Source organism: Phyllobates terribilis, unplaced genomic scaffold, assembly GCF_046119375.1.
Source record: "Phyllobates terribilis strain yellow unplaced genomic scaffold, ASM4611937v1 Scaffold_1__5_contigs__length_1240528914, whole genome shotgun sequence".
NCBI lineage: Eukaryota > Metazoa > Chordata > Amphibia > Anura > Dendrobatidae > Phyllobates > Phyllobates terribilis.
Window position 1 is genome coordinate 1055917329 of NW_027362761.1, and position 144179 is coordinate 1056061507.

At 43.6% G+C, this 144179-nt stretch overlaps 1 protein-coding gene across 1 annotated transcript; it reads left to right on the forward strand.

Moving 5' to 3' along the window:
• The first annotated feature begins 53502 nt into the window (after positions 1 to 53502).
• On the forward strand, positions 53503 to 94011 carry LOC141164831 (uncharacterized). The gene is made up of 6 exons (XM_073650491.1): positions 53503 to 53521; positions 59082 to 59161; positions 59263 to 59672; positions 93070 to 93119; positions 93363 to 93442; positions 93544 to 94011. Exons 1-6 carry the CDS (start codon positions 53503 to 53505, stop codon positions 94009 to 94011), a joined length of 1107 nt encoding a protein of 368 aa, XP_073506592.1.
• Positions 94012 to 144179: the final 50168 nt, after the last annotated feature.

Below are 144179 nucleotides of genomic sequence, written 5' to 3' on the forward strand. Positions count from 1 at the left end.
CATCAAGGTCAAGAACACTTAGGCCCTAAAATGTTGTAATTGTAAAGGATTTAGGACATTTCTTTTCACCTTGAAATGAATATGTTTGTTGACCAGTCTGGCCATATATATTTAGATTTGTATATACATAATATTAAATTGAGGTACAATAAGTCAAAGGGTGAATTTAAAGGCCTTATTCAATGCAAAGCCAAAGGATAAAGTGAAATACAATAACTCAGGATATGCCTAAATCCCTAGTCCAGGCAGCTTGTTTCTCTTGTAAAATAAGAATTATGATCATGTTTTGTAAATTGTGATGAAATGCACCAGATCTCTCTTAAAACAGTGCTTCTTCCCTGGGGAGGAAGTGGTTTAAGTGTTGCTGCAGCCTGTGCTCGGAGAATTAATTCTAAACGTCTGATAGATATTCCAGGTTCCCTGTGAATGGCATCTCAAGTACATTTTCCACTTACATTACACTTTATTGATGATAATAGGTTTCAGATCTCACACTAGCAGAGACCACAAGAAACAGCTCCGTTTTCTCAGGGGACAGGGATATTCTTCAATCTAACAAGTAGAGAAATAGGAGGGTTATTTAATCTAACAACATTTGCCTTGACTCCTTTCTTCTGGACAATCAGTAACGTGGAATTATCCAGACTTGGAACTATACATTTGTCTTTCAGATTGATTCATAAGTAAGAGTTTAGTGAGCAATCTATTCTCCCTTACATCATAGAGTTTGTAAGTCAAGCACTAATGATACTAATGTCTATTATGCAGGTATTGTATGAAGTCAAGGCTTTCTGTTGTTTCAGAGAGGCTAATTGTATCCACAGTCATGATAAAGTCCAGGAAAAATTAGAAATCTCAACATGAAATTGTAATATGAAAAACAGCACTTACCAGCGGTTACTTCTGGGGCAAAGATAACAACCTGGACATAGGACTCCATCACACAAAATGTGACACTTAAAAGATCAGACCTTGTATATGATAACATTTTTCCGCTGCTGAAGTTATGGCCATACATTAAAGGGAATCTGTAAGTAGGATTAATCTTCCTAAGGAGTTTAAGTAGAAATGCAGGTCATAGAAAGTTGAATAAAGTTATACATTAATATCTGAAATCTGATGTTTCATTCCAGAAAAATCAGTTTTTTTAAATAAGTGAATTAGTTGCTAAAATCTATGGGCAGGACACTGATCTCCTGAGAATCTGCCTCCAGAGATTATTTTAAATTAAAGTGGGTGTTACAATTGTGAGACACGTAATGACTAACAATCTGCTCTCCTGATCTCACTGTACAGCAGTGTATGATTACAGTTAACATAGTATAGCAGAGCTGAACTTTGTATCATTATAAACACATCTGCAGTTGTAGCTCTCCTCTCATAGTGCTCTGCTGTTAGCTGAGCTGTACTCTCCTCCCCCTACACTGGCTGCCTGTGAAATGGAAGCTAAAGAAGTGTTAGTTCTGTCAGCTCTGCTGCAGAGGAGAGCTGCAGCTTTGAGTTTGTAATGAAACAAAGTTAAGCTCTGCTGTACTGTGTTAGTTGTAATCACACACAGCTCAGCAGTGAGATCAGAAAAGCAGAAAGTCATTCATTACATATCTTACACTTGAAATGGCTCCAATCATTAAAGTAAGCTCTATTTCAGGGAAATCTGTGTCCAGCACAGAGATTTAAACAGTTAATTTGCATATGACAAAAATCATGGATATCTCTGATTGCAGACATCAAGGTATCATTTTATTCTACTATGACTTGCATGCCCATATAGACGTCTTAGGACGGTTTATTTTACTGACAGATTCCCTTTAACATTGATCTCTCGCTACAGCATCACAGCCATGTCAAGTAGTTTTGATGTAGTTGCTGTTATGATCTGCTACAGAGACTAAGGAAAGAGAGGAGATCTGTCCCTACAATAGAACTAAACTAGATCCCTACGATGTAACGGGGAACCTGATCCTGCGATCAGACCCGCTAAAGTCCTCGGCTAGTCTGAACGCAGACCTATAGATGTTAGGGAGGGATCCCTACAAGATCTAGGGACTGGGAAAAGTTGGACACCTCCTAGCAGAAATAGTAGCAGTCAAAGACAAACACACAACAAAAAGGCATAGGGGTCAGAAGACCTAGCAAAACTAACAGAGAACGGCAACAGAGCAACAAGCTAGCTAAACAGTAGTAAATACAAATGAAGTCCAGCAAAGCCAGGAGGGCGGAGCCGGATTAAATAGGCAAAATGGTCATGTGACCAGCAAACTAAAAAAAAACTAACAGGAGAGTTGTAACAGTACCCCCTCTTCTAAGAGGATCCTCCGGATCCCCTAGGCCCAGGCTTACCAGGAAACCTCCTGTGAAACGCTCGGACAAGTCTGGGAGCAGAAACATCATCCGCCCTCACCCATGAGTTATCCTCAGGTCCGAAACCCTTCCAAGCGACGAGATACTGCAAACTCCCTCTATACCATCTAGAATTTAGGATGCGGGAAATTTCATATTCCCCGTCCTCCACCACCGGAGGAACAGTGGCAGAGGCGTCACCATCCGACACATCAGCTTTTTTCAACAGAGAAACATGAAACACCGGATTAATCCTCCAGGACGTAGGAACCTCCAGCCTAACAGCAGATTGGTTAACTATCTGAAGTACCTTAAAGGGCCCTACGAACTTGGGACCCAATTTTTTAGAAGGAATCCTCAATCGCAGATTCTTAGAGGACAACCAAACCATGTCACCAACAGCAAACAAAACCTCTTGCCGTTTCCTATCAAAGTACCTCTTAGATTTCTTGTTAGCCTCCTGAAGATTACCACGCACATCCGTCCAAACTCTCTCCAAATCACCGGAAAAACTCTCCTCCTCAGGCACAGCCGAAACCAATTTGGAAAATGACCCAAAAGACGGATGTCTCCCAGAACAACAAAAAAAGGCGAACACCCAGCAGAAGAGGATGTATGGTTGTTAAGAGCAAATTCAGCAAGTGGCAGAAACTCAGACCACCCCTCTTGATTGTCTGCCACAAAACAACGGAAGAACTGCTCAACATCCTGGTTCTTCCTTTCTGTCTGGCCATTAGACTCAGGATGATATCCGGATGAAAACGACAAATGAACTCCCAACCTGTCACAAAAGGCACGCCAAAAACGAGCCACGAACTGAGGTCCCCTATCAGAAACAATGTCAGTAGGAACACCATGTAGTCTGACAATTTCCTTGACAAAGGCCTTGGCGAGTGTCTTAGCGCAAGGCAGTTTGATGAAGGGAACCAAGTGACACATCTTGCTAAAACGGTCCACGACCACCCAGATGACCGTGAAACCTTCAGAGGGAGGAAGGTCAGTAATAAAGTCCATAGCCAGATGTGTCCAAGGTGCACTAGGAACCTCCAGAGGGCAAAGCAACCCCGCAGCAGGAGCATGCGAAGACTTGGATCTTGCACACACAGTACATTGGCGCACCCACTTAATGACTTCCTTCCGCCATCCAGGCCACCAAAAACTGCGACCCACAAGACTCTTGGTCTCAGAAATTCCTGGATGACCTGCCAACCGAGACTCATGACACTCAACAAACAAATCTCTCCTAAAGGTCCTAGGCACAAACAACCTCCCATGGGGAGTGTTAGATGGGGCATTCTCCTGTGCTTTAAGAATCTCATCCTCCAAAACGGAGTCCAAAGCAGCAATCACAACACCTTTTTGTAAAATGGTCTCCTCTTCCTCCTCAACACCGATCATGGGAGAAAAGCTGCGAGACAAAGCATCCGCTTTAACATTCTTGGTACCCGGGATGTAAGTAACGGAAAAATTAAACCGCGAGAAAAAAAGTGCCCACCTAGCCTGACGGGCATTCAAGTGCTTGGCAGCATCAAGATAGATCAGATTTTTATGATCAGTGAAAACCTGAATGGGAAATTCAGCACCTTCCAAGAGATGACGCCAGTGTTCAAATGCGAGTTTAATCGCCAGCAATTCCCAATTACCAATATCGTAATTAAGTTCAGTCTCGGAAAATTTTTTTGAAAAAAAGGCACAGGGATGTACTCCATCCTTGTTTTCCTGAGACAACACCGCACCAACCCCCACCGAAGAAGCATCAACCTCAACCAAAAACGGCTTAGTCACATCAGGCTGCATAAGGATGGGAGCAGAGGTGAACCTCTCCTTTAGAAACACAAAAGCTTCAATGGCCTCAGAAGTCCACTGAACCGCATTAGCACCTTTCCTGGTGAGATCGGTCAGCGGTTTGACAATAATAGAAAAATTTTTTATGAATTTTCTGTAATAATTGGCGAAACCCAAAAACCTCTGTATCGATTTCAAACCAATAGGCCTAGGCCATTCCTGCACAGCTTGAACTTTAACCAGGTCCATCTCAAAACCTTCACTGGAGATAATGTAGCCCAAAAAACTAATTCTCTGTACAGCGAACTCACATTTCTCCAGCTTAGCAAAAAGCGAATTGTCCATTAATAACTGTAATACCTCACGTACGCTCCGCCAATGAGACTCCAGATCCGGCGAATAAATCAAAATGTCATCCAAATACACAACCACATTTTTGCCGATTAAAGGTCTAAGGATATCATTAATAAGATTCTGAAAAAATGCTGGAGCATTGGTGAGACCAAAAGGCATAACCAGATTCTCAAAATGACCCACAGGAGTGTTAAAAGCAGTCTTCCATTCATCACCCTCCTTCATGCGCAACAAATTGTATGCCCCCCGGAGATCAATTTTAGAGAACCACTTGGCCCCCACTAACTGGTTAAATAAATCAGGAATCAATGGCAGTGGGTAAGGATTGCGTACAGTAATTTTATTAATCTCACGAAAGTCCAGACAAGGACGTAAACCGCCATCTTTTTTTTTACAAAAAAAATCCAACAGCCACAGGAGACTTGGAAGGCCTAATGTGACCGGCGGCCAAGCTTGTCTGTATGTATTCTTCCAAAGCCTTTCTTTCAGGAATAGTAAGATTAAATAAACAACTCTTAGGAAGAGTCGCGCCAGGGACAAATTCAATGGTACAATCATAGTCTCTATGGGGAGGCAAAACCTGCGACTCCTCCTCAGAAAAAACTCTCCAAAAATCCTGAATAGGTACAGGCAATTCCCCTCTATCCACAGCAGCAATGCGCCCGTTACAACACTTGTCATAACACTTAGGGCTCCAGGACTTAATTTCATTGGTAGACCAATCCAGTACAGGATTGTGCAATTTTAACCAGGGTAACCCCAATATTACTGGAGAAGGCAAATTATCCAATACCACCAAATCCAAATTCTCTTGATGAATACCATTAATAGTGAGGGGAAATTCACAGACCTTGTGAGTAACACTCTTCAAGGGAGAGCCATCGACAGAAACCACAGCAATAGGGGATGACAAAGTTTTAGGTTCTAATCTAAGTTTTTCCAAGAATCCCCCATCAATCACATTCAGAGTAGATCCACAATCCACAAATACCCGAAATTCAATTAATTCATCCTGAGCAGCAGTAGTGGCAGATAGGAATACTCCCTTAGAATGTAAACAGGCAATACGAGCATGACTGACCATTTTTTTTTCTTTCTTCTTACGAAGCACACAGCTCTTAATAAAATGACCAGAATTTCCGCAATAGAAACACAAGCCTTCAGAAAGTCGGCGGTCTTTTTCCTGTGAGCGGGGTGCCATTGCCCCAATTTCCATCGGCTGTCCATTGTCAGCACAGAACCTCTCAGGACTCGAAGCTGACATAGCAGAGGATTTGCTCACATTAACCCTTTCACGCAGTCTCCTGTCCACCCGTATAGCTAATTGCATTGCCTCCTGCAAGTTTCCAGGTGTGGGATAAGCAATCAGTAAATCCTTAACCCTTTCACCTAGCCCTGCAAGAAACAAGCTTTTCAAAGCAGAATCGTTCCACCCCACCTGGGCAGACCACCGACGGAAGTGAGAACAATATTTTTCCACATTACCTGATCCCTGCCTCAAACGTCTTAATTCAGACTCAGCAGATGAGACACGATCAGGATCATCGTACAACAAACCCAAAGCAGAAAAAAAACTATCCACTGATCTAAAGCACGGATCACTAGGTTGGAGAGAGAAGGCCCATCCCTGAGGATCTTTGCGCAAAAGTGACATTATGATCCCTATGCGCTGTGATTCATCACCAGAGGATCCGGGTCTCAAACGAAAATATAATAGACAAGCATTTTTAAAAGAAAAAAAATCTTGTTGTTCGCCAAAAAATAGATCAGGCAGACGTACCTTAGGTTCCACAAAATGCGCTCCAGAACAACTACTCACGTGTTGTTGGAGCTTGGTCACCTCCAGAGAGAGTCCCTGCAAGCGTTGAGCCAAATCTTGCACCGAGACCATGATGGAAAACTGGAGTTCTTTCCTTAGAGAAAATTTTTTTTTTTTTTTTTTTATGGCTGGACTTACTGTTATGATCTGCTACAGAGACTAAGGAAAGAGAGGAGATCTGTCCCTACAATAGAACTAAACTAGATCCCTACGATGTAACGGGGAACCTGATCCTGCGATCAGACCCGCTAAAGTCCTCGGCTAGTCTGAACGCAGACCTATAGATGTTAGGGAGGGATCCCTACAAGATCTAGGGACTGGGAAAAGTTGGACACCTCCTAGCAGAAATAGTAGCAGTCAAAGACAAACACACAACAAAAAGGCATAGGGGTCAGAAGACCTAGCAAAACTAACAGAGAACGGCAACAGAGCAACAAGCTAGCTCAACAATAGTAAATACAAATGAAGTCCAGCAAAGCCAGGAGCCGGATTAAATAGGCAAAATGGTCATGTGACCAGCAAACTAAAAAAAAACTAACAGGAGAGTTGTAACAGTTGCAATAATGTATATTCCGATTTAACTTTACTCAGTGAATTAGCACCAGATGGATATGGAAATCTTTTAGCAGAATACAGACAACTATCTAGCGTCAATGAAAGAAATACAAGCAAAATCAATGGAAAACTAGTAGCCCAACCTCAGGTCTACTTGTTTCCCTTGGCTTCTCCGTTCCTTCTATGCATTCTGCCGTGTCAGGCTTTTCAATTAAAAAGTTAATGAAAGGGTTTTTTTGGAACTTTGATATCTATGGTCTATCAGATCTATGGTGATCCCTGCAACTCCACCGATCAGTTAATTAAAGGGGTCACACAGATCTAGCGTGTGTCATATTCCATTCATAGATTACCAGGCATAGCTACTGTATTTAAATTTCTTTAGTGGCTGTGCTTGTAATTTCAGTATAGTCTCATACACTTGAATAAGCTGCAATACCAGGCATAGCCACTATAAAATGTATAGCGCTGTGCTTAGTAAAATTTGAACGGGAAGAGACACCCACAGGAGCTCTGTAGCCCTTTAATTAGCTGATAATTAACTTGTGTGACCTCCACAAAGTATCATAAAACTTTTTACATTTTTCCCTTTTTTAATTTTTAACCACTATTTAAAAACCTGTTAAGCCTCAGGAGTCCATATATGCTCACTTTTGCTCCATTCATTGTCTACAGGACTAACAAAAATAACTGAGCATTCAAGACCATCAAATAAAAAATGGGGTATGCAGAGCTTCTGTAATGTGTTGTAGGGTGGTAGCCGTAGGTGAGGTACTCATCTTCCACGCCCTGGCACGCTACATGGAAATGGGGGTCCTGACTGGGTGTGTGAACTCCATCTATAGGGGCGCTGCGCCCTTGCAGGTCACAAGATGCCGGTGACTTTGGCTGGCCAGGATCAGTTGTTGAAAAGTTCAATGAGGGAGACCACCACTTAATAAGGAACTGTATTTTACTGAACAATAACTTGGTGGGAATTATATACAACAGATAGGCAGTGCATAGCTTCACAAATGTTTCCTTTAGAATATGGAACATCTTCATACATATTCTCCCTATCCTTTCTTACTTAGTACTCAGTCTTCACCCACCCAGCATGGTACTTCAGGATTCAGGAACTTCCCTCATCCCCCATAACGGAACTACAGTCAGTAAGTGACAGTCCTATACTTCAACCAGCGTTTACGCGTCCTTTTTTCACTTAAGGGAGCTACTTGGCAACTATGACTGTTACTCAGCTTCTCTGATAACTGACACCTTGAAACTACAGACTGAGGCACTCTCTTCATCTCATGTTCCCTACTCTGAAAAGTTCCGTTACCTCCTGGACTTGTAAGCTCTGTATTGCGTATCTAGGTTTTCTGCCCTCGATATTCACTCACTCATTCTGTTGCTTTCTCGTGCCTCCCTTCTGGATCTCGCTATCCGTTCCCTTGGTCGCCACTCACTTCAGGGACACTCTTGTCATGCAACTCTGCTTACTGAGCAGACCATGAGTCTGCTTCTGCTACAAGCCAGGCCCTATCTGTCCTCAATGACAGAAAACTGTACCTGTCCCTTAACTTTATCCCCTAACACTCTGAGCTAGTCCCAATCATTAACCCAACTCTCCCTACTGTTGGTCAAACTACAGCACCATCACTAATAATGCATGTCACAATACACCTTACACATTATAACAATACATGTGTCTTCAAGGGGGAGTATGTGCATCTCTTTACACTTTCATTTTGGGATTAAAGAGAGGCACAATGGTTGGAGCCCCAGCTATCACTTATCACCTATTATGTGGATAGGTAATAAGTTGTTATTGTAGTACAATCCCTTTATACACTGTGATCAAAAATCTGTAGAAAAAAAACATTTGTAGAATTAATTTTTATTGGTTGGATCAAACTGTTTTAATCCCAAAGACATGATAATGAGCCATGCAAAATTTGGCTACTTTATAAAAGCAATTTTCAGATATTTTGTTAGGGAATTTAGAATTAATAACGAAGGCCACTTGTTAATAACCCTCAAGTAACTGCAAAATTGAAGAGTCTTCTAGCTTCTGAGAACCAACACTTGCTGGCAGATTCCTCTGCAGATTTCAGTTGATCGCCAAATGTTCCAGTCAGTGGAGTGGTAACACTCTGTGGTCAGTTTTTCCTTAAGACCCCCCTACTTATTAGACTAATGTTGGAGGAACCTGCTTAGATTGGCGGCCAACACTTTAGCTGACCATACACATTTGATAATTGTGCCACCAATGTTTATATGGAGCCCGGAACACTGGGGTAATTGCCCCGGCTCTCATTACCTATAATCTTGGCTAGATCATTGCAAAAATAGAAAGACATAAGCATAATATAATGATTCATTGTAAAACACAAACATGACAGGTATATAAACAGGAGAATCACTTGGAGTCTTGAGGTTAAGATATTAATTGCATTGATTACAAAAAATCATGATTAGTAGAGAATAGATATAGAAAAAGATAGACAGATAACAAATGATGGTAAATTGAATGTAAACAAATGTAAAATCATATACCACTGAGCATGAGTGGAGTCTCCAAAGGTAACTAATGACATAATACAACCCCTGGCAAAAATTATGGAATCACCGGGCTCGGAGGATGTTCATTCAGTTGTTTAATGTTGTTGAAAAAAAGCAGATCACAGACATGGCACAAAACTAAAGTCATTTCAAATGGCAACTTTAGGGCTTTAAGAAACACTAAAAGAAATCAAGATTAAAAATGTGGTACTCAGTAAGATCCGGACTATTTGTAGGCTATGACATTGACCTTATGTGTTTTCTTTCAAGTAATGTTTTCACAGTTTTTGCTCTATGGCAGGATGCATTATCACCTTGATGATGTCATCATCCCCAAACATCCTTTCAATTTATGGGATAATAAAACTGTCCAAAATATCAATGTAAACTTGGGCATTTATTGAAGATGTAATGACAGCCATCTCCCAGTGCCTTTACCTGACATGCAGCCCCATATCATCAATGACTGTGGAAATTTGCATGTTCTCTTCACGCTGTCATCTTTATAAATCTCATTGAAACAGCACCAAACAAAAGTTCCAGCATCATCACCTTGCCCAATGCAGATTCGTGATTCATCACTGAATATGACTTTCATCCAGTCATCCACAGTCCACGATTGCTTTTCCTTAGCCCATTGTAACCTCGTTTTTTTCTGTTTAGGTGTCAATGATGGCTTATGTTTAGCTTTTCTGTATGTAAATCCCATTTCCTTTAGGCGGTTTCTTACAGTTCGGTCACAGACATTGACTCCAGTTTCCTCCCATTCGTTCCTCATTTGTTTTGTTGTGCATTTCCTGTTTTGGAGACATAGTGCTTTAAGTTTCCGGTCTTGACGCTTTGATGTCTTCCTTGGTCTACCAGTAAGTGTGCCTTTAACAACCTTCCCATGTTGTTTGTATTTGGTCCAGATTTTAGACACAGCTGACTGTGAAGAACCAACATCTTTTGCAACATTGCGTGATTATTTACCTTCTTTTAAGAGTTTGATAATCCTCTCCTTTGTTTCAATTGACATCTCTCGTGTTGGAGCCACGATTCATGTCAGTCCACTTGGTGCAACGGCTCTCCAAGGTGTGATCACTCCTTTTTAGATGCAGACTAAGGAGCAGATCTAATTTGATGCAGGTGTTAGTTTTGGAAATGAAAATTTACAGGGTGATTCCATAATTTTTTCCTCAGAATTGAGTGATTCCATAATTTTTTCCCTCTGCTTGGTCTGAGAAAAATTACCCTTACTGAGTACCACATTTTTAATCTTGATTTCTTTTAGTGTTTCTTAAAGCCCTAAAGTTGCCATTTGAAATGACTTTAGTTTTGTGCCATGTCTGTGATCTGCTTTTTTTCAACAACATTAAACAACTGAATGAATATCCTCCAAGCCCGGTGATTCCATAATTTTTGCCAGGGGTTGTAGTCAGAAAAGGAAAAAATCCACAGTACATAGCATATCATTTCGCAACCAAAAAGAGACATAAACTACCTCACCTTACCCCAGGGGGCTCTTACCTGTCCTAGTAACAAATCTTGCTGATCTAACTAATGGGTAAGTTGGTATATGTCTCCTTTTGGTTGCGAAATTATATGCTATGTACTGTGGATTTTTTCCTTTTCTCACTGACAGAGTCTGGAGATGCCGAGGAGAACGTTCTGCTGCCTGCAACATCCTCCAGCATGACCGGTTTGGCAGTGGGTCAGTAACGGGGTGAGGAGGCATTTCTTTAGAGGGCCGCACATCATGTGCTAGCCAGAGGTACCCTATCTGCCATTAGGTACCGGGATGAGATTCTCAGACCCATTGTGAGACTATATGCAGGTGCAGTGGGCCCTGGGTTCCTTCTGATGCATGACAATACTAGGCCTCATGTGGTTGAAGTGTGTCATCAGTTCCTGCATGATGAAGGCATTGATGCTATGGTCTGGCCTGCCCATTCCCCAGACCTGAATGCAATCGAGAACATCTGAGACATCATGTCTCGTTCCATCCACCAATGCCACACTGCAACTCAGACTGTCTAGGAGTTGACTGATGCAGGTCTGGGAGGAGATCCCTCAGGAGAACATCCACCACCTCATCAGGAGCATGCCCAGGCATTGTAGGGCGGACATACAGGCACGTGGAGGCCACACACAATACTGAGCCTCATTTCCTTGTTTTGAAGTATTTCCACTGAAGTTGATTTTCCACTTTGGTTTTGAGTATTATTCCAAATCTAGACCTCTATGGGATATTAATTTTGATTTTCATTGATCATTTCTATGTTTTACTGCTCTCAACGCATTCCACTCTGTAATGGATAAAGAATTGCAACTGGAATATTTCATTCAGAGATATCTAGAATGTGGCATTTTAGTGTTCCCTTTATTTCTTTGAGCAGTGTACTGTATATACATATATATATATGTATAAATGTATGTATATACAGTACAGACCAAAAGTTTGGACACACCTCATTTAAAGATTTTCTGTATTTTCATGACTATGAAAATTGTACATTCACACTGAAGGCATTAAAACTATGAATTAACACATGTGGAATTATATACTTAACAAAAAAGTGTGAAACAACTGAAAATATGTCTTATATTCTAGGTTCTTCAAAGTAGCCACCTTTTGCTTTGATGACTGCTTTGCACACTCTTGGCATTCTCTTGATGAGCTTCAAGAGGTATTCACCGGAAATGGTTTTCACTTCACAGGTGTGCCCTGTCAGGTTTAATAAGTGGGATTTCTTGCCTTATAAATGGGGTTGGGACCATCAGTTGTGTTATGCAGAAGTCTGGTGGATACACAGCTGATAGTCCTTCTGAATAGACTGTTAGAATTTGTATTATGGCAAGAAAAAAGCGGCTAAGTAGAGAAAAACGAGTGGCCATCATTACTTTAAGAAATGAAGGTCAGTCAGTCCGAAAAATTGGGAAAACTTTGAAAGTGTCCCCAAGTGCAGTTGTAAAAACCATCAAGCGCTACAGAGAAACTGGCTCACATGAGGACCGCCCCAGGAAAGGAAGACCAAGAGTCACCTCTGCTTCTGAGGATAAGTTTATCTGAGTCACCAGCCTCAGAAATCGCAGGTTAACAGCAGCTCAGATTAGAGACCAGGTCAATGCCACACAGAATTCTAGCAGCAGACACATCTCTTCAATTAACATGTGTTAATTCATAGTTTTGATGCCTTGAGTGTGAATGTACAATTTTCATAGTCATGAAAATACAGAAAAAATTTTAAATGAGAAGGTGTGTGCAAACTTTTGGTCTGTACTGTATATATATATATATAAATGCAGTACCTTAAAAAAGTATTCATACCCTCGTGTGAACTTTTACACCAGCAAATTTAAATCTATTGGATTTTATTTGGATTTTATGTGATACATCAACACAAAGTAGTAAGTTTTTGTTAAGTGTAAAGTACAGTCATGGCCAAAAGTTTTGAGAATGACACCAAAATTATATTTTCACATGATCTGCTGGCCTCTGGTTTTTATTAGTGTTTGTCTGATGTTTATATCACATACAGAAATATAATTGCAATCATATTATGAGTACCAATAGGTTATATTCACAGTTAGAATGAGTTAATGCAGCAAGTCAATATTTGCAGTGTTGCCCCTTCTTCTTCAAGACCTCTGTAATTCTCCCTGACATGCTCTCAATCAACTTTTGGACCAAATCCTGACTGATAGCAGTCCATTCTTGCATAATCAATGCTTGCATTTTGCCAGAATTTGTTGGTTTTTGTTTGTCCACCCGTCTCTTGATGATTGACCACAAGTTCTCAATGGGATTAAGATCTGGGGAGTTTCCAGGCCATGGACCCAAAATCTCTGTTTTGTTCCATGAGCCATTTAGTTATCACCTTTGCTTTATGGCAAGGTGCTCCATCATGCTGGAAAAGGCATTGTTGGGCGCCAAACTGCTCTTGGACGGTTGGGAGAAGTTGCTCTTGGAGGACATTCTGGTACCATTCTTTATTCATGGCTGTGTTTTTAGGCAAGACTGTGAGTGAGCCGATTCCCTTGGCTGAGAAGCAACCCCACACATGAATGGTTTCAGGTTGCTTTACAGTTGGCATGAGACAAGACTGGTGGTAGCGCTCACCTCTTCTTCTCCGAATAAGCTGTTTTCCAGATGTCCCAAACAATCGAAAAGGGGATTCATCAGAGAAAATGACTTTGCCCTAGTCCTCAGCAGTCCACTCCCTGTACCTTTTGCAGAATATCAGTCGGTCCCTGATGTTTTTTCTGGAGAGAAGTAGCTTCTTTGCTGCCCTCCTTGAAACCAGCCCTTGCTCAAAGAGTCTCCACCTCACAGTGCGTGCAGAAGCACTCACACCAGCCTGCTGCCATTCCTGAGCAAGCTCGGCACTGCTGGTAGTCCGATCCCACAGCTGAAACAGTTTTAAGATACGGTCCTGGCGCTTGCTGGTCTTTCTTGGGTGCCCTGGAGCCTTTTTGACAACAATGGAAGCTCTCTCCTTGAAGTTCTTGATGATGCAATAGATTGTTGACTCAGGTGCAATCTTTGTAGCTGCGATACTCTTCCCTGTTTGGCCATTTTTGTGCAGTGCAATGATGGCTGCATGTGTTTCTTTAGAGATAACCATGGTTAACTGAAGAGAAACAATGATACCAAGAACCAGCCTCCTTTTAAAGTGTCCAGTGATGTCATTCTTACTTAATCATGACTGATTGATCGCCAGCCCTGTCCTCATCAACACCCACACCTGTGTTAATGGATCAATCACTAAAACGATGTTAGCTGCTCCTTTTAAGGCAGGACTGCAATGATGTTGAAATGTGTTTTGGGGGTTAAAGTTCATTTTCTGGGCAAATATTGACTTTGCAAGTACAGTAATTGCTGTTAAGCTGATCACTGTTTGACATTCAGGAGTATATGCAAATTGCCATTACAAAAAATGAAGCAGTAAACTTTGGAAAAATTACTATTTGTCTCATTCTCAATACTTTTGGCCATGACTGTAGGTGATACATGGTTTTCCAAATATTTTCTAAATATTTTGAAAATATAACTCGGAAAATTGTGATGTGCATTTGTATTCAGCTTCCTCTGAGTCAACACTTACCTTTCGCTGCAATTACTGCTGCAAGTCTTTTGTGCTATGTCTCTACCAGCTTTGCACGTCTAGAAGCTGGCATTTTTGCCCATTCTCCTTTGCAAAATAGCTGTAGCTCACTGAGATAGTATGGAAAGCATCTGTGAACAGCAATTTTCAAGTCTTGCCACAGATTCTCAATGGGATTTAGGTCTGGCCTATGACTGGGCCATTCAAACACATTAAAATGCTTTGATCTAAACCATTCCATTATAGCTCCATCCATCTTCCCATCAATTTCCCTGTCCCCGCTGAAGAAAAGCAAACACACAGAATGTTGTTGTCACCACCATGTTTGAAAGCGGGGATGGTGTTTTCAGGGTCATGTGCAGTGTTAATTTTCCGCCACACATAGCGTTTTGCATTTAGCCCAAAAATTTCTACTTTGCTCTCATCTGACCAGAACATCTTCTTCCATATGCTAGCTGTGTCTCCTACATGCTATTTTGCAAACTGCAAACAGGACTTCTTATGGCTTGCTTTTGAAAATGGCTTTTTCTTTCAACTTTTCCTGAAGGAAAACAGTTTTCCTGTCGACAAATTCTCCCACCTGAGCTGTGAATTTCTGCAGCTCCTCCAGAGCCTCTTAGCTGCTTCTCTAATTAGGGCTATCTTTGCTTGGGATGTCAGTTTAGGTGGATATCCATGTCTTGATAAGTTTGCAGTTGTGTCATACGTCTTTAAATTTTGGATGATGGATTGAACTGTGCTCCATGAGATATTCAGAGTTTGGACTATTTTTTTTTATAATCTAATCCGGCTTTATTCTTCTCTACAACTTCATTTTTGACTTGTCTGGCATGTGCCTTGGTTCTCGAGATGCTGTTTGATCCATAATGTTCTCAAACAAACCTCTGAGGGCTTCATAGAACAGCTGTTGTTACACTGAGTATAAATTACACACACGTGGACTCAATTTGCTAATTATGTGACTTCTGGAGGCAATTGGTCACTCAGGATTTTATTTCGAGGTATCATGCTATAAAGGGGCTGAATACAAATGCAAGTCACAATTTTCAAATTTATATTTTTAAAATCATTAGAATAACATGTATCATTTCCCTCAAATTTTACAATTTTACTTGTTACTTTGTGTTGATATATCACATAAAGTCCCAATAAAATACATTTAAGTTTGTGGGTGTAGCATGAAAAATGTGGAAAGGTTCACAGTGTATAAATACTTTTTCAAGTCACTGTATATATTGGTTTGAGATCTTTTTACATACAGAGCCTGTTGGAAAATATCTCTAAATACAAGTGGCTAGTCAAACAAGGTTGAGATTTCAACTGTCAAGAATATGGAATTGGATTGAGAGCATTTTTCAAGGTTGAAGTGTAAAATCACTGGGTAATTTTCTCTCTAGGAGCATTGTCTCCTGTAGGCAAATTTATGTTGCTGCAACAAAATGTCCACGACTGATGAAAAGAACAGCACTGGAACCCTACACAGTATGTTACAATGGATATAGCTTTTATTGTAAATGAAATTTTACATTCCACTTGACTTCAGAAGACAGATCTATGCTGCAAGCACTAAGGAAGTTAATTCTGCTCTAATCTGACATTCAAGATTCATATTCTGGTTTATCATGCCAAAAGGTTAAAATGAAAATGTATCAATCAGGTAACCAATGTATACATTGATCATAAAGTCTCATCATGCATAAACATAAAGAGCAAAAATTCCTAACATTGTGTCAGGGTACTACATCAATGTCATTATCATCTATCGACGTCTAAGGGCTTCTAATCCATCTTGCCAGATAAGCCATCCATGATCAGGAAAAATGTATTGCTGCCTCCACAGAAGCTTTTGTGTTTCTTGATATAGAAAAATGTTTTTAAGATAATGAACAGCACTAAAAAAAAAGTTTGCAAAAAAATATGCAGAGATCTTCATGAATTCAAGAATAACCTTTCCTGTTGATGAACCTGGCTGGAACTGCTCGTGACCATATCAGCGCAGTCTATCTGTAAATTGCCCATGGAAAATATTTATGTATTTTACAAAATATGCTTCATCTCCTATTCTTATCAGCTTTTATGGCTTTTTTGACCAGTCCAGAGTCTTCCAATTCATTCCTAGTCTCACCTCGGAGGTCAATTTTATGTGGGTACCAGTGCTTAGGCTCATTACACTGCAGTAAAATCAGATTTTATTTCACATGTGTAACAGCATTATAAAATACGCTATAAATGTATGCTGTGCATTGAGACGTGATGAGTTTTCCTTATGTGTTAACACATTCACTGAGCAAAACCCGCTGTAGATTAATATTATATATTCTGGTTCATGAGTTTACTGAATAGGGAAAAGGTAGATATTTTATACATCAATGTTCTGTGTACCGGGGATTCAAACGTACACTTCTCTTTTAATAAATATATACATGTTCAGATGTAAAGGTTTTCTGTATGTTTTTTTATGCATTTTTGCATTTCTGTGGTGTCACCACAGTTGTCACCATTGGTTTCTATAATGAAAAACAAATAATTAAAAAACACATATGAAAAACATTTCTAGGAGATCAAAAATGATACTACTCAAGGACAAAATTTAGATAGAAACACATACATTCAGTATTTTTTTCTGATTCACATATGGAATCACTTGCTGCAGCAACTCTACCAGAAAATGTAACCCCAAAAGTTGTGAACCCCAGTAAGTGGGGTCCGGCTGTCACGCAAGGTGAGAGAAGGAACAAGTGTGCAACAATGGGAAGAGGGGGGAAGGGAGCCCAACAGGGAAAGGGGGAGTGGAGACCCCTAGGCAGATCTAATATCACCCTGACTACCCTATCTTCCATATATAGGTTCCGCACCTATCGCCGAGCAGGAAACCTAATCCCTGAATGTCCCTAGAGCTAGGCCCTAGGTAGGGAGGGGACGGGGTGAACACTAGTCACGCCCCACTGTAACTAAAGACAACAAGGTAAACAAACAAAGTGGATACGTTTATCTTGAGAAGACACCAGAGAGATAAAGCCAACTGTCCTCCAAGGGAAGTCCAAGAAGAAACTAGCTGACTACTAGTACTCCAGGCATGGACAGAGGAACATAGAACTGTCACAGTTGACTCTCTGCAGACACTGAGAGTGTTTAACTACCAATCAAGGGTGAGTCAATTAGCAGCAGAAGGTGGAGGTCGCTGCTGGGTCCCAAAGGAAGAAGGATATCACTACACTACAGAGATGAGAGGATCAAGAAGGTATCTGCAATGCCAAGTCCAGTGACCTTCTACAGCCAGATCCAGAGAGACTGTCACACTTGATACACCCGTGATACCGGCAAGTCCATAGAATCATAGAATATTAGAGTTGGAAGGGACCTCCAGGGTGATCTGGTCCCACCCCCTGATCAATGCAGGATTAACTAAGTCATCTCAGACAGAATTCTGCCCAGCCTCTGTTGGAAGACTTCCATTAAAGAACTCACTACCTCTGGTGGCAGTCTGTTCCACTCATTGATCACCCTCACTGTCAAAAAGTTTTATATAATCTGTATCTTCTCCCTTTCAATTTTATTCCATTGCTTCTAGTGTTTCCAGTACATGTTCCTCTACAGGATTTTTCTACATGATGATACAACTGGAGGAACTTACTTATAAAAGATTTGGCACTCAAAATTGTAGAGACTTTATTTGAAACAAAAAATTCAATAATAATATAAACGTTTTGGTCACAATGGCCTTCATAAGTAGTGCTGCACACAAGACAAAAAAAGCAATAAATACATATGACCAATGTAAACATGACCATAAAAAAGGAAGACTGTGGTATGTATGCACATTATACAAAATGTAAATAACATGAGGCGTAAAAGAAAAACACTTTATGATTATGACACAAGCCTGATGGGTAGAGAGAAAGAAATGTGCAACAAAACCACCAATAAACTCAAGTCTCTAGTATATCCATGGAGACACTACAAGGAAAGAAAGCAGCAGTAGATCCAAGTATGGTGTAGTGAGAACAATAGAATGTAGGAGGAAAATGCTGATAACTAAACCAGTGAGTGAACTGTAATCTAACCGGTTTAAGAAGCCGGACACCAGAAGAGACCGTAGCACATGGAGGAGTAGATCTCGCTTGTAAGAGGGCGTTATGGCATCGAAACGCCCAGGGGAAAAGCGGGAGTTGCTCAAGGTAGCTGCATCACGGCCTGCGTCTCAACAGGTGTCACATCATCCAGAAATCCAGGGGATGATGGAGCAGAGAGGTAGGAGCGTGATGTGAATCGTGTATCCTGAATTTCTGTGGCATGCAGAGTCAGTGATGGTTACTTCACCATATTGTTGAGACATGGTGAGGACACACCCATAGGTGGAGTTGGAATGTGGAGAACAGACAGCAGAGGTGGCATCATGGTGCCAAGCTTTGGGAAAAGATATCAGATGTATGGAGAATCAGGACTGTAGAGTTAAGGGATCACAAGGACAATAGACAAAGCTCAGTGGTTCTCAAAAGGAGAAAAACAGTACTTAATATAAAAGACCTGCAAAATGTTCAATAACATCAACAGGATAAATAACAGAAAACAGTCATATTGTCAAGTCCCAAGTGTAAATAAAATGAAAATGACAGTAACCTGAGTAGACCCTTAGTGTCAAGGTCCATTGTAATTAAGGGTACTGTATATTATATTCTTTATTAAGACCTTTGGGTGTGAGAGATTGAAGTTCATGAATCTAAAAGACTTCCCATATCTTGAGCAGGCGATAGCGATTTCCTCCTTGTCGTGGTTCGGGGACATGTTCCACCACCTGGAATTCCAGTTACAACTTCACAACTGGAGGAACGTCAGGATGGATGAGCTGTATCATTATATATATCATTACATGGCTGTGCTGTTCAATTGTGTCCTATTCAAAGCACAAAATACTTTGCCTGGATAAATGAAATATTTGTAAAGACACTTGTGCCATTATACCTGTACTTATATCCCATAAATAGGCTCCATTTCATAGTCAATAATGTGTCAGCACTGATCTAGTTAATACCATAGGTCCCTCTATCCCGTGGATGCACTGAGTGGGCCGGAAAGATTTTGCAATCTCTATAAATATATATTGTTATATAATAGGGTATGACATGAAGAGTAGAACATATGGGATAGAAATACTAAGCTTTTAAGATACTCAAACTTTGTTGGTCCAAGGACCACATTGTCATACTGAATAGAGCCGGGGGCCACACTCAGAATTAAAGAAATATTTGCTTCTATGACATTTAAAGCATATCAAAAGTATATACTATAAATGTCTAACTGGTACAAATGCTACTTATAGGACTCTTAAATCCACCAATCCGCACTCTTATGGTATGTTCAGAGTTTTTTAAGAGGATTTAGAAATAGATTCTGCTCCGAAATCCACATCAAAAACTGTGTCAAATAATCTTAATCAGTTTCCGACTGATTAGAATGGGAAAAGCTCCTTTAGCGTTTTTCTGTCCATGAGCCACAGGTCATGCTCTATATGGACAAAAGTATTGGGCCAGTTACACACCAAACCCACACGTAAAAAATTTTAATGACGTCATTCTAAAATGATAGGTATTAATATTGTGTGGGACACTCCTTTGTAGCTAAAGCAGCTTCCACTTTTCTGGAAAAAGTTTTTTTACAAGATTTTGGAGTCTGGGGAAATTGTCTATTCATCCAAAACAGTATTTGTGAGCTCAGACATTGATATTGAGCAAGAGGGCCTGGCTTACAATCATCGATCTCCTTCATTCCAAACGTGCTTAGTGGAATTGAGGTAAGGGATCAGTGGAGTCCACACCTAACTCCTTTATCTATGCCTTTTCAGAACTTGCTTAATGTACTGGGGCACAGTCATGCTGGAACATAAAAGGGCCTTCTCTAAACTGTTTTCACAAAGTTGGAAATTATAATTGTCGAAAATGTATAGGTATAATAATTAAGTCTTCCTTTCACTAGAACTACAGGGCCTAGAAGAAACCTACTCTGTAATTTTACGTGACCTGCACTTCATGGCGGAGATGCTGCTTCCTCAACGCTTCCACTTTGCAATAAAACTATTCACAGAAATGTGATGAACTGATTTTAACAACTGTGGCATCCTATAAAAGGACTAGGCTCAAATACAGTGAGTTCTTTAGAATGAGCCATTCTTTTGCAAATGTTAGTAAAGGCAGCCTGAATGTCTAGCGGCTGGATTGTATACACATGTGATCAGGAGACTGAATAAAAATAAACTGAATTCAATGATTAAGAAGTGTGTCCCAATACTTTAGTTAATAAAATGTATTTAATCACTTCCTTGTGTCGCTCCCTGATCCTCTTTAAATCTAGAGTGACATATGGAAAAAGTATACGGATTCAAAATAATAGAGATATTTTTAAAGGGTTATTAAGAACTTTAACATCAAGGACTTAGCCTAAGGAAAGCTATCAAGCTTTGATCAGTAGGAACTGCACTGATCAGCACAGTGAAGAGATCATTTTATGGCTTTTTTTACAAACTAGAGAGATGATAAAAAAAATCTTCTTAAAGGGAATATGTCAGCAGGATTCCACCCCCAAACTGTTTATATGTGCATGTAGCTCTTGTGACGGGGTGTGTGACAGAGAGGGCAAAGACAGCAGGCCGGAGAACAATCCAACAACCTTTATTGGGACTGAGAGAATATAACAGCAAACATAGATATGATTCCTGGAGCCTTCAAAGTGGTCACATAAAAGGAAGAAATCCGTGGGGGCCACCAGGTAATCCGATGCCAAGGGCAATGTAACAACAGTTCTTATACTAGTTCCTCAAATCCAGCAGGGTAGGCAAGACATACCAATCCCACGTGGCAACTGATTTCCTATCTCCAATAGTCCAACTGATCCCCAATCTCCAATAGTCCATACACGTGCACAGCAGCAGACCCTCTCACCTCACATGACACAGCATCAACTAAAAAATCAAACATATGGCTTATTGTTCTCCTTCTCTTGGGATTAGCACCCGGGTTCGGAAGAGATACTCACCCCCCACCCACTTAAACATTTACTACAGGTAACTCAAAGGAAGAAGAAGCCTCCAGAACTCCAGCTCCAGCCAGTCTGCAGTTCTGAGCACCAGGGAAGCCACCTTCAGAGTGGAACAAAGACACACATGCCCTCACCAGATGCAGGACAGAAAATGCTAATGTAGGCCTGATTACAGTATTTGTCCATGAAAACAGGCTGAGGAGTGTACACTCTGATACAACCCCTTCCCCTATCAACTTGTATATTGACCTCAACAGGTCGCTTGTCAAGTACACGTATTGTAGATATAGCTGACGGGATTTATGGTTCCTCCTGTCTGGACAATCCATTTGCATATTGGTGTTGGTTCTCTTTTGGATATCATACGATAAAGTTATAGGGCTGAAGGTCTGAGCTTCATTTTGCATCCTCTTTGACTTAAACTCTGATTCTTGCACCCACTAATTGGCACTGTAGATCTCCCACATCATTTCCTAGGACAATATCTGCAGGCAGGCCACTGATCACCCCAACCACACATTGCTTGATCACCAAAGCCAAAGTCCAGTTCTACACTTGATTCTGGGATATTCCTCCACTGGGCTCCAGCTAATTCAATGATAATCCCAGGTCCTTGCTGTATTGCCTTCGGCCGAACCACTCTGGGATCAGCTATGGCGAGTAATGGCCCAGAGTCATAAAAACCAAGAACTTTTAAACAGTCCGGCATGACTTCCTGTAAGTGCTTTCTTTGATGATTAGAGGTACTCATGGCTGTGGCCTGCACCCCATAAAACCCTAATAGTTGAACATGGGTGTCTGAGTCATTGGGCAAGTCAACTTGGAGGAGTGACACCTTTTCCTCAATGGTATTTGGCTTTAAATAATTGATAGGCCCTCCCCCTGTTTGATGCGGGCACCGGCAATGAGCCCGCATCTTCTCCAGCACATGATAGCTGAGCTGATCAGCTGTCATGTGCCCCTAACAGCTGCAGGTGGAATCGCGATCAACCCGCAGCTGTTAACATGTTAAATGCCGCTGTCAAATTCCGACAGTGGCATTTAACATAGCCATGTCAGAAGCGCTTCATAAGATCTGATGGGTTGGCATGACAACCGGGGTCTGCAGGAGACCCCTGTGGTTGTCATAGCCAATGAGATGATCGCAGCTTCTAATCTCCTATGGTGACTATTGAAGCATGTGAAAAGTGAAAAAATATGTTTTTCTAAATATAAAAAAATATAAAAGTTCAAATCACCCCCCTTTCACCCCATTCAAAGTAATACAATAAAAAAAATCAAAAATACACATATTTGATATTGCCGCATTTAGAATCACCCGATCTATTAATATATAAAAATAATTTATCTGATGGGTAAACGGCGTAACAAGAAAAAGAATCAAAACCCCAGAATTACGTTTTTTTGGTATTCGCAACATTGCATTAAAATGCAATAATGGGCAGTAAAAACACAGTATCTACACCAAAATGATATCAATAAAAACATCAGCTCAATGCTGAAAAAATAAGCCATCACCAGCCCCAGATCTCGAAAAATGGAGACGCTACGGGTCTGGGAAAATGATGCCTTTTTTTTTTTTTTTTTTACAAACTTTGGATTTTTTTTCACTACCTAAATAAGAAAAGAACCTATACATGTTTGGTATCGACAAACTCATAATGATCTGGAATATCATAATAGCAGATCAGTTTTAGCATTTAGTGAACATGGTAAAAAAAAATTGTAGAATTGCACTTTTTTTGCAATTTCACTGCACTTGGATTTTTTCCCCATTTTACAGTACACAATATGGTAAAACCAATAGTGTCGTTCAAAAGTACAACTCATCCTGCAAAAAACAAGCCCTCATAAGGCCATATTGATGGAAAAATAAAACGTTATGGCTCTGGGAAAAAGGGGAGTAAAAAATGAAAACACAAAAACGGAAAAACCCAAGATGGTAAAGGGGTTAAATATGTTGATGGTTCACATCGTCCTGCTCTATTAACTATAACTTCTTTGCTACTAGCAAAATGGTTCTCACTCTTTCTCACCATTACTTCTTCCTAAATCTCAGCCAACTGTGTTAGTCTAGAACTAAGATCGGCAAGATCAAAACTATTTTACTAAAATGATTTTCTCCTAAAGATGCAGTAAACGTGGCTGATACCAGTTATCATGCCTTCCATCCTGATATTTTTTTGCTATATTCTCACATATTGTGGTTTTACAGAAGGAAATGGATCCCATTTGTACCCACTGACATCTATGTAAAGACACCAATAAATTGCTATGGCAGCCAGTGGCGAAACAATGTCCCAATTGTATTCCATATATGAAATCCTATTAGGTCCCGTAAGAAAGTTAAGTAAAGTTTAATGAAAAAATCCAAAAAGTTCAAAGAAAAAAGCACAAATTTTAACTTACAAAAAATGCTTTCTTTAAAAAAAAACTAAAAAAAAATACACATTATTGCCATGAAATTACTACACATAATTAGTATTATTGAATACACAAAAACCCAAACTTAAAAAAAAAACATATTACCTCCATGATGAACATCTTAAAATTAAAGCTAAATTGCTCTTTTCTGTTATCCCCTCTACCAAAATTAGTATTATAAAAAGTAATCAGTGTCATATGAACGTAAAATAATACCAACGAAAACTATAACAAATATTGAGCTCTCATATAGATCTGCTGTTGGTAAAAAAAAAAAAGTTACAGGTCTAAATGAAAAAAAAAAAAAATTTAAAAGAAAGCATTTTTATTGTATACAGTCATGGCCAGAAGTGTTGGCACCCTTGAAATTGTTCCAGAAAATGAAGTATTTCTCCCAGAAAATGACTGCAAATTACACATGTTTTGTTATACACATGTTTATTTCCTTTTGGGTGTATTGGAGCAAGACAAAAAAGCAGAGAAAAAAAAGGCGAATTGGATATAATTTCACACAAGCCCCCCAAAATGGGCCAGACAAAATTGTTGGCGCCCTCAACTTAATATTTGGTTGCACACCGTTTGGAATAAATAACTGCAATCACTCTCTTCCTTTAACCATCAACAAGCTTCTTACATCCTTCAACTGAAATTTTGGACCACTCTTATATGTGAAGGGCGCCTTCTCCCAACAGCAATTTAACGATCTCTCTACAGGTGTTCACTGGGATTTAGATCCGGACTCAGTGCTGACCACTTCAGAACTCTCCAGCGCTTTGTTTCCATCCATTTCTGGGGGCTTCTTGAAGTATATTTAGGGTCATTTTGCTGCTGGAAGACCCATGATCTAGGATGCAAACCCAGCTTTCTGACACTAGGCACTAGATAGCAACCCAAAATCCTTTGGTAATCTTCATGATGCCTTGCACACAGTCAAGGGACCCAGTGCCAGAGGCAACAAAATAATCCCAAAACATATTTGAACCTCCACCATATTCGACTGTTGACAGTGTCGGACTGGGGTGCTAAGGGCCCACCAGTAACCAACTCCAGTGCCCCACTTTTCAGCTACATGCAAATGTGACATTATCCTCAATCACAATTTTCTATGACAATGAATTGGGTAAATTAAATAATTCATTTCATTTACCCAATTGTTAAATGAATAAGTTGCTCCATTTGTCTGTACATAGTGATTCAAGTGTATTGTGCCAAGTACTGCTCATATAAGAGGCAGGTGGCCCACCGGAGGATTCTCCTGTTCTCCTGTGGGCCAGTCCAAGCCTGTTAGCGCTGTGGTGTATTATTCTATAGTCACCTGTCCCCTCCAATGCCCGATTAACGTGTTGCAACTGCAAGAACTAGTAAAGATCAGTGTGGGGCCGGTCACACTCCTCCTGCAGCTGTCATTAGATGAATCTGCCACATTTTTTGGCTGTCTTGTATAACTTGACACCACCTATTAGTTGCTTACCTTGTGCCAGAAATGTGCGCTACAATTTTGGTGCAATTTCTGGTCCTCGCTACAGAATATTAGACCCCTCCCCTCTTAGTTAAGCCACACCCTTCTCATCTAAGGCACAGAAAGTGTTTAAAACACGAGGAACAAGTCATGAAATAAAGTTTCTGCCACACATAACTGCAGAATTCTGTCCCATGTAGCTGATAAATCTCTCCCAGTGACGTCTGATTAATATTTATATTTGTATTGAACATAAAACCACAATCTTGGGGCCATTGCCAGCCTACTTTATACATGTTTAATTGATATCACAAGTTGTTTTATCCCCAAAATATCTCTGCAGCTCCCTCATATAATTATATGAAAAATATGAAGAAATATATGTGTGTGCCCACATATTATCTGTACAGGTCCATTTATCAGCCACTATTATGAGAAATATGTAATAAAATACACTATACTACAATATCAGTGTCTTGTCCCTTTAAATCTGCAGCTACTTCTGTCACCATGGTAACGGTATTCATACTCAGCCAATAGGATTGCTCGGTTTGAATTTGAAGAAAAAAAAAAAACTCCTATGTGGTCAGTTTGTTACATCTCATCTGAGTGTGAAGACAGACACCTGCGATCAGCGAGAGATTATAGGTATAAGACGTGATATAATATAACGGACGGAGCCACATCCCATCACACACACTCAGCGACCACAACTGACAGGAATCAGCACATTTACCAGAGGATAAGTCATTATTCCCCAACACATGATACGCTGAGACACCAGTGGGGGGCGCCGCACTCATTACATCTCCCATCTGGATGGATCCAGCAGCGAGATCCTGATAATTACCCCCAGCTTCGCTCCTCCATGGGGAATCGCCCCGGAGCACGTAGAACAGGTCGAAGTGTAGTACTGCTAGAACTCTGTACGATATCCCGTCCTCCATATACCACATAATACAGGGCTGCTCCTACTGGGACAAGTCATCACCTATCCAGAGATCAGTGATAACTTGTTCCAGCTAGACATCCCCTTTAATGGAAGAGATCACATATCTATCAGCCAACACTGTTCATTTCCAATCTTCCCCTGGCTCCAGTAATGCCCCTGAATATATCGCCAATATGAGCCAAATACCAAACCCTCTGCTGACGCCTCCTGATGTTTCATAGATTTTGGATACATTTCTACAAGAGAAGATATCAGCGGACACCATGGGGATCGAGTATTCTGCCAGCATTGGACCAGGTAGTATCCATCACTCACTCACCGTTCTCTATACTCTTGTTACATGGGTTTCTTCAGCTTTACCCCTTCCCAATATGACCAATTTATGTTTTTTTTTTCCTCTGCTCTTTCTAAGGGCTATAACTTTTTTAATGTCTGTCCACATAGAAGTGTGAGGTCTTGTTATTTTGCAGGAGGAGCTGTACTTATAAATGACACCATTCATTTACCACATAGCACTAGAAAACGGGGAAAAATTCCAAGTGCAGTAAAATTGCCAAAAAAAAAAACAACACAAGTCTGACATTGTTTTTTTTGGGAACGGTTTTAATGCTGCACATTGTGCGGTAAAAACGACCTAGTAATAGGATCCTGCTCCTCAGGGTGATGACAGCAAGACCAAACTTGGCCAGCAAGCATTTTTTTGATTGTGTCACCATTTTTTCCGAGACCCATAACATTTTCATTTTTGGGGTTGATGGAGCTGTGTGGGGGCTTATTTTTTAAGGGGCATGACAAGGTTTTTATTGATACCATTTTGGGACAGATCTGACATTGTCATCGCTCGTTACAGGATTTTTTGCAGTGTTGTGAGGAATGAAAAAATGCAATTTAGGATTTTGTAATTTTTTTCTGTTTAAGGTGTTTACTGACCAGGTTAATTTTTATATTGTGATAGATTGGACTTTTCTGGAAGTGACAATACCACATAAGTGTATTTTTTTATCATCTTTATTTTTAGTGGGAAGTGAGTTAAACGTGTGGGTTTTTTTCACATTTTTCTAGACTTTTTTTTAGCTTTTCATTGTATTTGTATATATCATCTGATCGATTGCACTATATACAGCTATACCACAGTAATGCTCCATATAGCAAAATCACAGTCTCCTTTGCAGCCCAAATGAAGCTTCATTATGACAGGCATGGGAGTCTTCAAAAGACCCTCGGCTGTCATAGCAATCCATCGGCGCCCTGTAATCGCGTCACAGGAGCACCAATGGGATGAGGCGCCCCAATGCCGGCTTGCTGCTAATGCTGCTGTCAGAGATTGACATCAGCATTTAACAGGTTAACAGTTGTGGGTAGATCTTGGCTGCTCCGCGGCTATTACAGGCAGGTCCTGGTTTGTCACAGCCATTACCTGCCATGGGGCGAGCTGACCCTGTGACCCTGCTCCATACACCCACTACTGACTTATACCACACATGTACGGCGGATGTTGGTAAGGAGTTAAAGGAGTTGTCCAGCTTTGGGTACATTTTTTTTACTTCAATGCAAGTATTTGGGGCTAAAACTGATTTTTGTAATTGAGTTTCATTACAAATGTTGCCTCCTATATCTATGCTGTACTGTCTATTGCTGACTGCAGAATTAGCTAACTGAGAATCTATCAGTGAGTGCCTTTTGACAGTCTTAAGGGAATTTGTAGATCTTTCATCTGGTTTTCTCCTGAGTGACTCTTAGCTAATTTAGAACCACAGAAAACATGAAAGTTAAATGTGCAGAGAAACAATGAGCCTGTAATAGCCAGTGAAAAACATTTAATGAAACCTAAATGTGAAAAATTATTTTTAGCAATGAATACATGGACATAAGTGTATATATATATATAAATTACTGAATCTTTTATGCTATTTATTAAGTAAGTAATTTTCTGGCTACCTATACAGCATCAAAAATACCAAAAAACTTAAATCCCCAATGGAAGCTGATGGCACCAGTGAGAATATGGCCTAAGCATGATCTATAGGGAGAGGAGGACATTATTCACTCCAGTTTCCTGTGGCCCCTCCAGAGTACAGACTGCTGCACAGTAGTTTGCATTCTGCATTACGTGTAAAAGAGGAAAAACACCTCTTTACTCACTTTACTCAGCTGGTTGAGGGGCAGCGTGGTGGTCAGTAGTGGCACTCTGGCACGTCCTCTCCGTACAGTGAGAATTGCTCCTAATATCTGGTTGTGTTTTCTGCAGATTACATCAGTCCTGAGGAACAGCTGAGGAGACTGGCATATTGTGTGAAGTTTCTCCCTTCTCCCCTCTACAAGAAGGAGGTCAGTGAGACGACTCAGGGCAACGCTGCGGCCTCTTCTATAAGGTAGCTGTGTATTCGGATCTTCCTAGTTTCCTCCTAACTTCATCTCTTCTCTTCCAGCGCCTGATGCCGACCAACCCCATTGCCCAAAGAAGATGCATAGAAGAGTATAAAGCCAGGGAGAAAAGGAAGAGGGAAGAAAGGCGCAAGGAACTAAAAGAACGGCGCAAGTACCTGGATGAAGAGAAAGACGAGGAAGAAGAGAAGGAAGAAGAGGAGAAAGCAGCAAAGAAGATAAAGCTGGACATCATGGATTTAAGACAGAAGACACTAAAAGAACTGTGCGCCTACCTGGATGAAGAGGAAGAAGAGGAAGAAAAGAAAGAAGAGAAAGAAGAGAAAGCAAAGACGATGAAACTCCACATCAAGATCCCTAGGGGGGAAGTGACGGCCAAAGCCCAGAAAAGAAGACAACCGATCCCAACAACAAGAAGGAAGAAGCAGAACCAGACCAACTTCCGCCAGTACATCAACCGGTATTTGAGAGGAAAGAGGAACATCATGTGGACCATCCTGCTGGGACCTCTCTGCCGATAACATCACATACGGCAATACCGGCTGGTAAGTATAAGACCACCAAAGAAATTACAGAAGGATAGTGTAATATAGTGGTAGTAGATCAGGGTTAGTGTAATAAGAGTAATAATACTAGTGATAATAGTAAGAAAGTAATAAAATAGTAATAAAATAACAGTAGTAATAGTAGTAGGTAGAATAGCAGTGTGATCCAGGGTCCTAGGACTGATCGCCTTTTCTCGGGGTCAAGAAGGAATTTTTCCCCAGTGACACAAATTGGCTTAAGGTGTCCTGGGGTTTTTGCCTTTTTCTGGATCAACACTGTAGGTATAGGGTAGTATTAGTAGTGATAGGAAAGGAGAATAATACTAATAAAATAGCAGTTAATTAATAATAAGATAAACTAGTTATATATCTATAAAAAGAACAAAAACTTAAATACAAATAATTATAGAAATAGTTTAATCAGCACTGTAATATTAAATAGTTATAGAAAAGTTAGAATAGTACTGTAATAAGAAAGCAGGACATAAATAATAAAAATACAATCTTTAAAAATAACAAAAAACTATATTAAAAACAACTATATTAGAACATTTAGTACAGTAATAGTAATTACATAAATACTAATAACATAATTAGGTTTGATCCAGGGTCCTAGGACTGATCGCCTTTTCTCGGGGTCAAGAAGGAATTTTTCCCCTGTGACACAAATTGGGTGAAGGTGTCCAGGGGTTTTTGCCTTCTTCTGGATCAACACTGTAGGTATAGGGTAGTATTAGTAGTGATAGGAAAGAAGAATAATACTGTAATAAGATAGCAGGATGTTAACAATAGTAATGATATTAAGTAGTTATATCTATCTATAAAAAAAAAAAATAACTGCAGTAGTAGTACAATAAGTAGTGTAATATCAATAAGATAGCTAGTAATAACATTATGAGGTTTGATCCAGGGTTCTAGGACTGATCGCCTTTTCTCGGGGTCAAGAAGGAATTCTGGTATAAGGATTTTCGTAATACCATTTTTAGAATCACAAGAGTAATACAAAATTTTAAAACTAATTAAAAAAATAAAATTATAACAGGTACATTTTTAATTGTAATAGTGCAGCAATAATAAAAATGGTAATAATAATAATATTATTATTAATAATAATACATTTGTGAGGCCTAGTTACAGTTAGTAAGTTAATATAGTGTTAGTGTAGGGACCCATCTGAAGAGGTCGCCTTGACGTTGGCAGATGGGCTCGCACAATTTGCTCAAAATGTGCGCTAAGAACCTCATATTTCTATGTACAGGAGATCTAGCAGTAATACTATTCAGGAGATAGGTATCTGTGCACACACATTTTGCAAATTCCTTTTGTGCAGCATACAGGGCAGGTATACAGGTAAAAGGCGCTCATATCTAGCGATATTGTTACAGTAATATTATAACTGGGCCTTAAGAGGGTTGTCCAGTCCAAAACGATAAGTCTGCAATCACTCCTTGTGACTGCAGATTTATGAATCCGCCTCGTGCATGCACTGTGTGCTGCGGGGATTTGCCGGTCTCTGAGCCTGAGGGCATATATGAGTTATAAATACTCCAGTATATGGAGCGAGGCTGCGCCCAGACAAGTGATGGGACCGTCCAGTGGGCGTGGATGACTAGAGGGCGCGGCCTCACTCCAAAGCCGCGCCCACTGCCCGGGAGCATGTATAACTCATACTTACATTCCAATCCTGGTTCAGAAACCGGCAAATCCCCAGAGCGCACAGTGCCTGCGCTGGGGTGCTCATAAGTCTGCAGTCACACAGAGTGACTGCAGACTTATCGATTTCGACCGGACAACCACTTTAAAGGTAAAATGCTGTTAAAGGGAATCTGTCATCCCCTGGGAGTTATTAGACCGCTACTATGGGCATACGGGGTATAGAAAAGTAAATCTATACATACCTGTATGGCCCATAGTAGAGGTCTGATTGCAGAGAAAAGTAGTTTTATCTTTTTGGTTTTCAACAGGCTTGCCGTCCTATCTGATTATTATTCCCCTAAATCGCCGACTATCAGCCTAGTTACAACTTTCCCTCCCTCCCTCGCACGTCACAAGGCATTGTGACGTGCGCTTTCCTTCCTCACCTCTCTGCACATGCGCAAAGCTCGGCTCTTATAGACAGCGCTTTGCTTCCTCCGGGCCGGGTTTGTATGAGCACAATGCCGCAGGGCTCTACTGCTCAGGCGCCGGCGAGTCACTGTGACTTCCACCTACAAGAAGGTTTCCTGCGGCACTGTGCTCATACAAACCCGGCCGGGAGGAAACAAAGCGCGGTCTATAAGAGCCACGCTTTGCGCATGCAGGTGAGAAGGGAAAGCGGGGGGGGGGGAAATGGTAACTAGGCTGATAGGTGACGATTTAGGGGAATAATATTCAGACAGACGGGCATTGCTTGGCGTCCCCCGGAACGGCAAGCTTGTTGAAAACCAAAAAGATAAAACTATTTTTCGCTGCAATCAGACCTCTACTATGGGCCATACAGGTATGTATAGATTTACTTTTCTATACCCAGTATGCCCATAGTAGCGGTCTGATAACTCCCAGGGGGTGACAGATTTCCTATAACAATAGATCTTAGAAACAAATAGATAACTAGAACCTGTAAGTAACTGGTTCCCAACTAGTGATGAATATGTAAAGGGCAGACTGGTACCAGGACCCGCGTTATAGGACACATTATCATCAGGCAGGTGCAGTCAGGGCTCTTACAAGATCTGCAGCAGTCATGTAGCGGTATAACACAGTCCCGCTTCTGCCTCAGTCGCCGGCAGTGGAGCCAACCCTGATCCTGGCAACTTAACCCTTTATATAACACAGTCAGTGGCTTCCACAGCAAGTAGGCACTTTAGACAAAAGGAGAGGGAGGCGCGATCATGGTGCCGATGAGTTTCTATGGCAGCCGAGATCTAACAATGGGCCCCATGACGGCCATCTTACTGCTCCTATTAGACCCCGGCTGAGGAGAGGTCTATGAGGACACCGGTCAGAGTTATGTCGCCTGCTCTGCAGCTATTAGAAATATCTAGGGCTGATTATTTTGCTATTTGTAAACGGGATCTAGCTCTGCCCCCCAGCAGCGCTGGGCTACCACTAGTGTGGTCAGGGCTATTGGGCTCCTAGATTGGGCAGAGGAGCTAAGTCTTTAGCAGGAGCTAGCTGAAGAGAGCGGAACGACTTGCATGGGGCTGCTGCACAAGAAGCAGCTCACAAGGTGGACATTTATCCGGAGATGCGATGCCCGGGCTGTGATCTGCTGTACAGGCTGCATAGTCGCTGCCTCCTAGGACCCGAACTTCACCCCTAACAGGCACAGCAGAGCTCGGACGGCTGCAAGTAACCGGAGAGCGGCTGATTAGTGACTGCTGCGTCTCCTGCACTCAGATAAGAGCCATACAGAGAGGGGGCTCAGTAATGATGAATACGGGAAGTGTCCACCCCTCACATGCCCTATATGCGACCCCCAGAGGTAAAGTCTCCCCTATACCCAGCACCTCATCCCGCCTTCACTGCTTGTGTGCTCCATTGCTTAAAGGGGATGTCTGATGAAAACAAGTTATCACTTATCCACAGGCTCGGTGATCACTTATCGATCATAGGGTCCGACCGCTTGGAACCATCGTTTGATAGGGAACTTTTATCCTGTTAGAAAGGACACAACCAGCATTAAAGAGAACCTAAAATATAACTTTTAATAATATATAATACATTAAAAACAACTGGTATTAACTAGCGATGAGCGAGCGTGCTCGCCACTGCTATGTACTCGCCCGAGCATCTCACTGCTCGAGATGCTCAGCGCTCTGCGAGTATTTCCAGGTTGCTCGGGTGGGAACTCGGGTCTCCTCCCTGCATATTTGGTGCTCTTTAGAGAGCCAATGAACATGCAGGGATTGCCTGCCACGCACTGTAATGCTGTAGCCATGTTGTTTGTGGGCATTATAGTGATTGGCTGGCTGCACAGAGTCATCAGGTGTGTATAAGACCGGTCACCGCCATGCTTGTCACAGTCTATCTCGGAATCAGGCAGTGTAGGGAGAGATGCTGCTGAGCTAGGCAGAAATTTGGTTGTTTATTAGTTAGTGTAGGTATACCACAACATCTACAGATATCCATCTGAACTAACAGTCCTTCTGAGGACTAATCCAGCTGCATATTTTCAGTGGTGTAGGTGATAGCAGGAGCTAGGCAGGCAGGCAGTGTATGTGACAGACGGCAGTACATAATACAGCACAAGAGGCTCCATTCCAGTTCTGTCTGCTCCTGCTGTTACAGATATTTCTTGAAATAGCCCCAGGTATCAGGGGCCAGGAATAAAAAAAAAATTATCTTAATCCTGATTATTTGCTTAAAAAACAATCCAGAGAACACCGTTTTTCTGCTCCATTAGCTTGTTGCCACAGCAGAATACAGCCGGATTCTTTCTATATTACAGCGATAAAAATGCAGAAATTTGTAGTGAATGTGGAAAATATCGGCCTCCATTTCAATTTTGTTGCAGTGTGTGTCAGTGAAGTTATTGACACGAGGTCGCTGTGAAAAATAGTAACCTACAGGCTAGCTATTTAAAACTGTGGTTTTCCGTCACATGTATCACGTATCACTGCTGTTCAAATCCAGCCATTTGTAGTGAACGTGGAAAATATTGTCTTCCATTTAAAATGGGCAAGGCGCGTGGCAAGGGACGGGGAAGTGGACATGATGGTGATGGTGCATGCATAGGACGAGGCCGAAGTTGTGGGCAAGCTGAAATTGTGCCACAACAAACACCCACATCTTGTCGCTCGACCTTCCTGTCCCAATTAATAGGGGACCGCAGAACACCACTATTGAACACAGAGCAGTGTGAAAAGGTTATTGGTTGGATAGCAGATAATGCTTCTAGTCACTTAGCCAACACCACCACCACCCTGTCTTCCACACAGTCAAGTCTCAGTAGCCGTGAGTCTGGACTGCATATTCCTCACCCTTATCCTCATTCCTCCCATCATGCCGAGTGCCCAGAGACAACTGATCCCACACTTGGACACTCCAAAGAGCTGTTCACTTTTCCATTTATAGATTCGGCATCTCGCCGGGTCCACTTGAAGCGGGGCAAGAGTATACTGTATGTAGCGATGCCAAAATATTTGAGCAACCACGGTCAAACGAACGTGATGGTGGGAAACTGTGAGAAGAGGCAGATGATGATGAGACACAATTGCCAGAAAGTCAGGAGGAGGACCAGGGTACGGAAGTGGAAGATGAGGTGGTGGATGATATAGTAACTGAAGCAACCTGGCAGGGGGACATGCAGAGCGAGGATAGCAGCACACAGGAGGAGGGAGGCACAGCACCACAACAGGCAAGAAGAAGCAGTGTGGTGGCCGCAAACACAAGGCGGTAAAACGTTCCTCGTAACGCCAACACAACGAAAGTTGCCAGTACAACTGTTGGGTCTTCACGAGTCTGGTTGTTTATTAAAGACTCTGCCGATAACTCAAAAAAGGCCATTTGCACCACCTACCAGGCCAGCATCAGCAGGGCTAGCAAAACTACCAGCCTGACCACCACCAGCAAGATCAGGCACATGGCAGCAAAACACCAGACTAAGTGGGCCAAACCCCAGGGTCCAGCAACAATGACTGCGGGTGACACCACTGCTTGTTCCACTGTTGTGCGTGCACACCAATCCCCTGTCCAAGGAGCATACCAAGATGCCTCCCGCCCTGCACCTGTCGTTGAACACTCTCAACTAGCACCATTAGCAAGCACGTCCACGTCCTTGTCCCAGCGCAGTTTTCAGTTGTCCCTATCCCACACATTTCGCGAATTCTTGCGCTCGAAATGTTGCCTTTTAGACTCGTGGAGAACGAAGCTTTCCACAACCAGATGGCAGCAGCCGTCCCTCAGTACTCGGTCCCCAGCCACCACTATTTCTCCCAGTGTGCCGTCCCCACATTACACGAGCACATGTCCCACAACATTATTCATGCCCTCAACAATGAAGTTACTGAGAAAGTCCACCTAACCACGGACACGTAGACAAGTGCTTGTGGGCAGGGACGGTACATCTCGCTGACGGCACACTGGGTGTTAATAGAGAGAGCCGGGACTCGGTCGGATCTTGGGACGGAACACGTCCTTCTGACGCCGAGGATTGCGGACCCTGGGTCAATCAGGGTTGCCCCAACATTCTACAGCTCCTGCACCTTATCCTCCTTCACTTCAGCCTCCATCTCAGAAATTACCATATCAGTCACAAGCTGGAAGCACTGCAGCACTGCCTCAGACAAGCGGCAACAGGCTGTGCTGAAGCTAATATGCTTATGTGCTTATATGTGACAAACCACACAACGCTGAAGAGTTGTGGACAGCTCTGAAAGAGCGGGCAGATCTGTGGCTTACACTGCTTAACCTACAGCCAGGCATGGTCATATGTGACAATTGCCGGAACCTGGTGGTGGCTCTGAGGTGAGGCGAGCTCACACACGTACCATGCCTGGCCCATGTGCTTAACCTCATGGTTCAGTGGTTTCTCAAAACCTACCCAGATCTGTCAGATCTTCTTGTCAAAGTATGCCACCTGTGTGCCAATTTTAGAAAGTCAGCTAGAGCTGCCGCCACTATTGCCATGCTTCAGTTGCGTTTACAGCTTCCAGCTCACCGACTGATCTGCGATGTCCCCACATGTTGGAACTCTACACTGCAGATGTTGGGAAGGATTTGTGAGCAGAAAAGGGCAGTAGTTGACTACCATCATCAACAAGGCCGTCGGTATTCAGGTCACACTCCACACATAAGACCTCAGGAGTGGACATGGATGTCAGATATATGTACCGTCCTCCAAAACTTTGAAGACTCCACCAAGATTGTGAGCGGCGATGACGCCATAATTAGCGTCACCATCCCGCTTCTCTGTCTTCTGAAACACTCTCTGCTCTCAATTAAAGAGGATGCATTGCAGGCTGAGCAAGATGAGATGGAGCAAGGAACCATACAGGGTGATTACACACAGCCCAGTCTCATCTCATCTCAACATGAATTGGGTGACAATGAGGAAGAAGAGGAGGAGGAGGAAGAACAGGAGCTAGTTTTCTGCGCTATAGACGGTACTACCTGCACAACTGTCATACCGTCTATTCAGCGTGGATGGCCTGAGGACAGGGAAGAGGAGGAAGAGGAGGAGGAGAGCATGGTAAGTCGTCCTCTTGGTGAGTGCACGGAAGTCTTGCCTCTTTGCAGTCTGGCACACATGACTGAGTTTATGTTACGCTGCCTTTCCCATGACCCTCGCGTTGTCCAAATTTTGGGTGACAGTCTTTACTGGTTGGTGACGCTTCTAGACCCACGCTACAGGGAGAACTTTATGTCTCTTATTCCATTGCAGGACAGGCCTAATAAAATTGGGCAGTACGAGAAAGCCCTTGTTGCAGAATTAGTGAAAAAATTCCCATCTGAAAACGCTGGCGGCAGAGGTCACAGTTCGTTGGACAACCAAGGAGTACAGTCGAGAGAGCCACAAATGCAATCCAGCAGAGGCAGGGGAACACTGTTAAAGTCCTGGGACAGTTTACTCAGAGCCTCCCATTGCACAGGTCCTGAGGTGGGGGGTACTCTCACAAGGAGTGCAAAGTTTCGGAAGATGGTGAGGGAGTACCTTCCGACCGTACCAATGTCCTCCATGATTCCTCTGTGCCTTATAATTATTGGGTATCCAAGCTGGACACGTGGCATGAACTAGCTCTCTATGCCTTGGAGGTCCTGGCCTGCCGTGCCTCTAGCATTTTGTCAGAGGGGGATTTTAGTGCTGCAGGTGGAATTATAACCGACAGGCACATCTGCCTGTCAACTGAAAATGCTGACAGGCTGAGTCTTATAAAAATGAACAAGGGCCGGATTGGGCCAGACTTCTCAACACCACCGAATGATAGCAGCATAACAAACTCAAATACAGTGTCTTTTTTTGGGGAAGTCTAACTCTGTTCTCATGCACCTCTGTCTTGACACCCAGACATGGGTATACGCTTCCTGATTTTGTCTATTTGCTCTTGTCCTCCTCCTTCTCTGCATCCTCATCCTCCACCACCATATCAAGTACATATCTACGTCTCTTGCAAGAGGCATTGGAGTTCCTGCAAATTTTTGGCAGCCGTTGCTTCACTGCATAGGCAAACACTATGGGAGACTCACTTCTTAATAATGGGAGCATTTTTGCAGGAGGCCCTCCAACCTCTACGTCTCTTGCAAGGGGCATTGGAGTTCCTCCAAATTTTTGGCAGCCGTTGCAGTCACTGCATACGCGATAACAGTATAGGAGACCCACTCGTTAATAATGGGAACAACAAAGCATAGCTGGCTGATGGTTCTCTAACAATAGCGAGGGCCGACTGCTGGCCCTTTAAGAATAGTAAGGGTCGCCTGATAGTCCTATAAAAATAGGCTTTGTGACTTTCAGAGTCCCTTCATCATAAATGAAACAGGATGTGTCTGATAATGTATCACACCACATGGCCCGATAAGGTGGTAAAATGGTAAAATAACATTTCCTGGTGAATGCATTTGCCTTGGTTGAAAGCAATACAAAAGTGCAAAAATGCATCAAAAACGCTACGTGTGAACATAGCGCAAGGTGTGGAGGAGCATTTTTGTATATTTATTTTGCCTTATATACAGTCATTACCCTGGAAAGGATTTTACTTAACATATTTCCCAGGAAAATCCATTTTGGTTTAGTTTTTGTATGTTTTCTTGTGAGACCGTAAAAGTGGCATTATAACTCTGACAACGTTGTTAACATCAGTGATCTGCGAGTCATAAATGCTTCCAGGAGTCTTCCCCATGCTGTTCCCATGTCATTTGAGCACTGCCCCCATCGATTTGGGCAATTTTTAGGCCCTCTGCAGACCGCCAGGGGGAGCTGCAGGAAAACTGCTCGAGTTTCCCATAGACTTACCTTGGGCTCGTTACTCAGTCCGAGCACTCGAGCATTCCAATTTCGTCGACTCGAACAATGAATACCCGAGCATTTTAGTGCTCACCCATCACTAGTATTAAAAAAATCCACAGATATCCATCACTATGGACAAGACTAATAGCAAATGACCACCATTTCAAACCTGAATTGTCACCCCAAAGGGGCAACAAGCATTATAAGGAATGAATGCTTAGTGACAATGGTCACTTTAAACTCTGGACAAAAAGATATCAACATATAGGACCCTTGGGTGAGATTGTTCCTATTTTATAAGTCATCTAGACATTCAACAGTAGGTTTCTTCCAGTCAGTGACGGTCACTGTCAGATGGAGCAGGAGGAGGGACCCTGTTATGCCCTGTAAAGTTATTCTGTTCCTCAACCCCACAGCTCCCGCCCTAACAAGGGTGGTCCACAGCTAACCCTTATCAGTAGAATGCCCTACAATATCACAGCGTGTGTCTCTTAATGCGTTTCCCCTTCAGGGTCATCAGTGGAGCTAAAGTGCATGGTGTATAACAAACCACACCAGTTCCTTAGCGGTGGCAAGAAGAAAGCAGTGGCTTACACAGAGTGTTATCCATAAGGGTTTTAAATACCTCATGTCCCTGTCCACATATCTAATCAGTCCGGTATAGCCTTGCATACTCACCACATGCCGTGCTATGTATGGAACGTATGCTACTCAGCTCATGTGCATGCTTGGAACGCATCTGGACACTTCCGGTTCCGGGGGCCCGATTGGAACTTCCCTCTTACCTCACATCCTGTGTGTCATATCCGGTCTCTGAACTGCAAACTCACAATGAGACGCATACTCAGCTTCCTGTATCACATCAATTCAAGGGAAGGTTAGGCATAGTGACAAGACGCAAAATATCAGACTATTGTAAATGTAGCATGGACCAGGCATCTTAAGGGCACCAAGATCATGCCAATGTACAAATCGAATTATTATCAACACATACCCTTCTCTTGACAGAATTAATCCCTACATTGTTATTATAGATCAAACATTTTTTTAAAAGGTATAGGGTCATCCTATTAGGAAATGATACTCTAATTGATCTAGAAAAGGTTGATGTCAAATCCCACTGTAAGCAGTACAGGATTAACAACAGGGTTTCACCCCCGATCTCAGCCCTCTCTTTTAAATAGCACCTTTTATTATAATAGGTGTGAAATAAGAAAAAGCTTAGGGATAAAAATGGAGATTATCCAATATCACAGTCATTTTCATAGCCAAATGTAGCATTGTACAGGTTACCCATAAAGCAACCATTGTTATAGATTAAAATTTTCAGTTATTGGAGAAAAACTAGATTTAAGTACAGAACACTTCAGACCATGGATCAAACATATGTCAAACATATACAGGTTAGTACACTTGTATGAAACACCCAAAATTAAGCTGTTCATTAAGGCCCAATGGGGAGACAGTTTTAAGGCGGAATATCCATTTTGTTTCCCTTTGTAGGAACAACCGGTCCCAGTCTCCCCCTCTCACTGGGTTTTCCACTTTGTCTATCCCAAGAAATTCCATTGCTCTTTTGGAGCCGCCATGCACCCCATTTATGTGTTTAGCTATCGGAGTGTCCCTTTTGTGCTCGATATCCCCTTGGTGCTCGCCCACCCTACGTCTTAGTTCTCTTCTAGTTTTGCCCACATACTGGAGCCCACACTCACACTCAGCCAAATATACAACACCTTGTGTCTTGCAGTCAATAAGGCTCTTAATTACATACTCTTCCCGAGATGTTCTAGATCTAAATGTTTTGGTTTGTGTGAGATGTGGGCAGGGCCGGGTCCAGGTTTTTGTGGCCCCCGGGTAAAAGAGTCTCAGTGGGCCCCTTTAGCACATACCACGATTCATGATGCACAGACACAGCAGAGAAATTATACATATAGACATTATACGGATACATAACCTACACATTATACATATACACATTATACGGACACATAACCTACACATTATACATAAACACATTATACGGACACATGACCTACACATTATACATATACACATTATACAGACACATGACCTACACATTATACATATACACATTATACGGACACATGACCTACACATTATACATATACACATTATACAGACATATGACCTACACATTATACATATACACATTATACAGACACATGACCTACGCATTATACATATACACATTATACGGACACATAACCTACACATTATACATATACACATTATACGGACACATGACCTGCACATTATACATATAGACATTATACGGATACATAACCTACACATTATACATATACACATTATACTGACACATGACCTGCACATTATACATATACACATTATACGGACACATGACCTACACATTATACATATACACATTATACTGACACATGACCTGCACATTATACATATACACATTATACGGACACATCACCTACACATTATACATAAACACATTATACGGACACATGACCTACACATTATACATATAGACATTATACGGACACATGACCTACACATTATACATATACACATTATACGGATACATAACCTACACATTATACATATACACATTATACGGACACATGACCTACACATTAAACATATACACATTATACGGATACATAACCTACACATTATACATATACACATTATACGGACACATGACTTACACATTATACATATACACATTATACGGATACATGACCTACACATTATACATATACACATTATACGGACACATGACCTGCACATTATACATATACACATTATACGGACGCATGACCTACACATTATACATATACACATTATACGAACACATGACCTATACATTATACATATACACATTATATGGACACATGACCTACACATTATACATATACACATTATACTGACACATGACCTACACATTATACATATACACATTATACGGACACATGACCTACACATTATACATATACACATTATACGGACACATGACCTGCACATTATACATATACACATTATACTGACACATGACTTACACATTATACATATACACATTATACGGACTCATGACCTACACATTATACATATACACATTATACGGACACATGACCTACACATAAATACATTATACAGAGACATAATCTGTATATACACATTATATATACACTTTAAACAGACATGTTAGCACATTATACAAATACATTACCTATATACACATGACCATATATATATATATATATATATATATATATATAACTACACACATTATACTGGGACATGACATATACATACTCTCTTCATCAGCATTTATCCCGTGGCAGCAGTGGGGGAGTCCTGACCTTGGAAATCCGCAGTAGGAGCGCGGGGCTTGTACACCCCTTCAGCCCTGCACACCCTCCCCCGTCACGACTGCTGAGCTGTCTGTAACATTACAGGAGGTGGGGGATGGGGTGCTGTGCAGGCACAGAGGAGAGAGTTGTCATCTTTATCACCTCTCCCTAAAGCCGGGTGGCTATATTCTCAGACAGGCCTGGCCTGAGGCCTCATTAACCTCCTTTCTCCCCCTTTCAACATATACTCCCCCTAGGTGGCGCTGTGCAGTTGCTCTGCACATGGATTCTCTGCTCTGACTTGCCGGAAGGACGAGCAGGGAGCAGGGAGAGAAGCTGTGACGTGATGACTAGTGTTGGGTATTCCGATACTGAAATATCGGGTATCGACCGATATTCGCGGTATCAGAGTTCCTATACTGAGTTCCGATACTTTTACAATATCGAATACCGGAATCGGAAGTTCCCATAATGCCTGCGCTCTGCAGTGTCTCTGGTGTTTCTAGCCTGGGAGGGGGCCAATATTCATGGCACCCTTCCTGGGCTATTAATATCAGCCCCCAGCTGTCTGCCTAGCCTTTGCTAGCTATTAAAATAGGGAGGACCCCACGTCATTTTTTGGGGGGGTCCCCCATTTTAATAGCTAGTAAAGGCTAGGTATTCAGCTGGGGGCTGATATTAGTAGCCTGGGAAGCTCCGTGGGTATTACCCCCTTCCCAGGCTTCAAACATCTGCCCCAGCCATCTGCTTAACCTCCGCTAGAGCCTAAAATTACGGGGAACCCGACGCCAATTATTTTTTTAATAAATCCTTTATTTTAACACTAAATGACAAGTACAGTAAGCAACACTGTCACTGTACTTCTTATATATGTGACTGACATGTTTCTATCTATCTAATCTATGTGTGATGCTCTATCTTTCTGTTCTAAATTGTGGGGTACCGCTGCTGAATTGCCGGCCGGCTTTTTTAAAGAGACGGTGCACGAAAACACCATTATTTTTTTAAATAAATCCTTTACACTAAATGACAAGTACAGTAAGCAACACTGTCACTGTACTTCATATATATGTGACTGACATGTTTCTATCTATCTAATCTATGTGTGATGCTCTATTCTTTCTGTTCTAAATTGTCGGGTACCGGTATATGCCGCTGATGAATTGCCGGCTTTTCATGTTTCACTGTGAGCACTGTTCCCATCGATTTGGGCAACCACCTCCCCCAATACATTCTACATTATTATTAGTTGTTTTCCTTCATGTAGAATTAACCTACAAGGAAAGAAAGGGTTTATTTTCATTCCGATATTTCTGTCCCTTTGACTTGCATTGGTTTCCGGTATCGGAATCGGCGATATCCGATACTTTTTGAGTATCGGCCCGATCCAATTCGATTCGATATTTCCTGATATCGGAAGGTATCGCTCAACACTAGTGATGACACATCCACTGCACGCAGGGGGGCCTGAACCCTGCATATTGTGTGGTGATTGCACTCACACTTATGATCCAGGGTCCAGGCCCCGGATCTAAGTGCATAGCGACGCCCCTGACTGGGCCTGATTGGTGGAGCAGCAGCACATGAAGCATAGCAGGGCTCCGACAGCACCGGCAGCGCTGCAGAGATGCAGGGGAAGCTGCCCGGGCCCCGACGGGCAGTGGGCCCCCCTGATGGTCCAGGGCCCCGGCACTTGCCCGGGTATGCCAGGTGCTGATGCCTGCCCTGGCCTGCGGTGGGGTACTCATAAGTCTGCAGTCACACAGAGTGACTGCAGACTTATCGATTTCGACCTGACAACCGCTTTAAAGGTAAAATGCTGTTAAAGGGAATCTGTCACCCCCTGGGAGTTATTAGACCGCTACTATGGGCATACGGGGTATAGAAAAGTAAATCTATACATACCTGTATGGCCCATAGTAGAGGTCTGATTGCAGAGAAAAGTAGTTTTATCTTTTTGGTTTTCAACAGGCTTGCCGTCCTATCTGATTATTATTCCCCTAAATCGTCGACTATCAGCCTAGTTACCATTTTCCCTCCCTACCCCGCACGTCACAAGGCATTGGGACGTGCGCTTCCCTTCCTCACATCTCTGCACATGCGCAAAGCTCGGCTCTTATAGACAGCACTTTGTTTCCTCCGGGCCGGGTTTGTATGAGCACAATGCCGCAGGGCTCTATTGCTCAGGCGCCGGCGAGTCGCTGTGACTTCCACCTAAAAGAAGGTTTTCTGCGGCACTGTGCTCATACAAACCCGGCTGGGAGGAAACAAAGCGCGGTCTATAAGAGCCACACTTTGTGCATGCAGGTGAAAAGGGAAAGTGGGGGAGGGAAAATGGTAACTAGGCTGATAGGTGACGATTTAGGGGAATAATATTCAGATAGACGGGCATTGCTTGGCGTCCCCCGGACGGCAAGCTTGTTGAAAACCAAAAAGATAAAACTATTTTTCGCTGCAATCAGACCTCTACCATGGGCCGTACAGGTAAGTATAGATTTACTTTTCTATACCCTGTATGCCCATAGCAGCGGTCTGATAACTCCCAGGGGGTGACAGATTCCCTTTAACAATAGATCCTAGAAACAAATAGATAACTAGAACCTGTAAATAACTGGTTCCCAGCTGGTGATGAATATGTAAAGGGCAGTCTGGTACCAGGACCCGCTCTATAGTGCACATTATCATCAGGCAGGTGCAGTCAGGGCTCTTACAAGATCTGCGGCAGTCATGTACCGGTATAACACAGTCCCGCTTCTGCCTCAGTCGCCGGCAGTGGAGCCAACCCTGATCCTGGCAACTTAACCCTTTATATGACAAAGTCAGTGGCTTCCACAGCATGTAGGCACTTTAGACAAAAGGAGAGGGAGGCGCGATCATGGTGCCAATGAGTTTCTATGGCAGCCGAGATCTAACAATGGGCCCCATGACGGCCATCTTACTGCTCCTATTAGACCCCGGCTGAGGAGAGGTCTATGAGGACACCGGTCAGAGTTATGTCGCCTGCTCTGCAGCTATTAGAAATATCTAGGGCTGATTAGTTTGCTATTTGTAAACTGGATCTAGCTCTGCCCCCCAGCAGCGCTGGGCTACCACTGGTGTGGTCAGGGCTATTGGGCTCCTAGATTGGGCAGAGGAGCTAAGTCTTCAGCAGAAGCTAGCTGAGAAGAGCGGAATTACTTGCATGGGGCTGCTGCACAAGAAGCAGCTCACAAGGTGGACATTTATCCGGAGATGCGATACCCGGGCTGTGATCTGCTGTACAGGCTGCATAGTCGCTGCCTCCTAGGACCCGAACTTCACCGCTAACAGGCACAGCAGAGCTCAGATGGCTGCAAGTAACCGGAGAGTTGCTGATTAGTGACTGCTGCGTCTCCTGCACTCAGATAAGAGCCATACAGAGAGGGGGCTCAGTAATGATGAATACGGGAAGTGTCCACCCCTCACATGCCCTATATGCGACCCCCAGAGGAAAAGTCTCCCCTATAACCAGCGCCTCATCCCGCCTTCACTGCTGGTGTGCTCCATTGCTTAAAGGGGATGTCTGATGAAAACAAGTTATCACTTATCCACAGGCTCGGTGATCACTTACCGATCATAGGGTCCGACCGCTGGGAACCATCGTCTGATCTGGAACTTTTATCCTGTTAGAAAGGACACAACCAGCATTAAAGAGAACCTAAAATATAACTTTTAATAATATATAATACATTAAAAACAACTGGTATTAACTAGTGATGAGCGAGCGTGCTCGCCACTGCTAGGTACTCGCCCGAGCATCTCACTGATCGAGATGCTCAGCGCTCTGCGAGTATTTCCAGGTTGCTCGGGTGGGAACTCAGGTCCCCTCCCTGCATACACTGTGTTCCAAATTATTATGCAAATAATATTTTCTCAGATTTTCCCAAATTACCTATATGAATTGCAGTCATTGTAATTTTCCAGTCAAATAACTATTAGAGTACAATTGAAAGGTTTTTGTACAAACTGCCTATGATAACAGTACATTTTTAAAAAAAAAATAAAAAACTCAAACTGCACTCAAAATGCATGTTCCAAATAATTATGCACAACAGAGTTTTCAACCTATTCATTTTAATAAAGAGCAAAAAAATGGTCATTTTTTAAATTATAAGCAGTAGCAGGTTATTACAAACTGAAATCAAACAGTTTTCAACTCAAAACTTTATTCTAGGTGATGTTACATTTGCACATAGAACCCCTTGTTCGAAAGGAGCTTCTGAACTCTCTCGTCCATTGAATTTGTCAGGTTTTGGATGGTTTCTGCTTTAATTGTTTTGCATGAGGACAGAATACCCTCCCAGAGCTGTTACTTAGATGTGAACTGCCTCCCGCCATCATAGACACTCCTTTTGATGATGCTCCAGAGGTTCTCAATGGGGTTGAGGTCAGGGGAGCATGGGTGCCACACCATAAGTTTGTCCCCTTTTATGCCCATAGCAGCCAGAGATGCAGATGTGTTATGTGCAGCATGAGACGGGGCATTATCATGCATGAAATGATCTCAATGGTCCAGATGGATGGAGTGGAGGATGACTTGTTGATGGACACCCCATGCAAACACGGCTACGGCGCTAACAAGGAGGAGGTGGAGTAATGTTTTGGGCTGGAATCATGGGGAGAGAGATTGTCGGCCCTTTTAGGATCCCTGAAGGGGGAAAGATGAACTCCATAATGTATGTTGAGTTTCTCAAACAGCACTTCCTTCCATGGTTCAAGAAGAAAAACCGTGCATTCCGCAGCAACATCATTTTCATGCATGATAATGCCCCGTCTCATGCTGTATATAACACATCTGCATCTCTGGCTGCTATGGGCATAAAAGGGGACAAACTTATGGTGTGGCACCCATGCTCCCCTGACCTCAACCCCATTGAGAACCTCTGGAGCATCATCAAAAGGAGTGTCTATGATGGCGGGAGGCAGTTCACATCTAAGCAACAGCTCTGGGAGGGTATTATGTCCTCATGCAAAACAATTGAAGCAGAAACCATCCAAAACCTGACAAATTCAATGAACGAGAGAGTTCAGAAGCTCCTTTCGAACAAGCGGTCCTATGTGCAAATGTAACATCACCTAGAATAAAGTTTTGAGTTGAAAACTGTTTGATTTCAGTTTGTAATAACCTGCTAATGCTTATCATTTAAAAAATGACCATTTTTTTGTTCTTTATTAAAATGAAAAGGTTGAAAACTCTGCTGTGCATAATATTTTGGAACATGCATTTTGAGTGCAGTTTGAGTTTTTTATATTTTTAAAAATATACTGTTATCATAGGCAGTTTGTACAAAAACCTTTCAATTGTACTCTAATAGTTATTTGACTGGAAAATTACAATGACTGCAATTCATATAGGTAATTTGGGAAAATCTGAGAAAATATTATTTGCATAATAATTAGGAACACAGTGTATTTGGTGCTCTTTAGAGAGCCAATGAACATGCAGGGATTGCCTGCCACGCACTATAATGCTGTAGCCATGTTTTTGGTGGGTATTATAGTGATTGGCTGGCTGCACAGCGTCATCAGGTGTATATAAGACCGGGCACTGCCATGCTCGTCACAGTCTATCCCGGAATCAGGCAGTGTAGGGAGAGATGCTGCTGAGCTAGGCAGAAATTTGGTTGTTTATTAGTTAGTGTAGGTATACCACAACATCTACAGATATCCATCTGAACTAACAGTCCTTCTGAGGACTAATCCAGCTGCATATTTTCAGTGGTGTAGGTGATAGCAGGAGCTAGGCAGGCAGGCAGTGTATGTGGCAGATGGCAGTACATAATACAGCACAAGAGGCTCCATTCCAGTTCTGTCTGATCCTGCTGTTACAGATATTTCTTGAAATAGCCCCAGGTATCAGGGGCCAGGGATAAAAAAAAATTATCTTAATCCTGATTATTTGCTTAAAAAACAATCCAGAGAACACCGTTTTTCTGCTCCATTAGCTTGTTGCCACAGCAGAATACATCGGGATCCTTTCTATATTACAGCGATAAAAATCCAGAAACTTGTAGTGAACGTGGAAAATATTGGCCTCCATTTCAATTTTGTTGCAGTGTGTGTCAGTGAAGTTATTGACACGAGGTCGCTGTGAAAAATAGTAACCTACAGGCCAGCTATTTAAAACTGTGGTTTTCCGTCACATGTATCACATATCACTGCTGTTCAAATCCAGCCATTTGTAGTGAACGTGGAAAATATTGTCTTCCATTTAAAATGGGCAAATCGCATCGCAACGGACAGGGAAGTGGACGTGATGGTGATGGTGCATGCATAGGATGAGGCCGAGGTTGTGGGCAAGCTGAAATTGTGCCACAACAAACACCCACATCTTGTCGCTCGACCTTCCTGTCCCAATTAATAGTGGACCGCAGAACACCACTATTGAACACAGAGCAGTGTGAAAAGGTTATTGGTTGGATAGCAGATAATGCTTCCATTCACTTAGCCAACACCACCACCACCCTGTCTTCCACACAGTCAAGTCTCAGTAGCCGTGAGTCTGGACTGCATATTCCTCACCCTTTTCTTCGTTCCTCCCATCATGCCGAGTGCCCGGAGACAACTGATCCCACACTTGGACACTCCGAAGACATGTTCACTTTTCCATTTATAGATTCGGGCATCTCGCCGGGTCCACTTGAAGCGGGGCAAGAGGAGACTGCATGTAGCGATGCCAAAATATTTGAGCAACCACGGTCACACGAACATGATGGTGGGAAACTGTGAGAAGAGGCAGATGATGATGAGACACAATTGCCAGAAAGTCAGGAGGAGGACCAGGGTACGGAAGTGGAAGATGAGGTGGTGGATGATATAGTAACTGACGCAACCTGGCAGGGGGACATGCAGAGCGAGGATAGCAGCACACAGGAGGAAGGAGGCATAGCACCACAACAGGCAAGAAGAAGAAGTGTGGTGGCCGCAGACACAAGGCAGGAAAACGTTGCTCGTAACGCCAGCACAACGAAAGTTGCCAGTACAACTGTTGGGTCTTCCTGAGTCTGGTTGTTTTTTAAAGACTCTGCTGATAACTCAAAAAAGGCCATTTGCACCACCTACCAGGCCAGCATCAGCAGGGCTAGCAAAACTACCAGCCTGACCACCACCAGCATGGTCAGGCATATGGCAGCAAAACACCCGACTAAGTGGGCCAAACCCCAGGGTCCAGAAACAGTGTCTGTGGGTGACACCACTGCTTGTTCCACTGTTGTGTGTGCATGCCAATCCCCTGTCCATGGCGCATACCAAGATGCCTCCCGCCCTGAACCTGTCGTTGAACATTCTCAACTAGCACCATTAGCAAGCACGTTGTAATGCACACGCCCGGGCTGAGTGGCGTGTGCTTGTATATGTAGTGATTCCACTGGACCGTGCCGGAGAGTGAATGCCTGGAGGGGCGTAACTAAGTATTCACGGCATACGACGCCAGTGCACCAAGGAGGAACCGAGCAGAGGGACCAGGTGCTACTCCAGGACAGACCCCGGACACGGCTGTTGACCCACACCGGGGAACACAGGAACAGACAGGCTAGGCTGGCACACGGACTGGTGGGTATAGGCAGGCACGACTGGTATGCAGGCAGGTGGGAATTCAGGCAGGGAGGTACAGGCAAGCACGGCTAGAGTGCAGACAGGGAGGCACTAGCAGGTTGGAACACAGGCGGGATAGGACCCAGTACACACTGGGACTCAGGAAAAGAACCACAGATGTGGCGGACAAACACAGCAGAGTGAGGAAGCCCAGAGTGGTGAGCGAGAGCAGGGCAAGACGAGACAGCCAAGAGCGGTGAGCGAGAGTAGAGCAGGACGAGGCCGCCTGGAGCAGTGAGCAAGAGTAGAGTAGGACGAGGCCACCTGGGCAGCGAGCAAAGGGTCAGAGCAGAGCGAGACTGCAGGAGCAGCGAGCAAAGGGTTAGAGCAGAGCGAGACTCCCGGAGCAGCGAGCAAAGGGTCAGAGCAGAGCGAGACTGCTGGAGCAGCGAGCAAAGGGTCAGAGCAGAGCGAGACTGCCGGAGCAGCGAGCAAAGGGTCAGAGCAGAGCGAGACTGCCGGAGCAGCGAGCAAAGGGTCAGAGCAGAGCGAGACTGCCGGAGCAGCGAGCAAAGGGTCAGAGTAGAGCGAGACTGCCAGAGCAGCGAGCAAAGGGTCAGAGCAGAGCGAGACTGCCGGAGCAGCGAGCAAAGGGTCAGAGCAGAGGAAGGCTGCGGGAGCAGTGAGCAAAGGGTCAGAGCAGGCCAGAGCCGCCGGAGCGGTGAGCAAAGGCAGAGCAGGCTAGAACCGCCGGAGCGGTGAGCAAGGCAGAGCAGGCTAGAACCACCGGAGCGGTGAGCAAGGCAGAGCAGGCTAGAACCGCCGGAGCGGTGAGCAAGGCAGAGCAGGCTAGAACCGCCGAAGCGGTGAGCAAGGCAGAGCAGGCTAGAACCGTCGGAGCGGTGAGCAAGGTAGAGCAGGCTAGAACCGCCGGAGCGGTGAGCAAGGCAGAGCAGGCTAGAACCGCCGGAGCAGTGAGCAAGGCAGAGCAGGCTAGAACCGCCGGAGCGGTGAGCAAGGCAGAGCAGGGGGGACAGGGCTCTATTCTCACGTAACATACAGGAAGGGAAAGGCAGAACCAGATACCCACAGGGTACTTGCAGTGAAGCAGCGAGTGGACCACAAACTCATAAATGGAAGTACAGTGACAACGAGCAGGAGTTAGGTACGAGTTCAGACTCTGCAGAAAAAGGGAAGGTACGGACATAGAGAAAAACAGGAAAACAGGCTAGGAGAGTATTCAGACAAGAACAGACACAGCAGCAAGATACAGGTGCGGGTCTAGGTATGCGGCCCTAGAAGGCGGAACGAACAGGCTAGGAGCGTGTTCAGACAGGAACAGGCAAGATACAGGAACGGGTCTAGGTATGCAGCCCCTTGAAGGCGGAAGGAACAGGCTAGGAGCGTGTTCAGACAGGACAGACGAGATACAGCAGCAGGTGTAGGTATGCGGCCCCTAGAAGGCGGAAGGAACAGGCTAGGAGCGAGTTCAGACAGGCCTGGAAATACAGCCTCCAGGAAAGGCAGGCAAGCAAACACAGAAAGGGACCTGGCACATTCAGAGTGAAAGAGCACACTGAATGAAACACAATGCTCAGGCAGGGCTTCTTGGGAGGAGCTGGGTAAAATACCAGGAGACAGACAGCAATAGGCTGAGGATGCATCAGGGGTGTGTCTGCAGCAGGTACAAGAAACAGGAAGTGATCGGGCACCGCCCTTAAGCTGCAGAAACAGAGGCAAGCAGACAGCATGGAGGGAAGCCAGGCTAGCAGACTGGACTGGAGATCAAGTGCACGCTCTTCCAGAGTGGGAGATGGACCACTATGCAAGGACGCCGCCAGGTAAGTTACACACGTCCACGTCCCAGAGCAGTTTTCAGTTGTCCCTATCCCACAAATTTTGCGAATGCTTGCGCTCGAAATGTTGCCTTTTAGACTCATGTAGAACAAAGCTTTCCACAACCAGATGGCGGCAGCCGTCCCTCAGTACTCAGTCCCCAGCCACCACTATTTCTCCCAGTGTGCCGTCCCCGCTTTACACAAGTACATGTCCCACAACATTATTCATGCCCTCAACAATGAGGTTACTGAGAAAGTCCACCTAACCACGGACATGTGGACAAGTGCTTGTGGGAAGGGACGGTACATCTCGCTGACGGCACACTGGGTGTTAATAGAGAGAGCCAGGACCCAGTCAGACCTTGGGACGGAACACGTCCTTACGACGCCAAGGATTGCGGGCCCTGGGTCAATCAGGGTTGCCCCAGCATTCTACAGCTCCTGCACCTTATCCTCCTCCACTTCAGCCTCCATCTCAGAAATTAACACATCAGTCACAAGCTGGAAGCACTGCAGCACTGCCTCAGCCAAGCGGCAACAGGCTGTGCTGAAGCTAATATGCTTATGTGCTTATATGTGACAAACCACACAACGCTGAAGAGTTGTGGAAAGCTCTGAAAGAGCAGGCAGATCTGAGGCTCACACCGCTGAACCTACAGCCAGGCATGGTCATATGTGACAATTGTCGGAACCTGGTGGCTTCCTTTCACTAGAACTACAGGGCCTAGAAGAAACCTACTCTGTAATTTTACGTGACCTGCACTTCATGGCGGAGATGCTGCTTCCTCAACGCTTCCACTTTGCAATAAAACCATTCACAGAAATGTGATGAACTGATTTTAAAAACTGTGGCATCCTATAAAAGGACTAGGCTCAAATACAGTGAGTTCTTTAGAATGAGCCATTCTTTTGCAAATGTTAGTAAAGGCAGCCTGAATGGCAATCGGCTGGATTGTACACACATGTGATCATGAGACTGAATAAAAATAAACTGAATTCAATGATTAAGAAGTGTGTCCCAATACTTTAGTTAATAAAGTGTATTTCCTCACTTCCTTGTGTCGCTCCCTGATCCTCTTTAAATCTAGAATGACATATGGAAAAAGTATACGGATTCAAAATAATAGAGATATTTTTAAAGGGTTATTAAGAACTTTAACATCAAGGACTTAGCCTAAGCAAAGGCTGTCAAGCTTTGATCAGTATGAACTGCACTGATCAGCACAGTGAAGAGATCATTTTATGGCTTTTTTTTATAAACTAGAGAGATGATAAAAAAAATCTTCTTAAAGGGAATCTGTCAGCAGGATTCCACCCCCAAACTGTTTATATGTGCATGTAGCTCTTGTGACGGGGTGTGTGACAGAGAGGGCAGAGACAGCAGGCCGGAGAACAATCCAACAACCTTTATTGGGACTGAAAGAATATAACACCAAACATAGATATGATTCCTGGAGTCTTCAAAGTGGTCACATAAAAAGGAAGAAATCCATGGGCGCCACCAGGTAATCCGATGCCAAGGACAATGTAACAATAGTTCTTTTACTAGTTCCTCAAATCCAGCAGGGTAGGCAAGACATACCAATCCCACGTGGCAACTGATTTCCAATCTCCAATAGTCCAACTGACCCCCAATCTCCAATAGTCCATACACGTGCACAGCAGTAGATCCTCTCACCTCACACGACACAGCATCAACTAAAAAATCAAACATATGGCTTATTGCTCTCCTTCTCTTGGGATCAGCACCCGGGTTCGGTAGAGATACTCACCCCCCACCCACTTAAACATTTACTACAGGTAACTCAAAGGAAGAAGAAGCCTCCAGAACTCCAGCTCCAGTCAGTCTGCAGTTCTGAGCACCAGGGAAGCCACCTTCAGAGAGGAACAAAGACACACATGCCCTCACCAGATGCAGAACAGAAAATGCTAATGTAGGCCTGATTACAGTATTTGTCCAAGAAAACAGGCTGAGGAGTGTACACTCTGATACAACTCCTTCCCCTATCAACTTGTATATTGACCTCAACAGGTCGCTTGTCAAGTACACATACTGTAGATATAGCTGACGGGACTTATGGTTCCTCCTGTCTGGACAATCCATCTGCCTTTTGGTGTTGGTTCTCTTTTGGATATCATACGATAAAGTTATAGGGTTGAGGGTCTGAGCTCCATTTTGCATCCTCTTTGACTTAAAATCTGATTCTTGCACCCACTAATTGGCACTGCAGATCTCCCACATCATTTCCTAGGACAATATCTGCAGGCAGGCCACTCATCACCCCAACCACACATTGCTTGATCACCAAAGCCAAAGTCCAGTTCTACTCTTGATTTTGGGATATTCCTCCACTGGGCTCCAGCTAATTCAATGATAATCTCAGGTCTTTGCTGTATTGCCTCCGGCTGAACCACTCTGGGATCAGCTATGGCGAGAAATGCCCCAGAGTCATAAAAACCAAGAACTTTTAAACAGTCCGGCATGCCTTCCTGTAATTGCTTTCTTTGATGATTAGAGGAACTCATGGCTGTGGCCTGCACCCCATAAAACCCTAATAGTTGAACATGGTGTCTGAGTCATTAGGCAAGTCAACTTGGAGGAGTGACACCTTTCCCTCAATGGTATTTGGCTTTAAATAATTGATAGGCCCTCCCCGTGTTTGATGCGGGCACCGGCAATGAGCCCGCATCTTTTCCAGCACATGATAGCTGAGATGATCAGCTGTCATGTGCCCCTAACAGCTGCAGGTGGAATCGCGATCCATCCGCAGCTGTTAACATGTTAAATGCCGCTCTCAAATTCCGACAGTAGCATTTAACATGGCCATGTCAGAAGCGCTTCATAAGATCTGCCCATCGGCACGGCCGTCACATGATCGCGGGTCGCTGATGGGTTGGCATGACAACCGAGGTCTGCAGGAGACCCCTGTGGTTGTCATAGCCGATGAGATGATTGCAGCTTCTAATCTCCCATGGTGACTATTGAAGCATGTGAAAAGTGAAAAAAAATGTTTTTCTAAATATAAAAAAATATAAAAGTTCAAATCACCCCCCTTTCACCCCATTCTAAGTAATACAATAAAGAAAAATCAAAAATACACATATTTGATATTGCCGCATTCAGAATCACTCGATCTATTAATATATAAAAATAATTTATCTGATGGGTAAACGGCGTAACAAGAAAAAGAATCAAAACCCCAGAATTACGTTTTTTTGGTCTTCGCAACATTGCATTAAAATGCAATAATGGGCGGTCAAAACACAGTATCTACACCAAAATTATATCAATAAAAACATCAGCTCAATACTCAAAAAATAAGCCATCACCAGCCCCAGATCTCGAAAAATGGAGACGCTGCGGGTCTCGGAAAATGGTGCCTTCTTTTTTTTTTTTTTTTTTAACAAACCTTGGATTTTTTTTCACTACCTAAATAAGAAAAGAACCTATACATGTTTGGTATCGACAAACTCATAGTGATCTGGAATATCATAATAGCAGATCAGTTTTAGCATTTAGTGAACATGGTAAAAAAAATTGTAGAATTGCACTTTTTTTGCAATTTCACTGCACTTGGATTTTTTCCCCATTTTACAGTACACAATATGGTAAAACCAATAGTGTCGTTCAAAAGTACAACTCATCCTGCAAAAAACAAGCCCTCATATGGCCATATTGATGGAAAAATAAAACGTTATGGCTCTGGGAAAAAGGGGAGTAAAAAATGAAAACATAAAAACGGAAAAACCAAAGATGGTAAAGGGGTTAAATATGTTCAAGGTTCACATCGTCCTGCTCTATTAACTATAACTTCTTTGCTACCAGCAAAATGGTTCTCACTCTTTCTCACCATTACTTCTTCCTAAATCTCAGCCAACTGTGTTAGTCTAGAACTAAGATCGGCAAGATCAAAACTTTTTTACTAAAATTATTTTCTCCTAAAGATGCAGTAAACGTGGCTGATACCAGTTATCATGCCTTCCATCCTGATATTTTTTTGCTATATTCTCACATGTTGTTTTACTGAAGGAAATGGATCCCATTTGTACCCATTGACATCTATGTAAAGACACCAATAAATTGCTATGGCAGCCAGTGGCGAAACAATGTCCCAATTGTATTCCATATATAAAATCCTATTAGGTCCCGTAAGAAAGTTAAGTAAAGTTTAATAAAAAATTCCAAAAAGTTCAAAGAAAAAAACACAAATTTTAACTTAGAAAAAAATGCTTTCTTTAAAAAAAAACTAAAAAAAATACACATTATTGCCATGAAATTACTACACATAATGAGTATTATTGAACACACAAAAACCCAAACTTAAAAAAAAAAACATATTACCTCCATGATGAACATCTTAAAATTAAAGCTAAATTGCTCTTTTCTGTTATCCCCTCTAGCCAAATTAATATTATAAAAAGTAATCAGTGTCATATGAACCTAAAATAATACCAATGAAAACTATAACAAATAATGAGCTCTCATATAGATCTGCTGTTGGTAAAAAATAAAGTTACAGGTCTAAATGAAAAAAAAAATATTTAAAAGAAAGCATTTTTATTGTATACAGTCATGGCCAGAAGTGTTGGCACCCTTCAAATTGCTCCAGAAAATGAAGTATTTCTCCCAGAAAATGACTGCAAATTACACATGTTTTGTTATACACAGGTTTATTTCCTTTTTGGTGTATTGGAGCAACACAAAAAAGCAGAGGAAAAAAAGGCGACTTGGATATAATTTCACACAAGCCCCCCAAAATGGGCCAGACAAAATTAATATTAATATTTGGTTGCACACCCTTTGGAATAAATAACTGCAATCACTCACTTCCTATAACCATCAACAAGCTTCTTACATCCTTCAACTGAAATTTTGGACCACTCTTATATGTGAAGGGCGCCTTCTCCCAACAGCAATTTAACGATCTCTCTACAGGTGTTCATTGGGATTTAGATCCGGACTCAGTGCTGACCACTTCAGAACTCTCCAGCGCTTTGTTTCCATCCATTTCTGGGGGCTTCTTGAAGTATATTTAGGGTCATTTTGCTGCTGGAAGACCCATGATCTAGGATGCAAACCCAGCTTTCTGACACTAGGCACTACATAGCAACCCAAAATCCTTTGGTAATCTTCATGATGCCTTGCACACAGTCAAGGCACCCAATGCCAGAGGCAACAAAATAATCCGAAAACATATTTGAACCTCCACCATATTCGACTGTTGGCAGTGTCGGACTGGGGTGCTAAGGGCCCACCAGTAACCAACTCCAGTGCCCCACTTTTCAGCTACATGCAAATGTGACATTATCCTCAATCACAAATTTCTATGACAATGAATTGGGTAAATTAAATAATTCATTTCATTTACCCAATTGTTAAATGAATAAGATGCTGCATTTGTCTGTACATAGTGATTCAAGTGTATTGTGCCAAGCACTGCTCATATAAGAGGCAGGTGGCCCACCGGAGGATTCTCCTGTTCTCCTGTGGGCCAGTCCAAGCCTGTTAGCGCTGTGGTGTATTATTCTATGGTCACCTGTTCCCTCCAATGCCCGATTAACGTGTTGCAACTGCAAGAACTAGTAAAGATCAGTGTGGGGCCGGTCACACTCCTCCTGCAGCTGTCATTAGATTGAATCTGCCACATTTTTTGACTGTCTTGTATAACTTGACACCACCTATTAGTTGCTTACCTTGTGCCAGAAATGTGCGCTACAATTTTGGTGCAATTTCTGGTCCTCGTTACAGAATATTAGACCCCTCCCCTCTTAGTAAAGCCACACCCTTCTCATCTAAGGCACAGAAAGTGTTTAAAACACGAGGAACAGGTCATGAAATACAGTTTATGCCGCACATAACTACAGAATTCTGTCCCATGTAGCTGATAAATCTCTCCCAGTGACGTCTGATTAATATTTATATTTGTATTGAACATAAAACCACAATCTTGGGACCATTACCAGCCTACTTTATACATGTTTAATTGATATCACAAGTTGTTTTATCCCCAAAATATCTCTGCAGCTCCCTCATATAATTGTATGAAAAATATGAAGAAATATATGTGTGTGCCCACATATTATCTGTGCAGGTCCATATATCAGCCACTATTATGAGAAATATGTAATAAAATACACTATACTACAATATCAGTGTCTTGTCCCTTTAAATCTGCAGCTACTTCTGTCACCATGGTAACGGTATTCATACTCAGCCAATAGGATTGCTCGGTTTGAATTTGAAGAAAAAAAAAAAGTCCTATGTGGTCAGTTTGTTACATCTCATCTGAGTGTGAAGACAGACACCTGCGATCAGCGAGAGATTATAGGTATAAGACGTGATATAATATAACGGACGGAGCCACATCCCATCACACGCACTCAGTGACCACAACTGACAGGAATCAGCACATTTACCAGAGGATAAGTCATTATTCCCCAACACATGATACGCTGAGACACCAGGGGGGGGTGCTGCACTCGTCATATCTCCCATCTGGATGGATCCAGCAGCGAGATCCTGATAATTACCCCCAGCTTTGTTCCTCCATGGGGAATCGCCCCGGAGCACGCAGAACAGGTCGAAGTGTAGTACTGCTAGAACTCTGTACGATATCCCATCCTCCATATACCACATAATACAGGGCTGCTCCTACTGGGACAAGTCATCACCTATCCAGAGATCAGTGATAACTTGTTCCAGCTAGACATCCCCTTTAATGGAAGAGATCACATATCTAACAGCCAACACTTCATTCCAATCTTTCCCTGGCTCCAGTAATGCCCCTGAATATATCGCCAATATGAGCCAAATACCAAACCCTCTGCTGACGCCTCCTGATGTTTTATAGATTTTGGATACATTTCTACCAGAGAAGATATCAGCGGACACCATGGGGATCGAGTATTCTGCCAGCGTTGGACCAGGTAGTATCCATCACTCACTCACCGTTCTCTATACTCTTGTTACATGGGTTTCTTCAGCTTTACCCCTTCCCAATATGACCAATTTATGTTTTTTTTTCCTCTGCTTTTTCTAAGGGCTATAACTTTTTTAATGCCTGTCCACATAGAAGTGTGAGGTCTTGTTATTTTGCAGGACGAGCTGTACTTATAAATGACACCATTCATTTACCAGATAGTACTAGAAAACGGGGGAAAAATTCCAAGTGCAGTAAAATTGCAAAAAAAAACAACACAAGTCTGACATTGTTTTTTTTGGGAACGGTTTTAACGCTGCACATTGTGCGGTATTTTTTAAGGGGCATGACAAGGTTTTTATTGATACCATTTTGGGACAGATCTGACATTGTCATCGCTCGTTACAGGATTTTTTGCAGTGTTGTGAGGAATGAAAAAATGCAATTTAGGATTTTGTAATTTTTTTCTGTTTAAGGTGTTTACTGATCAGGTTAATTTTTATATTGTGATAGATTGGACTTTTCTGGAAGTGACAATACCACATAAGTGTATTTTTTAATCATCTTTATTTTTAGTGGGAGGTGAGTTAAACGTGTGGGTTTTTTTCACATTTTTCTAGACTGTTTTTTAACTTTTCATTGTATTTGTATATATCATCTGATCAATTGCACTATATACAGCTATACCACAGTAATGCTCCATATAGCAAAATCACAGTCTCCTTTGCAGCCCAAATGAAGCTTCATTATGACAGGCATGGGAGTCTTCAAAAGAACCTCGGCTGTCATAGCAATCCATCGGCGCCCTGCAATGGCATCACAGGAGCACCAATGGGATGAGGCGCCCCATTGCCGGCTTGCTGTTAATGCTGATGTCAGAGATTGACATCAGCATTTAACAGGTTAACAGTTGTGGGTAGATCTTGGCTACTCCGCGGCTATTACAGGCAGGTCCTGGTTTGTCACAGCCATTACCTTCCATGGGGCGAGCTGACCCTGTGACCCTGCTCCATGCACCCACTACTGACCTATACCAGTTTCCTGTGGCCCCTCCAGAGTACAGACTGCTGCACAGTAGTTTGCATTCTGCATTACGTGTAAAAGAGGAAAAACACCTCTTTACTCAGCGGGTTAAGGGGCAGCGTGGTGGTCAGTAGTGGCACTCTGGCACGTCCTCTCCGTGCAGTGAGAATTGCTCCTAATATCTGGTTGTGTTTTCTGCAGATTACATCAGTCCTGAGGAACAGCTGAGGAGACTGGCATATTGTGTGAAGTTTCTCCCTTCTCCCCTCTACAAGAAGGAGGTCAGTGAGACAACTCAGGGCAGCACTGCGGCCTCTTCTATAAGGTAGCTGTGTATTCGGATCTTCTTAGTATCCTCTTAACTTCATCTCTTCTCTTCCAGCGCCTGATGCCGACCAACCCCATTGCCCAAAGAAGATGCATAGAAGAGTATAAAGCCAGGGAGAAAAGGAAGAGGGAAGAAAGGCGCAAGGAACTAAAAGAACGGCGCAAGTACCTGGATGAAGAGAAAGACAAGGAAGAAGAGAAGGAAGAAGAGGAGAAAGCAGCAAAGAAGATAAAGCTGGACATCATGGAGAGGGATTTAAAACAGAAGACACTAAAAGAACTGTGCGCCTACCTGGATGAAGAGGAAGAAGAGGAAGAAAAGAAACAAGAGAAAGAAGAGAAAGCAAAGAAGATGAAACTCCACATCAAGATCCCTAGGGGGGAAGTGACGGCCAAAGCCCAGAAAAGAAGACAACCGATCCCAACAACAAGAAGGAAGAAGCAGAACCAGACCAACTTCCACCAGTACATCAACCGGTATTTGAGAGGAAAGAGGAACATCATGTGGACCATCCTGCTGGGACCTCTCTGCCGATAACATCACATACGGCAATACCGGCTGGTAAGTATAAGACCACCAAAGAAATAACAGAAGGATAGTGTAATATAGTGGTAGTAGATCAGGGTTAGTGTAATAAGAGTAATAATACTAGTGATAATAGTAAGAAAGTAATAAAATAGTAATAAAATAACAGTAGTAATAGTAGTAGGTAGAATAGCAGTGTGATCCAGGGTCCTAGGACAGTACGCCTTTTCTCGGGGTCAAGAAGGAATTTTTCCCCAGTGACACAAATTAGCTTAAGGTGTCCTGGGGTTTTTGCCTTTTTCTGGATCAACACTGTAGGTATAAGGTAGTATTAGTAGTGATAGGAAAGAAGAATAATACTGTAATAAGATAGCAGGATGTTAATATTAGTAATGATATTAAGTAGTTATATCTATATAAAAAAAAATTAAAATAATAACTGCAGTAGTAGTACAATAAGTAGTGTAATATCAATAAGATAGCTAGCAATAACATTATTAGGTTTGATCCAGGGTTCTAGGACTGATCGCCTTTTCTCGGGGTCAAGAAGGAATTTTTCCCCTGTGACACAAATTGGCTGAAGGTGTCCTGGGGTTTTTGCCTTCTTCTGGATCAACAGCTTCTGGTATAAAGATTTTAGTAATGCCATTATTAGAATCACAAGAGTAATACAAAAATTTAAAACTAATTAAAAAAATAAAATTATAACAGGTACATTTTTAATTGTAATAGTGCAGCAATAATAAAAATGGTAATAATAATAATATTATTATTAATAATAATACATTTGTGAGGCCTAGTTACAGTTAGTAAGTTAATGTAGTGTTAGTGTAGGGACCCATCTGAAGAGGTCGCCTTGACGTTGGCAGATGGGCTCGCACAATTTGCTCAAAATGTGCGCTAAGAACCTCATATTTCTATGTACAGGAGATCTAGCAGTAATACCATTCAGGAGATAGGTGCACACACATTTTGCAAATTCCTTTTGTGCAGCACACAGGGCAGGTATACAGGTTCAGGGCGCTCATATCTAGCGATAGTGTTACAGTAATATTATAACTGGGCCTTAAGAGGGTTGTCCAGTCCAAAACGATAAGTCTACAATCACTCCTTGTGACTGCAGATTTTTAAATCCGCCTAGTGCATGCACTGTGTGCTGTGTGGATTTGCCGGTCTCGGAGCCTGAGGGCATATATGAGTTATAAATACTCCAGTATATGGAGCAAGGCTGCGCCCAGACAAGTGATGGGACCGTACAGTGGGCGTGGACGACAAGAGGGCGCGGCCTCACTCCAAAGCCGCGCCCACTGCCCGGGAGCATGTATAACTCATACTTACATTCCAATCCTGGTTCAGAAACCGGCAAATCCCCAGAGCGCACAGTGCCTGCGCTGGGGTACTCATAAGTCTGCAGTCACACAGAGTGACTGCAGACTTATCGATTTCGACCGGACAACCACTTTAAAGGTAAAATGCTGTTAAAGGGAATCTGTCACCCCCTGGGAGTTATTAGACCGCTACTATGGGCATACGGGGTATAGAAAAGTAAATCTATACATACCTGTATGGCCCATAGTAGAGGTCTGATTGCAGAGAAAAGTAGTTTTATCTCTTTTTTTCAACAGGCTTGCCGTCCTATCTGATTATTATTCCCCTAAATCGCCGACTATCAGCCTAGTTACCATCTTCCCTCCCTCCCCCGCATGTCACAAGGCATTGGGACGTGCGCTTTCCTTCCTCACCTCCCTGCACATGCGCAAAGCTCGGCTCTTATAGACAGCGCTTTGTTTCCTCTGGGCCGGGTTTGTATGAGCACAATGCCGCAGGGCTCTATTGCTCAGGCGCCGGCGAGTCACTGTGACTTCCACCTACAAGAAGGTTTTCTGCGGCACTGTGCTCATACAAACCCGGCCGGGAGGAAACAAAGCGCGGTCTATAAGAGCCACACTTTGTGCATGCAGGTGAAAAGGGAACGTGGGGGAGGGAAAATGGTAACTAGGCTGATAGGTGACGATTTAGGGGAATAATATTCAGATAGACGGGCATTGCTTGGCGTCCCCCGGACGGCAAGCTTGTTGAAAACCAAAAAGATACAACTATTTTTCGCTGCAATCAGACCTCTACCATGGGCCATACAGGTAAGTATAGATTTACTTTTCTATACCCTGTATGCCCGTAGTAGCGGTCTGATAACTCCCAGAGGGTGACAGATTCCCTTTAACAATAGATCCTAGAAACGAATAGATAACTAGAACCTGTAAATAACTGGTTCCCAGCTAGTGATGAATATGTAAAGGGCAGTCTGGTACCAGGACCCGCTCTATAGTGCACATTATCATCAGGCAGGTGCAGTCAGGGCTCTTACAAGATCTGCGGCAGTCATGTAACGGTATAACACAGTCCCGCTTCTGCCTCAGTCGCTGACAGTAGAGCCAACCCTGATCCTGGCAACTTAACCCTTTATATGACACAGTCAGTGGCTTCCACAGCATGTAGGCACTTTAGACAAAAGGAGAGGGAGGCGCGATCATGGTGCCGAAGAGTTTCTATGGCAGCCGAGATCTAACAATGGGCCCCATGACGGCCATCTTACTGCTCCTATTAGACCCCGGCTGAGGAGAGGTCTATGAGGACACCGGTCAGAGTTATGTCGCCTGCTCTGCAGCTATTAGAAATATCTAGGGCTGATTAGTTTGCTATTTGTAAACTGGATCTAGCTCTGCCCCCCAGCAGCGCTGGGCTACCACTGGTGTGGTCAGGGCTATTGGGCTCCTAGATTGGGCAGAGAAGCTAAGTCTTCAGCAGGAGCTAGCTGAGGAGAGCGGAACGACTTGCATGGGGCTGCTGCACAAGAAGCAGCTCTCAAGGTGGACATTTATCCGGAGATGCGATACCCGGGCTGTGATCTGCTGTGCAGGCTGCATAGTCGCTGCCTCCTAGGACCCAAACTTCACCCCTAACAGGCACAGCAGAGCTCGGATGGCTGCAAGTAACCGGAGAGTTGCTGAATAGTGACTGTTGCGTCTCCTGCACTCAGATAAGAGCCATACAGAGAGGGGGCTCAGTAATGATGAATACGGGAAGTGTCCACCCCTCACATGCCCTATATGCGACCCCCAGAGGAAAAGTCTCCCCTATACCCAGCGCCTCATCCCGCCTTCACTGCTGGTGTGCTCCATTGCTTAAAGGGGATGTCTGATGGAAACAAGTTATCACTTATCCACAGGCTCGGTGATCACTTACCGATCATAGGGTCCGACCGCTGGGAACCATCGTCTGATCTGGAACTTTTATCCTGTTAGAAAGGACACAACCAGCATTAAAGAGAACCTAAAATATAACTTTTAATAATATATAATACATTAAAAACAACTGGTATTAACTAGTGATGAGCGAGCGTGCTCGCCACTGCTAGGTACTCGCCCGAGCATCTCACTGCTCGAGATGCTCAGCGCTCTGCGAGTATTTCCAGGTTGCTCGGGTGGGAACTCGGGTCCCCTCCCTGCATACACTGTGTTCCAAATTATTATGCAAATAATATTTTCTCAGATTTCTCATGCTGCACATAACACATCGGTATCTCTGGCTGCTATGGGCATAAAAGGGGACAAATTTATGGTGTGGCACCCATGCTCCCCTGACCTCAACCCCATTGAGAACCTCTGGAGCATCATCAAAAGGAGTGTCTATGATGGCGGGAGGCAGTTCACATCTAAGCAACAGCTCTGGGAGGGTATTCTGTCCTCATGCAAAACAATTGAAGCAGAAACCATCCAAAACCTGACAAATTCAATGGACGAGAGAGTTCAGAAGCTCCTTTCGAACAAGCGGTCCTATGTGCAAACGTAACATCACCTAGAATAAAGTTTTGAGTTGAAAACTTTGATTTCAGTTTGTAATAACCTGCTAATGCTTATAATTTCAAAAATGACCATTTTTTTGTTCTTTATTAAAATGAAAAGGTTGAAAACTCTGCTGTGCATAATAATTTGGAACATGCATTTTGAGTTCAGTTTGAGTTTTTTATATTTTTAAAAATATACTGTTATCATAGGCAGTTTGTACAAAAACTTTTCAATTGTACTCTAATAGTTATTTGACTGGAAAATTACAATGACTGCAATTCATATAGGTAATTTGGGAAAATCTGAGAAAATATTATTTGCATAATAATTAGGAACACAGTGTATTTGGTGCTCTTTAGAGAGCCAATGAACATGCAGGGATTGCCTGCCACGCACTGTAATGCTGTAGCCATGTTTTCTGTGGGCATTATAGTGATTGGCTGGCCGCACAGCGTCATCAGGTGTATATAAGACCGGGCACCGCCATGCTCGTCACAGTCTATCCCAGAATCAGGCAGTGTAGGGAGAGATGCTGCTGAGCTAGGCAGAAATTTGGTTGTTTATTAGTTAGTGTAGGTATACCACAACATCTACAGATATCCATCTGAACTAACAGTCCTTCTGAGGACTAATCCAGCTACATATTTTCAGTGGTGTAGGTGATAGCAGGAGCTAGGCAGGCAGGCAGTGTATGTGACAGACGGCAGTACATAATACAGCACAAGAGGCTCCATTCCAGTTCTGTCTGCTCCTGCTGTTACAGATATTTCTTGAAATAGCCCCAAGTATCAGGGGCCAGGGATAAAAAAAAATGTATCTTAATCCTGATTATTTGCTTAAAAAACAATCCAGAGAACACCGTTTTTCTGCTCCATTAGCTTGTTGCCACAGCAGAATACAGCCGGATTCTTTCTATATTACAGCGATAAAAATCCAGAAATTTGTATTGAACGTGGAAAATATTAGCGTCCATTTCAATTTTGTTGCAGTCTGTGTCAGTGAAGTTATTGACACGAGGTCGCTGTGAAAAATAGTAACCTACAGGCCAGCTATTTAAAACTCTGGTTTTCCGTCACATGTATCACATATCACTGCTGTTCAAATCCAGCCATTTGTAGTGAACGTGGAAAATATTGTCTTCCATTTAAAATGGGCAAGGCGCGTCGCAAGGGACAGGGAAGTGGACGTGATGGTGATGGTGCATGCATACGACGAGGCCGAGGTTGTGGGCAAGCTGAAATTGTGCCACAACAAACACCCACATCTTGTCGCTCGACCTTCCTGTCCCAATTAATAGGGGACCGCAGAACACCACTATTGAACACAGAGCAGTGTGAAAAGGTTATTGGTTGGATAGCAGATAATGCTTCCATTCACTTAGCCAACACCACCACCACCCTGTCTTCCACACAGTCAAGTCACAGTAGCCGTGAGTCTGGACTGCATATTACTCACCCTTTTCCTCGTTCCTCCCATCATGCCGAGTGCCCAGAGACAACTGATCCCACACTTGGACACTCCGAAGAGCTGTTCACTTTTCCATTTATAGATTCGGGCATCTCGCCAGGTCCACTTGAAGCAGGGCAAGAGGAGACTGCATGTAGCGATGCCAAAATATTTGAGCAACCACGGTCACACGAACATGATGGTGGGAAACTGTGAGAAGAGGCAGATGATGATGAGACACAATTGCCAGAAAGTCAGGAGGAGGACCAGGGAACGGAAGTGGAAGATGAGGTGGTGGATGATATAGTAACTGACGCAACCTGGCAGGGGGACATGCAGAGCGAGGATAGCAGCACACAGGAGGAGTGAGGCATAGCACCACAACAGGCAAGAAGAAGCAGTGTGGTGGCCGCAGACACAAGGCGGGAAAACGTTCCTCGTAACGCCAACACAACGAAAGTTGCCAGTACAACTGTTGGGTCTTCCTGAGTCTGGTTGTTTTTTAAAGACTCTGCCGATAACTCAAAAAAGGCCATTTGCACCACCTACCAGGCCAGCATTAGCAGGGCTAGCAAAACTACCATCCTGACCACCACCAGCATGATCAGGCACATGGCAGCAAAACACCCGACTAAGTGGGCCAAACCCCAGGGTCCAGCAACAGTGTCTGTGGGTGACACCACTGCTTGTTCCACTGTTGTGTGTGCATGCCAATCCCCTGTCCATGGCGCATACCAAGATGCCTCCCGCCCTGAACCTGTCGTTGAACACTCTCAACAAGCACCATTAGCAAGCACGTTGTAATGCACACGCCCGGGCTGAGTGGCGTGTGCGTGTATATGTAGTGATTCCACTGGAACATGCCGGAGAGTGAATGCCTGGAGGGGCGTAACTAAGTATTCACCCGATCCGACCAGGGTCGCACGACGGCATACGACGCCAGTGCACCAAGGAGGAACCGAGCAGAGGGACCAGGTGCTACTCCAGGACAGACCCCGGACACGGCTGTTGACCCACACCGGTGAACACAGGAACAGACAGGCTAGGCTGCCACACGGACTGGTGGGTATAGGCAGGCATGACTGGTATGCAGGCAGGCGGGTATTCAGGCAGGGAGGTACAGGCAAGCACGGCTAGAGTGCAGACAGGGAGGCACTAGCAGGTTGGAACACAGGCGGGATAGGACCCAGTACACACTGGGACTCAGGACAGAACCACAGATGTGGCGGACAAACACAGCAGAGGTAGGCTGCCCAGAGTGGTGAGCGAGAGCAGGGCAAGACGAGACCGCCAAGAGCGGTGAGCGAGAGTAGAGCAAGACGAGGCCGCCTGGAGCAGTGAGCAAGAGTAGAGCAGGACGAGGCCACCTGGGCAGCGAGCAAAGGGTCAGAGCAGAGCGAGACTGCAGGAGCAGCGAGCAAAGGGTCAGAGCAGAGCGAGACTGCCGGAGCAGCGAGCAAAGGGTCAGAGTAGAGCGAGACTGCCGGAGCAGCGAGCAAAGGGTCAGAGCAGAGCGAGACTGCCGGAGCAGCGAGCAAAGGGTCAGAGCAGAGCGAGACTGCCAGAGCAGTGAGCAAAGGGTCAGAGCAGAGCGAGACTGCCGGAGCAGTGAGCAAAGGGTCAGAGCGGAGGAAGACTGCAGGAGCAGTGATCAAAGGGTCAGATCAGGCCAGAGGCGCCGGAGCAGTGAGCAAAGGGTCAGAGCAGGCTAGAACCGCCGGAGCGGTGAGCAAGGCAGAGCAGGCTAGAACCGCCGGAGCGGTGAGCAAGGCAGAGCAGGCTAGAACCGCCGGAGCGGTGAGCAAGGCAGAGCAGGCTAGGACCGCCGGAGCGGTGAGCAAGGCAGAGCAGGGGGGACAGGGCTCTGTTCACACGGAACAGACGGGAAGGGAAAGGCAGAACCAGATACCCACAGGGTACTTGCAGTGAAGTAGCGAGTGGACCAGAAACTCACAAACGGAAGTACAGTGACAACGAGCAGGAGTTAGGTACGAGTTCAGACTCTGCAGAAAAAGGGAAGGTACGGACATAGAGAAAAACAGGAAAACAGGCTAGGAGAGTATTCAGACAAGAACAGACACAGCAGCAAGATACAGGAGTGGGTCTAGGTATGCGGCCCCTAGAAGGCGGAACGAACAGGCTAGGAGCGTGTTCAGACAGGAACAGGCAAGATACAGGAACGGGTCTAGGTATGCAGCCCCTAGAAGGCGGAAGGAACAGGCTAGGAGCGTGTTCAGACAGGACAGACGAGATACAGGAGCGGGTCTAGGTATGCGGCCCCTATAAGGCGGAAGGAACAGGCTAGGAGCGAGTTCAGACAGGCCTGGAAATACAGCCTCCAGGAAGGGCAGGCAAGCAAACACAGAAAGGGACCTGGCACATTTAGAGTGAAAGAGCACACTGAATGAAACACAATGCTCAGGCAGGGTTTCTTGGGAGGAGCTGGGTTAAATACCAGGTGACAGACAGCAATAGGGTGAGGACGCATCAGGGGTGTGTCTGCAGCAGGTACAAGAAACAGGAAGTGATCGGGCGCCGCCCTTAAGCTGCAGAAACAGAGGCAAGCAGACAGCATGGAGGGAAGCCAGGCTAGCAGACTGGACTGGAGATCAAGTGCACGCTCTTGCACAGTGGGAGATGGACCACTATGCAAGGACGCTGCCAGGTATGTTACACACGTCCACGTCCCAGAGCAGTTTTCAGTTGTCCCTATCCCACACATTTTGCGAATGCTTGCGCTCGAAATGTTGCCTTTTAGACTCATGGAGAACGAAGCTTTCCACAGCCAGATGGCAGCAGCCGTCCCTCAGTACTCAGTCCCCAGCTACCACTATTTCTCCCAGTGTGCGGTCCTCGCTTTACACAAGTACATGTCCCACAACATTATTCATGCCCTCAACAATGAAGTTACTGAGAAAGTCCACCTAACCACGGACATGTGGACAAGTGCTTGTGGGAAGGGACGGTACATCTCGCTGAAGGGACACTGGGTGTTAATAGAGAGAGCCAGGACCCAGTCAGACCTTGGGACGGAACACGTCCTTACGATGCCGAGGATTGCGGGCCCTGGGTCAATCAGGGTTGCCCCCACATTCTACAGCTCCTGCACCTTATCCTCCTCCACTTCAGCCTCCATCTCAGAAATTACCACATCAGTCACAAGCTGGAAGCACTGCAGCACTGCCTCAGCCAAGCGGCAACAGGCTGTGCTGAAGCTAATATGCTTATGTGCTTATATGTGACAAACCACACAACGCTGAAGAGTTGTGGACAGCTCTGAAAGAGCAGGCAGATCTGAGGCTCACACCGCTGAACCTACAGCCAGGCATGGTCATATGTGACAATTGCCGGAACATGGTGGCTTCCTTTCACTAGAACTACTGGGCCTAGAAGAAACCTACTCTGTAATTTTACGTGACCTGCACTTCATGGCGGAGATGCTGCTTCCTCAACACTTCCACTTTGCAATAAAACCATTCACAGAAATGTGATGAACTGATTTTAACAACTGTGGCATCCTATAAAAGGACTAGGCTCAAATACAGTGAGTTCTTTAGAATGAGCCATTCTTTTGCAAATGTTAGTAAAGGCAGCCTGAATGTCTAGCGGCTGGATTGTATACACATGTGATTATGAGACTGAATAAAAATAAACTGAATTCAATGATTAAGAAGTGTGTCCCAATACTTTAGTTAATAAAGTGTATTTTCTCACTTCCTTGTGTCGCTCCCTGATCCTCTTTAAATCTAGAATGACATATGGAAAAAGTATACGGATTCAAAATAATAGAGATATTTTTAAAGGGTTATTAAGAACTTTAACATCAAGGACTTAGCCTAAGCAAAGGCTATCAAGCTTTGATCAGTATGAACTGCACTGATCAGCACCGTGAAGAGATCATTTTATGGCTTTTTTCATAAACTACAGAGATGATAAAAAAAATCTTCTTAAAGGGAATCTGTCAGCAGGATTCCACCCCCAAACTATTTATATGTGCATGTAGCTCTTGTGACGGGGTGTGTGACAGAGAGGGCAGAGACAGCAGGACGGAGAACAATCCAACAACCTTTATTGGGACTGAAAGAATATAACACCAAACATAGATATGATTCCTGGAGTCTTCAAAGTGGTCACATAAAAAGGAAGAAATCCGTGGGCGCCACCAGGTAATCCGATGCCAAGGACAATGTAACAACAGTTCTTATTCTAGTTCCTCAAATCCAGCAGGGTAGGCAAGACATACCAATCCCACGTGGCAACTGATTTCCAATCTCCAATAGTCCAACTGACCCCCAATCTCCAATAGTCCATACACGTGCACAGCAGCAGATCCTCTCACCTCACACGACACAGCATCAACTAAAAAAATCAAACATATGGCTTATTGCTCTCCTTCTCTTGGGATCAGCACCCGATTCGGCAGAGATACTCACCCCCCACCCACTTAAACATTTACTACAGGTAACTCAAAGGAAGAAGAAGCCTCCAGAACTCCAGCTCCAGTCAGTCTGCAGTTCTGAGCACCAGGGAAGCCACCTTCAGAGAGGAACAAAGACACACATGCCCTCACCAGATGCAGGACAGAAAATGCTAATGTAGGCCTGATTACAGTATTTGGCCATGAAAACAGGCTGAGGAGTGTATACTCTGATACAACTCCTTCCCCTATCAACTTGTATATTGACCTCAACAGGTCGCTTGTCAAGTACATGTACTGTAGATATAGCTGACGGGATTTATGGTTCCTCCTGTCTGGACAATCCATCTGCATTTTGGTGTTGGTTCTCTTTTGGATATCATACGATAAAGTTATAGGGTTGAAGGTCTGAGCTCCATTTTGCATCCTCTTTGACTTAAACTCTGATTCTTGCACCCACTAATTGGCACTGCAGATCTCCCACATCATTTCCAAGGACAATATCTGCAGGCAGGCCACTCATCACCCCAACCACACATTGCTTGATCACCAAAGCCAAAGTCCAGTTCTACACTTGATTCTGGGATATTCCTCCACTGGGCTCCATCTAATTCAATGATAATCCCAGGTCTTTGCTGTATTGCCTCCGGCTGAACCACTCTGGGATCAGCTATGGCGAGAAATGCCCCAGAGTCATAAAAACCAAGAACTTTTAAACAGTCCGGCATGACTTCCTGTAAGTGCTTTCTTTGATGATTAGAGGAACTCATGGCTGTGGCCTGCACCCCATAAAACCCTAATAGTTGAACATGGCTGTCTGAGTCATTAGGCAAGTCAACTGGGAGGAGTGACACCTTTCCCTCAATGGTATTTGGCTTTAAATAATTGATAGGCCCTCCCCGTGTTTGATCCGGGTACCGGCAATGAGCCCGCATCTTTTCCAGCACATGATAGCTGAGATGATCAGCTGTCATGTGCCCCTAACAGCTGCAGGTGGAATCGCGATCAACCCGCAGCTGTTAACATGTTAAATGCCGCTGTCAAATTCCGACAGTGGCATTTAACATGGCCATGTCAGAAGAAATTCATAAGATCTGCCCATCGGCACGGCCGTCACACGATCGCGGGTCGCTGATGGGTTGGCATGACAACCGGGGTCTGCAGGAGACCCCTGTGGTTGTCATAGCCGATGAGATGATCGCAGCTTCTAATCTCCCATGGTGACTATTGAAGCATGTGAAAAGTGAAAAAAAATGTTTTTCTAAATATAAAAAAATAGAAAAGTTCAAATCACCCCCCTTTCACCCCATTCAAAGTAATACAATAACGAAAAATCAAAAATACACATATTTGATATTGCCGCATTCAGAATCACCCGATCTATTAATATATAAAAATAATTTATCTGATGGGTAAACGGCGTAACAAGAAAAAGAATCAAAACCCCAGAAATACGGTTTTTTGGTCTTCGCAACATTGCATTAAAATGCAATAATGGGCGGTCAAAACACAGTATCTACATCAAAATTATATCAATAAAAACATCAGCTCAATACTCAAAAAATAAGCCATCACCAGCACCTGATCTCGAAAAATGGAGACGCTAGGGGTCTCGGAAAATGGTGCCTTTTTTTTTTTTTTTTTTTTTAACAAACCTTGGATTTTTTTTCACTACCTAAATAAGAAAAGAACCTATACATGTTTGGTATCGACAAACTCATAATGATCTGGAATATCATAATAGCAGATCAGTTTTAGCATTTAGTGAACATGGTAAAAAAGAATTGTAGAATTGCACTTTTTTTGCAATTTCACTGCACTTGGATTTTTTCCCCATTTTACAGTACACAATATGGTAAAACCAATAGTGTCGTTCAAAAGTACAACTCATCCTGCAAAAAACAAGCCCTCATAAGGCCATATTGATGGAAAAATAAAACGTTATGGCTCTGGGAAAAAGGGGAGTAAAAAATGAAAACACAAAAACGGAAAAACCCAAGATGGTAAAGGGGTTAAATATGTTCATGGTTCACATCGTCCTGCTCTATTAACTATAACTTCTTTGCTACTAGCAAAATGGTTCTCACTCTTTCTCACCATTACTTCTTCCTAAATCTCAGCCAACTGTGTTAGTCTAGAACTAAGATCGGCAAGATCAAAACTTTTTTACTAAAATTATTTTCTCCAAAAGATGCAGTAAACGTGGCTGATACCAGTTATCATGCCTTCCATCCTGATATTTTTTTGCTATATTCTCACATGTTGTTTTACTGAAGGAAATGGATCCCATTTGTACCCATTGACATCTATGTAAAGACACCAATAAATTGCTATGGCAGCCAGTGGCGAAACAATGTCCCAATTGTATTCCATATATGAAATCCTATTAGGTCCCGTAAGAAAGTTAAGTAAAGTTTAATAAAAAATTCCAAAAAGTTCAAAGAAAGTTCAAAGAAAAAAACACAAATTTTAACTGCTTTAAATGCTTTCTTTAAAAAAAAACTAAAAGAAAATAAACATTATTGCCATGAAATTACTACACATAATTAGTATTATTGAACACACAAAAACCCAAACTTAAAAAAAAAACATATTACCTCCATGATGAACATCTTAAAATTAAAGCTAAATTGCTCTTTTCTGTTATCCCCTCTACCCAAATTAATATTATAAAAAGTAATCAGTGTCATATGAACCTAAAATAATACCAATGAAAACTATAACAAATAATGAGCTCTCATATAGATCTGCTGTTGGTAAAAAAAAGTTACAGGTCTAAATGAAAATAAAAAATATTTAAAAGAAAGCATTTTTATTGTATACAGTCATGGCCAGAAGTGTTGGCACCCTTGAAATGGCTCCAGAAAATGAAGTATTTCTCCCAGAAAATGACTGCAAATTACACATGTTTTGTTATACACAGGTTTATTTCCTTTTGCGTGTATTGGAGCAACACAAAAAAGCAGAGAAAAAAAAGGCGACTTGGATAGAATTTCACACAAGCCCCCCAAAATGGGCCAGAAAAAATTGTTGGTGCCCTCAACTTAATATTTGGTTGCACACCCTTTGAAGTAAATAACTGCAATCACTCACTTCCTATAACCATCCACAAGCTTCTTACATCCTTCAACTGAAATTTTGGACCACTCTTATATGTGAAGGGCGCCTTCTCCCAACAGCAATTTAACGATCTCTCTACAGGTGTTCATTGGGATTTAGATCCGGACTCAGTGCTGACCACTTCAGAACTCTCCAGCGCTTTGTTTCCATCCATTTCTGGGGGCTTCTTGAAGTATATTTAGGGTCATTTTCCTGCTGGAAGACCCATGATCTAGGATGCAAACTCTGCTTTCTGACACTAGGCACTACATAGCAACCCAAAATCCTTTGGTAATCTTCATGATGCCTTGCACACAGTCAAGGGACCCAGTGCCAGAGGCAACAAAATAATCCCAAAACATATTTGAACCTCCACCATATTCGACTGTTGGCAGTGTCTGACTGGGGTGCTAAGGGCCCACCAGTAACCAACTCCAGTGCCCCACTTCTCAGTTACATGCAAATGTGACATTATCCTCAATCACAAATTTCTATGACAATGAATTGGGTAAACTAAATAATTCATTTCATTTACCCAATTGTTAAATGAATAAGATGTTGCATTTGTCTGTACATAGTGATTCAAGTGTATTGTGCCAAGTACTGCTCATATAAGAGGCTGGTGGCCCACCGGAGGATTCTCCTGTTCTCCTGTGGGCCAGTCCAAGCCTGTTAGCGCTGTGGTGTATTATTCTGTGGTCACCTGTCCCCTCCAATGCCCGATTAACGTGTTGCAACTGCAAGAACTAGTAAAGATCAGTGTGGGGCCGGTCACACTCCTCCTGCAGCTGTCATTAGATTGAATCTGCCACATTTTTTGTCTGTCTTGTATAACTTGACACCACCTATTAGTTGCTTACCTTGTGCCAGAAATGTGCGCTACAATTTTGGTGCAATTTCTGGTCCTCGTTACAGAATATTAGACCCCTCCCCTCTTAGTTAAGCCACACCCTTCTCATCTAAGGCACAGAAAGTGTTTAAAACACGAGGAACAAGTCATGAAATACAGTTTCTGCCGCACATAACTACAGAATTCTGTCCCATGTAGCTGATAAATCTCTCCCAGTGACGTCTGATTAATATTTATATTTGTATTGAACATAAAACCACAATCTTGGGGCCATTACCAGCCTACTTTATACATGTTTAATTGATATCACAAGTTGTTTTATCCCCAAAATATCTCTGCAGCTCCCTCATATAATTGTATGAAAAATATGAAGAAATATATGTGTGTGCCCACATATTATCTATACAGGTCCATATATCAGCCACTATTATGAGAAATATGTAATAAAATACACTATACTACAATATCAGTGTCTTGTCCCTTTAAATCTGCAGCTACTTCTGTCACCATGGTAACAGTATTCATATTCAGCCAATAGGATTGCTCGGTTTGAATTTGAAGAAAAAAAAAAGTCCAATGTTGTCAGTTTGTTACATCTCATCTGAGTGTGAAGACAGACACCTGCGATCAGCGAGAGATTATAGGTATAAGACGTGATATAATATAACGGACGGAGCCACATCCCATCACACGCACTCAGCGACCACAACTGACAGGAATCAGCACATTTACCAGAGGATAAGTCATTATTCCCCAACACATGATACGCTGAGACACCAGTGGGGGGCGCCGCACTCATTACATCTCCCATCTGGATGGATCCAGCAGCGAGATCCTGATAATTACCCCGAGCTTCGCTCCTCCATGGGGAATCGCCCCGGAGCACGCAGAACAGGTCGAAGTGTAGTACTGCTAGAACTCTGTACGATATCCCGTCCTCCATATACCACACAATACAGGGCTGCTCCTACTGGGACAAGTCATCACCTATCCAGTGATCAGTGATAACTTGTTCCAGCTAGACATCCCCTTTAATGGAAGAGATCACATATCTAACAGCCAACACTGTTCATTTCCAATCTTCCTCTGGCTCCAGTAATGCCCCTGAATATATCGCCAATATGAGCCAAATACCAAACCCTCTGCTGACGCCTCCTTATGTTTTATAGATTTTGGATACGTTTCTGCCAGAGAAGAAGTGAGCGGACACCATGGTGATCGAGTATTCTGCCAGTATTGGACCAGGTAGTATCCATAAGTAATATCTGATCTTCCTCCATATTCTATTGTATATGGGTTTCTTCAACTTTACCCCTTCCCAATATGACCAATTTATGGGTTTTTTTCCTCCGCTTTTTCTAAGGGCTATAACTTTTTTAATGTCTGTCCACATAGAAGTGTAAGGTCTTGTTATTTTGCAGGAGGGGCTGTACTTATAAATGACACCATTCATTTACCACATAGTACTAGAAAACGGGGAAAAATTCCAAGCGCAGTAAAATTGCAAAAAAAAAAACAACACAAGTCTGACATTGTGTTTTTTGGGAACGGTTTTAACGCTGCACATTGTGCGGTAAAAACGACCTAGTAATAGGATCCTGCTCCTCAAGGTGATTACACCAAGACCAAACTTGGCCAGTATTTTTGGGGAAAAGCAAACATTATTTTGATTGTGTCACCATTTTTTCCGAGACCCATAACATTTTCATTTTTGGGGTTGATGGAGCTGTGTGGGGGCTTATTTTTAAGGGGCATGACAAGGTTTTTATTGATACCATTTTGGGACAGATCTGACATTGTCATCGCTTGTTACAGGATTTTTTGCAGTGTTGTGAGGAATGAAAAAATTCAATTTTGGATTTTTTTATTTATTTCTGTTTAAGGTGTTTACTGATCAGGTTAATTTTTATATTGTGATAGATTGGACTTTTCTGGAAGTGACAATACCACATAAGTGTATTTTTTTATCATCTTTATTTTTAGTGAGAGGTGAGTTAAACGTGTGCTTTTTTTTCACATTTTTCTAAACTTTTTTTTAACTTTTCATTGTATTTGTATATATCATCAGATCGATTGCAATATATACAGCTATACCACAGTAATGCTCCATATAGCAAAATCACAGTCTCCTTTGCAGCCCAAATGAAGCTTCAATATGACAGGCATGGGAGTCTTCAAAAGACCCTCGGCTGTCATAGCAATCCATCGGCGCCCTGTAATCGCGTCACAGGAGCACCAATGGGATGAGGCACCCCAATGCCGGCTTGCTGTTAATGCTGCTGTCAGAGATTGACATCAGCATTTAACAGGTTAACAGTTGTGGGTAGATCTTGGCTGCTCCGCGGCTATTACAGGCAGCTCCTAGTTTGTCACAGCCATTACCTGCCATGGGGCGAGCTGACCCTGTGACCCTGCTCCATACACCCACTACTGACTTATACCAGTTTCCTGTGGCCCCTCCGGAGTACAGACTGCTGCACAGTAGTCTGCATTCTGCATTACGTGTAAAAGAGGAAAAACACCTCTTTACTCAGCGGGTTGAGGGGCAGCGTGGTGGTCAGTAGTGGCACTCTGGCACGTTCTCTCCGTACGGTGAGAATTGCTCCTAATATCTGGTTGTGTTTTCTGCAGATTACATCAGTCCTGAGGAACAGCTGAGGAGACTGGCATATTGTGTGAAGTTTCTCCCTTCTCCCCTCTACAAGAAGGAGGTCAGTGAGACGACTCAGGGCAGCGCTGCGGCCTCTTCTATAAGGTAGCTGTGTATTCGGATCTTCCTAGTTTCCTCCTAACTTCATCTCTTCTCTTCCAGCGCCTGATGCCGACCAACCCCATTGCCCAAAGAAGATGCATAGAAGAGTATAAAGCCAGGGAGAAAAGGAAGAGGGAAGAAAGGCGCAAGGAACTAAAAGAACGGCGCAAGTACCTGGATGAAGAGGAAGACGAGGAAGAAGAGAAGGAAGAGGAGAAAGCAGCAAAGAAGATAAAGCTGGACATCATGGAGATGGATTTAAAACAGAAGACACTAAAAGAACTGTGCGCCTACCTGGATGAAGAGGAAGAAGAGGAAGAAAAGAAAGAAGAGAAAGAAGAGAAAGCAAAGAAGATGAAACTCCACATCAAGATCCCTAGGGGGGAAGTGAAGGCCAAAGCCCAGAAAAGAAGACAACCGATCCCAACAACAAGAAGGAAGAAGCAGAACCAGACCAACTTCCGCCAGTACATCAACCGGTATTTGAGAGGAAAGAGGAACATCATGTGGACCATCCTGCTGGGACCTCTCTGCGGATAAAATCACATACGGCAATACCGGCTGGTAAGTATAAGGCCACCAAAGAAATAACAGAAGGATAGTGTAATATAGTGGTAGTAGATCAGGGTTAGTGTAATAAGAGTAATAATACTAGTGATAATAGTAAGAAAGTAATAAAATAGTAATAAAATAACAGTAGTAATAGTAGTAGGTAGAATAGCAGTGTGTTCCAGGGTCCTAGGACTGATCGCCTTTTCTCGGGGTCAAGAAGGAATTTTTCCCCAGTGACACAAATTGGCTTAAGGTGTCCTGGGGTTTTTGCCTTTTTCTGGATCAACACTGTAGGTATAGGGTAGTATTAGTAGTGATAGGAAAGGAGAATAATACTAATAAAATAGCAGTTAATTAATAATAAGATAAACTAGTTATATCTATAAAAAGAACAAAAACTTAAATACAAATAATTATAGAAATAGTTTAATCAGCACTGTAATATTAAATAGTTATAGAAAAGTTAGAATAGTACTGTAATAAGAAAGCAGGACATAAATAATAAAAATACATTCTTTAAAAATAACAAAAACCTATATTAAAAACAACTATATTAGAACATTTAGTACAGTAATAGTAATTACATAAATACTAATAACATAATTAAGTTTGATCCAGGGTCCTAGGACTGATCGCCTTTTCTCGGGGTCAAGAAGGAATTTTTCCCCTGTGACACAAATTGGCTGAAGGTGTCCGGGGTTTTTTGCCTTCTTCTGGATCAACACTGTAGGTATAGGGTAGTATTAGTAGTGATAGGAAAGAAGAATAATACTGTAATAAGATAGCAGGATGTTAATAATAGTAATGATATTAAGTAGTTATATCTATCTATAAAAAAAAATAACTGCAGTAGTAGTACAATAAGTAGTGTAATATCAATAAGATAGCTAGTAATAACATTATTAGGTTTGATTCAGGGTTCTAGGACTGATCGCCTTTTCTCGGGGTCAAGAAGGAATTTTTCCCCTGTGACACAAATTGGCTGAAGGTGTCCTGGGGGTTTTGCCTTCTTCTGGATCAACAGCTTCTGGTATAAGGATTTTAGTAATACCATTATTAGAATCAAAAGAGTAATACAAAATTTTAAAACTAATTAAAAAAATAAAATTATAACAGGTACATTTTTAATTGTAATAGTGCAGCAATAATAAAAATGGTAATAATAATATTATTATTAATAATAATACATTTGTGAGGCCTAGTTACACTTAGTAAGTTAATGTAGTGTTAGTGTAGGGACCCATCTGAAGAGGTCGCCTTGACGTTGGCAGATGGGCTCGCACAATTTGCTCAAAATGTGCGCTAAGAACCTCAAATTTCTATGTACAGGAGATCTAGCAGTAATATCATTCAGGAGATAGGTATCTGTGCTCACACATTTTGCAAATTCCTTTTGTACAGCACACAGGGCAGGTATACAGGTAAAGGGCGCTCATGTCTAGCGATCGTGTTACAGTAATAATATAACTGGGCCTTAAGAGGGTTGTCCAGTCCAAAACGATAAGTCTGCAATCACTCCTTGTGACTGCAGATTTATGAATCCGCCTAGTGCATGCACTGTGTGCTGTGGGGATTTGCCGGTCTCTGAGCCTGAGGGCATATATGAGTTATAAATACTCCAGTATATGGAGCGAGGCTGCGCCCAGACAAGTGATGGGACCGTCTAGTGGGCGTGGATGACTAGAGGGCGCGGCCTCACTCCAAAGCCGTGCCCTCTGCCCGGGAGCATGTATAACTCATACTTACATTCCAATCCTGGTTCAGAAACCGGCAAATCCCCAGAGCGCACAGTGCCTGCGCTGGGGTACTCATAAGTCTGAAGTCACACAGAGTGACTGCAGACTTATCGATTTCGACCGGACAACCACTTTAAAGGTAAAATACTGTTAAAGGGAATCTGTCACCCCCTGGGAGTTATTAGACCGCTACTATGGGCATACGGGGTAAAGAAAAGTAAATCTATACATACCTGTATGGCCCATAGTAGAGGTCTGATTGCAGAGAAAAGTAGTTTTATCTTTTCGGTTTTCAACAGGCTTGCCGTCCGGGGGACGCGAAGCAATGCCCGTCTATCTGAATATTATTCCCCTAAATCGTCACTTATCAGCCTAGTTACCATTCTCCCTCCCTCCCTCGCACGTCACAAGGTATTGTGACGTGATGCTTTCCTTCCTCACCTCTCTGCACATGCGCAAAGCTCGGCTCTTATAGACAGCACTTTGTTTCCTCCGGGCCGGGTTTGTATGAGCACAATGTCGCAGGGCTCTATTGCTCAGGCACCGGCGAGTCACTGTGACTTCCACCTACAAGACGGTTTCCTGCGGCGCTGTGCTCATACAAACCCGGCTGGGAGGAAAGAAAGAGAGGTCTATAATAGCCACGATTTGCGCATGCAGGTGAGAAGGGAAAGCGGGTGAGGGAAAATGTTAACTAGGCTGATAGGTGACGATTTAGGGGAATAATATTCAGATAGACAGGCATTGCTTGGCGTCCCCTGGACGGCAAGCTTGTTTAAAACCAAAAAGATAAAACTATTTTTCGCTGCAATCAGACCTCTACTATGGGCCATACAGGTATGTATAGATTTACTTTTCTATACCCAGTATGCCCATAGTAGCGGTCTGATAACTCCCAGGGGGTGACAGATTCCCTTTAACAATAGATCCTAGAAACAAATAGATAACTAGAACCTGTAAGTAACTGGTTCCCAGCTAGTGATGAATATGTAAAGGGCAGACTGGTGCTAGGACCCGCTCTATAGTGCACATTATCATCAGGCAGGTGCAGCCTTTGGCTCTTACAAGATCTGCGGCAGTCATGTAGCGGTATAACACAGTCCCGCTTCTGCCTCAGTCGCCGGCAGTGGAGCCAACCCTGATCCTGGCAACTTAACCCTTTATATGACACAGTCAGTGGCTTCCACAGCATGTAGGCACTTTAGACAAAAGGAGAGGGAGGCGCGATCATGGTGCCGATGAGTTTCTATGGCAGCCGAGATCTAACAATGGGCCCCATGACGGCCATCTTACTGCTCCTATTAGACCCCGGCTGAGGAGAGGTCTATGAGGACACCGGTCAGAGCTATGTCGCCTGCTCTGCAGCTATTAGAAATATCTAGGGCTGATTAGTTTGCTATTTGTAAACTGGATCTAGCTTTACCCCCAGCAGCGCTGGGCTACCACTGGTGTGGTCAGGGCTATTGGGCTCCTAGATTGGGCAGAGGAGCTCAGTCTTCAGCAGGAGCTAGCTGAGGAGAGCGGAACAACTTGCATGGGGTGCTGCACAAGAAGCAGCTCACAAGGTGGAGATTTATCCGGAGGTGCGATGCCCGGGCTGTGATCTGCTGTACAGGCTGCATAGTCGCTGCCTCCTAGGACCCGAACTTCACCCCTAACAGGCACAGCAGAGCTCAGACGGCTGCAAGAAACCGGAGAGCGTCTGATTAGTGACTGCTGCGTCTCCTGCACTCAGATAAGAGACACACAGAGAGGGGGCTCAGTAATGATGAATACGGGAAGTGTCCACCCCTCACATGCCCTATATGTGGCCCCCAGAGGTAAAGTCTCCCCTATATCAAGCGCCTCATCCCGTCTTCACTGCTGGTGTGCTCCATTGCTTAAAGGGGATGTCTGATGAAAACAAGTTATCACTTATCCACAGCTCGGTGATCACTTACCGATCATAGGGTCCGACCGCTGGGAACCATCGTCTGATCGGGAACTTTTATCCTGTTAGAAAGGACACAACCAGCATTAAAGAGAACCTAAACTATAACTTTTAATAATATATAATACATTAAAAACAACTGGTATTAACTAGTGATGAGCGAGCGTGCTCACCATTGCTAGGTACTTGCCCGAGCATCTCACTGCTCGAGATGCTCAGCGCTCTGCGAGTATTTCCAGGTTGCTCGGGTGGGAACTTGGGTCCCCTCCCTGCATATTTGGTGCTCTTTAGAGAGCCAATGAACATGCAGGGATTGCCTGCCACGTTGTAGCCATGTTGTTTGTGGTCATTATAGTGATTGGCTGGCCGCACAGCGTCATCAGGTATATATAAGTCCGGGCACCGCCATGCTCGTCACAGTCTATCCCGGAATCAGGCAGTGTAGGGAGAGATGCTGCTGAGCTAGGCAGAAATTTGGTTGTTTATTAGTTAGCGTAGGTATACCACAACATCTACAGATATCCATCTGAACTAACAGTCCTTCTGAGGACTAATCCAGCTGCATATTTTCAGTGGTGTAGGTGATAGCAGGAGCTAGGCAGGCAGGCAGTGTATGTGGCAGACGGCAGTACATAATACAGCACAAGAGGCACCATTCCAGTTCTGTCTGCTCCTGCTGTTACAGATATTTCTTGAAATAGCCCCAGGTATCAGGGGCCAGGGATAATTTCTTTTTATCTTAATCCTGATTATTTGCTTAAAAAACAATCCAGAGAACACCGTATTTCTGCTCCATTACCTTGTTACCACAGCAGAATACAGCCGGATTCTTTCTATATTACAGCGATAAAAATCCAGAAATTTGTAGTGAACGTGGAAAATATTGGCCTCCATTTCAATTTTGTTGCAGTGTGTGTCAGTGAAGTTATTGACACGAGGTCGCTGTGAAAAATAGTAACCTACAGGCCAGCTATTTAAAACTCTGGTTTTCCGTCACATGTATCACATATCACTGCTGTTCAAATCCAGCCATTTGTAGTAAACATGGAAAATATTGTCTTCCATTTAAAATGGGCAAGGCGCATCGCAAGGGACGGGGAAGTGGACGTGATGGTGATGGTGCATGCAAAGGACGAGGCCGAGGTTGTGGGCAAGCTGAAATTGTGCCACAACAAACACCCACATCTTGTCGCTCGACCTTCCTGTCCCAATTAATAGGGGACCGCAGAACACCACTATTGAACACAGAGCAGTGTGAAAAGGTTATTGGTTGGATAGCAGATAATGCTTCCAGTCACTTAGCCAACACCACCACAACCCTGTCTTCCACACAGTCAAGTCTCAGTAGCCGTGAGTCTGGACTGCATGTTACTCACCCTTTTCCTCGTTCCTCTCATCATGCCGAGTGCCCGGAGACAACTAATCCCACACTTGGACACTCCGAAGACCTGTTCACTTTTCCATTTATAGATTCGGGCATCTCGCCGGGTCCACTTGAAGCGGGGCAAGAGGAGACTGCATGTAGCGATGCCAAAATATTTGAGCAACCACGGTCACACGAACATGATGGTGGGAAACTGTGAGAAGAGGCAGATGATGATGAGACACAATTGCCAGAAAGTCAGGAGGAGGACAAGGGTACGGAAGTGGAAGATGAGGTGGTGGATGATATAGTAACTGACGCAACCTGGCAGGGGGACATGCAGAGCGAGGATAGCAGCACACAGGAGGAGGGAGGCATAGCACCACAACAGGCAAGAAGAAGCAGCGTGGTGGCCGCAGACACAAGGCGGGAAAACATTCCTCGTAACGCCAACACAACGAAAGTTGCCAGTACAACTGTTGGGTCTTCCTGAGTCTGGTTGTTTTTTAAAGACTCTGCCAATAACTCAAAAAAGGCCATTTGTACCACCTACCAGGCCAGCATCAGCAGGGCTAGCAAAACTACCAGCCTGACCACCACCAGCATGATCAGGCACATGGCAGCAAAACACCCGACTAAGTGGGCCAAACCCCAGGGTCCAGCAACAGTGTCTGTGGGTGACACCACTGCTTGTTCCACTGTTGTGTGTGCATGCCAATCCCCTGTCCATGGCGCATACCAAGATGCCTCCCGCCCTGAACCTGTCGTTGAACACTCTCAACTAGCACCATTAGCAAGCACGTTGTAATGCACACGCCCGGGCTGAGTGGCGTGTGCTTGTATATGTAGTGATTCCACTGGACCGTGCCGGAGAGTGAATGCCTGGAGGGGCGTAACTAAGTGTTCACCCGATCCGAACAGGGTCGCACGACGGCATACGACGCCAGTGCACCAAGGAGGAACCGAGCAGAGGGATCAGGTGCTATTCCAAGACAGACCACGGACACGGCTGTTGACCCACACCGGGGAACACAGGAACAGACAGGCTAGGCTGGCACACGGACTGGTGGGTATACGCAGGCACGACTGGTATGCAGGCAGGCGGATATTTAGGCAGGGAGGTACAGGCAAGCACGGCTAGAGTGCAGACAGGGAGGCACTAGCAGGTTGGAACACAGGCGGGATAGGACCCAGTACACACTGGGACTCAGGAACAGAACCACAGATGTGGCGGACAAACACAGCAGAGTGAGGCCGCCCAGAGTGGTGAGCGAGAGCAGGGCAAGACGAGACCGCCAAGAGCGGTGAGCGAGAGTAGAGCAGGACGAGGCCGCCTGGAGCAGTGAGCAAGAGTAGAGCAGGACGAGGCCGCCTGGGCAGCGAGCAAAGGGTCAGAGCAGAGCGAGACTGCAGGAGCAGCGAGCAAAGGGTCAGAGCAGAGCGAGACTGCCGGAGCAGCAAGAAAAGGGTCAGAGCAGAGCGAGACTGCCGGAACAGTGAGCAAAGGGTCAGAGCAGAGCGAGACTTCCGGAGCAGTGAGCAAAGTGTCAGAGCAGAGCGAGACTGCCGGAGCAGCGAGCAAAGGGTCAGAGCAGAGAGAGACTGCCGGAGCAGCGAGCAAAGGGTCAGAGTAGAGCGAGACTGCCAGAGCAGCGAGCAAAGGTTCAGAGCAGAGCAAGACTGCCGGAGCAGCGAGCAAAGGGTCAGAGCAGAGCGAGACTGCCGGAGCAGTGAGCAAAGGGTCAGAGCAGAGCGAGACTGCCGGAGCAGCAAGCAAAGGGTCAGAGCGGAGGAAGACTGCCAGAGCAGTGAGCAAAGGGTCAGAGCAGGCCAGAGCCGCTGGAGCGGTGAGCAAAGGCAGAGCAGGCTAGAACCGCCGCAGCGGTGAGCAAGGCAGAGCAGGCTAGAACCGCCGGAGTGGTGCGCAAGGCAGAGCAGGGGGGACAGGGCTCTGTTCACACGGAACAGACAGGAAGGGAAAGGCAGAACCAGATACCCACAGGGTACTTGCAGTGAAGTAGCGAGTGAACCACAAACTCACAAACGGAAATACAGTGACAACGAGCAGGAGTTAGGTACGAGTTCAGACTCTGCAGAAAAAGGGAAGGTACGGACATAGAGAAAAACAGGAAAACAGGCTAGGAACAGACACAGCAGAAAGATACAGGAGCGGGTCTAGGTATGCGGCCCCTAGAAGGCGGAACGAGCAGACTAGGAGCGTGTTCAGACAGGAACAGGCAAGATACAGGAACGGGTCTAGGTATGCAGCCCCTAGAAGGCGGAAGGAACAGGCTAGGAGCGTGTTCAGACAGGACAGACGAGATACAGGAGCGGGTCTATGTATGCGGCCCCTAAAAGGCGGAAGGAACAGGCTAGGAGCGAGTTCAGACAGGCCTGGAAATACAGCCTCCAGGAAAGGCAGGCAAGCAAACACAAAAAGGGACCTGGCACATTCAGAGTGAAAGAGCACACTGAATGAAACACAATGCTCAGGCAGGGTTTCTTGGGAGGAGCTGGGTTAAATACCAGGTGACAGAAAGCAATGTGTCTGCAGCAGGTACAAGAAACAGGAAGTGATCGGGCGCCGCCCTTAAGCTGCAGAAACAGAGGCAAGCAGACAGCATGGAGGGAAGCCAGGCTAGAAGACTGGACTGGAGATCAAGTGCGCGCTCTTGCACAGTGGGAGATGGACCACTATGCTAGGACGCCGCGAGGTATGTTACACACGTCCACGTCCCAGAGCAGTTTTCAGTTGTACCTATCCCACACATTTTGCGAATGCTTGCGCTCGAAATGTTGCCTTTTAGACTCATGGAGAACGAAGCTTTCCACAACCAGATGGTGGCAGCAGTCCCTCAGTACTCAGTCCCCAGCCACCACTATTTCTCCCAGTGTGCCGTCCCCGCTTTACACAAGTACATGTCCCACAACATTATTCATGCCCTCAACAATGAAGTTACTGAGAAAGTCCACTAAACCACAGACATGTGGACAAGTGCTTGTGGGAAGGGACGGTACATCTCGCTGACGGCACACTGGGTGTTAATAGAGAGAGCCAGGACCCAGTCGCACCTTGGGACGGAACACTTCCTTACGACGCCGAGGATTGCGGGCCCTGGGTCAATCAGGGTTGCTCCCACATTCTACAGCTCCTGCACCTTATCCTCCTCCACTTCAGCCTCCATCTCAGAAATTACCACATCAGTCACAAGCTGGAAGCACTGCAGCACTGCCTCAGCCAAGCGGTAACAGGCTGTGCTGAAGCTAATATGCTTATGTGCTTATATGTGACAAACCACACAACGCTGAAGAGTTGTGGACAGCTCTGAAAGAGCAGGCAGATCTGAGGCTCACACCGCTGAACCTACAGCCAGGCATGGTCATATGTGACAATTGCCGGAACCTGGTGGCTTCCTTTCACTAGAACTACAGGGCCTAGAAGAAACCTACTCTGTAATTTTACATGACCTGCACTTCATGGCGGAGATGCTGCTTCCTCAATGCTTCCACTTTGCAATAAAACCATTCACAGAAATGTGATGAACTGATTTTAACAACTGTGGCATCCTATAAAAGGACTAGGCTCAAATACAGTGAGTTCTTTAGAATGAGCCATTCTTTTGCAAATATTAGTAAAGGCAGCGTGAATGGCAAGCGGCTGGATTGTACACACATGTGATCATGAGAATGAATAAAAATAAACTGAATTCAATGATTTAGAAGTGTGTCCCAATGCTTTAGTTAATAAAGTGTATTTCCTCACTTCCTTGTGTCGCTCCCTGATCCTCTTTAAATCTAGAATGACATACGGAAATAGTATACGGATTCAAAATGATAGAGATATTTTTAAAGGGTTATTAAGAACTTTAACATCAAGGACTTAGCCTAAGCAAAGGCTATCAAGCTTTGATCAGTAGGAACTGCACTGATCAGCACAGTGAAGAGATCATTTTATGGCTTTTTTTACTAGAGAGATGATAAAAAAAATCTTCTTAAAGGAAATCTGTCAGCAGGATTCCACCCCCAAACTGTTTATATGTGCGTGTAGCTCTTGTGACGGGGTGTGTGACAGAGAGGGCAGAGACAGCAGGCCGGAGAACAATCCAACAACCTTTATTGGGACTGAAAGAATATAACAACAAACAGAGATATGATTCCTGGAGTCTTCAAAGTGGTCACATAAAAAGGAAGAAATCCATGGGCGCCACCAGGTAATCCGATGCCAAGGACAATGTAACAACAGTTCTTATACTAGTTCCTCAAATCCAGCAGGGTAGGCAAGACATACCAATCCCACGTGGCAACTGATTTCCAATCTCCAATAGTCCAACTGACCCCCAATCTCCAATAGTCCATACACGTGCACAGCAGCAGATCCTCTCACCTCACACGACACAGCATCAACTAAAAAATAAAACTTATGGCTTATTGCTCTCCTTCTCTTGGGATCAGCACCCGGGTTCGGCAGAGATACTCACCCCCCACCCACTTAAACTTTTACTACAGGTAACTCAAAGGAAGAAGAAGCCTTCAGAGATCCAGCTCCAGCCAGTCTGCAGTTCTGAGCACCAGGGAAGCCACCTTCAGAGAGGAACAAAGACACACATGCCCTCACCAGATGCAGGACAGGAAATGCTAATGTAGGCCTGATTACAGTATTTGTCCATGAAAACAGGCTCAGGAGTGTACACTCTGATACAACCCCTTCCCCTATCAACTTGTATATTGACCTCAACAGGTCACTTGTCAAGTACATCTACAGTAGATATAGCTGACGGGACTTATGGCTCCTCCTGTCTGGACAATCCATCTGCATTTTGGTGTTGGTTCTCTTTTGGATATCATACGATAAAGTTATAGGGTTGAAGGTCTGAGCTCCATTTTGCATCCTCTTTGACTTAAACTCTGGTTCTTGCACCCACTAATTGGCACTGCAGATCTCCCACATCATTTCCTAGGACAATATCTGCAGGCAGGCCACTCATCACTCCAACCACACATTGCTTGATCACCAAAGCCAAAGTCCAGTTCTACACTTGATTCTGGGATATTCCTCCACTGGGCTCTAGCTAAATTCAATGATAATCCCAGGTCCTAGCGGTATTGCCTCCGGCTGAACCACTCTGGGATCAGCTATGGCGAGAAATGCCCCAGAGTCATAAAAACCAAGAACTTTTAAACAGTCCGGCATGCCTTCCTGTAAGTGCTTTCTTTGATGATTAGAGGAACTCATGGCTGTGGCCTGCACCCCATAAAACCCTAATAGTTGAACATGGGTGTCTGAGTCATTAGGCAAGTCAACTTGGAGGAGTGACACCTTTCCCTCAATGGTATTTGGCTTTAAATAATTGATAGGCCCTCCCCGTGTTTGATGCGGGCACCGGCAATGAGCCCGCATCTTTTCCAGCACATGATAGCTGAGCTGATCAGCTGTCATGTGCCCCTAACAGCTGCAGGTGGAATCGCGATCAACCCGCAGCTGTTAACATGTTAAATGCCGCTCTCATATTCCGACAGTGGCATTTAACATGGCCATGTCAGAAGCGCTTCATAAGATCTGCCCATCGGCACGGCCGTCACACGATCGCGGGTCGCTGATGGGTTGGCATGACAACCGTGGTCTGCAGGAGACCCCTGTGGTTGTCATAGCCGATGAGATGATCGCAGCTTTTAATCTCCCATGGTGACTATTGAAGCATGTGAAAAGTGAAAAAAAAATGTTTTTCTAAATATAAAAAAATATAAAAGTTCAAATCACCCCCCTTTCACCCCATTCAAAGTAATACAATAACGAAAAATCAAAAATACACATATTTGATATTGCCGCATTCAGAATCACCCGATCTATTAATATATAAAAATAATTTATCTGATGGGTAAACGGCGTAACAAGAAAAAGAATCAAAACCCCAGAATTACGTTTTTTTGGTCTTCGCAACATTGCATTAAAATGCAATAATGGGCGGTCAAAACACAGTATCTTTACCAAAATGATATCAATAAAAACATCAGCTCAATACTCAAAAAATAAGCCATCACCAGCCCCAGATCTCGAAAAATGGAGACGCTAAGGGTCTCGGAAAATGGTGCCTTTTTTTTTTTTTTTTTAACAAACCTTGGATTTTTTTTCACTACCTAAATAAGAAAAGAACCTATACATGTTTGGTATCGACAAACTCATAATGATCTGGAATATCATAATAGCAGATCAGTTTTAGCATTTAGTGAACATGGTAAAAAAAAATTGTAGAATTGCACTTTATTTGCAATTTCACTGCACTTGGATTTTTTCCCCATTTTACAGTACACAATATGGTAAAACCAATAGTGTCGTTCAAAAGTACAACTCATCCTGCAAAAAACAAGCCCTCATAAGGCCATATTGATGGAAAAATAAAACGTTATGGCTCTGGGAAAAAGGGGAGTAAAAAATGAAAACACAAAAACGGAAAAACCCAAGATAGTAAAGGGGTTAAATATGTTCATGGTTCACATCGTACTGCTCTATTAACTATAACTTCTTTGCTACTAGCAAAATGGTTCTCACTCTTTCTCGCCATTACTTCTTCCTAAATCTCAGCCAACTGTGTTAGTCTAGAACTAAGATCGGCAAGATCAAAACTTTTTTACTAAAATTATTTTCTCCTAAAGATGCAGTAAGCGTGGCTGATACCAGTTATCATGCCTTCCATCCTGATATTTTTTTGCTATATTCTCACATGTTGTTTTATTGAAGGAAATGGATCCCATTTGTACCCAATGACATCTATGTAAAGACACCAATAAATTGCTATGGCAGCCAGTGGCGAAACAATGTCCCAATTGTATTCCATATATGAAATCCTATTAGGTCCCGTAAGAAAGTTAAGTAAAGTTTAATGAAAAATTCCAAAATGTTCAAAGAAAAAAACACAAATTTTAACTTAGAAAAAATGCTTTCTTTAAAAAAAAAACTAAAAAAAATACACATTATTGCCATGAAATTACTACAAATAATGAGTATTATTGAACACACAAAAACCCAAACTTAAAAAAAAACATATTACCTCCATGATGAACATCTTAAAATTAAAGCTAAATTGCTCTTTTCTGTTATCCCCTCTACCCAAATTAATATTATAAAAAGTAATCAGTGTCATATGAACCTAAAATAATACCAATGAAAACAATAACAAATAATGAGCTCTCATATAGATCTGCTGTTGGTAAAAAAAAAATAAAGTTACAGGTCTAAATGAAAAAAAAAAATATTTAAAAGAAAGCATTTTTATTGTATACAGTCATGGCCAGAAGTGTTGGCACCCTTGAAATTGCTCCAGAAAATGAAGTATTTCTCCCAGAAAATGACTGCAAATTACACATGTTTTGTTATACACAGGTTTATTTCCTTTTGGGTGTATTGGAGCAACACAAAAAAGCAGAGAAAACAAAGGCGAATTGGATATAATTTCACACAAGCCCCCCAAAATGGGCCAGACAAAATTATTATTAATATTTGGTTGCACACCCTTTGGAATAAATAAGTGCAATCACTCATTTCCTATAACCATCAACAAGCTTCTTACATCCTTCAACTGAAATTTTGGACCACTCTTATATGTGAAGGGCGCCTTCTCCCAACAGCAATTTAATGATCTCTCTATAGGTGTTCATTGGGATTTAGATCCGGACTCAGTGCTGACCACTTCAGAACTCTCCAACGCTTTGTTTCCATCCATTTCTGGGGGCTTCTTGAAGTATATTTAGGGTCATTTTGCTGCTGGAAGACCCATGATCTAGGATGCAAACCCAGCTTTCTGACACTAGGCACTACATAGCAACCCAAAATCCTTTGGTAATCTTCATGATGCCTTGCACACAGTCAAGGGACCCAGTGCCAGAGGCAACAAAATAATCCCAAAACATATTTGAACCTCCACCATATTCGACTGTTGGCAGTGTCTGACTGGGGTGCTAAGGGCCCACCAGTAACCAACTCCAGTGCCCCACTTTTCAGCTACATGCAAATGTGACATTATCCTCAATCACAAATTTCTATGACAATGAATTGGGTAAATTAAATAATTCATTTCATTTACCCAATTGTTAAATGAATAAGTTGCTGCATTTGTCTGTACATAGTGATTCAAGTGTATTGTGCCAAGTACTGCTCATATAAGAGGCAGGTTGCCCACCGGAGGATTCTCCTGTTCTCCTGTGGGCCAGTCCAAGCCTGATAGAGCTGTGGTGTATTATTCTATAGTCACCTGTCCCCTCCAATGCCCGATTAACGTGTTGCAACTGCAAGAACTAGTAAAGATCAGTGTGGGGCCGGTCACACTCCTCCTGCAGCTGTCATTAGATGAATCTGCCACATTTTTTGGCTGTCTTGTATAACTTGACACCACCTATTAGTTGCTTACCTTGTGCCAGAAATGTGTGCTACAATTTTGGTGCAATTTCTGGTCCTCGCTACAGAATATTAGACCCCTCCCCTCTTAGTTAAGCCACACCCTTCTCATCTAAGGCACAGAAAGTGTTTAAAACACGAGGAACAAGTCATGAAATAAAGTTTCTGCCGCACATAACTACAGAATTCTGTCCCATGTAGCTGATAAATCTCTCCCAGTGACGTCTGATTAATATTTATATTTGTATTGAACATAAAACCACAATCTTGGGGCCATTACCAGCCTACTTTATACATGTTTAATTGATATCACAAGTTGTTTTATCCCAAAATATCTCTGCAGCTCCCTCATATAATTGTATGAAAAATATGAAGAAATATATGTGTGTGCCCACATATTATCTGTACAGGTCCATATATCAGCCACTATTATGAGAAATATGTAATAAAATACACTATACTACAATATCAGTGTCTTGTCCCTTTAAATCTGCAGCTACTTCTGTCACCATGGTAACAGTATTCATATTCAGCCAATAGGATTGCTCGGTTTGAATTTGAAGAAAAAAAAAAGTCCTATGTGGTCAGTTTGTTACATCTCATCTGAGTGTGAAGACAGACACCTGCGATCAGCGAGAGATTATAGGTATAAGACGTGATATAATATAACGGACGGAGCCACATCCCATCACACGCACTCAGCGACCTCAACTGACAGGAATCAGCACATTTACCAGAGGATAAGTCATTATTCCCCAACACATGATACGCTGAGACACCAGTGGGGGGCGCCGCACTCATTACATCTCCCATCTGGATGGATCCAGCAGCGAGATCCTGATAATTACCCCCAGCTTTGTTCCTCCATGGGGAATCGCCCCGGAGCACGCAGAACAGGTCGAAGTGTAGTACTGCTAGAACTCTGTACGATATCCCGTCCTCCATATACCACATAATACAGGGCTGGTACTACTGGGACAAGTCATCACCTATCCAGAGATCAGTGATAACTTGTTCCAGCTAGACATCCCCTTTAATGGAACAGATCACATATCTAACAGCCAACACTGTTCATTTCCAATCGTCCCCTGGCTCCAGTAATGCCCCTGAATATATCGCCAATATGAACCAAATACCAAACCCTCTGCTGACGCCTCCTGATATTTTATAGATTTTGGATACATTTCTACCAGAGAAGATATCAGCGGACACCATGGGGATTGAGTATTCTGCCAGCGTTGGACCAGGTAGTATCCATCAGTGATATCTGAACTTCGTCCATATTCTATTGTATATGGGTTTCTTCAGCTTTACCCCTTCCCAATATGACCAATTTATGTGTTTTTTTTCCTCTGCTCTTTCTAAGGGCTATAACTTTTTTAATGTCTGTCCACATAGAAGTGTAAGGTCTTGTTATTTTGCAGGACGAGCTGTACTTATAAATGACACCATTCATTTACCACATAGTACTAGAAAACGGGGAAAAATTCCAAGTGCAGTAAAATTGCAAAAAAAAAACAACACAAGTCTGACATTGTTTTTTTTGGGAACGGTTTTAATGCTGCACATTGTGCGGTAAAAACAACCTAGTAATAGGATCCTGCTCCTCAGGGTGATGACAGCAAGACCAAACTTGGCCAGTATTTTTGGGGAAAAGCAAACATTTTTTTGATTGTGTCACCATTTTTTCCGAGACCCATAACATTTTCATTTTTGGGGTTGATGGAGCTGTGTGGGGGCTTATTTTTTAAGGGGCATGACAAGGTTTTTATTGATACCATTTTGGGACAGATCTGACATTGTCATCGCTCCTTACAGGATTTTTTGCAGAGTTGTGAGAAATGAAAAAATGCAATTTTGGATTTTTTAATTTTATTCTGTTTAAGGTGTTTACTGATCAGGTTAATTTTTATATTGTGATAGATTGGACTTTTCAGGAAGTGACAATACCACTTAAGTATATTTTTTTATCATCTTTAATTTTAGTGGGAGGTGAGTTAAACGTGTGGGTTTTTTTCACATTTTTCTAGACTTTTTTTTAACTTTTCATTGTATTTGTATATATCATCTGATCGATTGCACTATATACAGCTATACCACAGTAATGCTCCATATAGCAAAATCACAGTCTCCTTTGCAGCCCAAATGAAGCTTCATTATGACAGACATGGGAGTCTTCAAAAGACCCTCGGCTGTCATAGCAATCCATCGGCGCCCTGCAATCGCGTCACAGGAGCACCAATGGGATGAGGCGCCCCAATGCCGGCTTGCTGTTAATGCTGCTGTCAGAGATTGACATCAGCATTTAACAGGTTAACAGTTGTGGGTAGATCTTGGCTGCTCCGCGGCTGTTACAGGCAGGTCCTGGTTTGTCACAGCCATTACCTGCCATGGGGCGAGCTGACCCAGTGACCCTGCTCCATACACCCACAACTGACTTATACCATACATGTACGGCGGATGTTGGTAAGGAGTTAAAGGAGTTGTCCAGCTTTGGGTACATTTTTTTTACTTCAATGCAAGTATTTGGGGCTAAAACTGATTTTTGTAATTGAGTTTCATTACAAATGTTGCCTCCTATATCTATGCTGTACTGTCTATTGCTGACTGCAGAATTAGCTAACTGAGAATCTATCAGTGAGCGCCTTATGACAGTCTTAAGGGAATTTGTAGATCTTTCATCTGGTTTTCTCCTGAGTGACTCTTAGCTAATTTAGAACCACAGAAAACATGAAAGTTGAATGTGCAGAGAAACAATGAGCCTGTAATAGCCAGTGAAAAACATTTAATGAAACCTAAATGTGAAAAATTATTTTTAGCAGTGAATACATGGACATAAGTGTGTATATATATATATATATATATATATATATATATATATATATATATATATATAAATTACTGCATCTTTTATGCTATTTATTAAGTCTCATGTAATTTTCTGGCTACCTATACAGCATCAAAAATACCAAAAAGCTTAAATCCCCAATGGAAGCTGATGGCACCAGTGAGAATATGGCCTAAGCATAATCTATAGGGAGAGGAGGACATTATTCACTCCAGTTTCCTGTGGCCCCTCCGGAGTACAGACTGCTGCACAGTAGTCGGCATTCTGCATTACGTGTAAAAGAGGAAAAACACCTCTTTACTCAGCGGGTTGAGGGGCAGCGTGGTGGTCAGTAGTGGCACTCTGGCACGTCCTCTCCGTACAGTGAGAATTGCTCCTAATATCTGGTTGTGTTTTCTGCAGACTACATCAGTCCTGAGGAACAGCTGAGGAGACTGGCATATTGTGTGAAGTTTCTCCCTTCTCCCCTCTACAAGAAGGAGGTCAGTGAGACGACTCAGGGCAGCGCTGCGGCCTCTTCTATAAGGTAGCTGTGTATTCGGATCTTCCTAGTTTCCTCCTAACTTCATCTCTTCTCTTCCAGCGCCTGATGCCGACCAACCCCATTGCCCAAAGAAGATGCATCGAAGAGTATAAAGCCAGGGAGAAAAGGAAGAGGGAAGAAAGGCGCAAGGAACTAAAAGAACGGCGCAAGTACCTGGATGAAGAGGAAGACGAGGAAGAAGAGAAGGAAGAAGAGGAGAAAGCAGCAAAGAAGATAAAGCTGGACATCATGGATTTAAGACAGAAGACACTAAAAGAACTGTGCGCCTACCTGGATGAAGAGGAAGAAGAGGAAGAAAAGAAAGAACAGAAAGCAAAGAAGATGAAACTCCACATCAAGATCCCTAGGGGGGAAGTGACGGCCAAAGCCCAGAAAAGAAGACAACCGATCCCAACAACAAGAAGGAAGAAGCAGTACCAGACCAACTTCAGCCAGTACATCAACCGGTATTTGAGAGGAAAGAGGAACATCATGTGGACCATCCTGCTGGGATCTCTCTGCCGATAACATCTCATACGGCAATACCGGCTGGTAAGTATAAGACCACAAAAGAAATAACAGAAGGATAGTGTAACATAGTGGTAGTAGATCAGGGTTAGTGTAATAAGAGTAATAATACTAGTGATAATAGTAAGAAAGTAATAAAATAGTAATAAAATAACAGGAGTAATAGTAGTAGGTTGAATAGCAGTGTGATCCAGGGTCCTAGGACTGATCGCCTTTTCTCGGGGTCAAGAAGGAATTTTTCCCCAGTGACACAAATTGGCTGAAGGTGTCCTGGGGTTTTTGCCTTTTTCTGGATCAACACTGTAGGTATAGGGTAGTATTAGTAGTGATAGGAAAGGAGAATAATACTAATAAAATAGCAGTTAATTAATAATAAGATAAACTAGTTATATCTATAAAAAGAAGAAAAACTTAAATAAAAATAATTATAGAAATAGTTTAATCAGTACTGTAATATTAAATAGTTATAGAAAAGTTAGAATAGTACTGTAATAAGAAAGCAGGACATAAATAATAAAAATACAATCTTTAAAAATAACAAAAAACTATATTAAAAACAACTATATTAGAACATTTAGTACAGTAATAGTAATTACATAAATACTAATAACATAATTAGGTTTGATCCAGGGTCCTAGGACTGATCGCCTTTTCTCGGGGTCAAGAAGGAATTTTTCCCCTGTGACACAAATTGGCTGAAGGTGTCCAGGGGTTTTTGCCTTCTTCTGGATCAACACTGTAGGTATAGTGTATTATTAGTAGTGATAGGAAAGAAGAATAATACTGTAATAAGATAGCAGGATGTTAATAATAGTAATGATATTAAGTAGTTATATCTATCTATAAAAAAAAATAATAACTGCAGTAGTAGTACAATAAGTAGTGTAATATCAATAAGATAGCTAGTAATAACATTATTAGGTTTGATCCAGGGTTCTAGGACTGATCGCCTTTTCTCGGGGTCAAGAAGGAATTTTTCCCCTGTGACACAAATTGGCTGAAGGTGTCCTGGGGTTTTTGCCTTCTTCTGGATCAACAGCTTCTGGTATAAGGATTTTAGTAATACCATTTTTAGAATCACAAGAGTAATACAAAATTTTAAAATTAATTAAAAAAATAAAATTATAACAGGTACATTTTTAATTGTAATAGTGCAGCAATAATAAAAATGGTAATAATAATAATATTATTATTAATAATAATACATTTGTGAGGCCTAGTTACAGTTAGTAAGTTAATGTAGTGTTAGTGTAGGGACCCATCTGAAGAGGTCGCCTTGACGTTGGCAGATGGGCTCGCACAATTTGCTCAAAATGTGCGCTAAGAACCTCATCTTTTTTGTACAGGAGATCTAGCAGTAATACCATTCAGGAGATAGGTATCTGTGCACACACATTTTGCAAATTCCTTTTGTGCAGCACACAGGGCAGGTATACAGGTAAAGGGCGCTCATATCTAGCGATAGTGTTACAGTAATATTATAACTGGGCCTTAAGAGGGTTGTCCAGTCCAAAACGATAAGTCTGCAATCACTCCTTGTGACTGCAGATTTATGAATCCGCCTAGTGCATGCACTGTGTGCTGCGGGGATTTGCCGGTCTCTGAGCCTGAGGGCATATATGAGTTATAAATACTCCAGTATATGGAGCGAGGCTGCGCCCAGACAAGTGATGGGACCGTCCAGTGGGCGTGGACAACTAGAGGGCGCGGCCTCACTCCAAAGCCGCGCCCACTGCCCGGGAGCATGTATAACTCATACTTACATTCCAATCCTAGTTCAGAAACCGACAAATCCCCAGAGCACACAGTGCCTGCGCTGGGATACTCATAAGTCTGCAGTCACACAGAGTGACTGCAGACTTATCGATTTCGACCGGACAACCACTTTAAAGGTAAAATGCTGTTAAAGGGAATCTGTCACCCCCTGGGAGTTATTAGACCGTTACTATGGGCATACGGGGTATAGAAAAGTAAATCTATACATACCTGTATGGCCCATAGTAGAGGTCTGATTGCAGAGAAAAGTAGTTTCATCTTTTTGGTTTTCAACAGGCTTGCCGTCCTATCTGATTATTATTCCCCTAAATCGCCGACTATCAGCCTAGTTACCACTTTCCCTCCCTCCCTTGCACGTCACAAGGCATTGTGACGTGATGCTTTCCTTCCTCACCTCTCTGCACATGCGCAAAGCTCGGCTCTTATAGACAGCGATTTGTTTCCTCCGGGCCGGGTTTGTATGAGCACAATACCGCAGGGCTCTACTGCTCCGGCGCCGGTGAGTCACTGTGACTTCCACCTACAAGAAGGTTTCCTGCGGCACTGTGCTCATACAAACCCGGCCGGGAGGAAACAAAGTGCGGTCTATAAGAGCCACGATTTGCGCATGCAGGTGAGAAGGGAAAGCGGGTGAGGGAAAATGGTAACTAGGCTGATAGGTGACGATTTAGGGGAATAATATTCAGATAGACGGGCATTGCTTGGCGTCCCCCGGACGGCAAGCTTGTTGAAAACCAAAAAGATAAAACTACTTTTCGCTGCAATCAGACCTCTACCATGGGCCATACAGGTAAGTATAGATTTACTTTTCTATACCCAGTATGCCCATAGTAGCGGTCTGATAACTCCTAGGGGGTGACAGATTCCCTATAACAATAGATCTTAGAAACAAATAGATAACTAGAACCTGTAATTAAATGGTTCCCAGCTAGTGATGAATATGTAAAGGGCAGTCTGGTACCAGGACCCGCGTTATAGGACACATTATCATCAGGCAGGTGCAGTCAGGGCTCTTACAAGATCTGCGGCAGTCATGTAGCGGTATAACACAGTCCCGCTTCTGCCTCAGTCGCCGGCAGTGGAGCCAACCCTGATCCTGGCAACTTAACCCTTTATGTGACACAGTCAGTGGCTTCCACAGCATGTAGGCACTTTAGACAAAAGGAGAGGGAGGCGCGATCATAGTGCCGATGAGTTTCTATGGCAGCCGAGATCTAACAATGGGCCCCATGACGGCCATCTTACTGCTCCTATTAGACCCCGGCTGAGGAGAGGTCTATGAGGACACCGGTCAGAGTTATGTCGCCTGCTCTGCAGCTATTAGAAATATCTAGGGCTGATTAGTTTGCTATTTGTAAACTGAATCAAGCTCCCCAGCAGTGCTGGGCTACCACTGGTGTGGTCAGGGCTATTGGACTCCTAGATTGGGCAGAGGAGCTAAGTCTTCAGCAGGAGCTAGCTGAGGAGAGCGGAACGACTTGCATGGGGCTGCTGCACAAGAAGCAGCTCACAAGGTGGACATTTATCCGGAGATGCGATGCCCGGGCTGTGATCTGCTGTACAGGCTGCATAGTCGCTGCCTCCTAGGACCCGAACTTCACCCCTAACAGGCACAGCAGAGCTCGGACGGCTGCAAGTAGCCGGAGAGCGGCTGATTAGTGACTGCTGCGTCTCCTGCACTCAGAAAGGAGCCATACAGAGAGGGGGCTCAGTAATGATGAATACGGAAAGTGTCCACCCCTCACATGCCCTATATGCGACCCCCAGAGGAAAAGTCTCCCCTATACCCAGCGCCTCATCCCGCCTTCACTGCTGGTGTGCTCCATTGCTTAAAGGGGATGTCTGATGAAAACAAGTTATCACTTATCCACAGGCTGGGTGATCACTTATCGATCATAGGGTCCGACCGCTTGGAACCATCGTCTGATCGGGAACTTTTATCCTGTTAGAAAGGACACAACCAGCATTAAAGAGAACCTAAAATATAACTTTTAATAATATATAATACATTAAAAACAACTGGTATTAACTAGCGATGAGCGAGCGTGCTCGCCACTGCTAGGTACTCGCCCGAGCATCTCACTGCTCGAGATGCTCAGCGCTCTGCGAGAATTTCCAGGTTGCTCGGGTGGGAACTCGGGTACCCTCCCTGCATATTTGGTGGTCTTTAGAGAGCCAATGAACATGCAGGGATTGCCTGCCACGCACTGTAATGCTGTAGCCATGTTGTTTGTTGGCATTGTAGTGATTGGCTGGCTGCACAGCGTTATCAGGTGTATATAAGACCGGGCACCGCCATGCTCGTCACAGTCTAACTCGGAATCAGGCAGTGTAGGGAGAGATGCTGCTGAGCTAGGCAGAAATTTGGTTGTTTATTAGTTAGTGCAGGTATACCACAACATCTACAGATATCCATCTGAACTAACAGTCCTTCTGAGGACTAATCCAGCTGCATATTTTCAGTGGTGTAGGTGATAGCAGGAGCTAGGCAGGCAGGCAGTGTATGTGGCAGACGGCAGTACATAATACAGCACAAAAGGCTCCATTCCAGTTCTGTCTGATCCTGCTGTTACAGATATTTCTTGAAATAGCCCCAGGTATCAGGGGCCAGGGATAAAAAAAAAATTATCTTAATCCTGATTATTTGCTTAAAAAGCAATCCAGAGAACACCGTTTTTCTGCTCCATTACCTTGTTGCCACAGCAGAATACAGCCAGATTCTTTCTATATTGCAGTGATAAAAATCCAGAAATTTGTAGTGAACGTGGAAAATATTGGCCTCCATTTCAATTTTGTTGCAGTGTGTGTCAGTGAAGTTATTGACACGAAATCGCTGTGAAAAATAGTAACCTACAGGCCAGCTATTTAAAACTGTGGTTTTCTGTCACATGTATCACATATCACTGCTGTTCAAATCCAGCCATTTGTAGTGAACGTGGAAAATATTGTCTTCCATTTAAAATGGGCAAGGCGCGTCGCAAGGGACGGGGAAGTGGACGTGATGGTGATGGTGCATGCATAGGATGAGGCCGAGGTTGTGGGCAAGCTGAAATTGTGCCACAACAAACACCCACATCTTGTCGCTCGACCTTCCTGTCCCAATTAATAGGCGACCGCAGAACACCACTATTGAACACAGAGCAGTGTGAAAAGGTTATTGGTTGGATAGCAGATAATGCTTCCAATCACTTAGCCAACACCACCACCACCCTGTCTTCCACACAGTTAAGTCTCAGTAGCCGTGAGTCTGGATTGCATATTCCTCACCCTTTTCCTCGTTCCTCCCATCATGCCGAGTGCCCAGAGACAACTGATCCCACACTTGGACACTCCGAAGAGCTGTTCACTTTTCCATTTATAGATTCGGGCATCTCGCCGGGTCCACTTGAAGAGGGTCAAGAGGAGACTGCATGTAGTGATGCCAACATATTTGAGCAACCACGGTCACACGAACGTGATGGTTGGAAACTGTGAGAGGAGGCAGATGATCATGAGACACAATTGCCAGAAAGTCAAGAGGAGGACCAGGGTACGGAAGTGGAAGATGAGGTGGTGGATGATATAGTAACTGACGCAACCTGGCAGGGGGACATGCAGAGCGAGGATAGCAGCACACAGGAGGAGGGAGGCATATCACCACAACAGGCAAGAAGAAGCAGTGTGGTGGCCGCAGACACACGGCGGGAAAACGTTCCTCGTAACGCCAACACAACGAAAGTTGCCAGTACAACTGTTGGGTCTTCCCGAGTCTGGTTTTTTTTTAAAGACTCTGCCGATAACTAAAAAAAAAGGCCATTCTCACCACCTACCAGGCCAGCATCAGCAGGGCTAGCAAAACTACCAGCCTGACCACCACCAGCATGATCAGGCACATGGCAGCAAAACACCCGACTAAGTGGGCCAAACCCCAGGGTCCAGCAACAGTGTCTGTGGGTGACACCACTGCTTGTTCCACTGTTGTGCGTGCATGCCAATCCCCTTTCCAAGGCACATACCAAGATGCCTCCCGCCCTGAACATGTCGTTGAACACTCTCAACAAGCACCATTAGCAAGCACGTCCACGTCCCAGAGCAGTTTTCAGTTGTCCCTATCCCACACATTTTGCGAATGCTTGCGCTCGAAATGTTGCCTTTTAGACTCGTGGAGAATGAAGCTTTCCACAACCAGATGGCGGCAGCCGTCCCTCAGTACTCGGTCCCCAGCCACCACTATTTCTCCAAGTGTGCCGTCCCCGCTTTACACAAGCACATGTCCCACAACATTATTCATGCCCTCAACAATGAAGTTACTGAGAAAGTCCACCTAACCACGGACACGTGGACAAGTGCTTGTGGGAAGGGACGGTACATCTCGCTGACGGCACACTGGGTGTTAATAGAGAGAGCCGGGACCCGGTCGGACCTTGGGACGGAACACGTCCTTCCGACGCTGAGGATTGCGGGCCCTGGGTCAATCAGGGTAGCCCCCACATTCTACAGCTCCTGCACTTTATCCTCCTCCACTTCAGCCTCCATCTCAGAAATTACCACATCAGTCACAAGCTGGAAGCACTGCAGCACTGCCTCAGCCAAGCGGCTACAGGCTGTGCTGAAGCTAATATACTTATGTGCTTATATGTGACAAACCACACAACGCTGAAGAGTTGTGGACAGCTCTGAAAGAGCAGGCAGATCTGAGGCTCACACCGCTGAACCTACAGCCAGGCATGGTCATATGTGACAATTGCCGGAACCTGGTGGCTTCCTTTCACTAGAACTACAGGGCCTAGAAGAAACCTACTATGTAATTTTACGTGACCTGCACTTCATGGCGGAGATGCTGCTTCCTCAACGCTTCCACTTTGCAATAAAACCATTCACAGAAATGTGATGAACTGATTTTAACAACTGTGGCATCCTATAAAAGGACTAGGCTCAAATACAGTGAGTTCTTTAGAATGAGCCATTCTTTTGCAAATGTTGGTAAAGGCAGCCTGAATGGCAAGCGGTTGGATTGTATACACATGTGATCATGAGACTGAATAAAAATAAACTGAATTCAATGATTAAGAAGTGTGTCCCAATACTTTAGTTAATAAAGTGTATTTCCTCACTTCCTTGTGTCGCTCCCTGATCCTCTTTAAATCTAGAATGACATATGGAAAAAGTATACGGATTCAAAATAATAGAGATATTTTTAAAGGGTTATTAAGAACTTTAACATCAAGGACTTAGCCTAAGGAAAGCTATCAAGCTTTGATCAGTAGGAACTGCACTGATCAGCACCGTGAAGAGATCATTTTATGGCTTTTTTTATAAACTAGAGAGATGATAAAAAAAATCTTCTTAACCACTTCGCACCAGAGCCTGTTTTTGCCTTCGTGACCGGGCCAATTTTTTCAATTCTGACCACTGTCACTTTATGAAGCAATTACTCTGGAATGCTTCAATGGATTCCCCTGATTCTGAGAATCTTTTTTCGTGACATATTGTACTTCATGATAGTGGTAAAATTTCTTTGATATCACTTGCGTTTATTTGTGAAAAAATCGGAAATTTGGCTAAAATGTAGAAAATTTTGCAATTTTCAAACTTTGAATTTTCATGCCCTTAAATCAGAGAGATATGTCACACAAAATAGATAATAAATAACATTTCCTACATGTCTACTTTACATCAGCACAAATTTTGGAACCAAAATTTTTTTTTTTTAGGGAGCTATAAGGGTTAAAAGTTGACCAGCGATTTCTCATTTTTCCAACAAAATTTACAAAAACATTTTTTTAGGGACCACATCATATTTGAAGTCACTTTGAGGGGTCTTTATGACAGAAAATACCCAAAAGTGACACCATTCTAAAAACTGCACCCCTCAAGGTGCTCAAAACCACATTCAAGAACTTTATTAACCCTTCAGGTGCTTCACAGGAATTTTTGGAATGTGGAAGAAAAAAATTAACATTTAACTTTTTTCACAAAAATGTTACTTTAGACCCAATTTTTTTTATTTTCACAGGGGTAACAGGAAAAAATGGACCCCAAAATGTTTTGTGCAATTTCTTTTGAGCGCGCTGATACCCCATATGTGAGGGAAAACCACTGTTTGGGCGCACGGCAGGGTTTGGAAGGGAAGGAGCGCCATTTGACTTTTTGAATGTAAAATTTGTCTGAATAATTAGCAGACGCCATGTTGCGTTTGGAGAGCCCCTGATGTTCCTAAACAGAGGAAACCCCCCACAAGTGAACCATTTTGGAAACTAGACCCCTTAGGGAACTTATCTAGATGTGTGGTGAGCACCTTGAACCCCAAGGTGCTTCACAGAAGTTTATAATAATCAGCTGTAAAAATAAAATTTTCACATTTTTCCCACAAAAACGTTTTTCATCCCTTAATTTTGCATTATCATAAGGGTAATTGGATAAATTGCACCATGAAATTTGTTGTGCAATTTCTCCTGAACACGCCGATACCCCATATGTGGGGGAAAACCACTGCTTTGGTGTACGGCTGGGTTCGGAAGAAAAAAGGAGCGCTATGTTGGCTGGGATAGGCAGCAGACACCATGTCACATTTGAAGAGTCGCTGACATGCCGAAACAGCAGAAACCCCCACAATTGACCCCTGTTATGATCTGCTACAGAGACTAAGGAAAGGCAGGAGATCTGTCCCTACAATAGAACTAAACTAGATCCCTACGATGTAACGGGGAACCTGATCCTGCGATCAGACCCGCTAAAGTCCTCGGCTAGTCTGAACGCAGACCTATAGATGTGGGGGAGGGATCCCTACAAGATTTAGGGACTGGGACAAGTTGGACACCTCCTAGCAGAAATAGTAGCAGTCAAAGACAAACACACAACAAAAAGCATAGAGGTCCGAAGACCTAGCAAAACTAACAGAGAATGGCAATAGAGCAACAAGCTAGCTCAACAGTAGTAAATACAAATGAAGTCCAGCAAAGCCAGGAGGGCGGAGCCGGATTAAATAGGCAAAATGGTCATGTGACCAGCAAACTAAAAAAAAACTAACAGGAGAGTTGTAACAAACCCATTTTGTAAACTACACCTCTCAAGGAATTCATCTAGGGAAGAAGTGAGTATTTTTTAATTTTTTAATTTATACCATTGGGCAGTGAAAAAAGCATAATTATATTTTTACCACAAAAAAATGTTTTACCCTCAGATTTTACATTTTCACACAGTTCAATGGGTAAAAATGGTGCCGAAATGTGTCACACAATTTCTTCTAAAAGTGGCAATACCCCATATGTGGCTGTATCGTACCGCTCAGCCATACGGAGAGATCTGGGGGGACGGAGCGCTATTTGACAATTGGAGAACAAATTATTGTAGAATAGGCATTTGGATTTGGGAGCACAAAATTTTCTGAATTTCTTTTGGGGGGCAAGGGACATTTCGCTTTTCCAGAGCCTTTCTGCTACAAGTAACTTGGAAGTCCCTTATATTTTTAACAGATGACGGACCTGAGTTGGGACTAGCTTTTTTTGAGGACTGAGTTGAAGCTTTTATTGGGAACATTTTACGTAACATTTATCCGGCGCTCTAGGCTGAGCACTTACATCAGGGTTTCCATCTAAATTTCCAAGTGATGTAATTCAGATGAAACCCCTGCGGGATCCATTCACTGTAATGAGGCAGCAGAGTTACTCTGGACTCCGTCTGGCCTCTGTTTAGCGGTGTCCTTTTATTCAGAAGTGCACAAAACTGTGGCCAACCGCACTTTTATGCACGCCAAAAACAAATTACACCGTGGGATCACAGGCCAGACGGCATCCACAGTGGCCTATATCTGCCTCATTATAGGGAATCTTCCGTCATGGGTTCTGGCTGAATTACAAATGTCAGAGATTTACATGGAAACTCTGGCGTAAGTGCTCAGCGCAGAGCGCAGGATAAATGTGAGCAGAGCCTTACTGCGATCTTTGGGAGACATAATAAACAAATCAGTAGAAGGTGAAGAATTGGTTTTATTTATCTTTTTACGCCGTTCCTCGTGTGATATAACTGATTAGATTACTTTATTCTTCGGGTCGGTGCGATTACAGAGATACCAGATTTATATCAGGTTTTTATGACTGACAGCTGTCACACACAAAGAGACGCTTTTTTTTTGCAAAATCTAGTTTTTCCATCGCCATATTTTGAGAGCTATAATTTTTCCATATTTCGGCCGACAGAGTCATTTGATGGCTTGTTTTTTGCGGGACGAGTTGACATTTTTATTGGTACCATTTTTGGGTACGTGACATTTTTTGATCGCTTTCTATTCCGTTTTTTGGGAGGTAAAATTAACAAAAACCAACAATTCAGGAATTGTTTTTTGAGGTTTATTTTATGCCGTTCTGCGTATGGTAAACGTGATAATGCAGCATTATTCTTCGGGTCAGTACGTTTACAGCGATACTACACTTACTGTATATTTTCTTATGTTTTGGCGCTTTTACACAATAAAACAATTTTATATAAAAAATATTTTTTTTGCATTGCTTAATTCTGAGAGGTATAACTTTTTTATTTTTCGGCTGATGGAGCTGTATGGCGGCTTGTTTTTTGCGGAACAAGATGATATTTTCAGTGGTACCATTTTTATTTCCATTTTGCTTTTTGATCGCATTTTTTTCCACTTTTTGTTTGGCGATATGAGGAAAAAGCATAGTTTTTTGCTCCGTTTTTTATTTATTTTTGTTACGGTGTGCACAGAAGGAGTTAATTAGTGTGACAGTTTTATAGCTCGGGTTGTTTCGGACGCGACAATACCAAATATGTGTACATTTTTATTTTTGCAAAAATATATGGATTTATTGGTTTAATATTTTATTTATTTATTTTAATTTATTTTTTATTTTTTTTTTTAACAGCTTCAAAACATTTTTTTAAACTTTTTTTTACATTTTTACTTAGTCCCTGTATGGGACATTAATTTTTATTTTTCTGATCCCTGATCTCATGTAATTTAATAGACATATATTACATTACATGAGATCTTCACACAGTCAGTCTACTGCCAGGCTACAACTGCATGCTGAGCCAGGCAGGACACCATATATGGCAGAGCTGGAGGTGGTCATGTGACCTCCAGCTGCCATAGCAACCCAAGGTCCTGAAAGGAATCAGGGGTCATCGGAGAGGTAAATGGACAACCCCCTCTCCTCCTGCTGTCTTCTATATGCCGCGATCACTATAGATCGCGATATATAGAAGACAGCAAAGGGTTAACATCACTGGGACCTGATCTAATCAGGTCCCGATGATGTTACCTGTCAGAGCTATCGCTCTGTGCCGCTCCCACAGCGCTTGCAGGACCCTGGGGGTCCTGAGCGCTGCGAGACCACCCACCGTTTTTAAACGTCCGCGCTGCACAGAGCCCAGGCAGCGCGGACGTTTATCTACAGTGGGCGGTCGGGAAGCGGTTAAAGGGAATCTGTCAGCAGGATTCCACCCCCAAACTGTTTATATGTGCATGTAGCTCTTGTGACGGGGTGTGTGACAGAGAGGGCAGAGACAGCAGGCCGGAGAACAATCCAACAACCTATATTGGGACAGAAAGAATATAACACCAAACATAGATATGATTCCTGGAGTCTTCAAAGTGGTCACATAAAAGGAAGAAATCCGTGGGCGCCACCAGGTAATCCGATGCCAAGGACAATGTAACAACAGTTCTTATACTAGTTCCTCAAATCCAGCAGGGTAGGCAAGACATACCAATCCCACGTGGCAACTGATTTCCAATCTCCAATAGTCCAACTGATCCCCAATCTCGAATAGTCCATACACGTGCACAGCAGCAGATCCTCTCACCTCACACGACACAGCATCAACTAAAAAATCAAACATATGGCTTATTGTTCTCCTTCTCTTGGGATCAGCACCCGGGTTCGGCAGAGTTACTCACCCCCCAGCCACTTAAACATTTACTACAGGTAACTCAAAGGAAGAAGAAGCCTCCAGAACTCCAGCTCCAGCCAGTCTGCAGTTCTGAGCACCAGGGAAGCCATCTTCAGAGAGGAACAAATACACACATGCCCCCACCAAATGCAGGACAGAAAATGCTAATGTAGGCCTGATTACAGTATTTGTCCATGAAAACAGGCTGAGGAGTGTACACTCTGATACAACCCCTTCACCTATTAACTTGTATATTGACCTCAACAGGTCGCTTGTCAAGTACACGTACTGTAGATATAGCTGACGGGACTTATGGTTCCTCCTGTCTGGACAATCTATCTGCATTTTGGTGTTGGTTCTCTTTTGGATATCATACGATAAAGTTATAGGGTTGAAGGTCTGAGCTCCATTTTGCATCCTCTTTGACTTAAACTCTGATTCTTGCACCCACTAATTGGCACTGCAGATCTCCCACATGATTTCCAAGGACAATATCTGCAGGCAGGCCACTCATCACCCCAACCACACATTGCTTGATCACCAAAGCCAAAGTCCAGTTCTACACTTGATTCTGGGATATTCCTCCACTGGGCTCCAGCTAATTCAATGATAATCCCAGGTCCTTGCTGTATTGCCTCCGGCCGAACTACTCTGCGATCAGCTATGGCGAGAAATGCCCCAGAGACATAAAAACCAAGAACTTTTAAACAATCCGGCATGACTTCCTGTAAGTGCTTTCTTTGATGATTAGAGGAACTCATGGCTGTGGCCTGCACCCCATAAAACCCTAATAGTTGAACATGGCTGTCTGAGTCATTAGGCAAGTCAACTTGGAGGAGTGACACCTTTTCCTCAATGGTATTTGGCTTTAAATAATTGATAGGCCCTCCCCCTGTTTGATGCGGGCACCGGCAATGAGCCCGCATCTTCTCCAGCACATGATAGCTGAGATGATCAGCTGTCAAGTGCCCCTAACAGCTGCAGGTGGAATCGCGATCCACCCGCAGCTGTTAACATGTTAAATGCCGCTGTCAAATTCCGACAATGGCATTTAACATGGCCATGTCAGAAGCGCTTCATAAGATCTGCTCATCGGCACGGCCGTCACATGATCGCGGTTCACTGATGGGTTGGCATGACAACCGGGGTCTGCAGGAGACCCCTGTGGTTGTCATAGCCGATGAGATGATCGCAGCTTCCAATCTCCCATGGTGACTATTGAAGCATGTGAAAAGTGAAAAAAAATGTTTTTCTAAATATAAAAAAATATAAAAGTTCAAATCACCCCCCTTTCACCCCATTCAAAGTAATACAATAAAAAAAATCAAAAATACACATATTTGATATTGCCGCATTCAGAATCACCCAATCTATTAATATATAAAAATAATTTATCTCATGGGTAAACGGCGTAACAAGAAAAAGAATCAAAACCCCAGAATTAAGTTTTTTTGGTCTTCGCAACATTGCATTAAAATGCAATAATGGGCGGTCAAAACACAGTATCTACACCAAAATTATATCAATAAAAACATCAGCTCAATGCTCAAAAAATAAGCCATCACCAGCCCCAGATCTCGAAAAATGGAGACGCTAAGGGTCTCGGAAAATGGTGCCTTTTTTTTTTTTTTTTTTTAACAAACCTTGGATTTTTTTTCACTACCTAAATAAGAAAAGAACCTATACATGTTTGGTATCGACAAACTCATAATGATCTGGAATATCATAATAGCAGATCAGTTTTAGCATTTAGTGAACATGGTAAAAAAAAATTGTAGAATTGCACTTTATTTGCAATTTCACTGCACTTGGATTTTTTCCCCATTTTACAGTACACAATATGGTAAAACCAATAGTGTCGTTCAAAAGTACAACGCATCCTGCAAAAAACAAGCCCTCATATGGCCATATTGATGGAAAAATAAAACGTTATGGCTCTGGGAAAAAGGGGAGTAAAAAATGAAAACACAAAAACGGAAAAACCAAAGATGGTAAAGGGGTTAAATATGTTAAAGGTTCACATCGTCCTGCTCTATTAACTATAACTTCTTTGCTACTAGCAAAATGGTTCTCACTCTTTCTCACCATTACTTCTTCCTATATCTCAGCCAACTGTGTTAGTCTAGAACTAAGATTGGCAAGATCAAAACTTTTTTACTAAAATTATTTTCTCCTAAAGATGCAGTAAACGTGGCTGATACCAGTTATCATGCCTTCCATCCTGATATTTTTTTGCTATATTCTCACATATTGTGGTTTTACAGAAGGAAATGGATCCCATTTGTACCCATTGCCATCTATGTAAAGACACCAATAAATTGCTATGGCAGCCAGTGGCGAAACAATGTCCCAATTGTATTCCATATATGAAATCCTATTAGGTCCCGTAAGAAAGTTAAGTAAAGTTTAATGAAAAAATCCAAAAAGTTCAAAGAAAAAAACACAAATTTTAACGTAGAAAAAATGGTTTCCTTAAAAAAAAAAACGAAAAAAAAATACACATTATTGCCATGAAATTACTACACATAATTAGTATTATTGAATACAGAAAAACCCAAACTTAAAAAAAAATATTACCTCCATGATGAACATCTTAAAATTAAAGCTAAATTGCTCTTTTCTGTTATCCCCTCTACTCAAATTAATATTATAAAAAGTAATCAGTGTCATATGAACCTAAAATAATACCAATGAAAACAATAACAAATAATGAGCTCTCATATAGATCTGTTGCTGGTAAAAAAAATAAAGTTACAGGTCTAAATGAAAAAAAAAAATATTTAAAAGAAAGCATTTTTATTGTATACAGTCATGGCCAGAAGTGTTGGCACCCTTCAAATTGCTCCAGAAAATGAAGTATTTCTCCCAGAAAATGACTGCAAATTACACATGTTTTGTTATACACAGGTTTATTTCCTTTTGGGTGTATTGGAGCAACACAAAAAAGCAGAGGAAAAAAAGGCGAATTGGATATAATTTCACACAAGCCCCCCAAAATGGGCCAGACAAAATTATTATTAGTATTTGGTTGCACACCCTTTGGAATAAATAACTGCAATCACTCACTTCCTATAACCATCAACAAGCTTCTTACATCCTTCAACTGAAATTTTGGACCACTCTTATATGTGAAGGGCGCCTTCTCCCAACAGCAATTTAACGATCTCTCTACAGGTGTTCATTGGGATTTAGATCCGGACTCAGTGCTGACCACTTCAGAACTCTCCAGCGCTTTGTTTCCATCCATTTCTGGGGGCTTCTTGAAGTATATTTAGGGTCATTTTCCTGCTGGAAGACCCATGATCTAGGATGCAAACCCAGCTTTCTGACACTAGGCACTACATAGCAACCCAAAATCCTTTGGTAATCTTCATGATGCCTTGCACACAGTCAAGGCACCCAGTGCCAGAGGCAACAAAATAATCCCAAAACATATTTGAACCTCCACCATATTCGACTGTTGGCAGTGTCTGACTGGGGTGCTAAGGGCCCACCAGTAACCAACTCCAGTGCCCCACGTTTCAGCTACATGCAAATGTGACATTATCCTCAATCACAAATTTCTATGACAATGATTTGGGTAAATTAAATAATTCATTTCATTTACCCAATTGTTAAATGAATAAGTTGCTCCATTTGTCTGTACATAGTGATTCAAGTGTATTGTGCCAAGTACTGCTCATATAAGAGGCTGGTGGCCCACCGGAGGATTCTCCTGTTCTCCTGTGGGCCAGTCCAAGCCTGATAGAGCTGTGGTGTATTATTCTGTGGTCACCTGTCCCCTCCAATGCCCGATTAACGTGTTGCAACTGCAAGAACTGGTAAAGATCAGTGTGGGGCCGGTCACACTCCTCCTGCAGCTGTCATTAGATGAATCTGCCACATTTTTTGGCTGTCTTTTATAAATTGACACCACCTATTAGTTGCTTACCTTGTGCAAGAAACGTACGCTACAATTTTGGTGCAATTTCTGGTCCTCGCTACAGAATATTAGACCCCTCCCCTCTTAGTTAAGCCACACCCTTCTCATCTAAGGCACAGAAAGTGTTTAAAACACGAGGAACAAGTCATAAAATACAGTTTCTGCCGCACATAACTACAGAATTCTGTCCCATGTAGCTGATAAATCTCTCCCAGTGACGTCTGATTAATAGATTTGTATTGAACATAAAACCACAATTTTAGGACCATTACCAGCCTACTTTATACATGTTTAATTAATATCACAAGTTGTTTTAGCCCCAAAATATCTCTGCAGCTCCCTCATATAATTGTATGAAAAATATGAAGAAATATTGTGCCCACATATTATCTGTACAGGTCCATATATCAGCCACTATTATGAGAAATATGTAATAAAATACACTATACTACAATATTAGTGTCTTGTACCTTTAAATCTGCAGCTACTTCTGTCACCATGGTAACGGTATTCATACTCAGCCAATAGGATTGCTCGGTTTGAATCTGAAGAAAAAAAAAAAAGTCCTGTGTCATCAGTTTGTTACATCTCATCTGAGTGTGAAGACAGACACCTGCGATCAGCGAGAGATTATAGGTATAAGACGTGATATAATATAACGGACGGAGCCACATCCCATCACACGCACTCAGCGACCTCAACTGACAGGAATCAGCACATTTACCAGAGGATAAGTCATTATTCCCCAACACATGATACGCTGAGACACCAGTGGGGGGCGCCGCACTCATTACATCTCCCATCTGGATGGATCCAGCAGCGAGATCCTGATAATTACCCCCAGCTTCGCTCCTCCATGAGGAATCGCCCCGGAGCACGCAGAACAGGTCGAAGTGTAGTACTGCTAGAACTCTGTACGATATCCCGTCCTCCATATACCACATAATACAGGGCTGCTCCTACTGGGACAAGTCATCACCTATCCAGTGATCAGTGATAACTTGTTCCAGCTAGACATCCCCTTTAATGGAAGAGATCACATATCTAACAGCCAACACTGTTCATTTCCAATCGTCCCCTGGCTCCAGTAATGCCCCTGAATATATCGCCAATATGAGCCAAATACCAAACCCTCTGCTGACGCCTCCTGATGTTTTATAGATTTTGGATACGTTTCTACCAGAGAAGAAGTGAGCGGACACCATGGTGATCGAGTATTCTGCCAGCGTTGGACCAGGTAGTATCCATCAGTAATATCTGACCTTCCTCCATATTCTATTGTATATGGGTTTCTTCAGCTTTACCCCTTCCCAATATGACCAATTTATGGGTTTCTTTCCTCCGCTTTTTCTAAGGGCTATAACTTTTTTAATGTCTGTCCACATAGAAGTGTGAGGTCTTGTTATTTTGCAGGACGAGCTGTACTTATAAATGACACCATTCATTTACCACATAGCACTAGAAAACGGGGAAAAAATTCCAAGTGCAGTAAAATTGCAAAAAAAAACAACACAAGTCTGACATTGTTTTTTTTGGGAACGGTTTTAACGCTGCACATTGTGCGGTATTTTTTAAGGGGCATGACAAGGTTTTTATTGATACCATTTTGGGACAGATCTGACATTGTCATCGCTCGTTACAGGATTTTTTGCAATGTTGTGAGGAATGAAAAAATGCAATTTTGGATTTTTTAATTTTTTTCTGTTTAAGGTGTTTACTGATCAGGTTAATTTTTATATTGTGATAGATTGGACTTTTCAGGAAGTGACAATACCACATAAGTGTATTTTTTTATCATCTTTATTTTTAGTGGGAGGTGAGTTAAACGTGTGGGGTTTTTTCACATTTTTCTACACTTTTTTTTAACTTTTCATTGTATTTGTATATATCATCTGATCGATTGCACTATATACAGCTATACCACAGTAATGCTCCATATAGCAAAATCACAGTCTCCTTTGCAGCCCAAATGAAGCTTCATTATGACAGGCATGGGAGTCTTCAAAAGACCCCCGGCTGTCATAGCAATCCATCGGCGCCCTGTAATCTCATCACAGGAGCACCAATGGGATGAGGCACCCCAATGCCGGCTTGCTTGACATCAGCATTTAACAGGTTAACAGTTGTGGGTAGATCTTGGCTGCTCCGCGGTTGTTAGAGGCAGGTCCTGGTTTGTCACAGCCATTACCTGCCATGGGGCGAGCTGACCCTGTGACCCTGCTCCATACAACCACTACTGACTTATACCACACATGTACGGCGGATGTTGGTAAGGAGTTAAAGGAGTTGTCCAGCATTGGGTACATTTTTTTTACTTCAATGCAAGTATTTGGTGCTAAAACTGATTTTTGTAAATGAGTTTCATTACAAATGTTGCCTCCTATATCTATGCTGTACTGTCTATTGCTGACTGCAGAATTAGCTAACTGAGAATCTATCAGTGAGCGCCTTTTGACAGTCTTAAGGGAATTTGTAGATCTTTCATCTGGTTTTCTCCTGAGTGACTCTTAGCTAATTTAGAACCACAGAAAACATGAAAGTTGAATGTGCAGAGAAACAATGAGCCTGTAATAGCCAGTGAAAAACATTTAATGAAACCTAAATGTGAAAAATTATTTTTAGCAGTGAATACATGGACATAAGTGTGTATATATATATATATATATATATATATATAAATTACTGCATCTTTTATGCTATTTATTAAGTCTCATGTAATTTTCTGGCTACCTATACAGCATCAAAAATACCAAAAAGCTTAAATCCCCAATGGAAGCTGATGGCACCAGTGAGAATATGGCCTAAGCATAATCTATAGGGAGAGGAGGACATTATTCACTCCAGTTTCCTGTGGCCCCTCCGGAGTACAGACTGCTGCACAGTAGTCGGCATTCTGCATTACGTGTAAAAGAGGAAAAACACCTCTTTACTCAGCGGGTTGAGGGGCAGCGTGGTGGTCAGTAGTGGCACTCTGGCACGTCCTCTCTGTACAGTGAGAATTGCTCCTAATATCTGGTTGTGTTTTCTGCAGATTACATCAGTCCTGAGGAACAGCTGAGGAGACTGGCATATTGTGTGAAGTTTCTCCCTTCTCCCCTCTACAAGAAGGAGGTCAGGGAGACAACTCAGGGCAACGCTGCGGCCTCTTCTATAAGGTAGCTGTGTACTCGGATCTTCCTAGTATCCTCTTAACTTCATCTCTTCTCTTCCAGCGCCTGATGCCGACCAACCCCATTGCCCAAAGAAGATGCATCGAAGAGTATAAAGCCAGGGAGAAAAGGAAGAGGGAAGAAAGGCGCAAGGAACTAAAAGAACAGCGCAAGTACCTGGATGAAGAGGAAGAAGAGAAGGAAGAAGAGGAGAAAGCAGCAAAGAAGATAATGCTGGACATCATGGATTTAAGACAGAAGACACTAAAAGAACTGTGCGCCTACCTGGATGAAGAGGAAGAAGAGGAAGAAAAGAAAGAAGAGAAAGAAGAGAAAGCAAAGACGATGAAACTCCACATCAAGATCCCTAGGGGGGAAGTGACGGCCAAAGCCCAGAAAAGAAGACAACCGATCCCAACAACAAGAAGGAAGAAGCAGTACCAGACCAACTTCAGCCAGTACATCAACCGGTATTTGAGAGGAAAGAGGAACATCATGTGGACCATCCTGCTGGGACCTCTCTGCCGATAACATCACATACGGCAATACCGGCTGGTAAGTATAACACCACCAAAGAAATAACAGAAGGATAGTGTAATATAGTGGTAGTAGATCAGTGTTAGTGTAATAAGAGTAATAATACTAGCGATAATAGTAAGAAAGTAATAAAATAGTAATAAAATAACAGTAGTAATAGTAGTAGGTAGAATAGCAGTGTGATTCAGGGTCCTAGGACTGATCGCCTTTTCTCGGGGTCAAAAAGGAATTTTTCCCCAGTGACACAAATTGGCTTAAGGTGTCCTGGGGTTTTTGCCTTTTTCTGGATCAACACTGTAGGTATAGGGTAGTATTAGTAGTGATAGGAAAGGAGAATAATACTAATAAAATAGCAGTTAATTAATAATAAGATAAACTAGTTATATCTATAAAAAGAAGAAAAACTTAAATACAAATAATTATAGAAATAGTTTAATCAGCACTGTAATATTAAATAGTTATAGAAAAGTTAGAATAGTACTGTAATAAGAAAGCAGGACATAAATAATAAAAATACAATCTTTAAAAATAACAAAAAACTGTATTAAAAACAACTATATTAGAACATTTAGTACAGTAATAGTAATTACATAAATACTAATAACATAATTAGGTTTGATCCAGGGTCCTACGACTGATCGCCTTTTCTCGGGGTCAAGAAGGAATTTTTCCCCTGTGACACAAATTTTCTGAAGGTGTCCTGGGGTTTTTGCCATCTTCTGGATCAACACTGTAGGTATAGGGTACTATTAGTAGTGATAGGAAAGAAGAATAATGCTGTAATAAGATAGCAGGATGTTAATAATAGTAATGATATTAAGTAGTTATATCTATATATAAAAAAAATAATAATAACTGCAGTAGTAGTACAATAAGTAGTGTGATATCAATAAGATAGCTAGTAATAACATTATTAAGTTTGATCCAGGGTTCTAGGACTGATCGCCTTTTCTCGGGGTCAAGAAGGAATTTTTCCCCTGTGACACAAATTGGCTGAAGGTGTCCTGGGGTTTTTGCCTTCTTCTGGATCAACAGCTTCTGGTATAAGGATTTTAGTAATAACATTATTAGAATCACAAGAGTAATACAAAATTTTAAAACTAATTAAAAAAATAAAATTATAACAGGTACATTTTTAATTGTAATAGTGCAGCAATAATAAAAATGGTAATAATAATATTATTATTATTAATAATAATACATTTGTGAGGCCTAGTTACACTTAGTAAGTTAATGTAGTGTTAGTGTAGGGACCCATCTGAAGAGGTCGCCTTGACGTTGGCAGATGGGCTCGCACAATTTGCTCAAAATGTGCGCTAAGAACCTCATATTTCTATGTAATGGAGATCTAGCAGTAATCCCATTCAGGAGATAGGTATCTGTGCACACACATTTTGCAAATTCCTTTTGTGCAGCACACAGGGCAGGTATACAGGTAAAGGGAGCTCATATCTAGCGATCGTGTTACAGTAATATTATAACTGGGCCTTAAGAGGGTTGTCCAGTCCAAAACGATAAGTTTGCAATCACTCCTTGTGACTGCAGATTTATGAATCCGCCTAGTGCATGCACTGTGTGCTGCGGGGATTTGCCGGTCTCTGAGCCTGTGGGCATATATGAGTTTTAAATACTCCAGTATATGGAGCGAGGCTGCGTCAAGACAAGTGATGGGACAGTCCAGTGGGCGTGTACAACTAGAGGGCGCGGCCTCACTCCAAAGCCGTGCCCACTGCCCGGGAGCATGTACAACTCATACTTACATTCCAATCCGGGTTCAGAAACCGGCAAATCCCCAGAGCGCACAGTGCCTGCGCTGGGGTACTCCTAAGTCTGCAGTCACACAGAGTGACTGCAGACTTATCGATTTCGACCGGACAACCACTTTAAAGGTAAAATGCTGTTAAAGGGAATCTGTCACCCCCTGGGAGTTATTAGACCACTACTATGGGCATACGGGGTATAGAAAAGTAAATCTATACATACCTGTATGGCCCATAGTAGAGGTCTGATTGCAGAGAAAAGTAGTTTTATCTTTTTGGTTTTCAACAGGCTTGCCGTCCGGGGGACGCCAAGCACTGCCCGTCTATCTGAATATTATTCCCCTAAATCGTCACCTATTAGTCTAGTTACCATTCTCCCTCCCACCCTCGCACGTCACAAGGCATTGTGACGTGCGCTTTCCTTCCTCCCCTCTCTGCACATGTGCAAAGCTCGGCTCTTATAGACAGCGCTTTGTTTCCTCCGGGCTGGGTTTGTATGAGCACAATGTCGCAGGGCTCTACTGCTCAGGCGCCGGTGAGTCACTGTGACTTCCACCTACAAGAAGGTTTCCTGCGGCACTGTGCTCATACAAACCCGGCCGGGAGGAAACAAAGCGCGGTCTATAAGAGCCACGCTTTGCGCATGCAGGTGAGAAAGGAAAGCGGGGGAGGGAAAATGGTAACTAGGCTGATAGGTGACGATTTAGGGGAATAATATTCAGATAGACAGGCATTGCTTGGCGTCCCCCGGACGGCAAGCTTGTTGAAAACCAAAAACATAAAACTATTTTTCGCTGCAATCAGACCTCTATCATGGGCAATACAGGTAATTATAGATTTACTTTTCTATAACCCAGTATGCCCATAGTAGCGGTCTGATAACTCCCAGGGGGTGACAGATTCCCTTTAACAGTAGATCCTAGAAACAAATAGATAACTAGAACCTGTAAGTAATTGGTTCCCAGCTAGTGATGAATATGTAAAGGGCAGACTGGTACCAGGACCCACTCTATAGTGCACATTATCATCAGGCAGGTGCAGTCAGGGCTCTTACAAGATCTGCGGCAGTCATGTACCGGTATAACACAGTCCCGCTTCGGCCTCAGTTGCCGGCAGTGGAGCCAACCCTGATCCTGGCAACTTAACCCTTTATATGACACCGTCAGTGGCTTCCACAGCATGCAGGCACTTTAGACAAAAGGAGAGGGAGGCGCGATCATGGTGCCGATGAGTTTCTATGGCAGCCGAGATTTAACAATTGGCCCCATGACGGCCATCTTACTGCTCCTATTAGACCCTGGCTTAGGAGAGGTCTATGAGGACACCAGTCAGAGTTATGCCGCCTGCTCTGCAGCTATTAGAAATATCTAGGGCTGATTAGTTTTCTATTTGTAAACTGGATCTAGCTCGGCCCCGCAGCAGCGCTGGGCTACCACTGGTGTGGTCAGGGCTATTGGGCTCCTAGATTGGGCAGAGGCGCTAAGTCTTCAGCAGGAGCTAGCTGAGGAGAGCGGAACGACTTGCATGGGGCTGCTGCACAAGAAGCAGCTCACAAGGTGGAGATTTATCCGGAGATGCGATGCCCAGGCTGTGATCTGCTGTGCAGGCTGCATAGTCGCTGCCTCCTAGGACCCGAACTTCACCCCTAACAGGCACAGCAGAGCTCGGACGGCTGCATGTAACCGGAGAGCAGCTGATTAGTGACTGCTGCGTCTCCTGCACTTAGATAAGAGCCACACAGAGAGGGGGCTCAGTAATGATGAATACGGGAAGTGTCCACCCCTCACATGCCTTATATGCGTCCCCCAGAGGTAAAGTCTCCCCTATACCCAGCGCCTCATCCCACCTTCACTGCTGGTGTGCTCCATTGCTTAAAGGGGATGTCTGATGAAAACAAGTTATCACTTATCCACAGCTCGGTGATCACTTACCGATCATAGAGTCCGACCGCTGGGAACCATCGTCTGATCAGGAACTTTTATCCTGTTAGAAAGGACACAACCAGCATTAAAGAGAACCTAAAATATAACTTTTAATAATATATAATACATTAAAAACAACTGGTATTAACTAGTGATGAGCGAGCGTGCTCGCCACTGCTAGGTACTCGCCCGATCATCTCACTGCTCGAGATGCTCAGCGCTCTGCGAGTATTTCCAGGTTGCTCGGGTGGGAACTCGGGTCCCCTCCCTGCATATTTGGTGCTCTTTAGAGAACCAATGAACATGCAGGGATTGCCTGCCACGCACTGTAATGCAGTAGCCATGTTGTTTGTGGGCATTATAGCGATTGGCTGGCCGCACAGCGTCATCAGGTGTATATAAAACCGGGCACCGCCATGCTCGTCACGGTCTATCCCGGAATGAGGCAGTGTAGGGAGAGATGCTGCTGAGCTAGGCAGAAATTTGGTTGTTTATTAGTTAGTGCAGGTATACCACAACATCTACAGATATTCATCTGAACTAACAGTCCTTCTGAGGACTAATCCAGCTGCATATTTTCAGTGGTGTAGGTGATAGCAGGAGCTAGGCAGGCAGGCAGTGTATGTGGCAGACAGCAGTACATAATACAGCATAAGAGGCTCCATTCCAGTTCTGTCTGCTCCTGCTGTAACAGATATTTCTTGAAATAGCCCCAGGTATGAGGGGCCAGGGATAAAAAAAAATTATCTTAATCATGATTATTTGCTTAAAAAACAATCCAGAGAACACCGTTTTTCTGCTCCATTAGCTTGTTGCCACAGCAGAATACAGCCGGATTCTTTCTATAATACAGCGATAAAAATCCAGAAATTTGTAGTGAACTTGGAAAATATTGGCCTCCATTTCAATTTTGTTGCAGTGTGTGTCAGTGAAGTTACTGACACGAGGTCGCTGAGAAAAATAGTAACCTACAGGCCAGCTATTTAAAACTATGGTTTTCCGTCACATGTATCACATATCACTGCTGTTCAAATCAAGCCAGTTGTAGTGAACGTGGAAAATATTGTCTTCCATTTAAAATGGGCAAGGCGCGTGGCAAGGGACGGGGAAGTGGACGTGATGGTGATGGTGCATGCATAGGACGAGGCCGAGGTTGTGGGCAAGCTGAAATTGTGCCACAGCAAACACTCACATCTTGTCGCTCGACCTTCCTGTCCCAATTAATAGGGGACCGCAGAACACCACTATTGAACACAGAGCAGTGTGAAAAGGTTATTGGTTGGATAGCAGATAATGCTTCCAGTCACTTAGCCAACACCACCACCACCCTGTCTTCCACACAGTCAAGTCTCAGTAGCCGTGAGTCTGGACTGCATATTCCTTACCCTTATCCTCGTTCCTCCCATCATGTCGAGTGCCCGGAGACAACTGATCCCACACTTGGACACACTGAAGAGCTGTTCACTTTTCCATTTATAGATTCGGGCATCTCGCCGGGTCGACTTGAAGCGGGGCAAGAGGAGACTGCATGTAGCGATGCCAAAATATTTGAGCAACCACGGTCACACGAACATGATGGTGTGAAACTGTGAGAAGAGGCAAATGATGATGAGACACAATTGCCAGAAAGTCAGGAGGAGGACAAGGGTACGGAAGTGGAATATGAGGTGGTGGATGATATAGTAACTGACGCAACCTGGCAGGGGGACATGCAGAGCGAGGATAGCAGCACACAGGAGGAGGGAGGCATAGCACTACAACAGGCAAGAAGAAGCAGTGTGGTGACCGCAGACACAAGGCGGGAAAACGTTCCTCGTAACGCCAACACAACGAAAGTTGCCAGTACAACTGTTGGGTCTTCCCGAGTCTGGTTGTTTTTTAAAGACTCTGCCGATAACTCAAAAAAGGCCATTTGCACCAACTAACAGGCCAGCATCAGCAGGGCTAGCAAAACTACCAGCCTGACCACCATCAGCGTGAGCAGCCACATGGCAGCAAAACACCCGACTAAGTGGGCCAAACCACTGCTTGATCCACTGTTGTGCGTGCATGCCAATCCCCTGTCCATGGCGCATACCAAGATGCATCCCGCCCTGCACCTGTCGTTGAACACTCTCAACTAGCACCATTAGCAAGCACGTCCACGTCCTTGTCCCAGAGCAGTTTTCAGTTGTCCCTATCCCACACATTTCGCGAATGCCTGTACTCGAAATGTTGCCTTTTAGACTCGTGGAGAATGAAGCTTTCCACAACCAGATGGCGGCAGCCATCCCTCAGTACTCGGTCCCCAGCCACCACTATTTCTCCCAGTGTGCCTTCCCCGCATTACACAAGCACATGTCCCCCAACATTATTCATGCCCTCAACAATGAAGTTACTGAGAAAGTCCATCTAACCATGGACACGTGGACAAGTGCTTGTGGGAAGGGACGGTACATCTCGCTGACAGCACACTGGGTGTTAATAGAGAGAGCCGGGACCCGGTCGGACCTTGGGATGGAACACGTCCTTCCGACGCCGAGGATTGTGGGCCCTGGGTCAATCAGGGTTGCCCCCCATTATACAGCTCCTGCACCTTATCCTCCTCCACTTCAGCCTCCATCTCAGAAATTACCACATCAGTCACAAGCTGGAAGCACTGCAGCACTGCCTCAGCCAAGCGGCAACAGGCTGTGCTGAAGCTAATATGCTTATGTGCTTATATGTGACAAACCACACAACGCTGAAGAGTTGTGGACAGCTCTGAAAGAGCAGGCAGATCTGAGGCTCACACCGCTGAATCTACAGCCAGGCATGGTCATATGACATGTGACAATGTCGGAATGCCGGAACCTGGTGGCTTCCTTTCACTAGAACTACAGGGCCTAGAAGAAACCTACTCTGTAATTTTACGTGACCTGCACTTCATGGCGGAGATGCTGCTTCCTCAATGCTTCCACTTTGCAATAAAACCATTCACAGAAATGTGATGAACTGATTTTAACAACTGTGGCATCCTATAAAAGGACTAGGCTCAAATACAGTGAGTTCTTTAGAATGAGCCATTCTTTTGCAAATGTTGGTAAAGGCAGCCTGAATGGCAAGCGGCTGGATTGTATACACATGTGATCATGAGACTGAATAAAAATAAACTGAATTCAATGATTAAGAAGTGTGTCCCAATACTTTAGTTAATAAAGTGTATTTCCTCACTTCCTTGTGTCGCTCCCTGATCCTCTTTAAATCTAGAATAACATATGGAAAAAGTATACGGATTCAAAATAATAGAGATATTTTTAAAGGGTTATTAAGAACTTTAACATCAAGGACTTAGCCTAAGGAAAGGCTATCAAGCTTTGATCAGTAGGAACTGCACTGATCCGCACAGTGAAGAGATCATTTTATGGCTCTTTTTTTTTTATAAACTAGAGAGATGATAAAAAAAATCTTCTTAAAGGGAATCTGTCAGCAGGATTCCACCCCCAAACTGTTTATATGAGCATGTAGCTCTTGTGACGGGGTGTGTGACAGAGAGGGCAGAGCCAGCAGCCCGGAGAACAATCCAACAACCTTTATTGGGACTGAAAGAATATAGCACCAAACATAGATATGATTCCTGGAGTCTTCAAAGTGGTCACATAAAAAGGAAGAAATCCATGGGCGCTACCAGGTAATCCGATGGCAAGGACAATGTAACAACAGTTCTTATACTAGTTCCTCAAATCCAGCATGGTAGGCAAGACATACCAATCCCACGTGGCAACTGATTTCCAATCTCCAATAGTCCAACTGATCCCCAATATCCAATAGTCCATACACGTGCACAGCAGCAGATCCTCTCACCTCGCACGACGCAGCATCAACTAAAAAATCAAACATATGGCTTATTATTCTCCTTCTCTTGGGATCAGCACCCGGGTTCAGCAGAGATACTCACCCCCCACCCAGTTAAACATTTACTACAGGTAACTCAAAGGAAGAAGAAGCCTCCAGAACTCCAGTTCCAGCCAGTCTGCAGTTCTGAGCACCAGGGAAGCCACCTTCAGAGAGTAACAAAGACACACATGTCCCCACCAGAAGCAGGACAGAAAAAGCTAATGTAGGCCTGATTACAGTATTTGTCCATGAAAACAGGCTGAGGAGTGTACACTCTGATACAACCCCTTCCCCTATCAACTTGTATATTGACCTCAACAGGTCGCTTGTCAAGTACACGTACTGTAGATATAGCTGACGGTACTTATGGTTCCTCCTGTCTGGACAATCCATCTGCATTTTGGTGTTGGTTCTCTTTTGGATATCATGCGATAAAGTTATAGGGTTGAAGGTCTGAGCTCCATTTTGCATCCTCTTTGACTTAAACTCTGATTCTTGCACCGACTAATTGGCACTACAGATCTCCCACATCATTTCCTAGGACAATATCTGCAGGCAGGCCACTCATCACCCCAAACACACATTGCTTGATCACCAAAGCCAAAGTCCAGTTCTACACTTGATTCTGGGATATTCCTCCACTGGGCTCCAGCTAATTCAATGATAATCCCAGGTCCTTGCTGTATTGCCTCCGGCCAAACCACTCTGGGATCAGCTATGGCGAGAAATGCCCCAAAGTCATAAAAACCAAGAACTTTTAAACAGTCCGGCATGACTTCCTGCAAGTGCTTTCTTTGATGATTAAAGGAACTCATGGCTGTGGCCTGCACCCCATAAAACCCTAATAGTTGAACATGGGTGTCTGAGTCATTAGGCAAGTCAACTTGGAGGAGTTGGTATTTGGCTTTAAATAATTGATAGGCCCTCCCCCTGTTTGATGCGGGCACCGGCAATGAGCCCGCATATTCTCCAGCACATGATAGCTGAGCTGATCAGCTGTCATGTGCCCCTAACAGCTGCAGGTGGAATCACGATCCACCCGCAGCTGTTAACATGTTAAATGCCGCTGTCAAATTACGACAGTGGCATTTAACATGGCCATGTCAGAAGCGCTTCATAAGATCTGCCCATCGGCACGGCCGTCACATGATCGCGGGTCGCTGATGGGTTGGCATGACAACCGGGGTCTGCAGGAGACCCCTGTGGTTGTCATAGCCGATGAGATTATCTCAGCTTCTAATCTCACATGGTGACTATTGAACCATGTGAAAAGTGAAAAAAAATGTTTTTCTAAATATAAAAAAATATAAAAGTTCAAATCACCCCCCTTTCACCCCATTCAAAGTAATACAATAAAGAAAAATCAAAAATACACATATTTGATATTGCCGCATTCAGAATCACCCGATCTATTAATATATAAAAATAATTTATCTGATGGGTAAACGGCGTAACAAGAAAAAGGATCAAAACCCCAGAATTACGTTTTTTTGGTCTTCGCAACATTGCATTAAAATGCAATAATGGGCAGTCAAAACACAGTATCTACACCAAAATGATATCAATAAAAACATTAGTTTAATGCTCAAAAAATAAGCCATCACCAGCCCCAGATCTTGAAAAATTGAGACGCTACGGGTCTCGGAAAATGGTGCCTTTTTTTTTTTTTATTTATTTTTTTACAAACTTTGGATTTTTTTCACTACCTAAATAAGAAAAGAACCTATACATGTTTGGTATCGACAATCACATAATGATCTGAGATATCATAATAGCAGATCAGTTTTAGCATTTAGTGAACATGGTAAAAAAAAATTGTAGAATTGCACTTTTTTTGCAATTTCACTGCACTTGGATTTTTTTCCCCATTTTACAGTACACAATATGGTAAAACCAATAGTGTCGTTCAATAGTACAATTCATCCTGCAAAAAACAAGCCATCATATGGCCATATTGATGGAAAAATAAAACGTTATGGCTCTGGGAAAAAGGGGAGTAAAAAATGAAAACACAAAAACGGAAAAACCCAAGATGGTAAAGGGGTTAAATATGTTCATGGTTCACATCGTCCTGCTCTATTAACTATAACTTCTTTGCTACTAGCAAAATGGTTCTCACTCTTTCTCACCATTACTTCTTCCTAAATCTCAGCCAATTGTGTTAGTCTAGAACTAAGATCGGCAAGATCAAAACTTTTTTACTAAAATGATTTTCTCCTAAAGATGCAGTAAACGTGGCTGATACCAGTTATCATGCCTTCCATCCTGATATTTTTTTGCTATATTCTCACATATTGTGGTTTTACAGAAGGAAATGGATCCCATTTGTACCCACTGACATCTATGTAAAGACACCAATAAATTGCTATGGCAGCCAGTGGCGAAACAATGTTCCAATTGTATTCCATATATGAAATCCTATTAGGTCCCGTAAGAAAGTTAAGTAAAGTTTAATGAAAAAATCCAAAAAGTTCAAAGAAAAAAGCACAAATTTTAACTGCTTTAAATGCTTTCTTTAAAAAAAAACTAAAAGAAAATAAACATTATTGCCATGAAATTACTACACATAATTAGTATTATTGAACACACAAAAACCCAAACTTAAAAAAAAAACATATTACCTCCATGATGAACATCTTAAAATTAAAGCTAAATTGCTCTTTTCTGTTATCCCCTCTACCCAAATGAATCAGTGTCATATGAACCTAAAATAATACCAATGAAAACTATAACAAATAATGAGCTCTCATATAGATCTTTTGTTGGTAAAAAAAAAAATATTTAAAAGAAAGCATTTTTATTGTATACAGTCATGGCCAGAAGTGTTGGCACCCTTGAAATTGCTCCAGAAAATGAAGTGTTTCTCCCAGAAAATGACTGCAAATTACACATGTTTTGTTATACACATGTTTATTTCCTTTTGGGTGTATTGGAGCAACACAAAAAAGCAGAGAAAAAAAGGCGAATTGGATAGAATTTCACACAAGCCCCCCAAAATGGGCCAGACAAAATTGTTCGCGCCCTCAACTTAATATTTGGTTGCACACCGTTTGGAATAAATAACTGCAATCACTCTCTTCCTTTAACCATCAACAAGCTTCTTACATCCTTCAACTGAAATTTTGGACCACTCTTATATGTGAAGGGCGCCTTCTCCCAACAGCAATTTAACGATCTCTCTACAGGTGTTCATTGGGATTTAGATCCGGACTCAGTGCTGACCACTTCAGAACTCTCCAGCGCTTTGTTTCCATCCATTTCTGGGGGCTTCTTGAAGTATATTTAGGGTCATTTTCCTGCTGGAAGACCCATGATCTAGGATGCAAACCCAGCTTTCTGACACTAGGCACTACATAGCAACCCAAAATCCTTTGGTAATCTTCATGATGCCTTGCACACAGTCAAGGGACCCAGTGCCAGAGGCAACAAAATAATCCCAAAACATATTTGAACCTCCACCATATTCGACTGTTGGCAGTGTCGGACTGGGGTGCTAAGGACCCACCAGTAACCAACTCCAGTGCCCCACTTTGCAGCTACATGCAAATGTGACATTATCCTCAATCACAATGAATTGGGTAAATTAAATAATTAAATAATTCATTTCATTTACCCAATTGTTAAATGAATAAGATGCTGCATTTGTCTGTACATAGTGATTCAAGTGTATTGTGCCAAGTACTGCTCATATAAGAGGCTGGTGGCCCACCGGAGGATTCTCCTGTTCTCCTGTGGGCCAGTCCAAGCCTGTTAGCGCTGTGGTGTATTATTCTATGGTCACCTGTCCCCTCCAATGCCCGATTAACGTGTTGCAACTGCAAGAACTAGTAAAGATCAGTGTGGGGCCGGTCACACTCCTCCTGCAGCTGTCATTAGATGAATCTGCCACATTTTTTGGCTGTCTTGTATAACTTGACACCACCTATTAGTTGCTTACCTTGTGCCAGAAACGTACGATACAATTTTGGTGCAATTTCTGGTCCTTGCTACAGAATATTAGACCCCTCCCCTCTTAGTTAAGCCACACCCTTCTCATCTAAGGCACAGAAAGTGTTTAAAACACGAGGAACAAGTCATGAAATACAGTTTCTGCCGCACATAACTACAGAATTCTGTCCCATGTAGCTGATAAATCTCTCCCAGTGACGTCTGATTAATAGATTTGTATTGAACATAAAACCACAATCTTATGACCATTACCAGCCTACTTTATACATGTTTAATTGATATCACAAGTTGTTTTATCCCCAAAATATCTCTGCAGCTCCCTCATACAATTGTATGAAAAATATGAAGAAATATATGTGTGTGCCCACATATTATCTGTACAGGTCCATATATCAGCCACTATTATGAGAAATATGTAATAAAATACACTATACTACAATATCAGTGGCTTGTGCCTTTAAATCTGCAGATACTTCTGACGCGCCCCCTGGGCCAGTGTTGGTTGGGGGATACCCGGAGCCGGATCAGATGGGGGTTGTAGTCTCCGAGTGGCGGTGACCCGGTCCGTGCCCAGGGTGTCAAGCTCAGTGTGTGGCAGTCCTACAGATGTTGCTGGATGTTCTTTAGTGTCGACTACGCCACCCGTTGATTTACGGTCAATACGGCCGCTGCTGCAGCAGGGTCCGCTGAGGCTGATGGTGTGTGTGCAGCTTCTGGTGGTATAACCCCCAACGGGAGGGGTATAGCCTCAGGGGGTCAGTTGTAGAGGGTGGTGGTTGTGGTGGTGCAGTGAGGATGGTAATAAGACTCAGAGTCGGGCTGTGCAGTTCAGGGTTTTTACTTACTGCTGTTGTTCTGGTCACTCCGGCCTTGAGTGACCGCCCGAGCCGTGCTGCATCCACCAGGTCCTGGACTCGGCCAACCCCCAGGTAATTCTGGAGCGTGATCCTGAGCTTCCTTTCTGTCGTTCCTTTTCTCTGGCCTTCCCCACCAGGGATCCACCTATATCCGGCTCCCTCGGGTCTCTTGGTGGGTACACCTCTTCTGGGTTCCCTGACCCTATACTTGGTCTGCCTTCCTGGTGGATTTAGTGGGGGGTCGTGGCAGATCCTGCCCACAACCTCCGGTCTCTGGCTGAGGATTAGTGCCCTCCACCAGCTTGGGATCCGGTACCCTTGTGCCAACCCTTCACCCTGTTGCTTGTATTTGGGCTCTTGGGGTTCCCTCTTCTTCCCCTCTGGGTCCTTCTGACTCCTCTCTCTCCTCTTTCAGGACTGCTTGACCCTCTACAACAGACTGACTAGCAGCTGTCTGCCTGTCTGACCCTGATCTAAGATGGTTCCCACCTTATATACTCCCTCTATGTGTGAGCTCAGGTGACCAGCACCCAATGAGCTCCTGGCATTACCCAGACTGCTCCCCCTATCTGCCCCTACACTACTGGGATGTTCCACCCCCCTCCCACTCCAGCCAGGGACAGACACTATCGTACCTGCACATAAACTGGTGGGAGTACCGTTGATCTGTCCCCCGGAAATGGGATGTATGTAGTGCATGCAGCCTACTGAGCTCAGTTCCACACTCCATCCTTACCCGGGAGTAGAATATCACACCTCTGGCTTGAGGTGCAATACCCCTGTAGCAGCCGAATCCTCAGGGTGCTACACTTCTGTCACCATGGTAACAGTATTCATACTCAGCCAATAGGATGGCTCGGTTTGAATTTGAAGAAAAAAAAAAAAAAGTCCTGTGTCGTCAGTTTGTTACATCTCATCTGAGTGTGAAGACAGACACCTGCGATCAGCGAGAGATTATAGGTATAAGACGTGATATAATATAATGGACGGAGCCACATCCCATCACACGCACTCAGCGACCACAACTGACAGGAATCAGCACATTTATCAGAGGATAAGTCATTATTCCCCAACACATGATGCGCTGAGACACCAGTGGGGGGCGCCGCACTCATTACATCTCCCATCTGGATGGATCCAGCAGCGAGATCCTGATAATTACCCCCAGCTTCACTCCTCCATGGGGAATGGCCCCGGAGCACACAGAACAGGTCGAAGTGTAGTACTGCTAGAACTCTGTACGATATCCGGTCCTCCATATACCACATAATACAGGGCTGCTCCTACTGGGACAAGTCATCACCTATCCAGTGATCAGTGATAACTTGTTCCAGCTAGACATCCCCTTTAATGGAAGAGATCACATATCTATCAGCCAACACTGTTCATTTCCAATCTTCCCCTGGCTCCAGTAATGCCCCTGAATATATCGCCAATATGAGCCAAATACCAAACCCTCTGCTGACGCCTCCTGATGTTTTATAGATTTTGGATACGTTTCTACCAGAGAAGAAGTGAGCGGACACCATGGGGATCGAGTATTCTGCCAGCATTGGACCAGGTAGTATCCATCAGTAATATCTGATCTTCCTCCATATTCTGTTGTAATATGGGTTTCTTCAGCTTTACCCCTTCCCAATATGACCAATTCATGGGTTTTTTTCCTCCGCTTTTTCTAAGGGCTATAACTTTTTTAATGTCTGTCCACATAGAAGTGTGAGGTCTTGTTATTTTGCAGGACGAGCTGTACTTATAAATGACACCATTCATTTACCACATAGTACTAGAAAACGGGGAAAAATTCCAAGTGCAGTAAAATTGCAAAAAAAAAACAACACAAGTCTGACATTGTTTTTTTGGGGAACGGTTTAAACGCTGCACATTGTGCGGTAAAAACTATCTAGTAATAGGATATTGCTCCTCAGGGTGATGACAGCAAGACCAAACTTGGCCAGTATTTTTGGGGAAAAGCAAACATTTTTTTGATTGTGTCACCATTTTTTCCGAGACCCATAACATTTTAATTTTTGGGGTTGATGGAGCTGTGTGGGGGCTTATTTTTTAAGGGGCATGACAAGGCTTTTATTGATACCATTTTGGGACAGATCTGACATTGTCATCGCTCTTTACAGGATTTTTTGCAGTGTTGTGAGGAATAAAAAAATGCAATTTTGGATTTTTTATTTTTTTTCTGTTTAAGGTGTTTACTGATCAGGTTAATTATTTTTATATTGTGATAGATTGGACTTTTCTGGAATTGACAATACCACCTAAGTGTATTTTTTTATCATCTTTATTTTTAGTGGGAGGTGAGTTAAACGTGTGGTTTTTTTTCCACATTTTTCTGAACTTTTTTTAACTTTTCATTGCATTTGTATATATCATCTGATCGATTGCACTATATACAGCTATACCACAGTAATGCTCCATATAGCAAAATCACAGTCTCCTTTGCAGCCCAAATGAAGCTTCATTATGACAGACATGGGAGTCTTCAAAAGACCCTCGGCTGTCATAGCAATCCATCGGCGCCCTGTAATCGCGTCACAGGAGCACCAATGGGATGAGGCGCCCCAATGCCGGCTTGCTGTTAATGCTGCTGTCAGAGATTGACATCAGCATTTAACAGGTTAACAGTTGTGGGTAGATCTTGGCTGCTCCGCGGCTATTACAGGCAGGTCCTGGTTTGTCACAGCCATTACCTGCCATGGGGCGAGCTGACCCTGTGACCCTGCTCCATACACCCACTACTGACTTATACCATACATGTACGGCGGATGTTGGTAAGGAGTTAAAGGAGTTGTCCAGCTTTGGGTACATTTTTTTTACTTCAATGCAAGTATTTGGGGCTAAAACTGATTTTTGTAATTGAGTTTCATTACAAATGTTGCCTCCTATATCTATGCTGTACTGTCTATTGCTGACTGCAGAATTACCTAACTGAGAATCTATCAGTGAGCGCCTTTTGACAGTCTTAAGGGAATTTGTAGATCTTTCATCTGGTTTTCTCCTGAGTGACTCTTAGCTAATTTAGAACCACAGAAAACATGAAAGTTGAATGTGCAGAGAAACAATGAGCCTGTAATAGCCAGTGAAAAACATTTAATGAAGCCTAAATGTGAAAAATTATTTTTAGCAGTGAATACATGGACATAAGTGTGTATATATATATATATATATATATATATATATAAATTACTGCATCTTTTATGCTATTTATTAAGTCTCATGTAATTTTCTGGCTACCTATACAGCATCAAAAATACCAAAAAGCTTAAATCCCCAATGGAAGCTGATGGCACCAGTGAGAATATGGCCTAAGCATAATCTATAGGGAGAGGAGGACATTATTCACTCCAGTTTCCTGTGGCCCCTCCGGAGTACAGACTGCTGCACAGTAGTCGGCATTCTGCATTACGTGTATAAGAGGAAAAACACCTCTTTACTCAGCGGGTTGAGGGGCAGCGTGGTGGTCAGTAGTGGCACTCTGGCACGTCCTCTCCGTACAGTGAGAATTGCTCCTAATATCTGGTTGTGTTTTCTGCAGATTACATCAGTCCTGAGGAACAGCTGAGGAGACTGGCATATTGTGTGAAGTTTCTCCCTTCTCCCCTCTACAAGAAGGAGGTCAGTGAGACAACTCAGGGCAGCACTGCGGCCTCTTCTATAAGGTAGCTGTGTATTCGGATCTTCTCAGTATGCTCTTAACTTCATCTCTTCTCTTCCAGCACCTGATGCCGACCAACCCCATTGCCCAAAGAAGATGCATAGAAGAGTATAAAGCCAGGGAGAAAAGGAAGAGGGAAGAAAGGCGCAAGGAACTAAAAGAACGGCGCAAGTACCTGGATGAAGAGGAAGACGAGGAAGAAGAGAAGGAAGAAGAGGAGAAAGCAGCAAAGAAGATAAAGCTGGACATCATGGAGAGGGATTTAAAACAGAAGACACTAAAAGAACTGTGCGCCTACCTGGATGAAGAGGAAGAAGAGGAAGAAAAGAAAGAAGAGAAAGAAGAGAAAGCAAAGAAGATGAAACTCCACATCAAGATCCCTAGGGGGAAAGGGACGGCCAAAGCCCAGAAAAGAAGACAACCGATCCCAACAACAAGAAGGAAGAAGCAGAACCAGACCAACTTCCGCCAGTACATCAACCGGTATTTGAGAGGAAAGAGGAACATCATGTGGACCATCCTGCTGGGACCTCTCTGCCGATAACATCACATACGGCAATACCGGCTGGTAAGTATAAGACCACCAAAGAAATAACAGAAGGATAGTGTAATATAGTTGTAGTAGATCAGGGTTAGTGTAATAAGAGTAATAATACTAGTGATAATAGTAGGAAATAAATAAAATAGTAATAAAATAACAGTAGTAATAGTAGTAGGTAGAATAGCAGTGTGATCCAGGGTCCTAGGACTGATCGCCTTTTCTCGGGGTCAAGAAGGAATTTTTCCCCAGTGACACAAATTGGCTTAAGGAGCCCTGGGGTTTTTGCCTTTTTCTGGATCAACACTGTAGGTATAGGGTAGTATTAGTAGTGATAGGAAAGGAGAATAATACTAATAAAATAGCAGTTAATTAATAATCAGATAAACTAGTTATATCTATAAAAAGAACAAAAACTTAAATACAAATAATTACAGAAATAGTTTAATCAGCACTGTAATATTAAATAGCTATAGAAAAGTTAGAATAGTACTGTAATAAGAAAGCAGGACATAAATAATAAAAATACAATCTTTAAAAATAACAAAAACCTATATTAAAACAACTATATTAGAACATTTAATACAGTAATACTAAGTACATAAATACTAATAACATAATTAGGTTTGATCCAGGGTCCTAGGACTGATCGCCTTTTCTCGGGGTCAAGAAGGAATTTTTCCCCTGTGACACAAATTGGCTGAAGGTGTCCGGGGTTTTTTGCCTTCTTCTGGATCAACACTGTAGGTATAGGGTAGTATTAGTAGTGATAGGAAAGAAGAATAATACTGCAATAAGATAGCAGGATGTTAATAATAGTAATGATATTAAGTAGTTATATCTATATAAAAAAAATTAAAATAATAACTGCAGTAGTAGTACAATAAGTAGTGTAATATCAATAAGATAGCTAGCAATAACATTATTAGGTTTGATCCAGGGTTCTAGGACTGATCGCCTTTTCTCGGGGTCAAGAAGGAATTTTCCCCTGTGACACAAATTGGCTGAAGGTGTCCTGGGGTTTTTGCCTTCTTCTGGATCAACAGCTTCTGGTATAAGGATTTTAGTAATACCATTATTAGAATCACAAGAGTAATACAAAATTTTAAAACTAATTAAAAAAATAAAATTATAACAGGTACATTTTTAATTGTAATAGTGCAGCAATAATAAAAATAGTAATAATAATATTATTATTAATAATAATACAATTGTGAGGCCTAGTTACAGTTAGTAAGTTAATGTAGTGTTAGTGTAGGGACCCATCTGAAGAGGACGCCTTGACGTAGGCAGATGGGCTCGCACAATTTGCTCAAAATGTGCGCTAAGAACCTCATATTTCTATGTACAGAGATCTAGCAGTCATACCATTCAGGAGATAGGTATCTGTGCACACACATTTTGCAAATTCCTTTTGTGCAGCACACAGGGCAGGTATACAGGTACAGGGCGCTCATATCTAGCGATAGTGTTACAGTAATATTATAACTGGGCCTTAAGAGGGTTGTCCAGTCCAAAACGATAAGTCTGCAATCACTCCTTGTGACTGAAGATTTATGAATCCGCCTAGTGCATGCACTGTGTGCTGCGGGGATTTGCCGGTCTCTGAGCCTGAGGGCATATATGAGTTATAAATACTCCAGTATATGGAGCGAGGCTGCGCCCAGACAAGTGATGGGACCGTCCAGTGGGCGTGGACGACTAGAGGGCGCGGCCTCACTCCAAAGCCGCGCCCACTGCCCGGGAGCATGTATAACTCATACTTACATTCCAATCCTGGTTCAGAAACCGGCAAATCCCCAGAGTGCACAGTGCCTGCGCTGGGGTACTCATAAGTCTGCAGTCACACAAAGTGACTGCAGACATATCGATTTTTTAAAGGTAAAATGCTGTTAACCCTAGAACGCATACCTGGGGCCTCGCAGGCCCGTCCTGTTAATTGTTTTCTATTTTCTGCAAGATTACTTTAGTTAGAATTTTGAAACTCTAGGTATTCCTCAGGTATATAGTTGTTTGTCATTTTTGTTTGAGTTATTCCATGTTATTTGCACACGGGCCTAAAAGGCCCCAGGTATGTGAAAAAGTAGATTTTTATGGTCATGCGTTCTAGGGTTAAAGGGAATCTGTCACCCCCTTGGAGTTATTAGACCGCTACTATGGGCATACGGGGTATAGAAAAGTAAATCTATACTTACCTGTATGGCTCATAGTAGAGGTCTGATTGCAGAGAAAAGTAGTTTTATCTGTTTGGTTTTCAACAGGCTTGCCGTCCTATCTGATTATTATTCCCCTAAATCGCCGACTATCAGCCTAGTTACCATTTTCCCTCCCTACCCCGCACGTCACAAGGCATTGTGACGTGCGCTTTCCTTCCTCACCTCTCTGCACATGCGCAAAGCTCGGCTCTTATAGACAGCGCTTTGTTTCCTCCGGGCCAGGTTTGTATGAGCACAATGCCGCAGGGCTCTATTGCTCAGGCGCCGGCGAGTCACTGTGACTTCCACCTACAAGAAGGTTTCCTGCGGCACTGTGCTCATACAAACCCGGCAGGGAGGAAACAAAAGGGCGGTCTATAAGAGCCACGCTTTGCGCATGCAGGTGAGAAGGGAAAAAGGGGGAGGGAAAACGGTAAATAGGCTGATAGGTGACGATTTAGGGGAATAATATTCAGATAGACAGGCATTGCTTGGCGTCCCCCGGACGGCAAGCTTGTTGAAAACCAAAAAGATAAAACTATTTTTCGCTGCAATCAGACCTCTACCATGGGCCATACAGGTAAGTATAGATTTACTTTTCTATACCCTCTATGCCCATAGCAGCGGTCTGATAACTCCCAGGGGGTGACAGATTCCCTTTAACAATAGATCCTAGAAACAAATAGATAACTAGAACCTGTAAGTAACTGGTTCCCAGCTAGTGATGAATATGTAAAGGGCAGACTGGTACCAGGACCCGCTCTATAGTGCACATTATCATCAGGCAGGTGCAGTCAGGGCTCTTACAAGATCTGCGGCAGTCATATAGTGGTATAACACAGTCCCGCTTCTGCCTCAGTCGCCGGCAGTGGAGCCAACCCTGATCCTGGCAACTTAACCCTTTATATGACACAGCCAGTGGCTTCCACAGCATGTAGGCACTTTATACAAAAGGAGTGGGAGGCGCGATCATGGTGCCGATGAGTTTCTATGGCAGCCGAGATCTAACAATGGGCCCCATGACGGCCATCTTACTGCTCCTATTAGACCCCGGCTGAGGAGAGGTCTATGAGGACACCGGTCAGAGTTATGTCGCCTGCTCTGCAGCTATTAGAAATATCTAGGGCTGATTAGTTTGCTATTTGTAAACTGGATCTAGCTCTGCCCCCCAGCAGCGCTGGGCTACCACTGGTGTGGTCAGGGCTATTGGGCTCCTAGATTGGGCAGAGGAGCTAAGTCTTCAGCAGGAGCTAGCTGAGGAGAGCGGAACGACTTGCATGGGGCTGCTGCACAAGAAGCAGCACACAAGGTGGAGATTTATCCGGAGATGCGATGCCTGGGCTGTGAGCTGCTGTACAGGCTGCAAAGTCGCTGCCTCCTAGGACCCGAACTTCACCCTTAACAGGCACAGCAGAGCTCGGACGGCTGCAAGTAGCCAGAGAGCGGCTGATTAGTGACTAGTGTTGAGCCACCCCCATAGTGTTCGGGTTCGGTTCGGTTCGTCGAACACCGGGATGTTCGAGGAACTGTTCGTCGAACTGTTCGTCGAACACCGTCGAACACCGTTAAAACCAATGGCAGGCAAACAAAAACACATAGAAAACACCTTCAAAGGTGTCCAAAAGCTGACAAACTGCTCAGAAGACACTCTCTTTAAAAAAGCCGGCCGGCAAATTCAGCAGCGGCATACACCGGTACCCGACAATTTAGACAAGAAGGAATAGAGCATCACACATAGATTAGATAGATAGAAACATGTCAGTCACATATATATGAAGTACAGTGACAGTGTTGGTTACTGCACTTGTCATTTAGTGTAAAGGATTTATTTAAAAAAATAATAGTGTTTTCATGCACTGTCTCTTTAAAAAAGCCGGCCGGCAATTCAGCATCTGTACTCGACAATTTAGAACAGAAAGAATAGAGAATCACACATAGATTAGATAGATAGAAACATGTCAGACACATATATAATAAGTACAGTGATAGTGTTGGTTACTGTACTTGTCATTTAGTGTTAAAATAAAGGATTTATTTTAAAAAAAATTAGCGTGGGGTTCCCCGTAATTTTAGTCTCTAGCGGAGGTTAAGCAGACGGCTGGGGCAGATGTTTGAAGCCTGGGAAGGGGGTAATACCTACGGAGCTTCCCAGGCTACTAATATCAGCCCCCAGCTGAATACCTAGCCTTTACTAGCTATTAAAATGGGGGACCCCCCAAAAAAATGACGTGGGGTCCCCCCTAATTTAATAGCTAGCAAAGGCTAGGCAGACAGCTGGGGGCTGATATTAATAAACCAGGAAGGGTGCCATGAATATTGGCCCCCTCCCAGGCTAGAAACACCAGCCGTCAGCCACCCCAGAAATGGCGCATCCATAGGATGCGCCAATTCTGGCACTTAGCCTCGCTCTTCCCACTGCCCTGTAGTGGTGGCAGTGGGGTAATAGGGCTGGGGTTGATGTCAGCTTATAATGCCAGCTGACATCAAGCCCAGGTTAGTAATGGAGAGGCGTCTATAAGACACCCCCATTACTAACCCCATAGTGAAAGTTAAAAGAAAACACAAACACCCAGAATAAAGTCCTTTAATTGAAATAAACACACAATTCTTTATTGTTCTAAATTAAACCATACTTACCGTCACGCCCATTCCAGCTGAAGCCAACGATCTCCTGCAATAAAAATAAAATAATAAACCAACATCATCCTTACCTTTCGATGGTTCCCAGGACAGCTCCAGCTCTGCTACATCGAGATGACAGGCTGGACCGCAGCAGAACGCTGCCATCCAGCCTGTCAACCCGCAGACACTGAGAAGAGCAGGCTTGCTTCGCTCCTCAGTGTCTCGCTGTGACGGCACGTAGATGAGCCGAGGTCATGTCCAATGAACTCGGCTCACCTCATGCACGTCACTGACAGCGTGGGAAAATTCTCCTGCACTCAGCGCTTCAGCGTGGGAGAATTCTCACGCTGAAGCGCTGAGTGCAGGAGAATTTTCCCACGCTGTCAGTGACGTGCATGAGGTGAGCTGAGATCATTGGACATGAACTCACCTCATGCACGTCACTGACAGCGTGGGAAAATTCTCACGCTGAAGCGCTGAGTGCAGGAGAATTCTCCCACGCTGTCAGTGACGTGCATGAGGTGAGCTCATGTCCAATGAACTCAGCTCACCTCATGCACGTCACTGACAGCGTGGGAAAATTCTCCTGCACTCAGCGCTTCAGCGTGAGAATTTTCCCACGCTGTCAGTGACGTGCATGAGGTGAGTTCATGTCCAATGATCTCAGCTCACCTCATGCACGTCACTTACAGCGTGGGAGAATTCTCACGCTGAAGCGCTGAGTGCAGGAGAATTTTTCCACGCTGTCAGTGACGTGCATGAGGTGAGCTGAGTTCATTGGACATGAGCTCACCTCATGCACGTCACTGACAGAGTGGGAGAATTCTCCTGCACTCAGCGCTTCAGCGTGAGAATTTTCCCACGCTGTCAGTGACGTGCATGAGGTGAGCCGAGTTCATTGGACATGACCTCGGCTCATCTGGATGCCGTCACAGCGAGATACTGAGGAGCGCAAGCATGCCAGCGCTTCTCAGTGTCTGCGGGATGACAGGCTGGATGGCAGCGTTCTGCTGCGGTCCAGCCAGTCATCTCGATGTAGCAGAGCTGAAGCTGTCATGGGAACCATGGAAAGGTAAGGATGATGTTGGTTTATTATTTTTCTTTTATTTCAGGAGATCGTTGGCTTCAGTTGGAATGGGCGTGATGGTAAGTATGGTTTAATTTAGAACAATAAAGAATTGTGTGTTTATTTCAATTAAAGGACTTTATTCTGGGTGTTGTGTTTTTTTTAAATACTTTACTAGAAATTCATGGCGGTCATGTCTAATACTGGCGTGACCCCATGAATTTTGGGCTTAAGGCCAGCTGATAATACCAAGCTGGCCCTAACCCCTTTATTACCCAGTGAGCCACCGCACCAGGGCCCTGGATGAGTTGGGTACAGCGCCAGAAGATGGCGCTTCTATGAACGCGCCATTTTCCGGGGTGGCTGCGGACTGCAATTTGCAGCGGGGGGGGGGGCAGAAAGCTTGGGCCTCCCTGCGCTGCAGATTCCAGCCCCCAGCTGCCTAGTTGTACCTGGCTGGACACAAAAATCGGGCGAAGCCCCACGTATTTTTTTTTTAATTATTTCATGAAATTCATGAAATAATTAAGAAAAAAAGGCCTTCGCTATATTGTTGTGTCCGGCCAAGTACAAATAGGCAGCTGGTGGTTGAGGGCAGCCCGTTCCTGCCTGCTGTACCTGGCTGGACACAAATATAGTGCGAAGCCCCACTTCAATTTTTTTAAATTACTTCAGGAAATTCATGAAATAATTAAAAAAAAATTGACGTGGGGCTTCGCACTATACTTGTGTCCAGTCAGGTGCAGCAGCCAGGAACGGGCTGCCCCCAACCACCGGCTGCCTATTTGTACCTGGCCGGACACAACAATATAGGGAAGACCTTTTTTTTTTAATTATTTCATGAAATAATTTAAAAAAAATTGACGTGGGGCTTCGCACTATATTTGGGTCCAGCCAGGTACAGCAGGCAGGAACGGGCTGCCCCCAGCCAACAGCTGCCTATTTGTACCTGGCCGGACACAACAATGTAGGGAAGCCCTTTTTTTCTTAATTATTTCATGAAATAATTTAAAGAAAATTGACGTGGGGCTTCGCCCTGTTTTTGTGTCCAGCCAGGTACAACTAGGCAGCTGGGGGCTGGAATCCTCAGCGCAAGGAGGACCAAGCTTTCTGGGCCACCCCCGCTGCAAATTGCAGTCCGCAGCCACCCCAGAAAATGGCGCGTTCATAGAAGCGCCATCTTCTGGCGCTGTACCCAACTCATCCAGGGCCCTGGTGCGGTGGCTCACTGGGTAATAAAGGGGATAAGGCCAGCTTGGCATTATCAGCTGGCCCTAAGCCCGAAATTCATGGGGTCACGCCAATATTAGACATGACCACCATGAATTTCTAGTAAAGTATTTAAAAAAAACACAACACCAAGAAAAAAGTCCTTTAATTGAAATAAACACACAATTCTTTATTGTTCTAAATTAAACCATACTTACCGTCACGCCCATTCCAGCTGAAGCCAACGATCTCCTGAAATAAAAGAAAAATAATAAAGCAACATCATCCTTACCTTTCCATGGTTCCCATGACAGCTTCAGCTCTGCTACATCGAGATGACAGGCTGGACCGCAGCAGAACGCTGCCATCCAGCCTGTCATCCCGAAGACACTGAGAATCGCAGGCTTGCTTGCGCTCCACAGTGTCTCTCTGTGAGGGCATCCAGATGAGCCGAGTTAATGTCCAATGAACTCGGCTCACCTCATGCACGTCACTGACAGCGTGGGAAAATTCTCCTGCACTCAGCGCTTCAGCGTGGGAGAATTCTCACGCTGAAGCGCTGAGTGCAGGAGAATTTTCCCACGCTGTCAGTGACGTGCATGAGGTGAACTGAGTTCATTGGACATGAGCTCACCTCATGCACGTCACTGACAGCGTGGGAGAATTCTCCTGCACTCAGCGCTTCAGCGTGAGAATTTTCCCACGCTGTCAGTGACGTGTATGAGGTGTGCCGAGTTCATTGGACATGAACTCGGCTCATCTGGATGCCGTCACAGAGAGACGCTGAGGAGCGCAAGCAAGCCTGCGCTTCTCAGTGTCTGCGGGATGACAGGCTGGATGGCAGCTTTCTGCTGCGGTCCAGCCTGTCATCTCGATGTAGCAGAGCTGAAGCTGTCGTGGGAACCATGGAAAGGTAAGGATTATGTTGCTTTATTATTTTTCTTTTATTGCAGGGGATCGTTGGCTTCAGCTGGAATGGGCGTGATTGTAAGTATGGTTTAATTTAGAACAATAAAGAATTGTGTCTTTATTTCAATTAAAGGACTTTATTCTGGGTGTTTGTGTTTTTTTTTAACTTTGACTACGGGGTTAGTAATGGGGGTGTCTTATAGACGCCTCTCCATTACTAACCTGGGCTTGATGTCAGCTGGCATTATAAGCTGACATCAACCCCAGCCCTATTACCCCACTGCCACCGCTACAGGGCAGTGGGAAGAGCGAGGCTAAGTGCCAGAGTTGGCGCATCCTATGGATGTGCCATTTCTGGGGCGGCTGACGGCTGGTGTTTCTAGCCTGGGAGGGGGCCAATATTCATGGCACCCTTCCTGGGCTATTAATATCAGCCCCCAGCTGTCTGCCTAGCATTTGCTAGCTATTAAAATAGGGGGGACAACACGTCATTTTTTTGGGGGGTCCCCCATTTTAATAGCTAGTAAAGGCTAGGTATTCAGCTGGGGGCTGATATTAGTAGCCTGGGAAGCTCCGTGGGTATTACCCCCTTCCCAGGCTTCAAACATCTGCCCCAGCCGTCTGCTTAACCTCCGCTAGAGCCTAAAATTACGGGGAACCCCACGCCAATTTTTTTTTAAATAAATCCTTTATTTTAACACTAAATGACAAGTACAGTAACCAACACTATCACTGTACTTATTATATATGTGACTGACATGTTTCTATCTATCTAATCTATGTGTGATGCTCTATTCCTTCCATTCTAAATTGTCGGGTACCCTGCTGAATTGCCGGCCGGCTTTTTTAAAGAGACGGTGCATGAAAACACTAATATTTTTTTTAATAAATCCTTTACACTAAATGGCAAGTACAGTAATCAACACTGTCACTGTACTTCTTATATGTGTGACTGACATGTTTCTATCTATCTAATCTATGTGTGATTCTCTATTCCTTCCATTCTAAATTGTCGGGTACCGCTGCTGAATTGCCGGCCGGCTTTTTTAAAGAGACGGTGCATGAAAACACTAATATATTTTTTTAATAAATCCTTTACACTAAATGACAAGTACAGTAAGCAACACTGTCACTGTACTTCTTATATATGTGACTGACATGTTTCTATCTATCTAATCTATGTGTGAAGCTCTATTCTTTCGGTTCTAAATTGTCGGGTACCGGTGTACACTGCTGCTGAATTGCCGGCTTTTCATGTTTCACTGTGAGCACAGTTCCCATCGGTTTGGGCAATCACTCTAATGCCACAACCACCATGGCTGTGGCATTACAGTGAGTGGCAGACAATCCCTGCATGATTGGTGCTCTAAATAGCGCCAGACATGCAGGACACGCTTTTGGTGCACGAACAGTTATCGAACATAACCTCGAACAGCCGAATTTTTTGCAAATTGTTCGAGTTCGTCGAACAACTCGAACACCGCCCAAAACAGCTCGAATTTGAGATTGGCGAACAGTTCTAGTCGAACACCGCTCATCTCTATTAGTGACTGCTGCGTCTCCTGCACTCAGATAAGAGCCACACAGAGAGGGGGCTCAGTAATGATGAATAAGGGAAGTGTCCACCCCTCACATGCCCTATATGCGACCCCCAGAGGTAAAGTCTCCCCTATACCCAGCGCCTCATCCCGCCTTCACTGCTGGTGTGCTCCATTGCTTGAAGGGGATGTCTGATGAGAACAAGTTATCACTTATCCACAGGCTCGGTGATCACTTAGGACCAGGAGCAGGATCAGGGTACGGAAGTGAAGATGAGGTGGTGGATGATATAGTAACTGACGCAACCTGGCAGGGGGACATGCAGAGCGAGGATAGCAGCACACAGGAGGAGGGAGGCATAGCACTACAACAGGGAAGAAGAAGCAGTGTGGTGGCCACAGACACAAGGCGGGAAAACGTTCCTCGTAACGCCAACACAACGAAAGTTGCCAGTACAACTGTTGGGTCTTCCCGAGTTTGGTTGTTTTTTAAAGACTCTGCCGATAACTCAAAAAAGGCCATTTGCACCACCTACCAGGCCAGCATCAGCAGGGCTAGCAAAACTACCAGCCTGACCACCACCAGCATGATCAGGCACATGGCAGCAAAACACCCGACTAAGTGGGCCAAACCCCAGGGTCCAGTAACAGTGTCTGTGGGTGACACTACTGCTTGTTCCACTGTTGTGCGTGCATGCCAATCCCCTGTCCATGGCGCATACCAAGATGCCTCCCGCCCTGCATCAAATCCACGTCCTTTTCCAAGAACAGTTTTCAGTTGTCCCTATCCCACACATTTCGCGAATGCTTGCGCTCAAAATATTGCCTTTTAGACTCGGGGAGAACGAAGCTTTCCACAACCAGATGGCGGCAGCCGTCCCTCAGTACTCGGTCCCCAGCCGCCACTATTTCTCCCAGTGTGCCGTCCCCGCATTACACAAGCACATGTCCCACAACATTATTCATGCCCTCAACAATGAAGTTACTGAGAAAGTCCACCTAACCACGGACACGTGGACAAGTGCTTGTGGGCAGGGACGGTACATCTCGCTGACGGCACACTGGGTGTTAATAGAGAGAGCCGGGACCCGGTCAGACCTTGGGACGGAACAAGTCCTTCCGACGCCGAGGATTGCGGGCCCTGGGTCAATCAGGGTTGCCCCCACATTCTACAGCTCCTGCACCTTATCCTCCTCCACTTCAGCCTCCATCTCAGAAATTACCATATCAGTCACAAGCTGGAAGCACTGCAGCACTGCCTCAGACAAGCGGCAACAGGCTGTGCTGAAGCTAATATGCTTATGTGCTTATATGTGACAAACCACACAACGCTGAAGAGTTGTGGACAGTTCTGAAAGAGCAGGCAGATCTGTGGCTCACACCGCAGAACCTACAGCCAGGCATGGTCATATGTGACAATTGCCGGAACCTGGTGGCGGCTCTGAAGCGAGGCGAGCTCACACACTTACCATGCCTGGCCCATGTGCTTAACCTCATGGTTCAGCAGTTTCTCAAAACCTACCCAGATCTGTCACATCTTCTTGTCAAAGTATGCCACCTGTGTGCCCATTTTAGATTGTCAGCTAGAGCTTCCGCCACTCTTGCCATGCTTCAGCTGCGTTTACAGCTTCCAGCTCACCGACTGATCTGCGATGTCCCCACGTGTTGGAACTCTACACTGCAGATGTTGGGAAGGATTTGTGAGCAGAAAAGGGCAGTAGTTGACTACCAGCATCAACAAGGCCGTCGATATTCAGGTCACACTCCACACATAAGACCTCAGGAGTGGACATGGATGTCAGATAGATGTACCATCCTCCATAACTTTGAAGACTCCACCAAGATTGTGAGCGGTGATAACGCCATAATTAGCGTCACCATCCCGCTTCTCTGTCTTCTGAAACACTCTCTGCTCTCAATTAAAGAGGATGCATTGCAGGCTGAGCAAGATGAGATGGAGCAAGGAACCATACAGGGTGATTACACACAGCCCAGCCTCATCTCATCTCAACGTGAATTTGGTGACAATGAGGAAGAAGAGGAGGAGGAGGAAGAACAGGAGCTAGTTTTCTGCGCTATAGACGGTACTACCTGCACAACTGTCATACCGTCTATTCAGCGTGGATGGCCTGAGGACAGGGAAGAGGAGGAAGAGGAGGAGGAGAGCATGGTAAGTCGTCCTCTTGGTGAGTGCACGGAAGTCTTGCCTCTTTGCAGTCCGGCACACATGACTGAGTTTATTCTACGCTGCCTTTCCCATGACCCTCGCGTTGTCCAAATTTTGGGTGACAGTCTTTACTGGTTGGTGACGCTTCTAGACCCACGCTACAGGGAGAACTTTATGTCTCTTATTCCTTAGCAGGACAGGCCTAATAACATTGGGCAGTACGAGAAGGACCTTGTTGCAGAATTAGTGAAAAAATTCCCATCTGAAAACGCTGGCGGCAGAGGTCACAGTTCGTTGGACAACCAAGGAGTACAGTCGAGAGAGCCACAAATGCAATCCAGCAGAGGCAGGGGAACACTGTTAAAGTTCTGGGACAGTTTACTCAGAGCCTCCCATTGCACAGGTCCTGAGGCGGGGGGTACTCTCACAAGGAGTGCAAAGTTTCGGAAGATGATGAGGGAGTACCTTCCGACCGTACCAACGTCCTCCATGATTCCTCTGTGCCTTATAATTATTGGGTATCCAAGCTGGACACGTGGCATGAACTAGCTCTCTATGCCTTGGAGGTCCTGGCCTGCCCTGCCTCTAGCATTTTGTCAGAGGGGGATTTTAGTGCTGCAGGTGGAATTATAACCGACAGGCGCATCTGCCTGTCAACTGAAAATGCTGACAGGCTGAGTCTTATAAAAATGAACAAGGGCCGGATTGGGCCAGACTTCTCAACACCACCGAATGATAGCAGCATAACAAACTCAAATACAGTGTCTTTTTTTGGGGAAGTCTAACTCTGTTCTCATGCACCTCTGTCTTCACACCCAGACATGGGTATACACTTCCTGATTTTGTCTATTTGCTCTTGTCCTCCTCCTTCTCCGCATACTCATCCTCCACCACCATATCAAGTACATATCTATGTCTCTTGCAAGGGGCATTGGAGTTCCTGCAAATTTTTGGCAGCCGTTGCTTCACTGCATAGGCAAACACTATGGGAGACTCACTTCCTAATAATGGGAGAATTTTTTGCAGGAGGCCTCCAACCTCTATGTCTCTTGCAAGGGGCATTGGAGTTCCTCCAAATTTTTGGCAGCCGTTGCAGTCACTGCATACGCATTAACAGTATAGGAGACCCACTCGTTAATAATGGGAACAACAAAGCATAGCCGGCTGATGGCTCTCTAACAATAGCGAGGGCCGACTGCTGGCCCTTTAAGAATAGTAAGGGCCGCCTGATAGTCCTATAAAAATAGGCTTTGTGACTTTCAGAGTCCCTTCATCATAAATGAAACAGGATGTGTCTGATAATGTATCACACCACATGGCCCGATAAGGTTGTAAAATGTTAAAATGACATTTCCTGGTGAATGCATTTGCCTTGGTTGAAAGCAATACAAAAGTGCAAAAACACATCAAAAACGCTAAGTGTGAACATAGCGCAAGGTGTGGAGGAGCATTTTTGTATATTTATTTTGCCTTATATACAGTCGTTACCCTGGAAAGGATTTTCCTTAACATATTTCCCAGGAAAATCCATTTTGGTTTAGTTTTTGTATGTTTTCTTGTGAGTCCGTAAAAGTGGCATAATACCTCTGACAAAGTTGTTAACAGCAGTGATCTGGGAGTCATAAATGCTTCCAGGGGTCTTCCCTATGCTGTTCCCATGTCATTTGAGCACTGCCCCCATCGATTTGGGCAATTTTTAGGCCCTCTGCAGACCTCCAGGGGGAGCCGCCGGAAAACTGCTCGAGTTTCCCATAGACTTACATTGGGCTCGTTACTCAGTCCGAGCACTCAAGCATTCCAATTTCCTCGACTCGAACAACGAATACCCGAGCATTTTAGTGCTCGCCCATCACTAGTATTAAAAAAATCCACAGATATCCATCACTATGGACAAGACTAATAGCAAACGACCACCAGGTCGAACCTGAATTGTCACCCCAAAAGGGGCAACAAGCATTATAAGAAATGAATGCTTAGTGACAATGGTCACTTTAAACTCTGGACAAAAAGATATAAAATAGGAACAATCTCACCCAAAGGTCCTATATGTTGATAAGTCATCCAGACATTTAACAGTAGGTTTCTTCCAGTCAGTGACGGTCACTGTCAGATGGAGCAGGAGGAGGGACCCTGTTATGCTCTGTAAAGTTATTCTGTTCCTCAACCCCACAGCTCCCGCCCTAACAAGGGCAGTCCACAGCTAACCCTTATCAGTAGAATGCCCTACAATATCACAGCGTGTGTCTCTTAATGCGTTTCCCCTTCAGGGTCATCAGTGGAGCTAAAGTGCACGGTGTATAACAAACCACACCAGTTCCTTAGCGGTAGCAAGAAGAAAGCAGTGGCTTACACAGGGTGTTATCCATAAGGGTTTTAAATACCTCATGTCCCTGTCCACATATCTAATCAGTCCGGTATGGCCTTGCATACTCACCACATGCCGTCCTATGTATGGAACGTACGCTACTCAGCTCATGTGCGTGCTTGGAACGCATCTGGACACTTCCGGTTCCGGGGGCCCGATTGGAACCGCCCTCTTACCTCACATCCTGTGTGTCATATCCGGTCTCTGAACTGCAAACTCACAATGAGACGCATACTCAGCTTCCTGTATCACATCAATTCAAGGGAAGGTTAGGCATA

Excerpts from the sequence above, each read along its gene's own strand:
- LOC141164831 (XM_073650491.1), top strand. Across the intron at positions 59,162-59,262 it reads CTCCCCTCTACAAGAAGGAG|CGCCTGATGCCGACCAACCC; the intron begins GTCAGTGAGACA and ends CTTCTCTTCCAG. Across the intron at positions 93,120-93,362 it reads AATGGAAGCTGATGGCACCA|ACTACATCAGTCCTGAGGAA; the intron begins GTGAGAATATGG and ends TGTTTTCTGCAG.